Source organism: Stegostoma tigrinum, chromosome 39 (assembly GCF_030684315.1).
Source record: "Stegostoma tigrinum isolate sSteTig4 chromosome 39, sSteTig4.hap1, whole genome shotgun sequence".
Lineage (NCBI taxonomy): Eukaryota > Metazoa > Chordata > Chondrichthyes > Orectolobiformes > Stegostomatidae > Stegostoma > Stegostoma tigrinum.
In genome coordinates, this window is record NC_081392.1 from 16,544,889 (window position 1) to 16,689,067 (window position 144,179).

The 144,179-nt window shown below is 41.2% G+C and overlaps 1 protein-coding gene across 3 annotated transcripts; it reads left to right on the forward strand.

Annotated features, from left to right (window-relative positions):
• The first annotated feature begins 4,182 nt into the window (after nucleotides 1-4,182).
• Nucleotides 4,183-106,541, forward strand: LOC125447789 (SPARC-related modular calcium-binding protein 1-like). 3 transcript variants are annotated; one of them, XM_048522509.2, is made up of 13 exons: nucleotides 4,183-4,774; nucleotides 40,933-41,104; nucleotides 46,671-46,783; nucleotides 55,892-55,991; nucleotides 57,693-57,743; nucleotides 63,772-63,822; nucleotides 66,040-66,117; nucleotides 68,064-68,132; nucleotides 69,790-69,982; nucleotides 72,291-72,373; nucleotides 73,564-73,660; nucleotides 75,325-75,572; nucleotides 106,247-106,541. In XM_048522509.2, exons 1-13 carry the CDS (start codon nucleotides 4,688-4,690, stop codon nucleotides 106,294-106,296), a joined length of 1,392 nt encoding a protein of 463 aa, XP_048378466.1. In that variant the 5' UTR covers nucleotides 4,183-4,687; the 3' UTR covers nucleotides 106,297-106,541. The 3 variants fall into 3 exon arrangements, with proteins under 3 accessions (XP_048378466.1, XP_048378465.1, XP_048378467.1); XM_048522508.2 differs by having other exon boundaries at nucleotides 4,184-4,774; nucleotides 63,772-63,828; nucleotides 106,247-106,540; XM_048522510.2 differs by lacking the exon at nucleotides 106,247-106,541 and having other exon boundaries at nucleotides 4,187-4,774; nucleotides 63,772-63,828; nucleotides 75,325-76,212.
• The last annotated feature ends 37,638 nt before the right edge of the window (nucleotides 106,542-144,179 follow it).

Consider the following 144,179-nt stretch of genomic DNA (forward strand, 5'->3'; position numbering starts at 1 on the left):
ACATGTGAAATTTTATCAGTGCTGAAATAGAGGAAATGCAACAGCAAGTTTGTACACAGTAAGCTCTTACAAACAGCAATGAATTAATGACCTGATAATCTTTTTTTTGCATTATTGGTTCAAAAATAAATACTAGCAAGTACGACTTGTGCAAAATAGCACAATGTGATCTTTTATGTCCACCTGAGAAAGTGATGAGGTGCTGATTCAATGTCTGATCTAAAGCATAGCATCCTTACGGTATGGCACTTTTTCAGTAATACATGAGTGTCCGCTTGATATGTGTTCAAATCAGCTCAGAAATTCTAGATTACTAGTCCAGTAGCATAACTATTCACTCCAGGTGGAAGCAGTTAACTTGACCCAAAGGGACCCAGCTTATTTACTTTAATCAAGGTATTTCTGACAGCTGTTTCTCTTTCCTTTCTTCACAAGATTAGTGACGTTTATTTTCCTTCTCTACAAATTTCTATACACAACTTTGAAGTAATACCTGACTCACTGAAAATATAGAATGATAAAAGAGTGAAAGGGAATTTCACTTTAACTCTTGTAATGGTGTTGGATCAGCATCAAAGTATGGGAAGAAAGAAAAATAGATCAGAGTATTTTCTCTCTGGTTACAATCATTGAACTTTGGAGTTGTCAAGAGATTTAAAGGGACCAAGTAGTGAAGTCATTCAAAGAATTGGTGCAAACCTAGTTTAAAATGCTAATAAAATGCTTATTCCAATTGGGCTGGAATATAATGTATTGGAAGTTCAATATGTTTTTAAAAAAACTCTGATTAGATCCTATTTACTGTAACGTGTTCAGATGTGAGTACCACACTTCAGTAAGAACACACTGGCCTTGAAAGGTTGCACTACTGCATCGCCAGCACAATCAATGGACTTCAAAGGGTTAAATTATTTGTATAAGTCATGTAGATAAAGACTGTAAATATTTGTAATCGACCTGTTTAGGCACATCAGGAGCAGGTGGGACTTGAACTTAGGCCTCCCAGCTCAAGGGTAGGGACTCTATCACTATACCACTATAGCTCTAAGATAAAGATTGGCTTCCCTTGAGTTTATAGATTAAAGGGAGGGTTAACTGAAATGCTTAAGACCGAGTTAAGACATTGATCAGCTATGATCTAATTCAATGGCAGAACAGGCTTGAAGGAGTGAAAGGATTCTTCTGTTTTTATGCACTGCATGCAAATCTCTGAAACTTTTCAGAATGCCAATTGCCATGACATCTTTGATGTTCATTGTGACAAGACGCCTATTCCTTTATATAACAATTTTATGTTGAGAATGCACATGAGTCCAGAATTGTAAGAGGACATTTCAATACATCACCTAGCACTTTTGCTAACATTTCTATTCTAGGCCTGCTCCAGTGATCTCACAAAGCCCAATGCGAGCTGGAGGAACCAATACCTCATTTTCCACTTAGGCACTTAGAGTCATAGAGTCATAGAGCTGGACAGCATAGAATCAAACTCTTCATTCCAACTTGTCCATGCCGAATAGATATCCTAAATTAGTCTAGTCCCATTTGCCAGCATTTGGCCCATATCCCTCTAAACCCTTCCTATCCATGTACCCACGCAGATGTTTTTCAAACGCTGTAACTGTACCAGCCTCCTCTTCTTCTTCTGGCAGCTCATTCCAGACACACGCCAACCTCTGTGTGAAAAAGTTGCCCCTTAGGTCCCTTTTAAATTTTTCACCTCTCACCTTAAACCTCTGCCCCTTTAGTTTTGGGCTCCACTACCCTGGGTAACTTTACAGTTTTCAGGAATTAACATTGAGTTCAACAACTCAACCATGAACTCTGTCCTCCATTTTGATAAACACACTAATCTACACCCACCCAACCCCACCCCTGCGTTTTCGCTGCATGGGTTTGTTATTAGTAGAGATGTTTTATTTTCTGCTATTAACAGCTAACATTAACACCCATTCTTCATCTATATCTCTTCTAAGCTATGAATAACCATCCGTAAGCTTTTTGCTGTAACCCTTTTTCTATCTGTTCCACTTGCTCCTTCTCCTCTCCCTTTTACCAGAGCAGAAAAGCAATCATTTCTCCAGACTTGAGATTCTCCAGACTTCTTCAGTTTTGAAAAAGAATCGTATTGGTGTTGAAGCGTTGACTCCTTTTCTCTGTCTGCGGAAAATGCCAGACCTGAAGAATTACTCTAGCACTTGCTGTTTTTATTTTAGATTTCCAGCATCCACAATACTCTGCTTTTGTTACAGGTGGCCTCATTTTGTAAACTTTGAGTCCAGTTTGGTTGAACTCCACTTGTTTTTGGCATCCAGTAGTTGCAGTTTCTCATGCTATGGCTACCTTTAGATACATTGCCCAGAGAATTAACACAAAATCCAGGCTAACACTCTATTCAATACTGAATGAACACTGCACTATTAGAAATGCAGGTGAGAGGTTAAACGGTGTCCAGTGGCATTATTCTGATGAAAAGCAGAGATGTTTTTGGCTAATGTTTATTCTGCAAATAATATTTGCTAAAACAGACTATATGGTTATTATTTCATTGGTTATAAAGTAGCTTGGGATGTCTTCAGATTCCTGGAATTCACTCCGTAAGGGCATTGTGAGTCAACCTACAGCATGTGGACTGCAGCGGTTCAACAGGGCAACTCACTATCACCTCCTCAAGGGCAACTAGGGATGAGCAATAAATGCTGGCCCAGCCAATGACGCCCACATCTTACAAGTGAATAAAAAAAAAGAGATTGTGAAAGGCGCTACAGAAGCATAGGTTTATCTTTTCAGATAACAGGAAGGATGGTTGAATAAACTCCGTCTCTAAATGTGAAAACATTGCTGGAGGTTTCTCATGCCTCAAGCAAGTGTTTTATAACCCAATTTATAAAAGATAAGTATAAAGATTCTTTTTAAAAGAATGAATGCAGGTGCTGTGAAGGATTGATGCATCTACACGCTGAGACATGGAGTGTTGGGGCTTGTACATGCAATTCGCAACATGCAGATTTCTCAGTCTTACTTGGCTCTTTATGGGCAGAGGATGGAAATAATGCATTTCGAGGAACTAAAAAGGAACATTTATCCCCTTCACTAAAGCTAATTTCTATACTCCCCACCTCTTTAAAAACATCAAGCACTTGATTTTAAGCACACACAATATTTTTAAAAATATTTAAAACAAAAAGCTCTACAATGATTCAAGCTGGGCAGACTTTCATATTTATGAGTACTGAGTGCCAGGGGAAGATCTGAGGGAATTCATTTTGAAAATATGTGATTTTGATGGGTAACAGGTATCGCATCTTTCCCTTCTTTTCTCAGGGTTGCAATTTGTTGCCGGACAAAGCACCTCCAGACATCCTCACCTAAGTAAGAACCAAAAAAACTGTGGATGCTGTAAATCAGGAACAAAAACAGAAGTTGCTGGAAAATCTCAGCAGGTCTGGCAGCATCTGTGGAGGAGAAAACAGAGTTAACGTTTCAGGTCCAGTGAGTCTTCCTCAGAGCTCTTTTTGATCCTCACCTAAGTGTCTGTTTATGGCAGATTGTTTCAGCATTGGGTTGGGCAGGCAGGACAGTCCAACCTGACATCCACACAAGCTCAATTTATTGCACGAATTGGTTATAGATCTGGAGCAGGGTCCATGACCAATTGTCTCCTTTTCCAAATCCTGGGACACTGAGACTAATTATATGGATCTGAAACCTTCCCAGATCATTAAACTTAGCATCACTGAGGCAGTTGCATTTACTAACAGGCTTGGATATTGCAGTAAGTAGAATCCTCAAAGCAGGGATCTTCTGACTGAATCTTATAACCAAGTGCTCTAAATGCGGCCCTATTCTTGAACTAAGACACCACCTCATTACCAGTGCCATTAGTGAGGCTGGGCACCAAAAAGACGAATGGAGAGGCCAAGCCGAGATCGAATCCCCTTTCACTCACTTCTCACTTGATTAAAAGACAAGCTTATGAATCAGACTGGCTCAGTTCCAGCACCAACGCCTCTGAGTCGGAAGATCATAGGTGATACCTTGGGGCAAGATATTAAACTTTTGAAGAGTAGGGAGTTGACATTCAAAGAATAATTCATGATCGGTGAGGTGCTTTGGGTCCTACAGGTGATGTGAACTGAGCCAGATCCTTGGTTGATGTGTTGGCGGATAGACTTACGTGAAACGAGACGTGAGTGGGAATAAAGAAAAGACGGAATTGTGAAACGATTAGACTCAAATGCCGGGCTGCACATGGAAGAGTGTGCCTTTCTAACAACCATCCGGACGGGAATAGCAACTGGAACGAATCGCTGGGCAGGGTTTCCAGACAATGGGAGGCAGGGTTGGGGCCGAAGTGGGTGGGGTTGTTCGTTTTCCACGTGGGTCGACTGGTTCCAAACAGTCCCGTTAAAAGTGGCAGCGATCACCCTTCGTGAGAGCTGCGAAGGTGGGCGGTCAAAAGCCCAGGCATCACGGACTGAGAGAACAGCTTCAGTCGGGCAACCAGCATTCCGAGAGAGAACGATAATTCAGGTCTATGTACTCCAGTGACGGGCGGCGACTTATTATCTCACACAAGTGACAGCGAAATTTCACACCGAAACCGAGCCTTTTGTTTTGACGTGGAAACGGACACTTTCTGATTTTCCGGAACCTCTCTCCCTTTCCATCCGTACTGTGCTTCGGAATGTCGCCTCTCTCTCTCGTCCTTTTGACCATTGAGCTTTTTGGCTTCCCTGCAACTTCCAAACCTCATCGGTTCGACAGGACTCTGGTAAGCAGCAGACTCCAAATTGGGAGAGTGCCTTTCCCAACTTTACCAGACAAGCCCATTCGCTGAGATAAAATAACTCATTCCTTGTTTGATATAGTTATAACTATTTAAAATCAGCTTGAAGGCAGATTTCCTCCCAATACAGTCAGGCAGAACTTGCATTTATACAAGTTACAACGCCGCAACACTGTCCCAAATACAATGAACTAACTGAAGCACTACTATGCTTCATTTACTTTATAGGGAAATACACACAAATCCTTCATATTGGACTCATTATTACATTTGGGGGAATTCTATACGGTTTAAGTGTTGGGAATAAGAAAGATTGAAAATAATTTGAACCTATGTTTCACAAAGTTAAGGGGAAGCGTAAAATGAAGTAAGTGGAATTATTTAAGAGTATTCCATTTCTACATTAACCTGCGTTTAGGGATATTTTTGAAATCCAGAATTCAAATATTTAGTGTTCAGCTGTAGTGTTCCACACATGCACATTGTGGAGTTTTGGCTGGCGAGCGTGTAATCTGTTGCTGTAACTGTGTAAAAGTTGTTCCTGCGGCTCCGTCCATTCAGTGCGGGGCGAGTCCGAACAGGCTGTGATCGGCCGGATGACAGCAGCGCAAAGCCCTTTCCTCCTGTCTCTCTGTGCACAATGAGGGGGCGAATTTCAGTAAAACTGCTCTAAATTGAATAAGAAAGGAAACTATGCCTATTTCGCGAACGATTTGTTCTCCTTTTAATAAACTCGTCACGCAGAAGTTTCAGACAATTTCATGAATTTCCATCAGCACTCAGAGCACGATTGTGAGGGATTGCCTCAGTTTGTGAATGTTTCCCCTAGAGGTCGCAGTGTTAGGCACCAGATTGTTGTGAAGAGCCTGAATCAACCTGTTAAAGGGCACTTGCTGGAAATGAACAGCAGGTTAGCCACCATCTGCAGGGCTCAAAGAAATCCGAAATGAACTTTGCTGAAGGGAAGACAAACCTGCGGGCCACGAGGCAGTGGAGATGAGGAAAACGATTCCTGCCTGTCACAATGATCTCGATTGCACTGTCTTAAAATATGGTAGGAACAGTTACTTTGAAAAGAAAATCTGATAACTGGTTTGAAATCGGTCAAACAAAAGATAGAACCAAGGGCGAAGAGAGGACTGGAACTAATCGAATAGTTCACAGACCCAATGAACGACAGAGTGAATACCCTGAGACAATGGGAACTGCAGATGCTGGAGAATCCGAGATAACAAAGTGTGGAGCTGGATGAACACAGCAGGCCAAGCAGCATCTCAGGAGCACAAAAGCTGATGTTTCGGGTCTAGGCCCTTCAGCTTTCCTGCTCCTCTGACGCTGCTTGGCCTGCTGTGTTCATCCAGCTCCACACTTTGTTATTTTAGAGTGAATACCCTGTTGCCCGTTCCATATGATTATGGCACATTTTATTTAAAACATAGCAGTTAACTATATCATAATCAATAATACAGTAAAAATTATTTAAATTCATTTCTCACGTCCCCAGTATAACAAACTCACCTTTCTGGAAATTGCGGTGACCTCTGGGTGTTAAAAAGTAAATGCTTCCCTTCACCATTTCTCCGCCGACACCTTCTCCTTAGCAATTCTATTGCAAATTAACTCAAGTTAAATATATTTCCATAATACCTTTATTTCCTGAAAGCTAAGTGATTCTTGTTTACATGACAACAGTGACTACGCTTCAAAAGTACTTCATTGCTTGTCAAGCGCTCCGTGATGCCGGGTGGTCGTGAGAAAAAACGCTACATAAAATGCAAAACTTCCCGTTTTCTGTAAAGGGAAGAGTCTTCAATGTGTTATACCGATCAGGTAAGTGTGGAGAATGGATTTGCTGTCGGGAGCGGTTATTTTATCACAGTGCTCTCAGGCAGTTGTTTGTTCAGCATCTGATTGCCTGCTGTTTGGCGAAAAAATGAGGGAAGATTCATTGCTTCAGTGAAACATTCTCATCACGAAGTAGCAGAACCGGCCTGCTTTCGCTACAAACCACATCTCTGGAGTGAAACACGGATTTCACAGCAGACGACACATTTCCATCACTCCTCATTGAATTCTTCTCCTTCAGTTGGGCTGGGAGAGGTTAGAAGAAATTTCTTTGCACAGAGGGTTGACGGAACATAGAATATTTTTTTACCACAATAAGCAGTTTAGGCAGTGGAAAATAAGGCATACATTTTTATACACCATGGGTCAGTGGGATCGGTTGCGGTGAAGAAGGAGCAATGTTAAATTTATTTCATAAATCTCTTTGGCAACACAGTTGGAGATTGGAAATGAAAAAAAAATAACAGGCATTCCTAAAATATACCCTCACTGTGGAAAAAAATGAATACAAGTATAACGTATATATTCTAATTCGTTTTCTTTAATGGCCAAGCTTCTTGATGGGGGACAGCAGGCCTACAAGAATAATCTCATTTTCGCGTGGCGAGATGGACATTAAAATCACATACACACAACACAGTGATAGTAGGAACTGCAGATGCTGTAGAATCTGAGATAACAAGGTGTAGAGCTGGATGAACACAGCAGGCTAAGCAGCATCAGAGGAGCAGGAAGGCTGATGCTTCGGGCCTAGACCCTTCATCAGATCGATGCTGCTTGGCCTGCTCTGTTCATCCAGCTCTGCACCTTGTTATCTCGCACAACGCAGTGACTCCTTTTGACGGCAGAGACAATTAGAAATGAGCCGCTTTTCAATTCAATGTGAGGCTGGATGAACACAGCAGGCCAAGCAGCATCTCAGGAGCACAAGATGCTGCTTGGCCTGCTGTGTTCATCCAGCCTCACATTTTATTATCTTGGAATTCTCCAGCATCTGCAGTTCCCATTATCTCTGATACGCTTTTCAATTCAGCTTTGATCACTGCGGGCAACCCACAGGCCCCGCCTTCAGTGATAAATTTGTTGTAATGTCACGAAGAAGTAATGCATTCCAGCAAGATTCATGCATCACATCAGGTGTTTGTGAACACATTTAAACAAAGTTTGCCAAACATTTTTAATCACGCGGACTTTTTCTTAAATATGCAAATTCTGTATTCACCCCGCCCTTTTCATCTGCTGAAGGATTGAAATGATGCGATTAAATACAAATTATTATTAACGAGATCAAATCAGACAATGTTTCGCTTCAATTGAGACTGCAAAATTTATTTCTGAAGGAGTTTAAATGTAACTGGGTGTGTGTGGGGGCATCATCTTCAGTGATTGTGCAGACTGATGCAACTTCCAAGGCTCTGTTACACTTGGGACAGGTGATGGTCCTGGGAAGGGGGTGGCTGGGGCATTGCTGTGGTAGCATGTTCCTTTCACTGTTTTCGCCTGGCTTTTTCCTTTTCCCAACTGCAAGTCTCCAGGTGTTCCACGCCTTCCCGGATGCTCCTCCTGCACTTTGGATAGTTTTGGGCCAGTGATTCCCAGGTGTCTGTCTGAACGCCCCATTTTACCAGTGAGGCCTTGAGCATAACGCTGAATCACTTCCTCTATCCAAATGGGGCTGGCCTGCCTGTACGGGCAATATATGGGTGCAGGTTTGCGTGCGGTTAAGGGAGAATGTGTGTTTGTGTGGCTGCCCAATCAACAGACCAGCAGCCAGTGTGAGCTGCCAGCATTTACATTTCATAAACTTTCAATTTTAAGTTCAAACTGAGAAGTTTGACAAATTAATGTAAACACTGTTGACAGGACCTTTGAAGCATCTTGATTCTTATTTTTACTAGTACTATGAAGCTTCCACTAACTGTGAAAATATCTGAGGTTTCACTGTGTTCCCTTTTTTTTACCTTTTTAAATATTGAGTGGGTAATTTGAAGCACTATTTTGCTGTAGGATTTGACTTATACCAGCAAATACCAGATGGCACTATATAACATCACTATTGACATCTAACATTGAGATTTGAATAGTACACTAACTATAGACAGATCTGAGTCATACACACACTAACTGCTTAGAGCCTTACTGGTATTTGAGATGATCTCCATTCACAAATACAACATCTTTCAAATAATAACATTCAGATACTGTTCCTGATTCAGTTGTGTCTGCTATAAGTTTTTCAATCTGTTTGTTGCATTTCTATTAAAGGATATAAGTTAAACATCTCACCCTCATTCATTTCAACTTCATCTTTTTAGTTCCATTTTCAAAAATTACGTCCAATAATTGAATTTTCAAATCCTCTCCATGTTTGTAGTATTGTCAGTGTTTTGGTTAGGACTCCACTGACCTTGCTGTCTTGATTAAATGTTAGATTTAAGAATTGAGGAGAAGCAATTCTTGTATTTTAAAATAATTACCGATGTCTCCAAGTCCAGATATGTCAATGTAACTTGACTTGCCCGTTGGAAGCCTGAGGGATTTGGTACAACTTTGGTTTCAAAGCCTGCTTAATATTATTCTTTGCTGCGTTCACATAATTCTATAGAATGAGGCAAAATTCAGGCAGTGAGGCCTAATGGCACTACAAATAGGATTTTGTTTTCCCTGTATCTGCTGGAAACCTCTTTGCTTCCTGTATGCAAGTAGCACTGGAGCCTAGAGAATTTCATCCCCATCTTCTCCACTTACTGCTGTTTTCCAATGCTGCTGTGTGCAAAGTGGCCCTAGACACTGGGAAATGGTGATGAAGGTCACGTGGTCTCCCAGGAGAGGGGTAGGAGCTTGTAGAAATCTCATGCACCAAGTTAAGCTTAAGAGCTTACCTGCTGAATGGCTGGGCTTAAGTCAGCTCAAGCACTTTTAATTTCCTTGCTACCTCTTTTGGTGCATCCCTGCAAGATGGTAGTTTATAGCCTTACGCTGGCAGGTTCCTTCTGATAACGGAAGTCATGGTGGAATATACCTTGTAGAAAATATGGATCCCAAGTCCAGAAAATAGGTTGGGATTGGAGGCAAATGAAGAGGGGTGGATTCAATTCTCTTGCATTGTGTAGGCCTCCATCCCAGTAATTATTCATAGTCTACCTGCTTCCCAACATGGAGCCGCTGAAGCGGAGTTTCATGATTAAAAAAAGCCCAGAAATTTCTGGAAAAACTCAGCAGGTCTGGCAGCACCTGTGGAGAGTTAACATTTCAGGTTTGGTGACCTTTATTTAGAACAGCTCCTTTTGGTGTTTTGGAGTTTTATGATGTTGCCTCAGGTTGAGTTGTTTGTACAATCCTTCTCCTCAAGACATCTTCCTGAAGCAATCCCACTGATTAGATTTCCTTTCTATCAAGTTGGGAAAGGGAATTGTTTTCTGTTGCAAACAGCATGTGTCAGTGTCAAGAACCTCTAAGGTCGGGTATGATGTAGTTTTCTGTATGTGCAGCTTTCTCTAATGTGCCACAGACTTAATGTCAGAACAGCATTTTTGCTGAACCAATGCTATACTTCATTTTCCCACAGTGACCATTGTATTGCCTTTCCCAGGTAAGATATTTATTGGTACCGAAGCAGGTAGAGTTTAAACATAGCAAAACGTAGAAAATAGGAGCTGGAGTAGACCATTTGGCCCATCAAGCCCACTTGATAGTGATGATCTATCAAACCAGATTTTGTTTCAGTATCTGACATGTTCAATAATATTATTAGCTGGGATTGTAACAATTCAGTGCTCTCGGAGGGAGTTTTGAACTCACTGGACTTAAAAGGAACCTGTGTCTTTCTTTTATCATAAGGCTTTGTGGTGGTTCCAGGCATAAAACAGCTGTATTGTGTTGAAGATTATTGCACAGGAGTTTGAAGATCACTTCAAATGTTGCTAAGGGTTTTCTGAGAGTTGGAACTGTGGATTATTTTTGAACATCTGACTAAAGCTAAATTGAGAGAATTAACAGACAAATAGAAGGTAGAAATGCAAGCAGGATCTTTAAGGATGAGATTTTGCAAGTCATTAATTAATATTTAGAACTGTAAAAAAGGAAACCTGAATTTAGAAATGAATGTTAGAAATGAAAAGACTTGAATTGGAGGAGAGAGAGATAAACAAAGACTGATGACGTAAGCTTAAGGAAACTTGAAATGGAAAGAGAGGAGAAAGAAAAACAGTAGAAAATACAGGAAAGAAACAAACACAGGAAGATGGAATTAAAATGACTAACTTGAATGAGATAGGGAATTTAAAGAATATAAGTTGGCCATGATGCAGCTTAGAGAAAAGATAATGGAAGAGGTACCAGTTTTAGAGAACAGACAGAATGATGTCAAACTAATACAGGAGAAAACATAGAATCAAAAAGTGAGACTGAAAAAAGTAACATACTTCCAATGTCATAATGTTAAATATACTAAAACCAATTGCTAGGTGTTAAATGGAAGAACGATTGCCATAGTAGGAACGTCCAATGAATTTTCAAAAAAGGAAGCACCAGGAATGGAAGTAGATACTAAAACCTGTAGTGGTGGTACAAAGAGAACACGTTTACAGTGAATGCACTAAGAAGGGAAATAAAGCTTTGGATATTTATAGAATTTATTTTTTGAATAATAATAGAGAAGCAGACCATTGGAGGCTCTGAGTATTTTATCTCAAAAGGGCAGGTATTTCCATTAGCTTTGTATCAAAGAAGTGAAGCAATAAAGGTATAGAAGACACTGGGGCAAGTCAGTAACTAACGCTGGCTGCTGATACTATTTGTTTTCCAGAGGGACCAAAACAAAAGGATAAATTATTAGTTGGAGGTATTCATGGAGGCTACAAGCCATTGCCACTATATAGAGTTGGATTAAAGATTGACTTGGTAAATGGAAGAGTTGCAGTGGGAGTATTGAAACAAATTTATAGAAAAGAATGATTTTATTTTGGAAATGATTTGGCAGGTTCAAGAAGTATAGCTTCATTGAGGATGGTGAAATAATTCGAGAAGGCAGAAGAAACTGACATGTTACAAAAGGACCATGTGGATTGTTTTCTGATTATGTTGTGACTAGATCTCAGGCCCAGCGAATCAGACAGGAAGAAAAGGAGTCTACGAGCATGGAGAGGATTTGAAGATTCAATTCTTGGACGTAATTTTTGAAAATGGAACTAAAAAGATGAAGTTGAAATGAATGAGGCTGAGATGTTTAACTTATATTCTTTAATAGAAATGCAACAAACAGATTGAAAAACTTATAGCAGACACGACTGAATCAGGAACAGTATCTGAACGTTATTATTTGAAAGATGTTGTATTTGTGAATGGAGATCATCTCAAATATCAGCTAATGAGGAAAGTGTAGTGGTTCACCTGATTGTAGCCCAATCTGAGTATCATAATGAAATTTTATGGGTCCTTCATAAAATTCCAATGGCAGAACCAAGAGCAAGAGTAGGGAATTTAGCCCCTTGAGCTTCCTCTACTATTTAACACAATCATGGTTGATCACGTCTCAGCCTTGACTTCACTTTCCTGCCCGCTCTATAGAACGCTTCAAACCATTGCTAATTAAAAGTCTGTCTAGCAACTCTTTAAATTTATTCAATGTCGATGTCCACCACAGTCTGGTGTGATGAATGGTGGAGGAACTAAATATGTACTTTGCATCAGTCATTACAGTGGAAGACACCAGTCGTGTATCAGAACTGCAAGAGAGTCAGGGCAGAGGTGATTGTAGTGGCTATCACGAAGAAGAAAGTGCTGGATTGCTGAAAGATCTGAAGGTGGCTAAATCACCCAGACAGGATGGACTGCAGCCCAGAGTTCTGAAGGAGACAGCGGATGCAATTGTGGCAGCATTGGTGATGATCTTTCAGGATCACTGGAGTCAGGAAGAGTCCCAGAGAACTGGATAATGGCTATTGTAACACCCTTGTATGTGAAGGGAGAGAGGCAGAAGATGGGAAATTATAGGCTGGTTAGCCTGACTTTGGCAGTTAGTCATGGAATCCCCACAGTGTGGTAACAGGCCTTTTTCCCAACTAGTCTACGCTGACTCTCCAAAGAGCATCCCACCTAGATCCATCCCTGTAACCCTGCATTTCCCATGGCTAATGCACTATAATCACTTCTGCCCTGACTCTCTTGAAGTTCTGATACATGACTGGTGTCTTCCACTGTGATGACTGATGCCTGAAGTACTTAAACATCCTTGAACTATGAGCAATATAGCATGGCCAATACACCTAACTTGTACATCTTTGGATTGTGGAAGGAAATTGGAATACCCGGCAGAAATTCCACACAAGAGAGTTGCCCAAGGTTGGAATCCAACCCAGGTCCCTGGCACTGTGAGTCAACAGTGCTAACCACTGAGCCACCATTCCGCCCAAGGTTTGGCATCTGCAATTGAGGATGAGATTGCAGAGTACTGGAAAGTCTATGGTAAACTAGACCTGAGTCAGCATGGCTCCATCAAGGAGTGGTCATGCTGAAAAATCTGTCAGAATTCTTTGAGGAGGTAATGAGCAAGTCAGACAAAGCAGAGCCAGTGGATGTGATCTACTTAGATTCCCAGGTAACCTTGACAAGGTGCCATTGGTTGGCTGCTAAATAAGTCAAGATCTTATGGTGTTAGGGGCAACGTACTGGCATGGATAGAGGATTAGCTGACTGGCAGAAGGCAGACAGAATGGATAAAGGGGTCTTTTCAGGGTGCCAGTTAGTGACTAGCAGAGTTCTGAAGGGTTAATGTTGGGACCATAACTATTCACATTATACATTGACGATCTGGAGAAGGAACTGAGGGAATTGTTGCTCAGTTTGCAGATGACACAAAAATAGGTGGACTGGTAGGTTGTGTTGAGGAAGTGGACATTGCTCAGGGTCTTGGACAGGCCAGGAGAGTAGGCAAATAAGTGGCAGATGGAAAACAATATGGGAAAGTGTGAGGTTATGCACTTTGGTGAGAAGAAGAGGTGTAGACTATTTTCTCATTGATGAATCAGCTGAAAATGGTTGGGGCATGGACTCCGCTCTGGGGATCTCCTACAGAGATGTCAAGAGAATGAGATGACTGATGTCTAACAACCACACCATCTTCTTTTTTATCAAGGATTCCAAACAGCAGAGAGTCTTCCTCCTGAATCCCACTGACTTCATTTTTGCTAGGGCTCCTTCATGCCATACTTGGTCAAATGCTACCTTGATAGCAAGGGCAGCCAGTCTCGCCTCACCTCTGGAATTCTGCTCTTTTGTCTATATCTGGACCAAAGCTTCAATGAGGTCAGGAACTGAATGGCCCTGGCAGAATCCAAACTGAAATTATTGTTAAGCATGCACTGCTTCATAGCACTGTTTATGACAACTTCCAGAACTATACTGATGATCAAACAAAGGTTGATTAGATGGCAATTGGCTGGGTTGGATGTGCCCTGCCCTTTTTGTGTACAGAACATAACTGGGCAATCTTTCATATGTTTGTGTAGATTACCAGTGTTGTAGCTGTACGGGAACAGTGGGGTGAAGTAAATTCTGGAACACAAGTCTTCTATTGCCAGAATGTTGTCAGGGCTTATAGCCTTCATAGTTTCCAATGCCTCCAATCTTTTCTTGATATCACATGGAGTGAATCGAATTGTTTGAAGACTGGCATTTGTGATGCCGGGGATAATCCACTTGACACTTCTGACTGAAGTTCAGCTTTTATCTTTTACACCAATGTGCTGGCGTCCTCCTTTTTTGAAAATGGAGATGTTTGTGGAGCCTCATCCTCCTCCAGTGATTGTGTATGTGTCCACCATCATTCATGACTAGACATGGCAGGTCTGCACAGCATAGATCTGACCTATTTGTGGAATCACTTGGCATAAGCAGCAAGCAATAGACAAAGCTGTTTTGCATGTAAATAGGGCTAATTTGTAGCTCCAGCAGGTTGACACGTTTTTAAGTGGGGCTGGTGCTGCTGCTCCTGCATTCTTTGAACCAGGGAATAACCCTGGTTTGATGTTAATGGTTGAGTGCGGGGTATGCCAGTCTATGTTTTTGTAGGTTGTGATGGAGTACATTTCTACTGCTCCTGATGGTTTCATGGATGCCCAGTCTTGAGTTGCTAGATCTGCTCGAAGTCTGTCCCATTTAGCACGGTGATAGTGCCAACACAGTGGAGGTATTCTCAATGTGAAGATGGGACATAAGGATTGGGTGTGGTTGCTCCTACCAGTCTTGTCAGGTACAGATGCATCTGCAGCCAGCAGAGTTGAGAGGATGCTTTTGCTCTTATTAGTTTCCTCACCAGTCTAGCTGACCCAGTGTAACAGACCCAGTCTTTTAGGACATGGCCATCTCAGGCAGTAGTAGTACATCAGAGCCACTCTTGGTGGTGGATATTGAAATCCTCCACCCAGAGTACATTCTGCCACCCTCAGAGCTTCCTCCCAAGGGCTGTTCAATATAGAGGTGTACTGATTCATCAGATGTGGGTGTAGGGCTAGATGGTACTCAGCAGGAAGTTTCTATGCCCATGCTTGACTTGATGCTGATTAGCCTGTACCTAATCAGACTTCATGGGTTCTGGAGTCAATGTTGAGGACTCCTGGGACAGCCCCACCCAACTGTATTCCACTGTGCCAACAGCTCTGCTGTGTATGTCCTGATGGTGATAGTGTTGTCTAGAGCATAGTTTGTAAGATACGATTCCATAAGTACGACTATAACACGCTATTGCTTGATTAGTCTGTAAAACAACTCTCCCAATTTTGGCACTAACACCTAAATGTTCATGAGGAAGATTCTGTAGAGTCAAGAGTGTTGCGTTTCCTGTTGTCTTATTTAATGCCAAGTAGCTGGTCCGGATTCACCGTTTTTTTTTCTCGTTGTAGCAGTTGATACAACTGAAAAGCTTGCTACGCCATTTCAGAGAGCAATCAAGAGTCAACCATATAGCTATGGGTCTGAAGTTACATGTAGGTCAGACCAGGTAAGGGCAGAGTTCCCTTTCCTAAAGGGCATTAGTGAACCAGATGGGCTTTTATGACAATGATCATCATTTAGACTTTTAATTCTACATTTCAATTGAAGCTAGTTCTCCAGAGCATTACTTGGGACTCTGGAGTACAAGTCTGGCAAAAACATCACTAGGCCATTGTCTCCTGTTATTAGAGAATTATAAATCAATTTGTGGGGATAGACAAGGAAGAATGGTTTATTCTGTTCATGATGTTGATGTTGGGTTATGTTACCTATTAAAACAACATCTATGCAGACTCAATCCAGAGATTAACTCATGTGAGGAAAAGATTAAGTCCATGATGGACAATGACATTTTAAAATTGAGTCATAGCAACTGGACCCCATCTATTGTGATTGTGCCAAAATTGGATGCGTGATAAAGATTCTGCAGTTCTTGTTGCAAAATCAACATCGTAACGAAACCAATGCACACAAGGATATTTGCAAGTTCTGGTGAATGATACACCTGAAGAAGTATTTTGCTTTTGTGACACTATACCGACTTATGATTGCAGTCATTCTATTTAGAATGAAAAATACACCAGCCATGTAGCAGCAGTTAAACAATAAAGTAAGTGAAGGACGATAAAACTCTGTTTGCATTGACAGTGCGATAGGTTTTCGCAAAACTGGGAAGAACATTTTCACCATTTGACTAAACTGATCAGTCACAAAAAGCCAATTTGGCTGTAAATTTGACTAAAAGTGCATTTAATAAGGCAAAGTTGAATAATGAGGCATACTATGTGACAAGTTCAAGTGCACCTTGAGAAGTGAAAGTTCTGTTTATTTTGGATTTTCCCATACCTAGAACAAAACATGAAATTTTTATCATGTTGACATGAATGGATTACTTTACAAGTTTGTTCTGAAATTGAGCACTGTTGTTGCACCTTTAACAAACTTTTTGATAAAAGAAAATTTCAATGCCTGCATGAATGTGAAAGTATGGAAATATGGAAACTGCATTGGTTTTAGCCTCACTTAATTATGAGAAGTCATTCAAACTGACTGTTAATGCCACTGGCATCAATGTAGAGGGTGTTTCACTGCAAGAGAGGAGATGGGGTTTGAACAGCCTATGAGTTATTTTTCAAAGAGACTGTCTGTATGTCAGCAAGAATCTTCTACAGTGGAAAAAGAAACTGTGTTTTATTTGGCTCTATATTAATTTGAAATATACATCAGTAACAATTTGGCATAAACTATTATTTGTACTGTCCATAATTCTTCCAATTTTCCTTAGAAAAAGTTTGGGACAAAAGTTATGATTATTTTAGTGGAGCTTAATTTTACAACATGACCTTTTTTGGCATTACAAATGCTTTGACTCTGTTAATCAGAGGAATTACAGAGCATTCTCCTCAAATTTGACTGTTCATAGAAATTCATCATCATTTTCTGCCTGTTGCATGACGACATACAAGCTGTGATCCTCACAGACAGATCCACCACAATCTCAATATGTATGCAAAATTGTGTCAAACAAAGCTGAGACATTGCACCAATGCTTTTCTCCCTCTTTCTCTTCACAACTCTCCACCTCATGTTCATGAAACCTCCTGCTGAAGTGGAACTTCTCTATAAGACTCCAGTCTCGAACAAGATCAACTCAACCTCTGTCATCAAGCTGCAGTACACAGATGTATACTCAGAGGCCAAGCTCCAAACCATTGTTGATGCATTCATAAATTCTCTAACTGTTAGGCAAGACTGCTGTCCAAACTAAATCCCAGCCACAAAGGAAACTAAGAGACTTGCAGTTACACAGACTCTTTCATTGTCATACAACATCCCAAAGTGTTTTACAACCAATACATTACTTTTGAAGTGTAATCCAGATGAAGTGCAGGATGCACTGGGAATTGAACTCACAAAATTCTGACTCAGAATTGAGCACGTTGCCTACTGAGCCACATCAGGCATGAGAAATTTCTAACCATGCTTGCATCAGGATTTATGTTTGTATCTCAGTCCTCTACCCCAATATGTTTCAATAATTCAGGGCTCCTTTAAAAAGGCAGAATGTCCCATCAATAAAACTTGTCACCCCTGCCGAGGGCTCAAATAAGCTTCATACTCAGCTACTGCAAGCACTTACGTTTTTTAAAAAAAGGCTATTTATTTATTTTTTAATTGCCTAACTGCTTCTAACATTGAGTCTCTGTGCTCCGCAGGAGCGGGATAGCAATTTCTCAGGTTTGACACCAAGCTGAAGTCCTATGAGTCACAATCTTAAAGGAACCAGGCTCTGCTCCAGAGCCTGGCTTGGCTGTTATGTTACAAAAACACTACTCATGTTATGCTTGAAGGGTGTGAATCCCTTGTGTCCTATTCCACAATTTATTTTGGAAAAAAATGATTTAATTTTTTTGTTAATCCCACAAGCTCTTTCCATGGTAGAGTAATTACAGATGTTGTTGAGTGACAGGCTGCTGGCATTTATGTGGACCTCAGGCAGTCAGTGGCTACACAGAAGGTTATGTTCACCCTATCCCCTGGTAGCTGATATTTTGACCTTAGCTTGTTAGGACTTTTGCATGGCTAACTCCAAAGCATCAATCAGTTAATTTGTTAAACGTACTTGCACGTTAGCAGAATTTTTTTGGGGTCTGAACAGTTGCTGAGATGAATTCAGCATTGTCCTCAGCAGTGACATAAACACTGCACTAACTCATACATAAAGCCTCTATTGATATTTTTATGTACATGGTTCACAGTGAGGTATGATGGATCTTGTAGCCACATTCATCAGACCCGACATGCAGAGACATGGAATTTGCAGTAAAAGTTTGAGTGGGCATCTGACAGCCCCCTACCAACACTTTTTTTCTCCCAATCATTGTAACACATTAGTCTCAGTCTATTTTTTTTTCATTATTTTCATTAATTTCATTAATTTGCAGTTGGCCGTCACTTGTCAAATCTGAAGCATTTATACACGCAGTGAAAGCTGCTAAAGGAATTTGGGAAAATGTGAGTGAATGCATATGTGTTTGTTTATGTGTGTGTTGCACATTATGTGCATAAATATGTAATTGTCCATCGTAGTTAGTGCAAACCGTCTACCTAAATGGCGGACAGACTGTCTGCGTACAATTCTATCTATTGTTGAACAAAGTTCTGAAGATGAGAGGGATGGATTGGTAGGACTCCTGTAATCAGATGTTCCTGGCAATTCTTCACTGGAAAGCCTTCTGATAATGACTCCCTCTTTAAAAGGAACTTTTTTATTTATTTACTTATCCTGCTTTCTCTCCATTTCTCCTGAGTCAGCTCCTGCCAGAGTACAATCCTATCACCATTCTAGGCTTGCAATGTAGAGAAATGCAGCGCCATATGGGCATATGAATTATGAGCTGGAGCAGGTGAATCGTACCTTGAGCCTACTCTAACATTGAATAAGAACATGGCTGATTGTGACCACAACTCCGCATTCTAACTAGTGACCCCCTTGTTAGTCAAGAATCGATCGACCTCAGTCTAAAAACTAGACAATGACCCTGCTTCCTATGCTCTCTGGGGGGGAGAGTTTAAAAGATTCACAACCCTCCAGTTTGGGCACAGCACTGATCCACAAGCAGCAATGAAATAACGGCCATATCATCTGTTTGAGCAATGTTGATTGTGGGAAAAACTTTGGTTAGGATGTATGGGAGAATTCTCTACCTTTCTTCAAAATGATGCTGTGGCATGCTTTATGTTGGTGCAGATAGATGCAAAAGTGGAATTCCCTCTGGTGCACGTTTTCTTAGCATGGCGCTAGCAATGATGTACTAAAGACCCTGAAGTGGGACTTTGACACAATTCTGCAACCTGTGCAGAGTGGTTGATTCATGCCTAACACATAGGAAGATGGTGTTTGTTGGAGGTGAGTTATCTCAGCTCCAGGATATTTCTGCAGGAGTTCCTTAGCCCAACCATCTTTAGCTCCTTCATCAACTACCGTACCTCCATCATAAGTTCAGAAATGGGGATGTTTGCTGATGATTGCACAGTGTCCAGCACCATTCACGACTCCTCAGATAATGAAGCAGCCTATGTTCAAATGCAACAAGATCTGGACAATATCCAGGCTTGGGATGACAATGCCAGGCTATGACCATCACTAATAAGAGACAACTAACCATTGCCTCGTGACATTCAATGGTATTACAATCACTCAATCCCCCACAATCAACACCCTGGGGGCTATCATTTACCACAAATTCAACTGGACTCATGACGTAAACACAATGGCTACAAGAACAGGTCAGAGAAATACTGCAGTACGTAACTCACCTCCTGCCTCCCCAAAGCCTGTCCAACATATACGAGGCACAAGTCAGGAGTGCAATGGAATACTCCTCACTTGCCTGGATGAGTGCAGTTCCAACAACACTCAAGAAGCTTGACGTCATCCAGGACAAAGCAGCCTCTGCGTGATTAGCACTACTTCCACAAGAATCTGTTCATTCCACCCGACACTCAGTAGCAGCAGTGCGTGCTATCTACAAGATGCCCTGCAGAAATTCACCAAAGATCCTTAGACAGCACCTTCCAAACCCATGACCACTTCCATCTTGAAGGACAAAGGCAGCAGATATATAGGATCACCACTATCTTCAACTTCCCCTCCAAGCCACTCATTATCCTGACTTGGAAATATATTGCCGTTCCTTCACTGTTGCTGGGTCAAAATCCTGGAATACCCTCTCTAATGGCATTGTGAATTGACCCACAGCAGGTGGACTACACCAGTTCAAGAAGGCAGTTCACTCCCACTTTCTCAAGGGCAACTAAGGACAGGCATTAAGTGCTAGCCCAGCCAGCGACACCCACATCCCACAAATGTATGAATTCTCACCTGGAGGTAGAAGAGTTACCCTATAAAAATCACATTAATATCTGCCAGCAGGTTTAGACTGGGCATCTCCTTGAACAAGATTTAAACACTGGACCAGCCTGCTATGTGTAGCACAAACTCTCTTCAGAAGAAGAAAGCAAGATTCCAACCCAATTACCCACTAGTGGGAAACAATTAGGATCAAGTGCCATGCAGTGGTTTTACACTTGTCTGAATTTAATCTGCATCACAGAAGTAGTAGAGCATGTGGGGTGCAAAGCCAGCACCCTACTTGATCGTGTGGGATTTCCACTCAGTGAACTAAGTTAAAAGTAGCTCCCAAAGGATGTTTTAGCACACACCAGGACAAAAAGACTGGACCTCAATTTAATATTTTGCCTGAGGGAAGGCACTGGAAGTGCTGCACACCACTGCCAGCCAAGATGCGTGCCCAGATTGTGTAGCATGAATGCCCACATGGGACTTCTTGAGCAAGCAATGAAATCTTCACTTCAGCTTGTACACAAGAAGGTTCCAATGGAGTGCCCTTTAAATAATGTGTTCAACATCTGCAGGAATGTAGAGAAAGCACAGAAAGAGGGTTTTATGGAACTCGGTGATGCAAGTACAACGGAGTCAGTTGCCTCCTTTGTGGTTATCGCACCATGTTAATTTTGCCAAGCAAATGTTCTACCTAGCTTCATTAAACGGTAGCAGGGAGAATAAGATGGATGGAAAATAGATTGCTGCCAGCTCAAATTTGAGTTTTATTTTCAAGTCCAGAGCTTACAAAAGACACATTTCTACACCCGATCGCCTTGTATGTTGAGGCTGTACATTTTATTAAGCTATTAACACGACAAAGTAAACCCTGTGAGCTGTGAAGAGCATTGTGCAAACACATGCTGAGTAAATCACTGCTGGCACATTAACAAAATAATATTTATGTAGCAATAATGTTAAGAAAATAAAAAGAGCTTTTATACCATTGCGTATTTATGTAATCTGTGGTTACATTCCTTCATAATATATCAGCTTGGGGCTTGCTGTACTGGGGGAGCATGGGATTCACACACTGCTATGATTCTATAACTGAGAATAGACCACCTCTTATTCAGCTGATGGATATAAACTAACCAACTAACCATGATGGACATTAATTCATTTGAACATTATATATTCAGGTTTATCCATTCCTTGTTTCGTCCATCACCCTACCATTTTCAATTGCTGACTTTTGTCATTCATCTCCCCTTACTTTTAGTAATAGAAGAATCTGTATTTGCAGATGGTTGGGGAGGGGAGCAAGCTGCGGGAAAGGAATCTACTATTGTTATCTCCCATTTATCGTAGCAACATTAAGCTGCTGTCATATTTTTTGTATGTGATCCATCAAATGTAGCAGCCCCCATTCACTTATGATGTTTCTATGGGATGGCAGGTAGGGTGTTCCGATCTTCCAATTGGATGAGGCTACGTTGTGACAGCAACGATCAGAGATCTGAATGTATAATATTTGTACCCCAAATTTCAACACTTGCCTTCCAGCAGGTCATCACAGGTACATCACTTCAGTTCATAATTATTTTGTATATTTACCTTTTCTCTCACCATCTAATGGTGCTGCAAAAAGATTTTGACAGGTGAAATTACAATACTTGCCAGACATTTTAGAGAAAATGTCAATATTTGTAGGGATCCCTGGGTGTGTGTCAATATTTGTAGTGAAATCCTGGGAGTTGTGATTTGATTCAAATAACTCAAATTTTGAGAATCAAACATTTTGATACAGGTATGGATTTTCAGCTGCACAAACTAGGTACTGTTTCCTTCCTTAAAAGGCTTCTATAAAAAATGAAATCTTTAGCTTCTTTATCATTTTTACTTTTATTCCAGATTTATTTAGTTGTACTTAAACTTGTCCACTAAGTTCTAAGATGGAAATGATTTGGGCTGTTAAGGTTTGCTACCTGGATACAAGGCCTACAGGATTCATGTTGCCATTGATATGTATTTTGAGAGAGGAAAGGTTTCTAAGATATTTCTGTAAACTACAGATATAGTTAGTCTCCCAGTATCCAGGAGAGAGGGAGAAAAGCTAAAGGCTTCAAGTTTCTTTGTTTCATAGGTCAGAATGTGGATGAGAGCTCATGCTTGGATTGTAAAGATCAAATTGTTGAAGAGCTAAAGTGAGACTGGAAGATTTACCTTGTTTGCACTCGAAAAATCTCCAGGGAGCTGGTGGGGTGGAGAAGGGTCCAACTTCACTGTGAAAGATTGTACTGAGATTAAAAGTTCCCAAACTGAGAAAAGAGAACTACAGATATAAACCCTTGGGAACTAAGAAACACTTTGGAAATGATTTCAGCCAGAACAACAGTGTAAAGTATAACTGCGAAGTTTGCTAAAATAAAGGAGATAAAACTGAGCTGTAGATTATAAGTATAGATTGTCTGCAAAGAAAATTGGTTAGTCAATACTGACTTTAGTCTGTGTCACTCTAAATGAAGGTGTTCTAAAAAATTCAAGCTTTCTCTTTTCACATGGTATCTGTCTCCCTTACCCTTTCCCATACATACAGCTGGCTCATTTTTAATTTAATTTTGACTATTTTGTTGCACCATGCTGAATTTTACCCATAACCTTTCCTGTTATTATGTAATATGTTTTTAAAGAATGAAATGGCACCCCTCAATGATTCAATGAGTAAACACACTGTATATCTTAAAAAAAAGACCAGTGTAGTTGAGGGTTCTGGTTTAAGTTAGTTGATCTCAGCTGGATCACATCACTTAGGAGGCAGATGTTGGTGTAATTCCATGACCGTGGCTAAATACAATAAGTTCCTAACTGCTGTTCTGTCTTGAAGGATTTGTATGATGACCAGCTTCAGACATTCTAGCAAAACCTCTGATCAGAGCACAGCCTGAAGCTCAGAAGTCTTTTCTACTTTATCAGATGGATTTAATGACATACCCGAAGGTCCATTTCTGATCACAATCGCTTGACACGTCTTGCGTGCCTAAATGTACTTATGTATCCTTTACCCCATTATTGGTGAAAATGCCTCCAGCAGTCTCCTGGCTAAATACTAAAAATATCTTGTTATGTCTCTCAGTTAGTCACTTCCACATTTTTCAAGACACTTCTTAACTCCTAGCCCTGACCAAACCTTTGCTTTGGGCTCAACTGATGACTCCTACCAACTATCCCAGCTCATACACTAACTCACACACCCAGAACAGCTCACTGTTGGCTGAAGTGCTAGACAAAGAAATTCAGTTTATCTCAAGTATGTTTAATTCATCAACTTCATACATTGCTCAGGGATGCAAAGAGTTAATGAATTAGTCACTTAGTAAATTTCACACATGGAATAAAAAACCCTTAAGAAAGCTAGAGCTACATACATATATACAAATAAATAAAATATGTATTTTGGGAGAGATAAGTTAATTTCTTTCCAATTTGTTTTATTTATTTAATGTTCAATTAGTTAAACTGCCTCTTGTGTCTCCTGATGGTGGTCAGATTCCTGGGCTCCCCTGGGAGATGGGCCAGCTGGGGGCCGAGAGTCTGCTCGGGAATCTCTCCACTGCCAACTGGGTTCCCAAACCACCACAAGCCGCAAAACCACAAAACCGCCCGACTCCAGCTGCCAAACTGTTCCACAAATATACAAATGGCAATTAGATGTGTTTTTCTGCTAAAGTGTCTCTCAGTGAGCTCTAACAAATTACAGTTTGCTTTCATTTTTGTTTTAGGATGGTGTCTTTTTTATAATACATTTCTTTCTCCTCTGAGCTAATCCCTGGTGTCCTGTCCTTACCACTGTGCAGATGACTACCTTTCTTCAAATGGCAGCACAGAAAAGTCTGTATCTGACAATACTGTACCTCTTATCCTACTTCTTTTTGTTCATTTGTGTGTGACCCTCTGTGACAGTCTCTCTCCTTATACTTTTCTCTCTATTTTTCTGTTGGTACAACAGCCTGTATATATCTTTCCCACATTTTTTCTCATCCAATTTTCTCCCCACCTCCTAAAAATACCAGTTGATGATGGGTAAGGAGCCTGTCTACTCTTTCTGCATCACAGTGGAGGCAAATAAAATTTTTGTCATTGAAGAAATATTTGGACAGGTACATGGATGGGATGGGTACGGAGGGATATGGACCAAACACAGGCAAATGGGACTAGATTAATTGTGAAAACAGGGCGACATGGACAGGTTGGGCCAAAGGGCCTGTTTTCATGCTGTAAACCTCTATGATTCTACATTCTTAAAGCTGATGCCAATGAATAATGACTTCAGCTAGTCAGTGGGACAGACATCACAATCAGTCCTATTCACAACTGCCATATTTCTGCTCATGTTTTAATAGAGGCTGTTGGATATGTGGAAAGCTGGACTGGAATTTTTTCCTCTGAAACCCAAGGTACAGAGGCCAATTGTAGCTCTAATCTTTGTTCTTGGTGTGCTGCTACTATTTCTCTAATTCTTTCCCCCTTTCCTTCCCTTCTTATGCCTTCCTCTAACCTCTTTTCTCTTTTTCTCTGTCTTGGTGTCACTCCTGTTCTCTCTGTTTCATCTTGTTTCTTAGACCAAAATTCAATATTGTTTATTTATGGCACTTTAGCTCTGAACTAGGAATCCTGCGACTTCTGAAATTACTTTGAATATTGTATGACTTGCGCATGTGTATTCTCATACCACTGAGAGTATTTCAATTTGTGCTGCAAGGTTCTTTTTGTAAGGTGCCAGTCACTTTTAGATAGGCATAATGCAACACCACTTGATAATTTAGAAAAACTGACTACCAGAGATGGAAGTACTTTGGAGATCTGCACATTTATGACTGAGTAAGAGTTTTAACCATCAAAACAAATGAGAGGCAGGAAAAGATGTACTGGTTCATTCAGGCATGTCCCATGCCTCAAGAACTATTCCCTCCAAACCTATCAGGAGCCATTTAATTTCATGGGATAGTCAAGAAACAAAGTTAAATGAAGCCTTGACAAAATTGGAGTAGAAAAGTCTAGAGAAGTCCTCTCTGAGCTTCTTGATCAACTGAAGTAGTCCAGGAGATTATACTGACCCTCATTAACATTACAACATTTCTGTCTCCACACATGGCAGAAAAAGCTCTCATTTACAGGAATTCAGTATATTAGCATTCACCTCAAGAGATACTACCCTGTTCCAGAGGTCCATTATTCTCTTATATGACATGTAACCCAGTTCTGGCCTTGCATAAACTAATTTTGTTAGAATAATTGATCCGCAGTACATAACCCACACTCTTAATAGTCTCTAATTTGATGCTTGCATCTGAAAGGAAGAAAAATATGAAAATCTGGTTGAGTACATGTTTTTCAAATTAATTGGGCATTGTTGGCTAGGCCAATATTTATTGCCCATTCCTAATTACCCAGAGGGCAGTGAACTGTCAACCACATTACTGTGGGTCTGGTGTTATACCTAGGTCAGACCAGGTAAGGACAGCATTTTCCTTCCTTAAAGGATATTAATGACCAGATGAGTTTTCCCCAACAATTGACAATGATTTCACAATCATAATTAGACCCTTAATTTCAGATTGTTATTGAATGCAAATTGAACCATCTGCCATGGAAGAATCTGAACCTGAGTCTTCAGAACATTCTCTGGATTAATAGTCTAAGCAATAATACCACATAGCCATTGCATTCCCTTTTGAGAATGTTAAGTAATATTTTGAGTAACCTGTACATAGTGCAGGCACTTCAGAAACTGAAATTATTGTCCCTGGAGCAAGTTAAGGGAAGATATAATAGAGATGTTTAAAATTACGAGGAGCCCCTGATTCCAGTGGCAAGAGAATCAGTAACCAGAAGGCACAGAGCTAAGGTAAGAACAAAAGAACCAGAAGGAAGATTACTTTTTTTTTCATGAAGCAAATTTTAATGTCTGGAAGGCTGGTGGAAATACTAACTTGTAAATGGAATTGGACATATGCTTGAAACCCAAAAGGAGTAACCAGGAAAGCTGGCAAATGAGATATACTGGTCCAACACATTTTGTATATTTCAAAATGGATAACCAGTATGTTAATTTCCAAATATTATTATTTGCTACTGTTTTTATACAAACAAAAGGCAGCCAAATGGGCTATATTCATGGTCCAGAAAGAGTTAAAGAACCTGTAATTAAAGTCCTTAAAATGTGTTAACCACTCGTCATGATTAATACTCAATGGGCTCAATGAAGAAGTCTTTAATGTGATTATTCATGCCTTGGTGGACTATTGAAGTTGAGGAAATTATCTGATGGCAGATTATTTTACTTGTTGGCATTGCGTGGATGGGAGCAAAACCCAATATGGTGTCAAGATAATTAACAAACTGCGAATACTTTGGTTTTTTGGCTTATTATTTATTTGCTCCTGACATAATGCCAGGATTATGATTTTTCTCAAGGGTTGAGACTGCCAACACGTAGAATGACATTCCTAGCTAGCTCACACCCTCAACTGTCGCCAGCTATGGTTGATCTGCTCTGGCAGTCATATCTGTGCCAAGCAATAGATGCAGTAACATTGTAACAAAGATCCAAGTAATGTGTGCTAAAAATGTTTCAAATAAATAATATAATTGAAACTTGTTGTGATCCACTCAGGAAGATCCCAGGGTAACTAATCTACATTCCACATTACAATGTACTGCTTCAGTGTTGTGTCTGACCAATTGATCTAAGATATTTCAGAATGACTTCTAAATTGCAATGAGAAGAAAGAAAGAAAGCAGTTCAAAGTTTAATCAATGAGTCAAAACTTGCTTCAACACACCTCAAGGGTAGGTGGAATTGGGTCAGAAACCTTTGGCTGAGAGGTAAGGACAACACCACTACACTAAAAGACCCATCCAATTCAGAGCTGTCAGCTTGAAGTAGACTCCATCTTAGCAGCAACCCACTTATTGTTCCTTCAGGAATATTTCATTGTTTTTAAGCCACTGGTGTCCCTGTTCTATCAAAATTGCCACCTTCATAGCATAAATCTTGTGTCTCCATATACTCCACGTCAAACTTTTCATTATAAATTCCTGTGTTCTCATTTTAATGAAAATTGTCTTTTTAAACAATGCACATTTTAGTACATCCTTCAACAGTGCCACCACTGGCAGGAGAATATAATTAACGTATGACAAGTTCACAGGCAATTTCCATTATAAATATGAATGTAGAAGCTTACAATTTCTAATATTTCTATTGTGTGCTTTATGGAGCTGACTGAATTACATCTCAGGGCACACTCCCAAGTAATGGCTCTACACACCCACATCCACAGACACTGGCATCCAGCACATGCCAGCCTCTATCTGCATAATGCTGTTACACTTCAATACTGTACTTTGGAATACACTAACAACTATCTGTCTCTGCACCAGGAAAGATCAGGTCTAGTTGTCAAAGTCACAAGCCACTATGATTCACCTATTGCATGCTTCTAGTACAGCAGCTGCTGACTTCACACCTTGGTCTGTTGGAAATCGTCCAGGGATAAAGGTGGGTGGATTCTGTATCTTCAAAGTTGTATTTGCAGCTACACAGAGACTCACACAGATGATCATCTGAACTGAACAGATATATTTATGTATGTGAGAAGTTACTTACAATGAAATTTCACTCATGCCACCAAAGTGGTCCCTTTTGTTCTTCCCACTGTTCTTCACTTCTCAGTGAAATCTCTGGATCCACAGCTGGAGTGCAAGGAGCCTACCAGACAATGAAGATCTTTGACCTTTCCAGAGGCAAGTGAACTCTCCTAGACTTGGACTTTCACAAAACTGAAGGTCACAGACGGGGTAGAGATGGAAAGCCCAGTCACCTCTGGAGAGTTCTGAGAGGAGAATTGTGGGCCTCTTTGTAGTTGGCCCTCCAGCTGGATGCCCACTAGCACTACCCTGCCTCCCTTGAGGAAGGGGTACGTCGAATGAGGTGAGGGCCTCATGTGGCCTATTGCCTTCCTGTTGGTTCCTCATTTTCTAGAGATCAATGGCAGGGTGATGTTGTTGTGTAGGTCCATCTGCATGTCCATCAGATTCTGAAAATAAAGGATCTGACTTTCCATGGTAGCTACCAGCTTGTCAAGGTGGCAATCGCATGACCATGTCCCTGAGGCAACAGGATTCCCATTGTGTTGGTGTATTCCCTCAGTTGTTGCATTGTGGTGTCATTAATCCTCGTAATCCTATCTGCTGCTCCAGTGTCTGTTTACGCATTTGTATGAAGTCCCCGATTTGGTCATACAAGGGGTTTCTGTCTGGGCTGAATAGGTGCCTGGGATTTGACCGTCTCCAAGTTCCAGCAGTCTGGGTCATTCCTTCCTTGGCTACCTGTGGAGATTTGGCAGTGAAGTGCTCAGAAGCAAGTACTCTCAATTGTAATGTAGATAGCATATCAACCAATGTTTCAGTTTTTGAGCTGGTGAGGAATGCAGGGGGCAGCATTCCTAGTGTTTCCTCTGAGGTATCCTTGCTGTCTTCTACAGAGATGGTGGAAGAAATGCGAGGTAGGCTGTTCCCTTGACTACTGCCAATGTGGACATGCCATTGGAACTTGCAAGACACAACAGTGAGAAAGACTTGAGAACAAGACTTAAAAGTTGTGGATGGCAATAACTACATTGACAATGGAGTTAATGTGTGAGTTGCAGTACTATAAGCAATGAATCTTACTTGGTTGCCAGGACATGAATGTTTCTGCATCCGTGCCAGGCCTGTCCCAGTCTTTGCTGACAAGGGCCGAAATCCTCCCCTGTAGGGGTTTGTAGCTGAATGTTGGGCTCCCACTAGACACCCTGGCCATTTTAGGCTGCTTTTTCCTGTAATGAGAGATGAGGGAATGAGTGAGATGACATTAGTGATATCTGGTAAAAGTGAGAGTGGCAGAGCATGAGCACTGGTGGAAGAAGTATCCAGTAACAGAGAGTGAATGTGAGTAGCAGAGAGAAGGTGGTGGCACTTATCTGGTGAATGGAGAAAGTCATTGACCTTCCTATAGGTAGGTAGTTAATGAAGTGAGTTTGGGACAACAGCATGAGAAAACTTGCCTGGCCTCACAAGAAAGAAACCCAATGTGAAACATGACAAAATTGATGGCTTGCCAAAATATTGTCAGATTCAACAGAAAGTTATATTCATCAACTGACATTGTATCAGTAAATAATGTGTTTTAAGATTATATTCCTGTTGCAACAGAAGTTTCCTTGAACATTCTGTGCTGAGTTAACTTCTCTTAGACTGAAAATTTGTATCAGTGTTACAGTTGCCAAACTCAGTGGCCTAAAAATTAAATTGTATCAAAACAGATAGAAAGAAAACAAAAGATTTGCATTTATATTATGCTTTTGATGCCCATTGACTGTTTCGAAAGGATTTAAAAACAACTTTTGAAGTGTAGTCACCGTTGTAATGTAAGACTCATAAATGTTGGACTTTGGGCTGTATATTCACTGCAGCATTGGGTAGCAGCAGCCCATGGTTTTAAAACAGATTGGGCAGAATTCCTGACCAACCCCTCTCCATGTTCAATAACTCTGTTGGAAACATATCTTTTTGGTGATTTGCAATTGGCTTTGGATTATTATCCAAGCCATATACAAATTGGCATAGAAACAATAAAATCATGGAAGTAAACACATGTCTAAAGGAGTGGTGTGGGAAAGAGCAGTTCCATTTTGTTGGGCACTTGTATCAGTACTGGGACAGGAAGGAGCTATACTGTTGGGACAGGCTCCAGCTGAATCAATCTGAGACCAGTGGAAAGACTGAATACAGTTGTCGCAAGGACTTTAAACTAGTTAAAAGAGGGTAGGGCTCAGGAAAGGTTATAAAAGTTTCCAGAACAAGTAATAGGACAGAGCATGAAAAGGGTCAGGAATCCAACTAAAGGACAGCAGATAAGGAGACAACTATGAGAAGAGGCGGTCAATGCAGGACTGGGAGTGTTGTACTTAAATATATGAAACAAGGTAAATGAGCTTGTAACTCAGGTTGAAATTGGCAGGTACAATGTTATGGGCATCACAGAGGTGTGGCTGCAAGGAGATCAGGACTGGGAAATAAACATCCAAGTATACATGTCCTGTCGAAAGGATAGGCAGATGGGCAAAGGGGACAAAGTTACCTTGTTAGTGAGAAATGAAATTAAATCAAGAACAAGAAGTGAGTTGGAAGGTGCAGATTTTGTGTGGGTAGAGTTGAGGAATGACAAAGGAAGAAAGACCGTGATGCGAGTTATGTACAGGCCCCCCCAGCAGTAGTTGGGATATGGGCCAGAAAATAATCAGGAGGTAGAAAAGATACATAAGAAAGGCACGATTGCAGTAATCATGGAGTTCTTTAATATGCAGGTGGACTGGGAAATCAAATTGGTAGTAGATCCCAAGAAAAGGAATTTGTGGAATGTCTACAAGATTTTTTGGAGCAGTTTCTGGTAGAGCCGACTAGGGAGCAGGCAATTCTAGATTTGGTGACGTGTATGAGGCAGTCTTGACGAGGACGTTTAAGATGAAACAACCCCTGGGGGTAATGACCATAAAATGATAGAATTCACTCTGCAGTCTGAGAGGGAGAAAATGGAATCAGATGCAATGTCATTACAATTAAGGAAAGGTAGCTGCAAAAACATGAGAGAGAAGCTGGCCAGAGTTGATTGGAAGTCTAATGGGGCAGATGGCAGAGCAGCAGTAGCAGAAATTTCTGGGGGTAATTTGGGAAGTACAGCAGAAATTCATCCCAAGGAAGAGGAAACATACCAAGAGGAGGACAAAACAACCATGCTGATAAGGGAAGAGATAATGGCAACTGCAGATGCTGGAGAATCCGAGATAGGGTCTAGGCCCAAAACCTTAGCTTTTGTGCTCCTAAGATGCTGCTTAGCCTGCTGTGTTCATTCGGCTCCATACTTTGTTATCTGCTGTTAAGAGAAGTTAGGGACAGCATAAAAACAAAAGAAAAAGCACACAAAGTGTTGAAAAATTGTGGGAGCCAGAAGATTGAGATGTCTTTCAAGACCAGCAGAGCACAACTAAATGCGCAATAAAAGGAAGAGAGGATGAAATATGAGGGTAATTTAGCTAGTAATATAAAAGAAAATTTTAAGTTTTTTTTTAGATTTATAAAAGGTAAGAGAGAGTCATGACTGGACATTGGACCACTGGAAAATAAGGCTGGAGAAGTAGCAATGGGGAAGAAAGAAATGGTGGAGGAACTGAATAAGTACTCTGCATCAGTTTTCATGGTCTTCACACCAGTTGCATACTAGAACTTTAAGCATCAGGAGGCAGAGATGAGTGTAGTGGCTGTAAGGAGAAGGTATTGGAGAAGCTGAAAGGTCTGAAGGTGGATAAATCACTTGGACTAGATGGACTACGCCCTGGGGCTCTGAAAGATATAACTGAGGAGATTCATTCAGGAACACTGGAGTCAGGAAGGGCCCCTGAGGACTAGAAAATGGCTAATGTCACAGCTGTGTTTAAGAGAGAAAGGGGAAAGAAGATGGGAATTTATAGGCTGGTTAGCCTGATCTTGGTCATTGGTAAGATTTTATAGTGTCCATTGCTAAAGGTAAGAGTGCAGAGTACTCAGAAGTGCATCGTGAAATAGAACTGAGTCAGCATGGCTTCATCAAGGAGTACATCATGCTTGATAAACCTGTTAGAATTCTTTGAGGAGCTAATGAACAAGTTAGACAGAGGAGAGCTAGTGGATCTATTTGGATTTCCAGACGACCTTTGATAAGATGCCACACAGGAGGTTGCTAATTAAGATAACAGCCCATGGTGTTAGTGGCAAGCTACTGGCATGGATAGAGGATTGGCTGAGGGGCAGAAGGCAGAGAGAGTGGATAAAGGGGTCTTTTCAGGGTGCCAGTTAGAGACTAGCAGAGTTTTGAAGGATTAATGTTGGGACCACGACTATTCACGATATACATTAATGACCTGGATGAAGAAACTGAGGGCACTGTTGCTCAGTTTGCAGATGTCACAAAAATAGGTGGACAGGCAGGTTGTTTTGAGGAAGTAGGGAGGCTTCAGAAGGACTTAGCCAGGCCAGGAGAGTAGCCAATTAAGTAGCAGATGGAAAACAGCATGGGAAAGTTTGAGGTTTTGCACTTTGGTGAGAAGAAGCGGTGTAGGCTATTTTCTAAACGGGGAAAGGCTTTGGAAATCTGAAGCACAGAGGGGCTGAGAAATCTGAGTTAGGATTCTCTTAAGGTTAACATACAGGTTCAGTTGGTAGCCAGGATGACAAATGCAATGATAGCATTCACTTTGAGAGGGCTAGAATACAAAAGCAGGGATGTACTGCTGAGGCTGTATAAGGCTCAGGTCATTTGGAATATTGTAAACAGTTTTTGGCCCCATATGTAAGGAAAGATGTGCTGGCCTTGGAGATGGTCCAGAGGAGGCTTACAAGAATCATCTCAGTAATGAAGGGCTTGTCATGTGAGCAGCAGTTGAGGTCTCTGGTCTGTACTTGGAGTTTAGAAGGATGAGGGGAGGATCTCTTTGGAACTTACAGAATACTGAGAAGCCTGGAGAGAATTGATATGGAGAAGATGTCTCTGTTAGGTGGACAGACTAGGACCCGAGGTGCATAGCATCAGTGAAGAGACTACCATTTAGAATTGAAATGAGGAGGAATTTCTTCAGCTAGAGGGTGATGAATCATTGTTGCAGAAAGCTGAGGAGGTTAAGTCATTGACTGTACTTAAGACAGAGATAGATAGACTCTTGATTAGTAAGAGATTGAGGATTACAGAGAGGAGGCAAGAGAATGGGGTTGAGAAACATTATCAGCCAGAATCAAATGGTGGAACAGACTTGATGGGTTAAATAGTCTAATTCTGCTCCTAATCCAATCTTATTAAGAAAAGGTCATCACGGCAGCATGCCTGACAAGTGTGTTAAATTTCAGGCCACATGCTGTGTCTTTGCAGCACCATTGCACCTACTGTCCAAGCATTCATTGAGAACAGAAGCTTTCAGATGTATTAATTATCTGATTATTAATTGTTGTTTGCTTCCTTGTCTGAAGAATCCAGGCTGGTGTAGTGATCTCCTCTTTTTTGCAATCTGAAGCTCTGTCTAGATCCTTCTTCAGTTGAACACCTCAACTATTTCTCAAGTGGAGGGCAATCAACATTGGCTCCTTCTGTGCTATGACTCTATCGTTTATTTGCCAGTATTTTCACTCTTCAATTCAGTATTAAACTTCAACAAAAATGACAGCTGAAATATGTATGAAAGTGGGGCATGGTAATCTAGTCTGTGGTACTAGGCTGCAACTCAAAGGTTGAGCACAAATCCCATCTTTGCAAGTTGTGTTAATTCAATAAACATGATAAAGTTGTGACTGCCCCAGAAAATGCCTAAGAAAACTGTTGAATGGGCATGTAAATCCAACTGGGCTCTAGAGGGAAGGGGGTTGTCACAGTTACAACACTGGCATCTTTCCAACAATGTGGAGAATTGCCCAAGTATGCCCTGTAGACAAAGAGCAGAACAAATCCAACCCAGCCAATTACTGTTGCATCAATCATCAGTAAAGTGTTGACAAACCTGTTAGAATTCTTTGAAGAGGTAACAAGTATGTTAGATCAGGGAAACCCAGTAGATGTTATCTATCTAGACTTCCAACAGGCCTTTGATGCGGTGCCTCACGGGAGGCTGCTGAGCAAGGTGAGGGCCCATGGTATTCAAGGTGAGCTACTGGCTTGCATTGAGGATTGGCTGTCTGCAGAACATTGAGAATCATCTGGCTCGTAGCAACCAATTGAAAATCCAACTCGACAGATTTCAGGGGCTAGAGGGAATGTTGGACAGTGTCTACAGTGAAGAACAGGTTGCAAAGTTTGAGTCTAAACTCCGAGAGGCAGTACAGCAACGAACATTCCTTAATGATGGCCTTTTACAAAGGTGGAGAAAATTGCAGGTATTAATTTGCTGATTGGTGAGCAACTGTCTCTAAATAGCTGGAAATTTAAAAAATGCATTTTCAGAAAATTCCCAGCTACTTCTAATTAAGAAATGCAAGCAAAAGGTAAGTAAGATTTTAGTTTGCCTTAATATAGTTTAAAAACCAAAAAGCACTGTGATTTCTGTATATCAAAAAATCAGAAATTTTAGGAAAAGCTCAGCATACCTGGCAGCATCTGTGGAAAGTAGCCAGTTTGAGGTGACCCTTCAAATGTCCGACCTGAAAAATTAACTCTGATTTCTCTCCATGGATGCTGTCAGACCCGCTGAGTTTTGCCAGCATTTTGTTCGTGTAAAATAAAAGTGAAGGAATGGCAGGGTAGTATTGCTGTGTGAAATGCATGTCTTGCAGCATGTGTAAATTTGTGGATGCTACCTGCAACTGATGACCATGTGCAGCACCTGTTGCTGGCAGGAGAAATGAGCTCTGGATTTTGCAGCTTGACCACTGGCTAGAGCTGCTGTGTTACATCCACAAGCCTGAGAACTATGTGAATAATGTATTTAGTGAGGCGGGCACACTGCAGGTTAGGAGTATGAAGGCAGAGAGTGAGTGAGTTCAGGCAGTCATTCCATCAGAACTAGATATTGCAGAAGTTTGCTGAGACAATTTCATTTGTTCACCAATTTTCCATTTCCTATTGAGGCACTGGTTTTCTCAGACGTGTGCAGCCACAACTAAGTCTGTGCTGGCATGAATGGCTCAGCTGCATGGCATGGGAATACAAGTGGCAAAGCAATAGTGATGGGAGATTCATTGTTTTCAGGTACAGATGAGTGTCACTTGATTTGGTTTTAGGTTTTATTGTCCTGTGTACTCAAGTACAGGGTACAGGAGTATAGTAGAACTGTACAATGTCACCACACATGGGGGCATCTTAGGTGCAAAGCACTGAGGTACAAAATCTGAGTTATGGAAGGATAAAAAGAAAGAGATAACGTTTAAAAAGTCAAATATTAGTCCTTTCTTAACCTATGGGCCTGTTGGTGCCCTAAGGCTCGCTTTCCCCAGCTCTGGCCAAAGAGCTGCCCATGCTCACCTGCCACCCTTGCCGCCTGGCTGTTGCTGACCTGTATCGGGCATGACAGGCTTCGCCAATCACAAGTCTTCAGCTCTGATTGCTGCTGCATCATTGCCATTGCCATCATCTAGATTTTTGCTGGGACCCTTATGCTGCTACACTCCATTGCTGCGTTAGCCACCTCATTCCAGAGTCTAGTGTTGCTCCGGATATTAATGAAGCCCAGTACAGCTGATTGTGACCAGCCCCTGTCGTTGCTGACTGTCAAAGTAGCCCCAGCTGTACATGTGACAACAGGATGGGATGTGGTTTCCTTAAATCAGAGTTGGGGATCTCTCAGAACATTTGGATGGCACAGTGACTCAGTGGCTAGCATTGCTTCGTCACCTGGGACTTGTTTCAGTTCCAGCCTTGAGTGACTCTGTGGAGTTTGCACATTCTCCCCATATTAGCATGGGCTTCCTCTGGGTGTCCAAAGATATGCAGGTCAGGTAGATTGGCTGTACTAAATTGTCCATAGTGTGCAAGGATGTGCAGGCAAGATGAATTAGCCATGGGAAATGCAGGAACTGGAGAAATTTGATTGGAGGCGGCTGTTTGAGGGTAAATCTACATTGGACTTGTTGGTAAGAGTTCAGGAATGGCACATTCCTGCAAGAATGAAGTTTAGATATGGTAAGTTACATGAACCTTGGATGACCAGGGATGTTGTGGCCTTGCTCAGAAAGAAAGCGTAGGTAAGGTCGAGTAGGATGGGAACTGATCAAGCCCTTGATGTATACAAGGAAATTAAAAAAGAACCTCTGGAGAGAAGGAGGAAGAGAGGTGATCTGATCGAGGTGTACAGGGTAATGAGAGGCATGGATGGAGTCGATGGCCAGAGACTTTTCCCCAGGGCAGGATTGACTGCCACAAGGGGTCATAGTTTTAAGGTATGAGGAGGAAGGCATAGAGGAGACGTCAGAGGGAGGTTCTTCACCCAGAGAGTTGTGAGCACATGGAATACTTTGCCAGTGGAAGTGTGGAAACAGAGTCATTAGTGACATTTAAGCGACTGCTGGACATGCACATGGACAGCAGTGAATTGAGGGGAATGTAGGTTAGGTTATTTTATTTTTGGATTAGGATTATTCCATGGCACAACATCGTGGGCCAAAGGGCCTGTACTGTGCTGTACTTTTCTATGTTCTATGTTCTATGAATCAAGGGCTTCGGGGAGAGTGCAGGGAAGTGGAGTTGAAATGCCCATCAGCCATGATTTAAATGGCGGAGTGGACTTGATGGGCCAAATGGCCTTATCTCCACTCCTATGTCTTATGGTCTTATGGTCTAAGATGTCATTAACAGTGCTATTAAGCAGCACCTGCTCAGCAACAGTCTGTTCAGTACACCCTGTTTGGGCTCTGCCAGGCCCACCCAGTTCTTGATCTCATTATAGACTTGATTCAAACATGGATTAAAAGAAAAGCTGAATTCCAGATGTGAGGTGAGTGACAGCCCTTGACATCAAGGCTGCATTCAAGTGAGTTTGGTAACAAAGGACACAAACAAAATTGGAATCAATGGGTATGGGGGGAAAACTCTCTGCTGGTTGGTGTCATAGATGGCACATAGGAAGATGGTTTGTGGCTGTTGGAGAATCAGTCATTTCAGTTGCAGGATGCCTCTGTAGAAGTTGCTTAGGGTAGTGTCCAAGGCTCAACTATTTTCAGCTGCATCATCAATCATCTTCCCTCCATCATAAGGTCAAAAGTAGGGATGTTCACTGATGATTGCACAATATTCAGCACCATGCATGACTCCTCAGATACTGAAGCAGCCCATGTTCAAATGCGACAAGATCTGGACAATACCCAGACTTGGGATGACAAGTGGCAAGTACCATTCATGCCACACAAATGCCAGGCAATGACCATCTTCAATAAGAGACAATCTAACCACTTGCCCCTTGACATTCAATGATGTTGACGTCCTTGGGGTTACCATTGACTGGAAACTCAACTGGACTTGCCATATTGATACAGTGGCTTCAATAACAGGTCAGAAGCTAGGAATACCGAGGAGAGTAACTCAACTCTGACTACCCATAGCCTGTCCACCATCTACAAGGCACAAGTCAGGTATGTAATGCCTGGATAGGTGCAGTTCCAACAACACCCAAGAAGATTGACACCATCCAAGACAAAGCAGCCACTTGACTGGCAACATGTCCACAAGTATCTACTCCCTCCATGGTTAATGCTCAGTAGCAGAGCATATACTATCCACAAGATGCACCGCAGAAATTCAAAGACTCCTTTTGACAATGCCTTACAAACGCAAAACTACTTCCATCTAAAAGGACAAGGGCAGCAGAATCAGGGGAACACCTCTGCCTTCACATTCTGTCCAATCCACTCACTGTCTTGACTTGGAAATTCGATCCTACATTGATGAATCAAAATCCTGGAATTCCCTCCTTAAGGACATTGTAGGTCACCTACAGCAGGTGGACTACAGCAGCCCAAGAAGGCAGTTCACTACTGCCTTGTCAAGGGGAACTAGAGGTAGGCAATAAATGCTGGGGAGCAAGAGACTCCCACAGGTGAAGAAAAAAAGCCACAAGAGTTGGTGTTGTTTATATATTTATGTTATTTACAAAATATATCAATGATTTAACCAAAGGGACTGCATGTATAATAACTAAACTTCCCAATGACACCAATATAGGTAGGAAAATGAGTTGTGCAGAGAAAGTACAATGCTTACAAAAGCAGAAGGAGGACACCAGAGAACTGGATGGATTTTTACGACAATCTTTGTCTCATGGTTAGTTTTATTAACTTTTTAAAAGTCTAGATTTTTATTTAGTTAATTGAATTTGAATTCCCGAGTTTACTTCTTGCCTTCAGATCACTATTCCAGGTTTCTGAGTTGTCAGTTCTGTAACATAATCTCTAGTATTCCCACTGTACTAAATATAAGGAAAACCTTCCTTTTCCTATCTCACTAATTTTCCTTGTTCCCATTTCCCTTCCCAACTGAACATTCCATCATGCTCCTGGAGTTTGTTCACCAGTTTGATAACTTGCTGTGATAACCTGAACCTGAGGGTAGTGGACCCCAGCTACATTTAATTGTTCCTCCTCGTATAGGGCTAGGCCTTTCAGCTGATTAATCTTTTCTGCCTGGCTATGGTTTTTCAATGGAAAGTAGCAGTGATTCCACTTAGAGTCATAGAGTTGTACAGTATAGAAACAGGACCTACAGTCCACCTCATTCTAGTCTAGTCAGATATTCTAAATTAATCTAGTCCCATTTGTCAGCATTTGGCCCATATCCCTCCAAACCCTTGCTATTCATTTATCCATCCAGATGCCTTTTAAATGCTGTAACTGTACCAGCCTCCACCACTTCCTCTGGCAGCTCATTCCATACACACACCACCCTCAGCTTGTAAAACTTACCCATTCGGTCCCTTTTAAATCTTTCCTCTCTCATCCTTCAGCCTTGCATCAGAATTCTTTCGGTTTAACTAATGCAATTTATGATAATTGTCTTATTGACGTGTGACATCTATTTAATATTAATATGGATGGTATTTCTATAGAGGAATACAAGTGCAGCAAATACTATTCACTTTTTAGAGGTTATCATTGAAAATAACCCATTTATTATTGCTGCTGGAGGTCTGGTGACTGCCAGGCTGATACAAGAAAGAATCCTTATCAGCAGATGTGCTGTTTTAACAGTCTCAATGTAGTCTGTATAGGATAATGCTGGGAAGAAAGGTTAAATCCAACTTTTAGTTGTTTGTGATTAGAAATTTTTTGTGTAATAGACTTATGATCTTTTTGTTTAAAGGTACATTGGCAACCTTATGCGACTACGTTCAGTGACTGACCACCATGGTAACCAAATTGCAAAAATAAAACTTATGGTTTATCAAGCCAGATTTCACTTCACTTTTAAATCTTACTTGTCCAGTATTACAGTCAGCTGGGAGCATGACATTGTTGAATACAGGTGCAAAAATACAGTAAGCACAACAATATGGTTACTGAAGTTGAGGTTGGGAGCTTTATACTAGAACATCACATGTTATGCTATCGCCTAACGGGTACATATCCTGTTCCATGCCTATAGAAATGATCTAAGCTCAGTTGCAGGACCTTCCTTGCTGGTGCTGTCACCTTCCGAGCTTTAAGGTATTTCCCAAAATGGGAAATGGATCTCATAAACTTCTAAGAACCAGTGTGGCACAGAATGAACAAGCATGAGAACTTCATGAGCGATTGATATAAACTTTCACAGAATCATTCAACAATGGAGAACGCCACTTGGCCCTTTGTACCTTTGCTGGTTCTTTGAAGGAGTTATCAAATTAGTCTAGTCGACCCATGCTTTTCACCATAACCCTGTGAATTTTTCCTTCCAAGTATTTATCCAATTGCATTTAAAAATGATTATTTGAATCTGCTTCTTCCATCTTTCGTAACAGTGCATTCTGGACCAGAAAAATTTTCCTCTTCAGTTACTTGGTTGATGAAGAGTTATTATGGTTTCTTCCATTGTATCTGAGCGGTCTAAGGATGGAGTCAATTCAAGCCCTTAAACACCTAGGTTTTTTGGAAATTGTGGTTCCTGCATCAGATATCAATGTGTGAATTGGAGTGTGAAGGTTGTGCACCTGATTTGCAGTCTGCTAAAAATCCTATCTCTATCAGCTGACCAAGTACTCAATATTTGTCTTGGAATGGATATGGTGTAGGTTCACTTGGGATGAAAGCATTAACTTATAAGAACAGGTTGCACAGACTGCTGAATGATTCTTTCTGCGCTGTAACAACTCTGTTACTCTGCTTTTGAGGAGAAGAGATTGAAGATGATCTAACTTATTTAAGATGGTTAGGATTAGATCGGATAGAAAATATTTCCCCTGGTTGGGAAATTCAAAGCAAAAGAATCTAACTTTAAATTCAGAGCTAATATGTTTGGTGTGATGTCAGGAAGCATTCCTTCATGCAAAGAAAGAGTAGTGGAATGTGAACCTCACAGCAGTAACAATTTGTTGAAGTCAGAGCTGTTTGAAAACTTGAGTTGGGTACTCTTTTTTGGAGGAAATGGCAATGGGGGTCAAGAAACTAAGACAGGCACGTAAAATATGTATCAATCATGATCTAACTGGATGATAGGTCAGATTAGAAGGCCTGAATGGCTTAACTCTGTTCCTACATTCCTAATCCAGGATTTGAAATGCAACAAGTAAGATTAGATTGCTATTCTCAAGTTTTGGTGGAGAGCTGGGCCCCCTCAGAAGATTTCATGGTTGGCTAAGGACTAACGATAAAGCAAATTTTAAAGAATGATTGGAATTTTTAAATGTTCACAAATTAACTGGAATGTTTCCTGTTTCAGTTTCTTATAGCTGAAAGTGATCGAGGAGGTTTGTGCAACATTGACTGCTCTAGAGCGCAACAGAAGCCAGTCTGTGGGAGTGACAGAAAGTTCTACAAATCCCACTGTGCCTTCCAGCGAGCAAAATGCAGGGACCCGACCCTTGAAACAATGCCACGGAGCCGATGCAGTGGTAAGGATGGAAACATCAAAGCAGAGCTGATTCGTCCATTCGTCAATGATAAGCGAGATTCAGTCCCTTCATTGGCCTCCTGTCTCCCATCTTTGTAACCTTAACTAGTTCTGCAATTTTCTAAAAACTCTGCTTTCCTAAAATTCTGGTCTCCAAATTTTATCATCCTATCATATGTGGTTCATCTGTCATCTCCTAAACCTTTCCACCTCTGCACTTCTCTTTCCTCCCTAAAAGGTACCTGTGGCCAAGCTTATAGTCACCCGTGGATCTGTGTCAAATTTTAATCTGCATGCTAAATTTTGGGAATTTAACTACAGCAAAGATGCTGTATAAATGCAAGTTGTGTCACAGATCCAGAATCCCCATTATCAAAAATCTTTTATCATTTCTTCTAAAATCCTCCCTTCCTCCTTGCTGATGCCTTTTGCCATATCAAACTTACCAAATTGTACCTTTCCACACTTTTTAAAGGTATTTCATTATCCCCTCTTTCAAGATACTTTCTAGTACATTAGCCACAATTGAATCTGCAGTTTGTTGTCATACTCCTTTATAAGAACTGTGCAGTGTTTCTCATTCTATCAACTTAAGTTATGGACTGAATCAAGCTCTTTTAAAATTGTTAGGAGACTCCAAAATGGTGAGCATAGAGAAGATGTTTCAACTTGTAAGGAATCCACAGCTATGGGACATAAATATCATATAGTCACTAATAAATCCGATATGGAATTCAAGAGAAATTTCGTCCCCCACAGAATGTTGATATGTCTGCTGAATAGTAAAGATGCCTTTAAGGGATAATGAGATAAATACACGAGAGAGAAGGGATAGAAACAAATACTGAAAGGGAAATAGAACATGGGAATACAAGACTTCGTAACAGGATTGGGGCTGCTCCACCATTGAATAAAATCATGGCAATTTGGCAAGGTTCACTCTCAGGCAGTTGCCTGTGGGACACATTTGTTCACTCCTTTATTTTTGTCACACATAAGTCATTTGTTTAAATATTATGTGACAGGATAGTGTTAAATCATTGGAGCAATTAGCTAGGTGTTCCTTGCATAACTCCTCGAGGGATTTCTCTGACCTGCACAACCTCAAAATTTAGCAATTTCCATAAATCTCAGTGTTGTGACAGTGCAAGGTGAGGGGTAACGTACCAATTTCCATCTTGTCTTTTGAAACAGCAACATTGTTTTTTCGAGTATCTTTTTTTTTGGACATCTTCTCACTGTGTAGGGTCTCCGAAACAAGAAAAGACAAGAGACGGCTTTCTCTAAAGTATAAGAGAAAAGCAGAGATGGGGAAACCTGCACTTCTCCCCTCTTCTCCTGTCTGAAAGGAAGGGGCAAACTTCCACTCAGTAACTGTAATTGTTTTGAGTTGTTGCAATTTTACTGAGCACTCTGTTCAGCATATGAGTGAAGTAAAACTTCAGTGCATTGTTGTGTAAGACCGTAAGACTATAAGACATAGGAGCAGAAATTAGGCCATTCAGCCCATCGAGTCTGCTCCGCCATTCAATCATGGCTGATAAGTTCCTCAAACCTATTCTCCCACTTTCTCCCTGTAACCCTTGATCCCCTTGATAATCAAGAACCTATCTATGTCAGTCTTAAATGTACTCAATGACCTGGCCTCCACAACCTTCTGTGGCAGTGAATTTCATAGATTCACCACTCTCTGGCTGAAGAGGTTTCTCCTTATCTCCGATCTAATAGGTCTTCCCTTTCCTCTCAGGCTGTGCCCTTGGGTCCTCGTCTCTCCTACAAATGAAAACATCTTCCTGACATCCACTCTGTCCAGGCCATTCAGTATTGTGTAAGTTTCAATTAGATCTCCCCTCATCTTTCTAAACTCTAATGAGTATAGTCCCAGAGTCCTCAAATGTTTCTCATATGTTAAGCTTTTCATTCCTGGGACCACTCTGGTGAACCTCCTCTGAACTGACTCCGGGGCCAGTACATCCTTCTGAGATATGGGATCCAAAACTGCACACAATACTCCGAATGTGGCCTGACCAGAGCCTTAAAAAGCCTCAGTAGTACATCCCCGCTTTTATATTCCAGTCCTCTCAAAATAAATGCCAACATTGCATTTGCCTTCCTGACTACTGAGTCAACCTGCATGTTTACCTTGAGAGAATCCTGGACTAGAATTCCCAAGTCTCCTTGCACTTTAGACTTCTGACTTTTCTCCCCATTAAGAAAATAATCAATGTTTTTATTCTTCTTGCCAAAGTGCATGACCTCACACTTTACCATGTCCCATGTTGTACTCCATCTGCGACTTTTTTACCCACTCTCCTAACCTGTACAAATCTTTCTGCAGCCTCGCCACCTCCTCAATACTACCCGTCCCTCTATCTATTATTGTATAGTCTGCAAACTTAGCCAGAATGCCCACATTTCCTTCATCCAAATTATTTTTTTTCATCTTAATCCCATTAATGACTGTTGAATATATAAATTTTACACAAGTGTTACCAGTACTCTAAAAATAGTTTACTGCAGAATTACTTTGATTGGGAGTGGGAAAATTTGATGCAGTAGTCAATCAATAGATTCTATGTTTCATTTCAATCTAGACTGATGAAACAACAGTTTCCTTTTAATCATGCTAAACCTATTAAATGACTTCTGGTACTGAGAAGTCAAAGTGATCAATCAAAGCCAATAGGACACAGCTAAAGAGAGAAGATGGATGTAAACCAAAAAGTTTTAGTTTTAAAGGATTGTAGAAACAGGGGAAGATTGAATGAAGTAAAGAGCTCCAAAGTTTTGTGGCCAATGGGTTAAAAATTGAGTTGACTAGAATCAATTAGGAGGATTTTTTCCAGTTTGCACGAGGTGGGAAGCAAATTTGAAAATTAAGGGTAATTTTACCAGGTCCTTACGTGGCAAACCCCTTCCCCCTGCTGGTTGGGAAATCTGTAGGCTAAATTGAGGTAGACTTCTAGCTGCAACCTGAGGGGTGGAGTATAATTTTTTCTTTGGCGCAAAAAGGAGGCTCATGGGTAGGAAGGCAATCCCTGCAGCCTCAGCATTTTTGCCTGAGGGGTTTCTCCATCATTAGCAACAATTTTATTATTTTGTTTAATTACCTTTGGCCTATCACCTACCAGCTTCAGGGACTTTTCATCTTCAGTGACTACTGTTTCTGATGGCACTGATGAGAGTTCTGAGCTGTCAGCCAAACAGATTGGCCAGCAGCTTAAGGTGGGATTTCCTCTGAGATGAAGGGAGAATGTCCAGTCTTTAATCAGTTAATGTTTCATGGACTGTTAAATGGCTGTGGGACTGCTGTCATCAGGGATGATGAATTCTCCATTGACTTTTGTGCTGGTGGAGCAGGAAATCGTGCAGTTTGAGAAATTATGCCTGTAGAATCTTACAGGACAGAAGAAGGCCATTTTGATCTTTAGTACCCATTCGCTCTTTGAAACAGCTATGCAATTAATTCCACTCCTTTGTTCTTTTAACACTGCCGTGTAATTTTCTCTTCATGTTTTGTTTTGAAAGTTACGACTCAAACTCAGTGGTGAGTGGAGTTCCACAGGGCTCTGTCCTTGGGCCTCTACTGTTTGTAATTTTTATTAATGACTTGGACGACGGAATTGAAGGATGGGTCAGCAAGTTTGCAGACGACACAAAGGTCGGAGGTGTCGTTGACAGTGTAGAGGGCTGTTGTAGGCTGCAGCGGGACATTGACAGGATGCAGAGATGGGCTGAGAGGTGGCAGATGGAGTTCAACCTGGATAAATGCGAGGTGATGCATTTTGGAAGGTCGAATTTGAAAGCTGAGTACAGGATTAAGGATAGGATTCTTGGCAGCGTGGAGGAACAGAGGGATCTTGGTGTGCAGATACATAGATCCCTTAAAATGGCCACCCAAGTGGACAGGGTTGTTAAGAAAGCATATGGTGTTTTGGCTTTCATTAACAGGGGGATTGAGTTTAAGAGTCGTGAGATCTTGTTGCAGCTCTATAAAACTTTGGTTAGACCGCACTTGGAATACTGCGTCCAGTTCTGGGCGCCCTATTATAGGAAAGATGTGGATGCTTTGGAGAGGGTTCAGAGGAGGTTTACCAGGATGCTGCCTGGACTGGAGGGCTTATCTTATGAAGAGAGGTTGACTGAGCTCGGTCTCTTTTCATTGGAGAAAAGGAGGAGGAGAGGGGACCTAATTGAGGTATACAAGATAATGAGAGGCATAGATAGAGTTGCTAGCCAGAGACTATTTCCCAGGGCAGAAATGGCTAGCACGAGGGGTCATAGTTTTAAGCTGGTTGGTGGAAAGTATAGAGGGGATGTCAGAGGCAGGTTCTTTACGCAGAGAGTTGTGAGAGCATGGAATGCGTTGCCAGCAGCAGTTGTGGAAGCAAGGTCATTGGGGTCATTTAAGAGACTGCTGGACATGTATATGGTCACAGAAATTTGAGGGTGCATACATGAGGATCAATGGTCGGCACAACATTGTGGGCTGAAGGGCCTGTTCTGCGCTGTACTGTTCTATGTTCTATGTTCTAAACTGCAATGCAATGAATTTCAACCAGGTTCACAAAGGCAAGATTTGATTACAACTTACAGTTCCATTTTTATCAAAACATGCAACTGCACAAAACAGAACCACCCAAAGTATACGGCCATGGAAGAATTTATCTTTAATGCAATCCATTCAAAACTAATATTTTTCTAGTTGACAGTACTCTTCAAATTGAATTTTGTTACTAGATTCCTGAAAGGTTTGTAAAATTATAAGCATTGTTTTTTCATCTGCTGCCTCCAATTTTTAATGACATGGTCCAATCTTCCTTTTCTATTACATTTTTCAATGGTCGTTACTGCTTTGGATTTCCCACTCTTGCTACTACTGGTCTCTAAGCATATCATTCAAGACATTCTTTCTTTTTTCTACATCAAACATATGGTGATGACCAATTGTGATGTAACAAATGTTTTGGTAAGCTTTTATTTAACAACAATTATGAATGGATTGTGGATGGACAGGGAGATGGATCGGGCTTTTTGATATGGAGTGGACTGCCCTACTTTGGGACCAGCATTTTGAACCATTCTCTGGATGGGTTGTCATTTATGGGACGAAGTTTTGGGCCATCATTTTACAGAAGCGCTGGATGGTCACCCTTCACAGGAGCTATTCGCGACACCTTTTCTGGGACCTATTGGTGGACTCTACTTTACATAATTCTTCCTCGTCTTTCTGCTTGAGTACATTCCTCACAGACTGCATACCAAAACTTGCCAATTATTCAATGACATGCTTGCTGTAAGTGCGGACATCACATGATTATGGTGTTTGCTTGGTTTAACGGTTTGTCATTGATTAAACCTGTTTGTAACATAACTGGTAATTGGAATGCAGTCTGAGGCAAGTGCAGCTTTATAAAGTACGGCTGAATGTAGCCAAGTGTTTCATTTTTTTCTGATTACCTTTGAATCCAGAGATCACCATACTTTGTACTTTAATATGGAGAATAGTGTGATTTAGGAATGTATTGAACCTAGTTATTTCTGAAATAAGTTGATCTGTGTTACAGAGAGGGCCACAGCAAGATGCCAAGAAGACAGAGCCCAAGCACTAGCACAAACAAGGAAAGCAACAGACTCCATTATTGTACCAGAATGCAATGAGGATGGCTCCTTCGCACAGGTACTGTTAGTAATCAATGTTAATCACTCAGTGCTGAAATTGTGCAGAGATAACACATTAGAAATGGCTCTCGCTTATATCTTCTAAACCAATGAAGTGAACCAATTGTGAATAAACTGAAATTATTTCAGGAATTTTTAATATAATTTTATTCTGTAATTATTGACAAGCTGTTAGAAAGAGAATTCACTGCAATGCTCAGCGGGCTTATATTCATGAGTGGAATCTAACCAAGTTATTCTTCACTTATCCTTTGAATCAGTTCGGATCAGAAGCTCTCCAGTGACCACAGCATAGTCTCTGCTGCAAAATTGTCACTTTGGTGTTCATGGCAAGTTGACAAATAATGAAGGATTTCACCTTTGTGGATGACTGTTTGCTTAGGTCACAGAAGGTAAAGGAAGATTTAGTAATGGCATTCAAAAGTATCAAGAGTTTGAATGGAGTACATTGAGAAAATTATTGTCAGGGAAGGGTGTTTAATAATTTGGAGACAGATTTAAGATCACTACTGAAAAAAGCAGGGCACATTTGGGGGAAGAAGATGAGGTGAATTTTTGTTTCAAATAGCATGTTGTTACAAGTTACTACATAGAACAAATTATTCCAAAAGTAACAGCTTTGTAACACGGACAAAGATACACATGCTGGCACCAAGCCAAGCATTTTTTCACTTGGCTCACAATTGGTGAATTGGACCAATTATTAGCATTTGGGAAATCAATTACTAGAGATGAATATTGCACGTTCCAGACATTTGCGAACTAGAAAAAGAACCTGCTTCCATTGTGTAAACAATTTCTTGTTTGCAGACTCAGATTTTGAAATAGTGCAACATTTTCTGAACAGAATATGTTTTTACAGTTTAAACAGTTTCATATTATTGCATTGGGCAAAATAGCACCTGTACAATCGGATGTGTTTCAGTTGAGATATGGGACAGAGTTCCTTCCGGTTCGTATGTTCATCTAAATAATTCTGAAATGTCTTGAGGCCTCCAGGCTTTCCTGCCCTTTCAGCCAGTGAGTTTCAGATACTTCCAATTCTCTGGGTGAAAAGATTGTCCTCATATCCTCTCTAAACCTTATGCTCCTTACCTTAAAGTGCCCTCTGGCTATTGACCTCTCTACTAGGGGATAAGTTTCTTCCTATCTATACTGTCTACACCCCTCAGAACTTTGCACATCTGAGCCTGACTGTACTTCAGCCTTCTCTGCTCTAAGGAAAACAAACCTCAACCTACTTAGCCTCGCTTCATAGCTAAATTGCTCCAATCCAGGCAACATCCTGGTGAATCTCTTCTATGCCCTCCCTAGTGCAGTCACATCCAACCTATCACATGGCAACTGGAAATGTATATTGAACTGTAGCTTTGGCTGAACTAATGTTATATACAACTCCATCATAACCTCTTCCTCTTGTATTCAAGCCTTGACAGATAAGGGAAAGTATCCCATATGCCTTCTTAAATCACCTTGACTGTTTGCCCTGCTGCCTTCAAGGACATGCACATCAAGGTCCCTCTGATCCACTGTACTTCCTATGGTATTCCATTTCTAAGGTACACTCTTCGACGTGTATTCCTTTGCCTTGTTAGTCCTCCCAAAATGCATCACCTCACATTTGTCATGATTAAATTCTATTTGGCACTGTTCAGCCCATCCAACCAGTGGTCTAAGACTTTCCTCCTTGTTCTGACAAGCGTCAAAGTGGAAAATAAAATTGAGAACCAAGGCCATGTGCAAGGTTCAAAGAGGAGATGAAAAGGACAGTTGAGAAGCAAAGAGGAATTATGAGAGAAGATTGACAGTCAAGGGGGATGCCAAAGTCTTCTACAAGTGTACCGGGGTAAAAACAGGAGTAGGGCTAATTTTCAGGGACCAAATTGGAGATTTACATGGAGGCAGGGGGCATAGCTGAGTTATTAAATGAAAACTTTGTATCTGTATTTACCAAAGAGGAGATGCTGCCCAGGCCATGTTGACAGTGGAGGAAACTCTGTCACTAAAGTGTTCAAAATTGAAAAAGAAATAGCGGAATAAATTGGCGAGGTGCCAAATGAGATGCATGCAAGAAAATTGAAGGAAGTAAGAGTGGAATTTGCAGGAGCACTGACCATAATCTTTCAGCTTAGGCTCAGGGAAAGTGCCGGAAAACTGAAGAATTGCAAACTTTACTTCCTTTTTCAAAAAAGATTGTAGGGATAAACCCAGCAACTACTGTCCAGAAAATTTAACTTCAATGGTGTGAAGTTCCTGGAAACAATTATTGGGATAGAGTTAGGAGTCATGTGGAAAAAGGTGCGTTGATTAGGAAGAACCAGCATGGGTTTTTAAAGGGTTACTATATTTAACTAATTTCCTGGAGTTTTTTGAAGAGGTAACAGAACTGGTCAGAGGGGTCAGTGTTATTGATGTGATGCACATGGACTTCTGTAACGTATTAGATATAGCATCACACTTGTGAGAAAAGGTACAGCTCATGGAATAAAACAGGCGATTGCAACTTTGTACAAAGTTGGCTGAGTGATTGGAAACAAAGAGCAATATTCAATGGATATTTTTTGGCCTGGAGAAAAGGATCCCTAGTGTTTTGCCATTGCGATCCTTGCTTTTCCAGATATATATTAATGGCCTAGATCTTGGTGTGTCGGAAACAAGTTCAAAGTTTGCAGATATTTTGAGACTGGGAACATTGTGAACTAGAGGAGAACAGTGTAGAACTTTAAAAGGACATATAGAGGATGATGGAGTGTGAAGATAGATGGCAGATGAGATTCAATTCAGAGAAGTGTGAGATGATGCATTTTGGTAGGAAGAACATACAATATTAGGAGACAATGTAAAGGGTGAAATTCTAAAAGGGGTGCAGAAGCAGCGGGACATGGGTGTATATGTGCAGAAAACATTGAAGGTGGCAGGACAGACTGTAATAAAGTATACAGTATCATAGAATTTATTAATGAGGCATAAAGTACAAGAGTAAAGAGGTGCTGATGAACTTATATAATACACTTGTTAGACCTCAGCTAGAGTATTGTGTATAGTTCTGGGCATCACCCCATCGGAAAGATGTGAATGCATTGGAAAGAGTGCAGAAGAGGTTTACAAGATTGGTTCCAGAATGAGAAACTTGAGTTATGAGGATAAATTGGAGAGGTTGACACTGTTCTCTTTGGAAACAAGAAGGCTAAGAGGAGACCTGACAGAAGTTTTAAAATAATAAAAGGGCTGAATAGACTAAATAGGGCGAAACTGTTTCCGCTTATAAAACGAGCAAGAATGACAGGACACAGATTTTAAATATTTTTTTCCAAGACCAGCAAATGTAAGGTAATAAAAAACATTTTTAGACAATGAGTTGTTCAAGTCTGGAACACACTGTGCAAAGGTGTGATGGAAGCAGATTCAATTGAGACATTCAAGAGGGCATTAGATGATTATTTGTCTAGAAACAGTGTCGAGAATATGGGGAAAAGGCAAAAGAATAACACTAAGTCATAATGCTCATTTGTAGAGCCAGTGCAGTCAAGTTTGGTCAAGTGGTCTCCTTCTGCCCCAGGACACTTCTGAGATTTTGTGACTCTGAAAGACCCAAGTCAAAAGGAATGTACTGGAACATTCCCCACTCTTTTGGGTAGATGCAATAAGGAGCTAGACACCTGCTTGAAGGGTAGCTCATTCACCATCTTTACCAGCCACTCTTTCCACAACACTGCAGTTGCAGTATATACTTTCTACGGGGTACAATGCAGCAACTTACCAAAGCTTCTTCAAATCTGCTGCCACTATCACTTAGGACAAAGGCAACACTGTCACAAGATTATGGGAACAACAAGATTTCTAGTTCCTTTCCATGTCACAGAGCTGGTAAAATCTTGAGGCAAATTAGACAGTCACCCAGGGAAAATGACTTTAGAGCAGCAAAACATGCTGGATTTCTAAAAGAAAAATCAGAACTGAAGTCAACCTGAAATCCGTGAAACTTGACATTAATCTCCAGTGAATTAAAAAAAGCATTCCAAGCAATCCTACAGCGATATTTTAAACAATTCAGTCTGGTAATTACTAATTAGCAGTGAAGGAGAAAGAAACACCCAAAGCTATCAGCTTATGTCACTGCAGTTTAGTTACGTTAGATTCGGCATTGCACTGCCTAATCAGACTCAAACCTCTTTAAACAAAGAAAAGAAAGTCAAGGGGAATCTGAGATAATAAAGTGTGAAGCTGGATGAACACAGCAGGCCAAGCAGCATCTCAGGAGCACAAAAGCTTTTGTGATCCTGAGATGCTGCTTGGCCTGCTATGTTCATCCAGCTTCACACTTTATTATCTTGGATTCTCCAGCATCTGCAGTTCCCATTATCTCAAGGGGAATCTGTTTGCCTTTGCAATGGAATTGGTGGGACTTGAATTTGCATGAGTGAATGTGCACAAACAGTAAGAAATAGTCCAAATGTGCTATGATCCAGCAGGAGTTCAGATCGTTTCACTTTCAATCAGTCAAGTGATTTCCTCTTACAATTCTTGCATTATTTGGAAGTCAAACAACAATTTTCCTTCTTGAATTGACTGACACCTGCTGATAACTATGTTAAGCTTCCTGGCTGTGTGTTAGTGCTAAACAGTACAGCAAGACAGCAGTAATACCAGCCTGGTATCTCTGACTAGGGATAAAAATGCAAAATGACAAGGCAAAGTAATGTGAGGTAGGGATGCTGTGAGCATTCAGTTGGGCTTAGAATCAGTGAGCGCTATGACAGCAAGTGAAGAGCTGGGAGATACAGCCTGGCCCAATCCATGCAGTGGACTGAACAAAGTGTCCTTGCTTCAGTATTACACTGATTGATGCCAGTGCTACCTGAGGTACAGAAATAAAGTTCAGAAGCATCCTGTAAGTGGATCGGTGATGTTCCATGAGCATTCTTAGAGGCTGGCACATGGCAGATGCCAATGTTTGTGGACATGTGGTGCCTATGGATATACTCTTGAGATGTTATTCTCCATGTGTTCAACATGGATGTCACCTGGAGCAAGTAACAAGCTGAATCTGCCAGGTGCTTGATCTGGTTTCATTGTCAAGTTTTCCTGACGTGAGCTTGTTTGGTGAATTTGGCAAGATGGGAGGTGTGTTGAGCTGTTAACAGGGCATTTAACAAGCAATTATCACTGTCAGTTTGCAACGTACGTCTCTACAATGAGAATCTGTCCATATCACTGTGGAAAGCCCAAAAGATGGTACAAGTTGATTCTAACATCGAGATGGGCCTCACTACACTTGTCACTCAATTCTGCCACACAACTTGCCATAGATCATGTTTCTCAGATCCTATAGGATTCCATCCTTGGTATCACTTAAATTATATTTAAATGCGTGTTTGAAGGCAAAACTTGTATCACTTACCATCATGTGTGTGTGTGTGTGCAGGTGCACAGTGGGAGATTTTGTAGCATTAGGCTGAAGTCTTATCTAGGGCAGAAAATACCATCATGCCAGCCCTGTGCAGTTGTCAAGATTATCACCATTCTCACTTGGAGATTTATTGTTCATTCTTATTGGATAAAAATATTGGAACTTCCTACCTTCTTTCATTGGGAGTGCAGCTACATTTTGGACATTCGCAATTCAAAATGACACACAACTTTCTCAAGTGCAACTAAGGATAAGCAAAAAAAGTGCCAGCCTTGTTTGCAAGCCAAATTTGGCAGAATCAATTAGAAAAAAACATACATTTGCAAGCTCCTAATTTACAATGAATGGAACAGTCATATTTCCAGTCAATGGTTTCGTTCTTATGAAAAGATAAAGGCAACAGATATTATCTGACATTCAGTTTTGTTTGAGCCAATAGAAATGGCTGACTGAAAGCTGAATGCTGTGGCTGGATGAAAGCGATATTCTGTAATTAAACAATTACATTGAAGACTAGAGTTAATTAAACCCTTAGTTGGTGAGCTCATCCAATAAATCTGAGCTGATTGATTGCTCACAGAATTTTTGCAGTGACATAAGACTTGGAAATGTATAGTTTTGATTGACGATTTACTTACTGTCAGTTTCATTTCCTTAATTGAGAAGCCCAGGTGAAATACCAAAGCCAGGAGTGCAGGACAACGTCAAGTTTGAAAACAATGAGGAAGTGGGCAAGTAAATCATGAAATAATGAAAATGTGACCCCAAACTTGATGTGTATCATGTTGTAGATTAGGAGAGAACTGAATTTGTGCTATGTCATTTTGCAATCCTCAGAGTTCACCCTACAACCCAGCTTTATGTTTTAAATTGAATGAGTCCAGGAGCCTGTCTGGGCCAGTGAGGATAATGCTGATCGGGGAGTGAATGACTTTGGGAGCATATGTAAGATGAGTGTGGACAGTGGTGATGGGAACATGAATGAAACTTGGTACAGAGGTTATCAGCAGCAGAGATTTTGATAATTGCAAGTTTGTAGGGGTTGCGTGTGAGACAGCAGTCAGGAGTATGTTTAAGCAGTCTGGTGTAGAGGTAATGAAGGAATGGATCAGAATTCAGAAGCAGATGAGCTGAGGCACAGGATGAGTTGAGTGATGTTACTTTGATGGAAACAGGCAGCCAGGTCATTTTGGGTCATTGATCATTTTGTGTTTTTGGCTTTTCTGTAGTTGTAGGCTTTACTACCTGACGAAGCCCTCCAAGTCTGACTTGGAAATATATCACTGTTGTATCAACGTTGCTCACTCAAAATTCTGGAACATCCTCCCCAACAGCACTTCAGATGTTCCTAGACCAAATGGACTGCAGTGGTTCATGATGGCAGTCACCACCTTCTCAAGGGCTTTTAGGGATGGGCTATTAATGCTGACCAGTCAGCAACACCCATGTTCCATGAGTGTATAAAAAAAAGATATTCTTGAGCAGCAAAAGATATCAGAGGAATCAGCAGGGTACCAAACCTATATGAAACAGTTCTGAAGTTTTTTTCTCACAGAAGATTGTTAGCTCCATAACAAAATAATAGCTAATCTGAATCACTAGACTGAAGAATTCCAAGAGTTCATGACATTTCAATGCTCTATGTTCATGCGAATATACCAATTATTGGGCAAAAAGGTCATGTTCAATTTGTTTGCATTATACAATGACAATGAAGCTGCTGAATAATCATTGCAAAGATTTTTTTAACTTATGTTTTCTGCAGACCCGAATTCTACATGAATTAAAAACCCTTAGTGGTTGAGAGCTTTGGGAACAATGAGTCCAAAGTTATTTGATCCTCTCAATTGCTATGCATTTACCACAAGTCACATCTTAGATTATTCAATGTAAGTTTAAGAACTTCAGGTGCCAATTGAAAATCTGCCTTTTAAGTGAAACCAATACAAAACAAAAGATTTTCTTGATCTTACTTGCTTACTGTCACCTCTGGTAGTATTTTTTAACCAACAATCTACAAGGGCAGTCAAGAACCTTCATACAGTGAAAACTTACCAACATAAATGTGAAAAGGATTGCAAGAAAAGTCATCAAGCATATGAAACCTGCTGTGTCAGTGAATGTCGCAAACCACTCACTGCTTTCATGCTATAGAGAAGCAAAAAACTTGATTCTCAAATGTCCCACTTCTTGTATTCGCACTAAGTACAGCTGTGGTTGTTCATTGCATCACAATCTTGATTGATTTACTATCAAACCCTCTGAACTGGCAAAGGAACATAGAAACAAGGAATTAAATTTTCAGGATATGCCTGGAGCTTTTAGATGGGTGGGTGGGATAATTTAATTAAGCAAGAGGCATGTTGATCTTTTGCTATTAGTTTCTCATAAACTTTCACACAGGTTGGTTTTCAGACCAGTACATTCTTCTGGTTGTAATGAAAAGTCAGTGGGCTAATTGTGTGTTGCTGCTGATTGTTGTAGTCCTTTTTATGTTTTAAGTGTGAATCCTGGCCTGTGAATGAGAGGCAGTACAACTGTGGTACAAGCAATGTTAAGTTAGTAAGCTGCAAAGAAGTGACAGTCACTTTTTGTACATGATGCAACTGATGGAGATGCGTGATACTCAGTTTCCTGTCTGTCAGTCCTCATCTGTGGCCACTTTATATTGTTAACTCACTCTCACTGGGGCATGAAGCATTGAGTATATACCTCAGCACAGCACAAGAGATCATTTATCATCTTGTGGCACTGAAGCCAGGTTGTCTTGAGCTGTGGACAAGTGCTGAATTCTGCAGCTACCTCTGTCCAGACTGCCTTCATCGGTCAGAATGGTCTCATGTTGCCAAGGGGAAAGGATTTCCTTTCCTCCTGGGCAACCTTCAAGAGAACCTCTAGGGAGACATCATGAAAGTGTGGTGCCTTTTATTTTGCTTGGGCTCTGATGTTTCCAGGGGTGTGTGGTGGTGATGAGCAGAGATTGAATGATGCCCTAGGAAGCAGAGAGTGAAGTGCTGACAAGCACTGTTAAATATGGTACCCAGTTCTAGGAGCCCAGAGGTCCTGGCAAGGGCCAGAGCTTCCTGCCTACCAATCACCAAAGTTTTGGTGTTTTATTCACACATGAAAATGTTATGAGCTTATAAGAATATATTTGCACAAGAAAACCTGCCTCAATCAACCCCCAATTGGATGTACCTCCCACTATTCGGCACATCCCTACAGTTACTCTCAAAGAAAAAGAAACTTCTACCCAAAGAACAGAGTCAATAGTTCAGCTGCTCAACCTTGTTCCTCCATTCAATCAAATCTTACTTGATTCACTATCGCTCAAATGCTATGAATTAACCAACCTAAGAGTCCATTCACATAGAGGGAAGGAAATGACATGGTCAGGGATTTTGGAAGAAAGTTTTCAGAAATGCTAGCAAGGAGGTGGTGACTGAAAGCAACAATGGGTAAAGAAATGGGAATCCACGTTGGAAGGTGTAATCTGAATGATCTGGATGAAGGGATTTGTCAGAAGCCAAGATTTTGAATTGAAAATTAGTATAAGTGACTTGAGAGATGGGTGGTGTAATTTGGTGTCTGCATCACATATGAAAGAAACTCCTGCACATACACATGAAACACAGACATGCGCACACAAAAATTAGATTTTGTAATAATTCCTTTTCTTTCCCTCTGCTTTAACAGGTACAGTGCCATAAATTGACAGGCTATTGCTGGTGTGTCACACCTGATGGCAAACCAATCAGTGGATCTTCAGTCCACAACAGGACTCCAACCTGTTCAGGTATTAGACACATAAAGGTATTTAACTTGATGTCTAGGTAATTGTCAGTTGATCCTTTAAAGGCACAAAGAATTCTTAGAGCCACAAGAGGGAAATCAAACAAATATACTTAGCTTTAGAAACTGGTACATGAGACACTCACTGAGGTTTGTAAAATGCTGGGATATATTTTGTGATCTACAGATTTTCAGTGCAATCAGGGATTTGGGTACTGAGGTAAGCGTGCTTAATTTGCCTGACATTCATTGTCATATTCTAACCATTGCACTTTGTATAAAACAACAATAATTTCTTAAATTAGGAGAGGACCCAGTAATTTCCAGTACATTGCTTCTAACTTTGAGTTTGCCTGTGCAGAAATTTGAGCGGTGAGGAACCAAGCAGGTGTGTATCCAAAGAAATGTTCAACATACATAATTATTTACAACTTATTACATCTGCTTTAATGTAAAGAGTTCCTGAGCAACAGCCTTAAAAGTCCAAATCAATCAGTAAGTTAACATTGAAAACTTGCTCAACAATACCTTGATCAGCACTAAAGAAGATTGTCATTTTTAATAAAAATATAACAATGGAATTTTGGAATCATGTTGGAACAAAAAAGAAAAACTTGCATTTATTTAGCATTTCACATGGTGTTTGATCATCCCAAAGCAGAAGTAATTTTCAAGCGTAGTTGTTGTATTGAGGGAAACTGGGGAACAGCTGGTTTGCACACAGTGCAGTATCAAAAACAAATATTTGAAAATGACTCAATAATCCAAACTTAAGGTGATGGTGACAAATATTGATGAGTGTGGCTAGGATTCTGAGTAAAGTTCCCATGCTATTCTTTGAAGTAATGCTATGGTATATTTTACATATACCTGGTGGGGCAGATGGAGTCTTACTTTAAAATCTTATACTGCTTCTACAGTGAAATATTTCCTTAAAACTATACTGGTATGTCAAGCCAGAGATTTTGCTCAAGTCTCTTGACTGGAGCTTCAGCATGTAGCCTTCTGAGTTCGGGGGGAGGGGGAGAGAGAGAGAGAGAGAGAGAGGGCTACCTATTAAGCTTGGGAAAGCTGAAGTTTTTGTTCACTGTGGACAATGCACCTCTCTCCCAACCTTGATTAATGTTAGGGTATTAAATAAAATGACCTACAGCTAATAGAAGGTCTTAGATAAGCTGTAAATTTCCATTAAATATTTATAGCTGCAGGAGCTGTTAGCACCTATACCATGTATCCCTGGTTAGAAATTCATACCCAGGAGAATCACTGTATTCCTGCTTGTGCATTGCACTCCAAGTCAACTGGATGAAGTTCTCATTTGGTATTGAGTATCAATCAGCTATTCAAATCTTGGTACAAATCACATTGGATTCTGGAGACATATGCAAACCACCGAACCCCCTCTCTCCACACCAAGTTTTCACACTGTAGGGATTCGATGATTCTATGAAGCAGATAGTTGTTATATTCAAAGTATAATATGTCTTGGTTTCTGTTTGACAGGAGTGACATAATATCTGCAATTTGAGTGACAACCTCGCTCTCAAAGCAGGCAATTCTTTTGTGTCATGGAGATGTCATGTGAGAAAAGTCACTATAATAGTTCTTTTCATAGAGCCCGTTTACAGCCCAGGTACTTTCAATGCAATGAACAGTGAAATACAGATAATTTAGAAATAATTTATCCCAAAGTTTTCCTTTCCAGATTCCACGAAGGACAAAACATCCCAGCGGGGGCGTGACTCTAGCAGAATGGGTAAGTTAAAAACTTTCAGCCATTTTGCATGATATTGCTAAGCTCTGTACTGACCTCTTGACTGAACAAGCTGACATGTTTTTGTGCTATTGTGTAATATGGTCTACTGTCCTTGTATCTCTGGTCTCTTGATTCTAATTGAGACCAAAATGGTGAGAGGAAACTCTCTTCCCTCTGTGGCTGTTTTGGCCCAATGAAAATGAAGTGTACAGACCCTATATAACTCGTAAGGTGCCGGATGCACAGTACGAAACTGTTCAAAATGTCAGAGCTTCAGAGGGGAAGTGAAAAAGAGAATCAAAGAGTAAGATAAGAAGCGCCAGCCAATTTAAAAGGGTATCCCAAAGTCTTCTTCAATCATATAAATAAAGGTACTAAAAGGAGGAATGGGACCAGTTAGGGACCAATATTGTATTACCACCAAGACCGGGATCAACCTTGGATCAATGAAGAATCTAGGGGGGCATACTAGGAACAGCACTAGGCGTAATTAAAAGTGAGGTGTCAACCTGGTGAAGCTACAAAATCAAACAACTTGTGTGCCAAAAGGCATATTAGTAAGTTATTGAGCTAAGCTCTTGCAGTCCTGTCAGATCTAATTATAAATGGTGGTAGACAATTAAACTGACTGGAGGTGAAGGCTCCACAAATGTTCCCATCCTCAATAAGGGGGATCCCAATACATCTGTGCAGAAGATAAAGCTGAAGCACTTGCGATAATCTTCAGCCAGAGGTGCTGCGTGGACATCTACCTTGGCATCCTCTAGAGATCCCCAGCATTAGAAATGCCAGTCTTCAGCCAATTTGATTCACTCCACATGATCTCAAGAAATGGTTGAATGTACAAGGTACTGTAAAAGCTATGAGCCCTGTCAAAATTCAGTCAACAGTACTTGAGACTTTTGCTCCAGACTTGTACTCAGGCCAGTTACCACCCTATCAGCTCACTCACGGTCATCAGTAAAGTGATGGAAAAAAATCATCAATCGTGCTAAGCAGCACTTCCTAGCAATAACCTGCTAACTGATTCTCCATTTCAGTGCCTCTCAGCTCCAGACTTCACTGGAACCTTGGTCCAAACATGAACAAAATAGCTGAGAGGTGAGGTGAGAGTGAAATCAATACAGTATTTTACTGAGTATGGCATCATCAACAAGCCCTAGAAAAATTAGAACCAATGAGAATCAGGGGCAAGCTTTCTGCTGGTTGAAGTCATCCCGAGCTAAGAAAGAGGGTAGTGATTGTAGACCAGTCATCTCAGTTCCAGGACATTACTGCAGGAGTTCTTCAGGTTAGTTCCCTGGCCCAATCATCCTCAGCTGCTTGACCTACCCTCCATCATGAGTTCAGTAGTAGGGATATTTGCTTGTTTAGCATCATTTATGACTTTTCAGATACCGAAGCAGTCTATATCCAAATTCAACAAGACTTGGGTAATATCCAGGCATTGGCAAGTAAAAGTTTTGCCACTTAAGTGCCAGGCAATGACCATCTCCAACAAAAGAAAGTCTAAGCATTGCCCCTTGAGATTCAATGGCATTAACACATTTGAATCCCCTACTAGAAACATCTTGGGATCATAGTTGACTAGAGATTGAATTGAACTAGCCATATAAATACTGTGACCACAAGGACAGTCAGAGGGTAGGAATCCTGCAGCTTCTAGAAACCTTATTCAAGGACAAAAAGATAGTAACTGGGATGAATGCAAGTTAGGTGAGGAAAGCGAGCATGGATTACTGAAGAGTAAATTCTGTTTAACTTACTTATTGAAATATTTTTATTGAAGAGATATTGCAGAAGGTTGATAAGGATAACGCCATCGATGTGGTGTACATGGCCTTCCAAACTACATTTGGTACATTGTTGCACAATAAACAGTGAGAAAAGTTATAGTTCATGCAATAAAAGGGTCAATAGCAACATGCATGTGAAGTTGGTTGAGTGACAGGAAACCTGTTCTTCCTCTCACCTATCCACTCCTCCCACCTCAATCACACCTCCATTTCCCACCTACTAACCTCATCCCGCCCCCTTGACCTGTCCGTCCTCCCCTGACTGACCTATCCCCTCCCTACCTCCCCACCCATACTCTCCTCTCCACCTATTTTCTCCTCTCCCAATCTTCAGTCTGCCTCCCCCTCTTGAGTTGAGTGACAGAGTATTGGTTAATTGAAATAAATCAAAGAACTGCAAATGCTAGAAATCTGAAACAATAACGGAAATTGCTGGAAACATTCAGTGGGTCTGGCAGCGTGTGTGGAGAGAAGAAGAGTCAACATTTTGGCTTCAGTGATCACTCAGAATGGTTCAGAAAGTACAGTTCTGAAGTAGGGTTTCAGGACCTGAAATGTTGGCTGTGCTTTCTCTCCACAGATGCTGCCAGACCTGCTGAATTTCTCCAGTAATGTCTGTTTTTGTAATGGTTGCTGGATGTTTTTCAGACTGAAGGTTTGCAGTGAAGATCTCCAGGGGTTAATGTTGGGTTGCTTGGTCTTCCTGATTTATGTTTATGAGCCACACCTTGATGTACAGGTTACAATTTCAAAAATGTGGATGATACGAAATTTGGAAGCATTATGAACTTTGAGGATGATAGTGTAGAATATCTGAAGGACATGGACATTTCAGCTAAGTGGACAGGTTCTGGGTGAAATTCAGTGCAAGGTGATTGATTCTGATTGAAGGAACTTTGAAAGCTCTCATAAAGAGATACAGGAGCAGAGGTATCATAGTATATAAGATAATGGGAACTGCAGATGCTGGAGAATCCAAGTTAAAAACGTGTGGAGCTGGATGAACACAGCAGGCCAAACAGCATCTTAGGAGCACAAAAGCTGATGTTTTGGGCCTAGACCCTTCATCAGAAAAGGGAGATAGAACATAGAACATAGAAAAGTACAGCACAGTACAGGCCCTTCGGCCCACAATGTTGTGCCATGGAATAATCCTAATCCAAAAATAAAATAACCTAACCTACATTCCCCTCAATTCACTGCTGTCCATGTGCATGTCCAGCAGTCGCTTAAATGTCACTAATGACTCTGCTTCCACAACTATCACTGGTAAACTATTCCATGCGCTCACAACTCTCAAGATGGGGAGAGGATTCTGAAATAAATAGTGAGAGAGGGGGAGGCGGACTGAAGGTTGGTAGAGGACAGGATAGATGGAGAGGAGAGTATAGGTGGGGAGGTAGGGAGGGGATAGGTCAGACCAGGGAGGACGGACAGGTCAAGGGGGCGTGATAAGGTTAGTAGGTAGGAAATGGAGGTGCGGATTGTGGGGGGAGGGGACTTCACCAGTTTCAAAATCTCCCCTCCCCCCACTGCATCCCAAAACCAGCCCAGCTCATCCCAGCCTGCCTAACCGGTTCTTCCTCTCACCCATCCCCTCCTCCTACCTCAAGCCGCACCTCCATTTCCTACCTACTAACCTCATCCCACCCTCTTGACCTGTCCGTCCTCCCCGGACTGACCTATCCCCACCACACCCCCCCCCCACCCACCCCCCAACCTCCCCACCCATATTCTCCTCCTCTCCACTTATCTTCTCCTCTCTCCATCTTCAGTCCGCCTCCCCCTCTCTCCCTATTTATTCCAGTTCCCTCTCCCCATCCCCCTCTCTGATGAAGGGTCTAGGCCCGAAATGTCAGCTTTTGTGCTCCTGAGATGCTGCTTGGCCTGCTGTGTTCATCCAGCTCCACACTTTGTTATCTTGGATCATAGTATATGGCAGCTTTGTTATTGAAGGTAGCAGGACAGGTGGAGAGCAGTAATAATGCTTACAATATCCTCGGCTTTATTAAAGAAGCCTAGAACACTACAGCAAGGAAGTTATGCTATACTTGCACAAAACACTGGTTTTACCTCCATTGGAGCTTTGCATTCAATTCTCAGTGCCACAGTTTAGAAGATATGCGAAAGCTGCAGAGACAGTGCAAAAAAGATTCACAAGAAAGGCTCCGGGGATGCTGAAATTCAGTTGTGTAGATAGTTTGGATAGATTAGGACAGGTTTCTTTGAAGAAGAGAAAGTTCAGAAGAAATTTTAGATGTTCAAAATTCAGGGATTTGGACAGGATAGAAAGGAAACATAGTTCCTCCTAGTGAAATGGCTGTAAATGAAAGGGCTCAGATTTAAGGTAACCACCAAAAGAAGCAAAGAGGACATGAGGAAAAACCTTTACATCCAGAAAGTGGTTAAGATCTGGAATTTGCTGCCTAAGTATATTCACCAGTTGAGATGTTCAATTGAGGCGCTCAAAGAAAATTTAGATTGTTATCTGAAAAGGAAGAATGTGTGGCTTATGGGGAGACAGTGGATACTGCATAAATTGCTAGTTTGACAACTAGCATGGACTTTATGGATCAAATGGCCTCCCTCTGTGTTGTAGCAATTCTGTGTTTGTGTGGCACTAATTAAAAGAGTCACATTGATGCTGGTATGGGAAAGGTTTGCACAAGCAGCAAAAGGGCTCTGGTGTTGTGTCAAAGGCACAGTATTAGAGTCACAGAACTCATAACGCAAAACTGTAACTCTAACATGCCTGAGCAATTGATACTGAGACTAGGATATCTTAGAGAAATAGAGTCATAGAGTCATATAACATGGAAACAGATCCTTCGGTCCAGTCAGTCCCACTTGCCTTTGTTTGACCCATATCTCTCCAACCTTTCCTAATCATGTGTTTATCCAAATGTCTTTTAAATACTGTAATTGTACCAGCATCCACCACTTCCTCAGGCAGTTCGTTCCAGACATGAACCACACTTTGTGTAAAAAAACAGTTGCCCCTCATCTGAAATGGAAAAGTATTTTACTCCAACAGTAATGTTCCTCACCATATAAAAACCAAAAGAACTGTGGATGCTGTAAATCAGGAACACAAACAAATTTGCTGGAAAAGCTCAGCAGGTCAGGCAGCTTCTGAGGAAGGGTCACCGGACTCAAAATGTTAACTCCGTTTATTCCTTCACAGATACTACCAGACCTGCTGAGCTTTTCCAGCAAATTTGTTTATGTTCTTAACCTTGATGGGCTGAAAAAATTGAATGGAAAATAATTAACAGCAAGTTATAAAATAACTTGTTAGTTACAAGCTGAATACATTTACAGTGGGTATGAAGAGATTCTTAATGGTAAAAAATAAAGCTTACAGTTTAAACACAGTTATGTAATCTGAATTTCCAACAGAGTAATAGTTTTTAGATTTATAGATTTTCATTAAAACATCACTGGCAAATCCTGCACGCCCACAATAATAAATTATGAAACTCTACCTAAACCCTTCCATCTCTGACTCTCTCTTGAAAACAGCCTTCCAATGCCCACTCCTGTAACTACTTTCAGTCACTAATACCAACAAATTATTATTTAAAGTGCAATGTTGACTTTTTCAGGTACATTGCACCTTTTAAATTTTATCATGCCTCTGAGATCGCTGCTTTCCTCCAAATCTATTTGCCTAATTTTCATTGTTCCACCACCAGCAGTCAAGGCTCTGGCTGACTAAACCTAAACCTCTCCAGCTTTGATCCTTATAAGATATTCTGTTAAACCTACTTTTTGGATGAAGTTTTTGGCACCAATCTCATAGCTGCTTGTGTGGCTTGGTGTCAGGCTTTGCCAGAAAGTGCTGCTGATAATCTTTTTTATACTATACAGTTAAAGGCACTGTATAAATGCAAGTTGTTGTGAAAGCCATAAGCAGCTGTGGAATGAATTAGCTTAAAAGTGTTGTAGGGGCTCAACAGTGTGACATACTTGAATTGTTGCACTACATTTTTGAGGTATTTTGTGTAACAAGGGTGCAAAGAGGTTTCTAGTGAGTGGTGCTTCAGGACAGGAGGGAGAAAAAGATGATCATGTTTGAGTTGTGGCATCAAACCAGAACTATACAAGCCCCTTCCACTTTATCTTTAAAGACTACTCTATCTTTTTGGCCATTTATCCAAGAGCACAAGTAGAATAGATAATACTAATGTCAATAATAGTGTCTTTTCGATTATTTTCTTCTCTAATCCCAGAACAAGGAATAAAGCTTCGGCCCACCACAAGGACTCTGATTCGCAACACAGGTAAAGGTACGCAGACTTATGACTTTGGTTCTTGGTAGATGAGACAGTCTTGTAATAATGCACATCATAAAGCTGAAGAACAAAATAATGATTTTGTTTGAGAGATCTCTCAAAGATAACTGTATGTTGCATAATAGTGCAATTTGTGTTGTTCAATTATGTGTTTGTGAACAAACGATTAAACTTTTGTTGCATACTTTTTCACATAGGTGGCTCCCTTTTTGAAAGATTAATGGAAAACATGTATTTATATCTCATTTTTATGTCCTCAGGATATTCAAAAGTAGTTGACAGCCGATGAAGTACTTTTGAAGTGAACAAATTGTTGTACTTTAGGTAACTAAATGGCCAAATTGCACACTGCAAATCCCATAGACAGTAGTTAGCACTTTGAAAAAGACAATATTTACTAAATTCAGTGAGAAGAAGTTTCAAAAAGGAGATGAACAGATTTTCTAGATGGAGATAGTAAGGTGAAGTGTAACTTTTTATTATAATGTGAGTTATTGAATGCACTCTAGAATGGCTCACTTAAATCCTATTAGGAGCTTTATGTAATTGTACATAATGGGATTTTGAACAGTCAGTATGTCCTAAGCCATTTTTTTTGTCCATTAACCTTTGGTAAGGACACTCGCAGAAAGAAGGGGCACATATACATAACATCAAACCCCATGACTCTAGACATTTAGGTCATATATTGATACCAGTGACGTTTTATTCAAAATGATTGGATTTAGGAATCTGTCATTATTATAAATAAATATATTTTTACAATTTCACCTTGTTTCTTAGGTCTTGCAACTCTACCATAACCATCCATAGCTCTAGACTGTGACATGCATACAAAAGTTAAATACAAACTTCCAGAACGATCTGTAACTCGCAACTCAGTTTTATGATATCACAAAAGTCAATGAATTACTTTTTGAAGTGCAGTCTGTCAAACTTGTAAGCAAATGTAGTAGCTATTTATGAGCAGAATCTCATAAATATCAAACTAATATTGACTAAATAATCTGTCTTCAATAATGATAAAATCAATATTGGCTAGGAGACCAGGGAGTGCCCTTTGCTTCATTGTCTTTATGCCATGAAATCTTTTAAATTCTTGCTCTGATGTTTTATCTGAAACCCCTGATTTATTCTCCATTAGTTTTCTAGCTAATATTTATACCTTCACCAATGGATCACATGATTACTAATTAATCATTATTTCTGGAATCTTACGTGCAAATTGTCTGTTCTACTTCCTATATTCCATTAGTGATAATTCAAAAAGGTACATAATTGTGATTTAATGCTTTATCAACCTGTGGTTAAGTAAGATACTATACAAATGCAAATAATTCTGTTCTTTCTATTGTATTATAGCTGAAAGTAATCCTGTCCTTCTACAATCTGCACACATGAGTATTTCCCTGTAAGGGATCACTATCTAGTGACTGGAATCAGGGATTGCCTAACTATTATTTCAACTCCTTCTCAACAGAGTCACTGAGACCTGTTGTAGTATTCCAAACAACAGGCTAGCATTGATCTGCAAGGAAAGGAAAAGGACCAAAATTGGAAATTTGTTCTCCCCATACATCTCAAAAGTTACTGCACCAGACATGACATTCTTTTAAACACTGCCTACTTTACTTGCTGACACCCTAAAACCACATTGTTTGGTTTTCAGTTTACAGCTATTTCAATCAAGTTTTTATTTTCTCCTCTTGCCCCTTTTGAGATCCTCCCACGGCATCCAGCATCACCAGCACAAGGTGAGTTATTTGGTTCCAGGTCTCCATCCAATAGCAGGTGTTTCTGGGGTAATGCTCACTCTGGCCATCTGTGCCCTTTTGTTGGAGTGTGGCCAGTCTCTGGTTGCTAGCTTTTTGCAGCTGGATGGTGTTTCTAACACACTCCACAAAAAAGCAACTGAAGGAATGAAAAAGTGAACTCCAGGAAGCTGAGTCAGTCATGTCAAGCAACTCCAGGATCTTCTCCCATCCTTCCAATACAACTGCAGATGAATTGTGCCTTATGTGCATAATATAGGTTTCATCATTGGGTTTTAGCCCACAAATTAACTGAGAGGTTAGTTAGGTTATGAGACAAGATTTTTGTAACTCGTGTAACTGAGTTGACGTGCACCCAACCACAATCAATCCAGAGGTGTCAATGAGCTAATTTAAAAAAAACCCTTCTTTTGATTAGCTTCTCCTCTTGCAGGTGAAGCATTGGATCATCGCAAGCAGAGGCCTGTTGAGGACAGACATAAAGATGCATTGCTAATGTCCAAAAATCCAGGTGAGGTTTCTGTGATTTCTCTACTCACCCAGAATGAAAGTAGGCATTCAAATAGAGATGTGTCATTTTCAAGATGTGAGTGTCACTGGCAAGGTGCTGACCATTTTTTTGTTGCTCACAAACACTTTAATGCTACTGAATGTCTTGTTTAGCAACATATGAGCCCAGTGAAATGTTAATCACCATTGGTATAGATCGGATAAATCAGGAACAGGTCAGAACAATTGATTTCCTTTCCTAAAGATGAGTCAGGAACCATTTTGGTTTTGGTAACAAAAATGCCATGTACCTTTTTTTTCACTGTTTCCAGTTATGTATTTCCATTTTGAGTGGACTCAATTATTTTATGGTGGGATCTGAATTTGCATTTTACCTGGATTAGTAGTGCAGAAATCTGAATTACTTAGTCCAATTGCATAACTGCAGTACCCATGTTTGGGCTAGTAACTCTTAGCTTCAGATGAAATAGATGTGGCAAAGTAGATTTGAAGATAAACATGTCTCTCTGGTAGGCATAGGAGATGCCATTGCAAAGATAGTATTATTACCTACTGTGGAAACCTGGGAGGAATTTTCCCCTCTCTTGTATTGTGTGAGTAATGGTGTGACATTGGGGGTGGGGGATGACAATGAAACAAGCATGAATCTTGATGTTGAGGAAAAACTCCTGATTTTTTGCAAGCCACAAATCATGACTTCAGAATCTCATAATAGAGCTGCTACTATCGCTACTTCCACGCATTTGCATCTCATTAAAGCCCCAATTCACAGTTTTGATGTGCCACTTCCAATTCTCTTCTCCTCGGCTCAGAAACTAGACAGCACAAATTCTTGACTTGAAAATTAGAGCAGATACTTGGCTGAACATTTGTCCTGGCCCTTGCAGAACTGCTTCTTCAGATGTCCCTGTGTGCTTCATGGCTACCATCCTTTGTGACTCTTCATCCACACAAGTTAGCATCAGCAAACTACCAGCACCTCAGCCTTTCGATGCTTTACTTTGTTACACATGGACGCATAACTTGAATGTTTCTGCCACATTACCACACATGCAGGGATACATGTGCATTGACATTCATCTTATGACCCTTTTATTTGCCTTCATAACACTCACTCATTCACTGCTAATGGAATAGTCATTGGAGCCAAAGGGGCAACAATGGAAAGGAAAATGGGAACATGAAGAAACAGTGGATCACAGATGGAACCTGCTAAATACTTACACTGAAAATAAATTAGAACCTTGTTAGATCAAAAGTCAACTGTGCAATAACTTAAATGAGCGGTTGCCACTGCCTGTAAACATATCATCGACTCTCATGATGTCCGTGTTTTAATTAACCTGTTCCAGGATTTGGTCTGAAAATCTTGAGCATCTGAATTTCCAACAAAGGCTCTCAGTAAGTGAGGCTCTTTGTTGGATGCAAATCAGAAAGTTACCATACCGAGTTCATGGGGAAAAACACACATCATGCATATCTCTGAGAGATGAATGCTGGAAAAGGAAATTAATACAAAGGTGAAATGAAAATTAAAGCATAGAAACATCATATCTTCCCCCTCCAGTTTTCTACTCTCTTGAAGTTGTTGTCTGATGATGGAGTGCCGCTGTATGGATATGCCCATGCCACCTCCATTAGCAATTCTTCCTGCATAAGCATTGACATAAGGAATTTACTTTTCATCTGAATTTAATCCATTGAAGTTTTTGTTAGTCATTGACCATTGGAGAACAATGAGGAATGGTAATCTACTTCCTCTTGCTTCTTTTCCTGTCCTTGAACGAGGTGTACTAAAGCCAATTGTTCCATCCCCAGATGGAATTTGTTAAGCAAAGACTGGGGATTGAACCTGGGATTGTTCTGGGTGTGTAGAACTTGATTAAAATATTGGACAATAATAGGCGATATAGATGTTTTATCCTGTTTCATTTTTTTTTCCTTCAGAACTGACATATCCAGCCCTATGGTTTCTATTCACTAGAGATGCCAAATCAAACCGCAGTGCCAAACTAGGTATGTGAGGCCAATAATTGCCAACTCTTCCTTCTGATGACAGAGTGGTGTATATCCAACCATTTAAAACAAGTAATACAAGCCAAGGTACCTCTCAAATAAAGGGGTTGGAGGGAGGGAGGGAGGTAGGGAACATTTGAATTTAACAGGAATCAGAGGAGACAACTGAGGCATGTCATAATAAATAGCATTTAAAAGAAAGCTTGCACTTATGGCTTTTGTGTCCATCAACACTCATAAATTTCTCAAAGCAATTCACATACAAGTTATTAGAGTTATGCAAACAGCTAGCATTTCAAGCGTAATATACCGAAAAGAATGGTAATTTCATCAGTTTTTACACTTCTGTTTCTACTTTCCTGTAGCTGGCTGGGAGGTATTAAAGACACTGAGAGGTTGATTTTAAAATTCTTAAGCTTGTTTCAAATCTCTCCATTTAGGTGAAGGGATCTGATGAAAGCTCTCATCTCTTCCTATCTTTAATCTCCACCAACCTAACAACTCTTTGATTCCTGAAATGATAGGACGCACGTATGAAAAGAGACTGGATCAGTTGGAACTGTATTCACTGGAGTTTAGAAAATGAGGGAGATCTTATAAAAACCTTTAAAATTCTAATAGGACCAGACAATGTAAATGCAAGAAGGATGTTCTCATTGATCAGGGAGTCCAGAACCAGGAGTCACAGTTTAAGAATGCAGGTTTAGGGTTAGGCCATTTAAGACTGAGATGAAGAGAAATGTCTTCACTCAGGTAGCGATGAACCTGTGGAAATCTCTGCCAAAGAAAATAGTTGAGACCAAAGCATTCAATGTTTTCAGGAAGGAGTCAGTTATACTTCTTAGGGCTAAAGGGATCAAAGGATATTGGGGAAAGCAGGAATAGAGTACAAAGTTGGATGATCAACCATGATCACGTTGAATGGCACAGCAGGCTTGGATAGCCAAGTAGCCTACTCTTTCTCCTATTTTTTATGTTTTTATCTATGCTCCTTCAATTTTGTTTATCATGTGTCACCAAATTTAATTGTTTCACCATTGGCAGACATGCCTTCAGCTGCCTACTCTCCAAGATCTGAAATGCCCTTCCCAAACATCTCCATCTCCCTAATTCACTTTCCTCCTTTAAGATGGGCCTTAAAACCTTTGCTTATGACCAAGCTTTTGCACCTCTAACTATCATCTCCTTATATGGCTCAGCATTGTACTTTGTTGTACAACGCTCTGTGAAACACCTTGGAATCTTTAAATAAGTATGCTATATAAATGTAAGGGGTCATTGTTGAAAGTTTGATTAATTTACTTCTAATTACTGCGTCCCAAGATCTAATAGCACATGCTTCCTTTTTTCCCTTCCCTCATCATCTGATTGTGTCATGAAACAAGAACTGAAACAGAATCAGTCAATGCATCTGCTCAAATATTCTTTAGTTTTATTTCTCTTGGAAGCATTCTGAAAATACAGTCTATGACAAGGTACTTACTAAATTTGCCTGTTGATACCTAAATGCTTATGGTCCACTGATGCTTGGATGAGTTCCTGGAGGATAAGAATACCTCTGCATGAGAAATGGGATGGGGTGAGAAAGGTGAAGAGAAATAGAGAACACAATAAAACCAGGGTGGTTTCAATTGTGTAAGTTTTCTTTCATCATTAGACCAGCCCGTGTCATGTGACCAGGAGCGTCGATCAGCCATTGAAGAAGCAAAACAGCATCAGTACGAGGGAGCCTTTGTTCCACAGTGCAGCTCAAATGGACTGTACAAACAGGTGCAGTGCCATCAAGCTACTGGATACTGTTGGTGTGTTCGAGTTGACTCAGGACATCCAATCCAAGGCACGACTGCACGGTGAGCACCTCAATAGATAAACAGGGCTAGGATGAACTTCAAAGGGCAGTGATCATACTGAGACTGGTAATGTGTCAAGGATTACGACTACAACGTGAAAGGAAGAGATCAAGTTGTACACCTAACCTGTTCTTCCTTGTGGTTGGTCAAAGATCAAATCTTTGAAGAAGCTTATTCCCTCTTTTAAATCAGGACTCTATTTGACTTGAGGTGAAAAGTTGCAAAACTAAAAATCTGAGAATAAATTTTTGTAAGTATTGAAATCCATAAATTGTCTCTATTTTATAATTCTAATTCCAGGAGAATGAATTATATTATTTGAAATTCAAGCTCTGATCCAAGTGAAATGGTGCACCTACTTCCATTGCAGGCCTCAGGTGCAATACCTAGTGAGTCTACAGTTTGCTCCTTTTAAAAATCTCCCCAAGACGTACTTTATTGGTATCATATCCTAATTGTCTCATTATGTGGCTCAGTGTCAGATTTTATCATTGCATTCTTGTGAAGCAACTTGATGTTTAACTACAGCATGAGCAACATTATATAAGTTGTTCCTCTAAAGGTCACATACTTAGTTTGACAAGTATAACTAGTCTGCAGTTATTCTCTCCATGTTCAAAATCATCATGAAAGGGGCAGAAAGGAACATTCTTTACAAAGAACATTTTATGGCATGTTGTACTGCTTACCATTCCTGCTACAAAAATGCAAAACTAAAAATCTGAGAATAAATTTTTGTAAGTATTGAAATCCATAAATCCATAAAAGAATCCCCCTTGCCCTGAAGTACCACCCCACCAACCTCCGGATCCAATGCATCATCCTCTGACACTTCTGCTATCTGCAATCCGACCCCACCACCAAAGAATTCCCACAACTCATCCCTCACACCCCGCCCTCGCAAAAACAACCAAAAAAGGATCCCTCTTGTCCTCACGTACCACCCCACCAACCTCCGGATCCAAAGCATCATCCTCCGACATTTCCACCATCTGCAATCCGACCCCACCACCAAAGACATTTTTCCCTCCCCACCCTTGTCTGCTTTCCGGAGGGACCACTCTCTCCGTGACTCCCTTCTCCGCTCCACACTCCCCTCCAACCCCACCACACCTGGCACTTTTCCCTGCAGCTGTAGCAAGTGCTACACCTGCCCCCAAACCTCCTCCCTCACCCCTATCCCAGGCCCCAAGAAGACTTTCCACATCAAGCAGATCTGCTAATGTGGGGTATTGCATCCGCTGTACCCGTTGTGGCCTCCTCTACATCAGGGAAACGAAGCGGAGGCTTGGGGACCACTTTGCAGAACATCTATGCTCGGTTCGCAATAAACAACTGCACCTCCCAGTCGCGAACCATTTCAACTCCCCCTCCCATTCCTCAGACAACAGGTGTCCATCGTGGGCCTCCTGCAGTGCCACAACGATGCTACCTGAAGGTTGCAGGAACAGCAGCTCATATTCCACTTAGGAACCCTGTAGCCCAATGGTATCAATGTGGATTTCACAAGCCTCAAAATCTCCCCTTCCCTACCACATCTCAAACCAGCTCAGCTCATCCCCGCCTCCCTAACCTGTCCTTCCTCCCACCTATCCCCTCCTCCCACCCCAAGCCGCACCTCCATTTCCTACCTACTAACCTCATCCCGCCCACTTGACCTGTCCATCCTCCCTGGATTGACCTATCTCCTCCCTCCCTTCCCACCTACGCTTACCTTTACCGGCTCTAACCCCGCCTCTTTGACCTATCTGTCTCCTCTCCACCTATCTTCTCCTCTCTCCATCTTCGTTCCGCCTCCTCCCTCTCCCTATTTATTTCAGAACCCCCTTCCCCCTCCCCCATTTCTGATGAAGGGTCTAGGCCCGAAACGTCAGCTTTCCTGCTCCAGAGATGCTGTTTGGCCTGCTGTGTTCATCCAGCTCCACACCTTGTTGTCTTATAAGAGGAGTACAATTTGTTTTATTCATTTATGGGACATGGCTGTCAGTGGCAAGGCCAATATTTATTGAACATCTCTAATTACTTTTCAGAAGGTGCTGATGAGCTGCCTTTTTACCTTCATCCCTTTGTTTTGCAACAGCAGGGCACCATACCTTTACTAGATGCTTGATCCATTGCTTAAAAGTGCATAGATTCACAGCTTTAATTGAGTCTTAAGAATCAGGAAGAGAATGAATCGAACGGCTCCAAATAAGAATGAATTACGTTGAAATATGAGCAGCAGAATCTAGCAGGAACCTTGAAATCTAAAGCTTTTGAAATGAATATTCAAGCCAGAGAATTCAACTTACTCTCCCATTCTCTGCAGTAACCAGACACCTGATTGTGGCAGTGCTGGAAGATCGAAGATCTCTGAGATGGCCCCCCTTTTCAGAGACAGGAAACTCCAAGGTAAGTAACTTGGAAATTAGTATGACTATGACAAAAGAAGAAAGCAATCATAGATGATGGCCTGCATGATGTTTTTACAAAAATGTCGTGATGAAAACAATGAGGCACAAGCCATTGGTAAGCCTAACCTATGAAGATGTCTGTAATATGACCACATTAACTTTGACATTTCTTTCTATGTGCCAATTTGGCTCAATGGTTATACTTTTGCCTCAGAGTCATCAGATTGTTTGATCAAGCTCTACTACAAGGATTTGTGCTCTTAATCTAGTTTGATATTCCAGGAAGGGTGGTGTTGAGTTTCAATTATGGTGTTAAACTGGATTCCCAATTTAGGTTGATGTAAAAGAACTCCTGCTACATTTGTAATGTGATGTTGCTATGGCCTTGTGAGGTTATTTTGTCCCTTTTCTTTCAAAAGAGAGATTGAACAAGAGACACAGAGCAGTCTATAAGAGAGTAAACAGCTTGTGAGGCCTTTTTTTTAAAAGGTTGGAACAATAGAAGCAGCCTGAATGGGTGCGGTCAAGCTCTCACATCTCTCTGTGCTACAGCTGAAAACTGAAGTTCTCTCTCAGAATTGTCTTTTGACATTCTTTCTTGCATGTGACAATAAAGCTAATATATTCACTCATTCCTCCCTGGATTAGAGAACTGCATGTGATACAAGCTGTTTTCTGAATTTGCCTTTTGCCAAGGATGTTTTTATGGGATATTACTATATTGGAACAGTTAATTAGTAATATTTAGTGTATCTTTTGTTCTGTTATGTTTTCCAATAGAGTTAAGTTACTCCAATTCTTTCTTTCTTTTGTTATTTTTAACTATGATGGATGAATAAAGCGTGTGTTGCTTTAAATCTGGTAGTTTGACTAATCAATTTACATCCGGAATGCAACACCTTACATTTATCTTTCAAAAATTAGGGTCTAGATTATCTTCTGAATGGTTTGAGGGGGTTTGGTCTGGCCCATTACAGTAAAGAATACTGAGTTTTTTTCCTGGTATCTTGGCAAAAATTTGTCTCTCCATCAACCGCATTAAAATTAGATGACTTAACTGGTCACATCATTTGCTGTTTATGGGATCTCATTTTATTTGTATTGTCTGTTGTGTTTGCCTAGCTGGAATGGAGGGAAGACAGTTGTAAAGCATATTGTTATGAATTGCTGATCTTTATAATGTTGCAGGTTGTCCTGGTGGGAAGAAGACTGAATTTGTGGCAGGATTGCTGAAGTCCCTCATTATGGACATGGACCAATCTGGTTACCATTCAACATGGAGAAGGTATACTTCAACTAATTTAAGGCTTAAAGGAGGAAGCATGAGGCTTTCATTATGTGCTGGTACCCTGCACAGCTACCAAAGTTTCACACCTTTCTTGTTACTGATGTTGAATAGATATTACTGGAATGTAAACTACTATGTCACATGATCTAGTAAATTCAAGGGCCTGCAACTGAATCTTGCTTTGACAATTGGAATAAGCTTTTCTCTCTAATAATTGGGTTCTGTGTGAAAATAATTCAGACAGTCTAATCTACATCCTATAAGCGTGGTTTTATAATACAAAACATCTCCCTAATTCAGGACGAATTCTTGGTCAATTGATAGCCTCAATCACACATGGCATTTGATTAAACGGTGTAGGAAGTGGAAATATCAAACTCATAGAGTTGCAAATGGATTACGTTTGAAGTGTATTGTTGGAAAACTGCAGGGCTTTCTTTCAAAACATTTGATCTTGGAGTGCTTGAAACTGACAGTAGTTGATATCATTTCCCATGTCCAATGGACTAATGACTAGACATTCCACTCTGAAAATTTCAGCCAAAAGGTGGGAAAATGCTTCATTCCTTGGTTCTGACATCTCAAACTTTGGTAAGCTCTGATGAGATGTTCCAGACAGTTGACTGTGCCATTGAGATATTTCTGCACTTTCTCTGGTTGCTCTTTATGTATTTGAAAAGTTCCTTTCAACTGTTCTTGTTCTGCCAGTGTAATTTCATTGCAAGTTTTTTTTGCATAAGATACTATCATATTCCATACTAGTCTTGTCTGGAAACATCAGGGACATTGTTAATTCCTGCTTTAGCTTTAATAAATATCAAAGGAATTGGAGAAACTGAACATATCTGGGTAATTGTCTATTAGATCAAGTCAATGAGATAATAAAACAGAATCACTTAATCCAGTACTCTATAGGTGCTAACTGTGTATGAGGACTCTTTCAGTGAATAGCAAGTGTGTTGTCTTAATGATTTACACAGCTTTCAGCAAGACCAGATTAAAACTTCCAAACTTTAGTGTGTTGTATCTTTACAAGTTTCATTAGATAGGACAAATAAGGGTCACCTTGTCTGAAAGAATAGTATGTAGTTGCTCCTAAATTATAATGTAATTGTTAAAATTAATTGTTATTATATGTGATCTGTACTTTAGCTGATTTATTTTGTCACAAAAGGCCTTATTCTACAGTGAAGTCCAATTCACATTGTTATTTCTTCCTCACACTTTCTACATTATTACTTTAAAGTTGAGAAATGAGAAAGATGGACAAATATGAAAACCAGAGGAAAGAAATTCAGAGATATCACAATGGATGCCCAGATATGGGACCAATATTCAAGCCTGATTAGGAATGTGCTTTTATTTAATTAATTGTAAAGAGATGAGCATCAGTGACAAGCCAGCGTTTATTGCCCATCCCTAATTACTCTTGAGAAGGTGATGATGGGTCTTTCATATTAACCACAACAGTCTGTCTGGTGAGGATATTCCCATAATAACATAGAGCAAGGAGTTCTAGGATTATGACGCTGAACAATCTAGATGCCTTGATTAGGATTAGAACCTTTCTCATTTGGCAAGAATTGGAGCTAGGACATGCTGCTTTGCATATAATTGTATAAGTGACAGTCAATGCCCAAATGTTTTCCACTTCTCTGCAGAGTTTCTGAAGGATCTACTAGTTTCCTGTTGGAGGATCGTGCTATTCGCTGGTATTTTGGGAGACTGGACAAGGACTTCAACAATGAGATCTCTGAGAAAGAGCTGAGACCCTTTAAAGTTTACCTGAGGAAGAATGCCAAGCCGAAGAAGTGCACAAGAAAGTTTATAGAATACTGTGACCTTAACAGCAGCAAGTCCATTTCATTGCACGAGCTGAAGGGATGCTTGGGGTTCATCAAAAGCAGAAGTAGGCCTATGTTTTAATGACTTTTTGTCTTCATGTTTATCAAAGTGAAGATGTTAGTGCAGAGATATGGGGAGTAAGTACAGTATAGAGGTTATGTGACTGAATTAGTAACCCAGAAGTCTACATATTAATTTGACAATTGCAACCACCTTCCGAAACTCACCTGTCACCAAAGCTAAAACAGAAATTTCTGAAAAAACTCAGCAGGTCTGGCAATATTTGTGGAGAGAAGGCCGAGTTAATGTTTTGAGTTCAGTGACCCGTCTTCGGAACTCATTTCTAACATTAACTCTGCTTTCTCTCTACATATGCTTGCCAATGTGCTGAATATCTCCAGCAATTTCTGTTTTTGTTCATCGGTTACCAAGTTTATCAATTGCATTAAGAATATATATTGTAAATAGTCTGGAACAATGCCTGACTGGGTCAATATCATTGTCATAACTAAGTGCCTATGGTCATCTCAAAATGCTTTTACAATGAGTGTATTGGCTGTCACTATATTCTGGAAGTACGACAGAGACAGTGTAATGAATATCAAGGTCATCACAATGAAGGTCTGTTTTCGACCTATTGCTTCATTTTGTTGATAGTTATGGATCTATTTTATTAATAAATCTTCTTAGCTGTCTGCTGTTAACCTCCATATTGCATGATTGAAGCAAAGGGCTCTTCACTTTGGCAACATTTGTATATTGGCCATGTTTTATATTGTTTCAGAGTTTAGAGTTTATTTGCTCACACCTTTTCACTGGAAAGCATTGCTTAACATCAGCAGAGAGCAGTTTACAAACTTTTGTGTTTTGCCCTGTGACTTCTCAGTATAGAACAAAAATTATGTTGAAGCATCGTTTAGAAAGAACTACAGAAGAATCTGGTCCATTTCTGTGACAGTTTATTCTCTTCACTCCTACCTATCTAATCTACTGCAAGTAGCTGTGGTTTTGGAACTTCAGATTCATACACAACATACCTGGATAAAGGGGGTTGGTTAGCTCACTTGGTTGGATGCCTAGTCTGCAATGCTGAGCTATATAAACAGTGCAAGTTAAATTCCTGTAATGGTTGAGATCACCATGAAGATCCACCTTCTTAGCCTCGCTTGACGCATGGTGATGCTCAGGTTAAATCCACCACCAGTCATCTCTCTCTTGCTAAAGAGAGTGCAGCCCTATGGTACTCTGGAGCTATCACTGTTTGTTTTATTTTAACCTGTACAAAACAGATACCTGAAGATATTTCTGGAACAAAGATATATGTACTCCCCTACACTCTTATGCACTTGCCTACAGAAAACACAAACTCCTCCCCCTCACACACAGTCCCACATCCATAAAGATTACTGTTTGATACCCAGTAAGAAGCTGATTTGGATTTGACCTCAAAGAGGCAGCTCTTGGAAAATTCCCAACATAGTATCAAACATTAGATGTGATTCTGTAATTTGACAACGTTTACTGGATAATCCTAAATGGACAAACAATTATACTGACAACTAATTTAGGATTTTCATTTGGTTTGCAGTGTGAGGCACCTATGTGTGCCAGAGGCTACTTGTCAGCTATATATAAAGGGGTTTGTTTTTACACACAGAAGGAACTTGTACACACATTGTACCTGCTCAACTCAACAAACTAGCTATTTGCTAGTTCATTTTGCAATCAGTGTCAGCCTGTGTCTGGTTTAAATTTTAAATAAGACTTAGCAGTTAACTGCCAGTCATAATTAACTGATGCATTCTTCATTGTAAAACTTCTACCAATCACAATACACTTAGTAACCAATCTGCACTCTCTTCTTCTACAGGAAAAGTGCTGGTTTCCCCTTACAATGATATCCTTGTGAATTGTCCTGTTTAGTGCAAAATTAGAAGCTTCAACAAAAGTGTAATTTTTCTGCAATACTCATGTCTTGTACTACCAAATGATTATTCGGATTGTACAAACTGATTTCAAATAGGACACATTGCCATAAAGTAGAAAAGGCTGGCATTGTTTTAAATAATAATCATCTTGAATCTCTCCTATGGTATAACTTGTTTTGATCATGTTGATAATTCCTGGCATTTTCCTTCCCTTGGAGAGTGACAGTATAAGGGAAGTAGAGGTAGAGCTAGATATGGAAGTAGAGTTAGCCTACCAACCAGATGAGTTGGTAAAATCCTCTCTTATAGCCTACACTTTCAAAAGTGGAATTTCACTTTCACAATGCTAGGATAGTTTTGTCTCTATCCCTCTCCAATGTTTTCACTTACTGTCCAAGAAAAGAGAAAAAATGGAAGTTTATTTTTGTAGCAACTAACCAAGCACACCAATATACCACATTTAATCAGTTATCTTGAATATCTGTGACTGTTATTAGGAAGTCTCTCAGTCCAAAAGCTGTTAAAGAAGAATTGTAAGGAAAAGGAAAGAGAAGAGCAGAGGTAGCAGTTGAGGAACTGGTTTGCAGACTTTTGGAACACGTGATGATTGTAGTTTCAGCACAGTTAATTTCCTCTGGGTAAACAGGGCACAAATGGAAACTGTGTACCGAGGAACTGGTCTGTGTTGACAGCTCTCATCACTCTCTCCCCACAGGGTATTCACTCAACAAAAATTGACTGCAAAGTGGGGTATAACACAAGGGTGTGAGGCCAACAGCCTAACCTTAGTTTTGTGCTAACCTGAGTTCCTGTTTGTTCACATATTTTTGTGGTTAAACATTTTGCACATATGGTAACAGATGTCAGCAAGCTCATAAATCAGTGTGCCACACGACTTAACTAAATCTAGTGTGTTTGAAGTGAGTAAAGATATGACGAGTGATTAAATACGCATAAAATTAGTTACGCTTCTTTAGGAGTAGAAGGTAAAATCTGGCAGCATAATTTAAAAAAGGATTCATGTACATCAAAGATTTACACTTTTTAAAAACATCACCTGTGTTCCTTTTTAAAGAACACCATAGTTAGCTCTATAATGTAAATAGCCATTTGAATCATGGAAGGTTTTTAACTTCACAAAATATTCTGGGTTGCTTTACAAAGGATTAGGTACTGATCAGGGGCTTGGCAGTAGGTTTCAATAAAGTGGTCACCTTGAATGTTGGTTTTCACTGCAAGAAAGAAGGGTTTGGGACAAGAATGGGTTTCAGGGTTCTGCAGCGTGAAGACTAAACAACATATTTTATTTTGCAGCCCTGCTCAGTGCTTCCTTGTTTTGGATTTACAAAATGCAAATCAAGTTAATTTTCATTTTTCTAGGAGTCTAGGTAAAAGAAAAATGTTACTTTGTCCATCATGTCTTAGTCAGCTAGATCTTAGAAAAAGAAGTAGGCATACATAGGAGATATTGTGGCATAGCAAGTCTCTGAGCAGGGCATTCAAGGTTTAAGATTCTCGCTCTAGGACTTGATATCAGCGGAAGATCTGGTTATAGCATAGTTAAACAGGTTGTTTGTTACCACCTGTTATAAGTGTGTTGAAAAGATTTTCAGGTTGACAATGAAAAGATCAAGGTCAATCGTACTTGACGCTCCTCAAGCTATAGGCTCTGGTTACACCTAGAGATCTGCTCCAGGAAAATCAGACTAGAGAAAACAGATGTACTTTGTCTGCAGCATGGATCCCTCGATGGAGAAAGAGGCAATACAGGAACTGATTATAAAAGAGGAACTAATTATATTTATGATTTAGAAACTTATATATTGGAGACAAAGACACAGCTAATGGTGGGATCTTAATCAACTGAACACAACAAAGTCACTGGGATGGTGACGTACAACCAACCTTGGAATCACATAGCCTAACAAAGACATCTATTTGCATGATAGATAATTGACTCCTCATAACATGTCAGGAAAAGCTCTGAGATGTATCATGCAACTGTACCTTGCCAGGACGTTGACCTATTAGATAAGTTTTAATGACTTTTTAAAGATTCATTTTATTTGTGTCAATATCATGGAAAAGCAAAATTGCAACTTAGAGAACTTTAGAAACAAATCCGAATTCCGAGGTGGTGGTCAGTACTAGAGGGAATGTTGCCATCTTAGTAGAAGAACTTGAGATACATTTTACCAGTCATCTGTTGATGATTTAGCTAGCCCTATTTAACTGGCTACAATGTCCTGTAGAAGACATTCAATTTAATATTCACCCAAATGTTTTCAGTGCCCATTAGGTTGTCTGTGGAAAATGAATTAATGGAGCGGTCTGTCCTGACTATTTACAAAATGAAACTTTCAGGAAGCCAGAAGTTGATGTCCTATTGAGAAACCTTTATCGGTCTTTGCATACTGGAATGTCACGGACTCGGTCCCTGGTTTGTGGAAACCGATTTGGTCTCAATTTCATTAACTTCAGTTCACAGGCATATGGAAATTTATTTAAAAATTAACAGAGGTCAGTTTTCTTATTAAACAAATGTGCAAAATTTCAGATGAGATGTTAAATTAAGTTCCAGTCTTCGCTTTCTGATGAATATAAACCAACCCATTTACAATTTCTCCCCAAGTATTCCACATAATATTTGTTTTTCAGTTAATATCATTTAAAAAAGTCTTTTTTAAAAAGGAGCATTAGTTCCTTCATTGGCTGCAAAGCATTTTGGAATGTAGTTATTTATTTTCCTTTTTGGAACTGTCTTCCAGATGTGGTTGTGGAGGTGAATGCATTTTAGATTCTTTCAAGGTGCAAAGATGTATGGTTCTATTTAATTAAGGCTAAGCTCCGATGGGCTGAGTGGGTCTTCTTCATCTGAATTCACCCTATGGCTCAAACCTGAAAATGCACACATTAGAAATTCTGGTGAGAACAGGACTGAATCAATTGTAATACCTGCTTCAATCAAATGGCTTGATAATCAATCACTTTCCAGCAAGAAGCAGTGGAAGGTCCAAGAGAAAAAGTTCACATTTTTGGAAGGGAGAACATCAGTATTATCCAAGACACACTCAAGGTGAGTATTTAATTGCCTATTTATAAATGGGGCAAAGGAAATGGCTCCAGCAAGCCACACAGTTCAAAGGCAATTAGAGATGGGTAACAGATGTTGACATAGCCAGTGACACCACGCCTCATGGAAGTAAAACGAAATCTGATCTTTTCTTACACTTGACACAAAATTCAGTTTCTACAGACAATTACTCTCTTAATTCTTGTATTCTAATCATGACTTAAACCTAAAAAAAATTGGTTATTGCCTTGTCGAATGCCTCTGAAAGATCACCCCCAATCCCTTTCCATCTTTATTAATTGAAACGGCTTCAAATGGAAAGCTTTACTAAATGAGATAATAAAATGTGAGGCTGGATGAACACAGCAGGCCAAGCAGCATCTCAGGAGCACAAAAGCTGACGTTTCGGGCCTAGACCCTTCATCAGAGAGGGGGATGGGGGGAGGGAACTGGAATAAATAGGGAGAGAGGGGGAGGCGGACCGAAGATGGAGAGTAAAGAAGATAGGTGGAGAGGGTGTAGGTGGGGAGGTAGGGAGGGGATAGGTCAGTCCAGGGAAGACGGACAGGTCAAGGAGGTGGGATGAGGTTAGTAGGTAGCTGGGGGTGCGGCTTGGGGTGGGAGGAAGGGATGGGTGAGAGGAAGAACCGGTTAGGGAGGCAGAGACAGGTTGGACTGGTTTTGGGATGCAGTGGGTGGGGGGGAAGAGCTGGGCTGGTTGTGTGGTGCAGTGGGGGGAGGGGATGCACTGGGCTGGTTTAGGGATGCAGTAGGGGAAGGGGAGATTTTGAAACTGGTGAAGTCCACATTGATACCATATGGCTGCAGGGTTCCCAGGCGGAATATGAGTTGCTGTTCCTGCAACCTTCGGGTGGCATCATTGTGGCAGTGCAGGAGGCCCATGATGGACATGTCATCTAGAGAATGGGAGGGGGAGTGGAAATGGTTTGCGACTGGGAGGTGCAGTTGTTTGTTGCGAACTGAGCGGAGGTGTTCTGCAAAGCGGTCCCCAAGCCTCCGCTTGGTTTCCCCAATGTAGAGGAAGCCGCACCGGGTACAGTGGATGCAGTATACCACATTGGCAGATGTGCAGGTGAACCTCTGCTTAATGTGGAATGTCATCTTGGGGCCTGGGATGGGGGTGAGGGAGGAGGTGTGGGGACAAGTGTAGCATTTCCTGCGGTTGCAGGGGAAGGTGCCGGGTGTGGTGGGGTTGGAGGGCAGTGTGGAGCGAACAAGGGAGTCACAGAGAGAGTGGTCTCTCCGGAAAGCAGACAGGGGAGGGGATGGAAAAATGTCTTGGGTGGTGGGGTCGGATTGTAAATGGCGGAAGTGTCGGAGGATAATGCATTGTATCCGGAGGTTTTACTAAATTCTTGTTTTAAAATAAAGGATAACAAGAGAAGAATTAAATCCAAAAAAAGTTGAGTTAATTTTAATAGTCTTCCTTGGAAGATTTTTCGAGTTATGTGTTGAGTCTTATAGGCAAGTTAATAATAGCCTAATTCCCAGTGGTTATTGACAATATACATGCCTCTTCTCCATGTCAGTTCTGGTTTTGACAAAATTATAATCAATTGATTAGAAAATCAAAATGGCCAAAACATATACTTCTTGAAATGTGGTCTGAGCTTTTGAGATGATATTTTGCACAATGTGCACAATGGATCCCAATGTTAGCAATTCTCTTGGAATCTTGTTTCTGTTGATTTTCTGCCTGTTATGTCAGCTAACCATGATAGTGCATATAAAACCTCTGACCTGAAGGTAACTTCAGGGATAACGCCAACAAACAGTGCCACCTAGTGTCCACTGAAACTTGAGGGAGAGAAATGGATGGATATCTGATGAAGAGGGAATTCAAAATGGACAAGGGGCTTATAATGGGAAGAACAGTTGAAAGTTGTAGATCAAGTCTTGGGACAGGGCTTGAATAATAGTGAGCAAGAGGGGTTAAGTTACATTCCCTCTTGCATTATCATGTCCTTAACCTTTTTTTTAAAATATGTTGAATATTTTTCTAAATTTCCATGTGTCAAGATACTCAAAGATTTTTTTAAAAACTTGAATTTATATAGTACCTTTGACTAAATAAAAGGTTACAAGATGATTCTCAGGAGCATTATCAAATAAAATCTGGCATAGCAATTTAAGGAAATATGATATTACGAGCAAAAGCATATCAAAGACATAGATTTAAGGAGGACAAATGAGGCTGGAAACTGAATCTATCATTGCAAATCAATGATTGAATGTGTCGTGCATTTCTCTGTGCTAGCAGGGGTAATGCCTAAAATTCTCTTTTATGATCTATCTGCTACACTAGGACCCAGTGTACAAACCACAGTTTTTGACAGCAAAGGTTTAATGTCTTTACCTTTTATGGTGCAATAGAATTTCTGAACGATGAACAAGATGGCACTGCAATTCCGAATATGTGTGAATGAGAGCATACCGATTGTAACTTGGTTGGAGTCCCATGGAGGCTATTACTGCCTCAGATCTCTCAACCCTCAAACATTAGCTCATGACCCTACTTGTGGTCCCAACTGCAACTTTGGGAAATACTTTTAATAAAAACATAAGAAACAGGAGTAATGATCGACCGAAGGGTCTGTAAATCAATCAAGTATGAATATGGCAGATTTTTGAATTTACCTCCATTTTCCTACCAACTTCCTATACCTCTTAATGTCCTGGAATTCTGTACATCTTCCTCTCTTGGCCTTATGTACAGACCATGATGGAAAATCCCACAGCCCCTAAGGTCAAGAATTCCAAAGAGTCATAACCTTTAGAGTCCTAAATGATTGGCCATTTACCTTGAGTCTGTGTTGCTATATTCTAGACTCTCCACCAAGGGATAGCAAGTTCTGTGTCTGTCAAACCCCTTCATAAACTTGTATGTTTCAATGAAATTACATCTCCTCAACTCCAGACAGTATAGATCCAATTTATTCAGCCCCTCATCATAGGCTACTCCTCTCATCTTATGGATGAATCAACTTAATCTTCTCTGTACTGCCGTCAATGCAAATATATCTTCTACTGATAACCTCTCCAAGTAGAAACACATCTTATAAAATTATATGATTGTAATTTCCTTGTGGCTTCTTGTATTTTTGAGGTAGATGTAGATTTCCTCTGAAGTTCATAGCATCAGCATGAATAAAACATTTCGGAAACTAATAGGAATATTATTGAATCAGGGATTCAATTAAAATAGTGGGCATTGATCAGCAAAAGGCTGAACTCCAAGCTAACGATAAATCAGGCTATTTTTGCTAAGTCATACAATACCTACTTACCCGTAAAACTCAGCAGAGGGCAATGTGGGTTAGACCACATGAAATTGGTCAAGCATGTGCCAAACCTTTGCCATCATGATCAGAAAACTGTGGGTAGAATCTGCCCAAAAAGTGACTTCCCATTTGGAACACCTCTAAATTCCATCTGGCGATATCTAAAATTCATTGTCGCTAATATGGAGTTAATTAATGTAATACTTCTTATGCATATATTCGCAAACAATGTACTGAGCCAATGCAACAGGAGTGGAACTTTAAACTCTAACATTTATACAATTAAAATTGCAAAAGTTAAGTTGGGAGTTGTCTGTCATCACTAAAGGTTCCAGATGAAAGATAAATTTTAGCAGGGGATAAATGCCTCATTTCATGTGATACGTAGCTAATTTGATATTAAAATTATTTTTTGAAATGCTAACGCATGTGGCAGATGTTGAAAATGACTATTAAGCTGTTCGAGCTACTCATATGTTGAATTTTTTATGCTTTGACAGTTGATTAGGAAGAAATCATTTGAGCTTCAAAGCAAAACACATTTCTGAGCATCTTTAGGGCTTATTGGTCTTTAATGTGTGCCATTTGGTACTCTTTTCCATACTTTACCAACGGAGAGAGTAGCCTTGAATTGTTTTCCTGCTATTAATCTGACAGTGAAACATCTGTGTGGGGAAAATCCTCAGTCACTCACCAGAAGGGGATCATGGTAACCCATGTAGAACTTCAGGGCTGGCATAATTTTTCAGACAAAATATGCTTTTGATTTTTGGACTACCTTGTTTTTAAACAAATGGACAAGCTAATATATTAGGGCTAATTTTATGTTCAACTGCAGACTGGAAATCCCATTTTACAACATCACAATAACAACAACTTATTTATATAATGCATTTAATGTAATATTTACATTGTACATTTAGTGTGATATGATAGAAAAAAGGGCACTTCCCAGCTGCATTGTAAAACAAAGTATGACATTGCACAAGGAGATATTAGGTCAGATGACAAAAAACAAGCTTAAAGAGGTAGGTTTTAAGAAGTGTCTTAATGGAAGAAAGTGAAGTAGAGGTGGAAAGGGGTAGGGAGGTTTGGGGCATAGGCCCCTAACGGTGCAGTAATTGTAACTAGGAATGCAAAAGATGCTTATGAGTGCATTGATCTCGGTGAATAGTGCAATTGAAAGAGATTACAAAGATAGGCTGAGGCCAAGCCATGGAGGGATTTGAAAACAAAGGTGAAAATTTTGGAGTGAAGACACTGCTTGACAAGAAGCCAGTGTAGGTCAGCCAAGACAGGGTGGCAGGAATGGGACTAGTGAGTTAAGACATCAAAGTTTGGATGACCCTGAGTTTGCAGTGTGTACAATGTAGGAAACTGGCAAAGAATGTGTTGGAATTGTTGAGTCCAGGCTTATCTTAGGAATGAATGAGGGTTTCCGCAGCAAACAGGGACATGATAAAATGTGACACCACTGCTGTAAACAGACGAGCTTAATTCAATTGATACCAGGGAGAGGTATGGAATTTGTAGTAAGGGAATGGAATCTTGGATTGGTGGCCAAAAAGACTGGCTTCACTCTTTCTAATATTTAATTAGAGAAACTTTTCGCTCGTTCAGTATTAGATGTTCGATAAGAAGTCTGATAGTTTAGTGCAGTGAACGAGCTGAGAGAAGTGGTAGTGATGTAGAGATGGGAGTCATCAGTGTACGTATTGAAACAAATGCTGTGTCTGCTGATGTTGCCATGGGGCAGCATTAAGATAAGAAACAGAAAGGCATCCATCAAGGTCAGAATGGAGATAAAGATGTGGAGATGGAAGAAAAGAGATTACAAGTGATTCTCTGGCTATGATCAGATTGATAAGAATGGAACCACATAACAGCAGATAAGTTGCAGGGAAACGGTGTGGTCAACCATGTCAAAGGCTGCAGACAGGTTGAGAGGAACAAGAAGGGAAAATTTATCTGTGTTACAAATGACCTGGAAATAATTTGTGACTTTGGTAAGAGCTGTTTCAGTATGGTGGAACTGTGATTACACATTGACCATAACGGGAGAGAATGATGGGTGTGCCCATCTTGATTTTTGACATCTACTGATAGAGGGTAAACCTCTCCCTCAGACTACTAAATATATAATACTGTGCATTCTACAGGGTAGCTAGCTTGTTACTGCTTTTGGTTCTATGTACTATTTCAGTTGTAAATAAACCCAAACTGCAATTTACTCTGCATCAATGGTCTGCTGGGATATAATTATCTACTGCTGGAGAACAGGAGAGAGCATTCCACATTTCATGTTTATCCAGTGTAGTGGTGACTGCATTTATGAGTTAAATGGTCCGACTAACCCTTATGTGGTAAAGAATACAATACTCATTGGTTTTTGAGAGATGCAACTGCTTTTTACTATCTATGAATATGAATAAAGCTTCGGAGGGAGCAAAGGAGTGAAATGCAACAGCATATTTTAAGGGCTTACAACATTCAATGGCTCCAGCTTGAGCCCTAACCTCTGAGAGAATTCTGTTCACATTCTTTCATAACTAAATGGAGGCCTGTGATTTATAACTTCGTGGGTATAGCTAGATTTTGAAAATACTTTGCTGTTGTTTTGATAGATCAAGATAAGTAAACAGACAAACCAAACAAGGTGTTTGTTGTTCAATCCCTGACATATTTATGTCTGCCAGGCTTTGGGGTTTTCGTGCAGTAATGCTTGGAGGCTTCCAAACCAAACAGTAAACAAATAGATTCAGCCAGGCTGTTCTCTCATCTTGGTCTTTATGATGAGATGCAGAAAGTCAGGCCCATTTGTTGCCTTTGGCTGAGGGTCAGGGCTGTCCCAAGATTTAAAATTAAAAATCTTATTCCCAACTGTCACAAAATCAAGAACTCATGGTTGGTTGGTGTGCGCACTTGAAAAAAAATCCAAATAATTTAGTTAACTGAAATAGGACACTCTTCTGGCACCATTAATTACTTGGGGGAGTTTAAAGAAGTATGGCAGCTCTAGGGGGAAAAATAATTGGGAAAGCTTTTATGTTGGTTGGGAAATTTCTGTGTGAGATCTGCGTTGTTTTTAACTTGTTGATATTTCAATGACTACATGTTTCATTTTACTATAAACTATGCTGTTTTGTTACATTTGTGAACGTAGAACACAGTGCAGGAACAGGCCCTTCAGCACACATGTCTGCACCAAATAGGAATAAACAATTAAAGGTATTCCATGTATTTTTCTTGCAGATGGTGCAACATTTTATTGCTCCAGGACATCCCAAAGTGCGTTAGAGCTAATTATGTATTTTTGAAGTGCCATTATTCTTGCAACATAGGAAATGTGTAAGACTATTTACACACAGCAAGTTCCTACAAACAACAATACAATAATGTCCAGATATCCTTTTTAACTATGTTGTTTGAGGGATAAATATTAAAGCAGGACACAGTGAGAATTCCAGCTTTTTGCACAGTGTCACTGGATCCTTTCAATTGTGTCAAAGGGCAGGGAGTTTTGGTTTAATGTCACATTTAGAAAAGGAATATGATTTAAACGGTATGATCATCTTGGCAGCACTAGTAATGTAGTTTTCCTCCTTTGGAGTCGTAGGGGCATCTAAAGAATGGGAGGGGGAGTGGAAATGGCTTGCGACTGGGAGGTGCAGTTGCTTATACTGCACCTCTCAGTCGCAAACCATTTCCACTCCCCCTCCCATTCCTCAGACGACATGTCCATCATGGGCCTCCTGCAGTGCCACAATGATGCCACCCAAAGGTTGCAGGAACAGCAACTCATATTCCGCTTGGGAACCCAATGGTATCAATGTGGACTTCACCAGCTTCAAAATCTCGTCTTCCCCCCACCGCATCCCAAAACCAGCCCAGCTCGTCCCCTCCCCCCACTGCATCCCAAAACCAGTCCAACCTGTCTCTGCCTCCCTAACCTGTTCTTCCTCTCACCCATCCCTTCCTCCCACCCCAAGCCGCACCTCCATCTCCTACCTACTAACCTCATCCCACCTCCTTGACCTGTCCGTCTTCCCTGGACTGACCTATCCCCTCCCTACCTCTCCACCTATACTCTCCTCTCCACCTATCTTCTTTTCTCTCCATCTTCGGTCCGCCTCCCCCTCTCTCCCTATTTATTCCAGAACCCTCTCCCCAACCCCTCTCTGATGAAAGGCCTAGGCCCGAAACGTCAGCTTTTGTGCTCCTGAGATGCTGCTGGGCCTGCTGTGTTCATCTAACTCCACACTTTGTTATCGTGGATTCTCCAGCATCTGCAGTTCCCATTATCACTAGTTCCATTTGCCTGTGTTTGGTCCATATCCCTCCCAAACTTCTCCTATTCATGTACTTATCTATATGTCTTTTAAATCTTGTAACTGTACCTGCATACAACACTTCATACGACATGTCATTCCACACATGAACCACTTGCTGTGTTTAAAAAAAAAGTTGTCCCTCATGTCCTTTTTAAAACTTTCTCCTCTCACCTTAAAAATATGTTCCCTACTTTTGAATTCCCCCACCCTAGGGAAAGATCCTCGTTATTCACCTGATCTATGCCCCTCATTATTTTATAAACCTTTATAATGTCGCACCTCAATCTCTTACACTCCAGTGAAAAATGTCCTGGCCTATCCAGCCTCTCCCTATAACTCAAACCCTCCATTCCCAACAACGCCTGGGTAAATCTCTTCTGAACCTTCTCCAGCTTAATAACATTCTTCCTATGGCAGGGTGACCAGAACTGGACACAGTATTCCAGAAGAGTCCTCACCAATGTCCTGCAAAACCTCAACATAGCATCCCAACTCCTATATTCAATAATCTGAGCATTGACGGCAAACATACTAAATGCATTCTTAACCACCCTGTCTATCTGTGATGCAAATTTCAAAGAATTATGTACCTGAACCCCTGGGTCTGTCTGTTCTACAACACTACCCAAGGCCCTACTTTTAATTGCATGAGTTCTGCCCTTGTTTGTTCTACTAAAATGCAATACCTCACATTTATCCAAATTAAACTTGCATCTGCCACTCTTCTGTCCATTGACCCAACTGATCAAGATCTCTTTGTAAGCTTAGATAAAACCTTCTTCGCCATCCACTATACCACCAATTTTGGAGTAATCCACAAATTTACTAACCATGTCTCCTATATTCTCATCCAAATCGTTTATGTTGAGGACAAACAAAATTGTACCCAGTACTGAACCCTGTGGAACGGGCCTCTTATCCAAAAAACAAACCTCTACCACTACCCTCTGTCTCTTACTATCAAGCCAATTTTGTACCCAGTTGGCAAATTCACCCTGAATCCCAACTAATCTAACTTTACTAATTAGTCTATCATGCAGAACCTTGCCAAAGGCTTTTACTAAAGTCCACATAAACAACGTCTACTGCTCTGCCCTCAACAGTCATTTTGGTTACTTCCTCAAAAACCTCAAACAAGTTTGTGAGACATGATCTCCCTTGCTCAAAACCATGTTGACAATCCCGAATCAGTCCGTGCCTTTCCAAATGCACGTAAATCCTATTTTTCAGAATCCCTTCCAAAAGCTTACCCACCACCGATGTCAGGCTCACAGGTCTATAATTCCCAGACTTCCCTTTACAGCCTTTCTTAAGTAAAGGCACAACATTAACCATCCTCCAGTCCTCAAGCACCTCACCCGTGGTTACAGATGATGCAAATATTTTGGCTAGGGTCATTGAGATATATAGCATGTAAACAGACCCTTTGGTCCAACTCATCCATGCTGACCAAATATCCTAAATAAATCTAGTCCCATTTGCTAGCATTTAGCCCATTTCCCTCTAAACCCTTCCTACTCATATACCTGTCCAGATGCCCCTTAAATGTTATTATACCCACCTCCACCACTTCCTCTTGCAACTTATTCCATATACGCATCACCCTCTGTGTGAAAATGTTACCCCGCAAGTCCCTTTCAAATCTTGCCTCTCCGACCTTAAACCAATGAACTCGAGTTTTTAACTCCCCCCCAACCCTGGGGAAAAGACTTTGTCTATTTACCCTATCCATGCCCCTCATGATTTGATAAAAATCTGTAAGGTTATCCTTCTGCCTCTGATGCTCCAGGAAAAATAGCCCCAGTCTCTTCAGCCTCTCCTTTCAACTCAAACCCTCCAACCCCGGCAACATCCTTGAAAATCTTTTCTGAACCCTTTCAAATTTTACATCCACCTTCTTATAGCAGGGAGACCAGAATTGCACACAGTATTCCAATAGTGGCCTAACTAATATCCTAAACAGCTGCAATATGACCTCCCAACTCCTATACTCAATGCACTGACCAATAAAGGCAAGCATACCAAATACCTGCTTCATTATCCTATCTACCTGCAACTCCACTTTCAAGGAACTATGAACCTGCACTCCAAGGTCCCTTTGTTCAGCAACACTTCCCAAGATGTTACTATTACATGTATAAGACCTGACCTGATTTGCCTTTCCAAAAGCAGCACCTCACATTTATCTAAGTTAAACTCTATCTGCCACTCTTCAGGCAATTGGCCCATCTGATCAAGATCACCTTGGACTCTGAGTTTCTTTCCTAACTTCCTATAATGTTCTGGGATACATTTGATCAGGTCCTGGAGATTTATCCACCCTTATTATCCTATGACCTCCAGTACTTCCTCTTCTGTAATATGAACTGTATTCAAAATATCAATATTTATTTCCCGGGTTTATCAGCCTCCATGTCTTTCTGCAAAGTAAAAACCGATGTAAAATATTCATTTAGTAGCACGTCCATCTCCTGAGGTTGAACACGTAGACAATCTCATTGAACTTTAAGGGCTCTTATTCTCTTTCCCGTTGCTCTTTTCCTCTTAATGTACTTGTAGAGTCTGTTTGGAATATCCTTCAATTTATCTGTCAAGGCTGTAGGAATTGTTCAAGAAGACTTATTTGATAGATAAGATTGTCCTGAATTATACTTGACAGACCCTTGACTTTACTATAATGCCGCAGGGTTGAATAGCACTTGTTGCACAGAGGGACTCCATGCCAGATCTGCACTATTTTAGCTAGTAGGTAGTTGTTCTAACCAAGGTGGCTATGACTGCCTCAGACAGCATTATAATGTTTCCCCCTTTTGAATTCCATAGTTATCTGCCCACTTAGCCACCCTTTTCTTCAGGTTTGTCTGTACAAAATATCATTGTTTTAACTTTAACTGTTCAGTGGATCTTTCTGCAGCAAAAATCTTTTCTGTCACCTTCCCACAGTTGCAGATCTCAAGAAGTCCCCTAACTTTCTCAGTACAGAATGCTCTGTCACTGACTATAAGTCCATTTTTTTAAATACATTCAATGCTGTATACTGAGCCAGGCCAGGTGACAGCTAGCATCAACCATGGACAACGTAATCTGCAAAAATTCAGCGTATAATTCTGTGCCATTCCTTGAGACTGTACCCAAATACTAATGCAGTTGTATTTACTTAGCAGAAATATCTCATGGACTCTCTTTTTCATAACCAACAGTACATCTTTCCTCCAAAATGGTTTCCAATACTGTTTTTTTTCAAAAGTGAACAAAGAACAAAGAACAAAGAAAATTACAGCACTGGAACAGGTCCTTCAGCCCTCCAAGCCTGCGCCGATCCAGATCCTCTGTCTAAACCTGTCATCCATTTTTCTAAGGGTCTGTATCCATTTGCTCCCCGCCCATCCATGTACCTGTCCAGATACATCTTAAAAGACACTATCGTGTCTGCGTCTACCACCTCCGCTGGCACTGCGTTCCAGGCACCCACCACCCTCTCTGTAAAGAACTTTCCACACATATCTCCCATAAACTTTCCTCCTCTCACTTTGAACTTATGACTCCTAGTAATTGAGTCCCCCACTCTGGGCAAAAGCTTCTTGCTATCCACCATGTCTATACCCCTCATGATTTTGTAGACCTCAATCAGGCCCCCCCTCAATCTCTGTCTTTCTAATGAAAATAATCCTAATCTACTCAACCTCTCTTCATAGCTAGCACCCTCCATACCAGGCAACATCCTGGTGAACCTCCTGTGCACCCTCTCCAAAGCATCCACATCCTTTTGGAAATGTGCCATCAGAACTGTTTGCAGTACTCTAAATGTGGCCGAACCAAAGTCCTATACAACTGCAACATGACCTGCCAACTCTTGTACTCAATACTCCGTCCGATGAAGGAAAGCATGCCGTATGCCTCCTTGACCACTCTATTGACCTGCGTTGTCACCTTCAGGGAACAATGGACCTGAACACCCAGATCTCTCTGTTCATCAATTTTCCCTAGGACTTTTCCATTTACTGTATAGTTTGATCTTGAATTAGATCTTCCAAAATGCATCACCTTGCATTTGTCCAGATTGAACTCCATCTGCCATTTATCTGCCCAACTCTCCAATCTATCTATATTCTGCTGTAATCTCTGACAGTCCCCTTCACTATCTGCTACTCCACCAATCCTAGTGCCATCAGCAATCTTGCTAATCAGACCACTTATACCTTCCTCCAAATCATTTACATATATCGCAAACAACAGTGGTTCCAGCACAGATCCCTGTGGAACACCACTAGTCACAGGTCTCAAATTTGAGAAACCCCCTTCCACTACTACTCTCTGTCTCCTGTTGCCCAGCCAGGTTTTTATCCATCTAGCTAGCACACCCTGGACCCCATGTGACTTCACTTTCTCCATCAGCTTGCCATGGGGAACCTTATCAAACGCCTTACTGAAGTCCATCTATATGACATCTACAGCCTTTCCCTCATCAATCAACTTTGCCATGTCCTCAAAGAATTCTATTAAGTTGGTAAGACATGACCTTCCCTGCACAAAACCATGTTGCCCATCACTGATAGACCCATTTTCTCCCAAATGGGAAAAGATCCTATCCCTCAGAATCTTTTCCAACAGCTTCCCTACCACTGACGTCAGGCTCACCAGTCAATAATTACCTGGATTGCCCCTGCTACTCTTCTTAAATGAGGGGACAACATTAGCAATTCTCCAGTCCTTTAGGACCTCACCCATGTTTAAGGATGCTGCAAAGATATCTGTTAAGGCTCCGGCCATTTCTTCTCTAGCTTCCCTCTTCTGCTTGTCTTGCAGATATACAAGAGATAAAATAGTTTTGATAAAAAGACCTTGCATTTGTGTAGCATTTTTAATGTCTTTGGAACATCCCAAAATGCTTCCTAGGCAATGAACTACTTTTCCAGTGCAAATGCAGCCAATTTGCACACAACTAAAATATAAATAACTAAGGGTGGAATCTGATAAGAGTCTGAGCGACATGGCCTATGTCAAATTTTGAGACAGAATTGGGCAAGAAGAATGTTGATGGCCAATGCAACTTCACATGATCATTTTCCTTTGCCTTTTATACTTTTCACAAGTGGAGTGGTACATTTCTCATTAGGCAGTGGTAAGTTGCCAATTAAGGGGGATTGATTATTGCTTATTAAAGGCTGTGTTCATGGCCCAACTCACTTCATTAATATTAATATACTATCTTACCAAACTTTCCAAACAAGCCAAACACTGAGAAAACTTGACATGGGAACCAGAGAGGATACTGGGAAATTTAACTCGCCGCTTGCTCCGAACAACCCCCATGTTGGATAATGAGCAGCAACATCTCAGGTCAAGATCCACTAACCACATGAACCCCTTATCTTTGGATATTTACCATCCAGTACCAACTGCTAAGAACCAACATGACATATCCCTGGTTCACTTATAGGAGGCTTCCACATTTCAATGCTGCAGCAAGGACATTGCACGCTCAGGGACATGCCCCCTAGCTCGAGGATTGCACTAGGCTGCATCTCTGGGCTCTTTGCTTGCTCTCTTAGTGCTCAGTCACTTTGACCCGACCTTGTTGTCCACAGTATTCCTGCCTTGCCTTGCCTTTTTGTAAGATTTCCTCCTCAGCCAGAGACATTCGGCTCATATTGCTTCTGTTTTGCCTTGCTGTTAAGCTCTGAAAGAAAGGAAGAAAGCTTGTGACGGTTGTCAGCAGACCTCACTCAAGTCAACAGGATTCCTTCTTTCAGGCGGATATCACAGGCACCCTCCGATACCACTTCAGGGGTTTGGAAACAGTCCGTCAGCCGCTTGTGGTGGTCAGAGTCAGGATGCTGTCCACAGAAGATGTGAGGAGGTGAATGTTGGGTAGGCCACCATTTGTCTTGACTCCTCTGCATTCATGGTGGCTGCTTTCCTTCTGGAATGAGAGGGATTCAGGTATTGAGGGAGGTGAAAATGGGTGACACAGCTGTTACTTTCGGTACAGGTGGAGAAGTGTCCTGAGCAAGTGACTAAGCAGTGCAGAAGGCATGAGGGGTTAGTTGTTTCAGGGGTTTGGGTACATGATAACGAGTGAGTAAGATGTTACAGGCAGCAGTGAGAATGGTACGGCAGAAACTTTGGTGGGAGGTGGGTACAGTTGCAAAGATAGAGTAAGTGTGAGATATCGGAGTAGAAGAGGTATTTTCCTACAGTGCTACAGTGCTGAGCATTCCTCCCAAAGGCAGAGACTGATTTAATCTGGGTGGCAACCTCAGACCAGACTGGCGTGGTCTAGTGATGTGTCCTCCACTCCTCATCCTGAAGGAAGAGGAAGTCCCACCTCTGCACCACACCATCCAGCAGAGCTTCCAGGTCCTGACTGCACAGCAGGGTGTCAATATCCCCCGTCAACCATGTCAGGAACCATGTAGAGCGGCTCCAGATTTACACTTGTGTAAGTGTATAACGGATTTTTAAAGATGGCACCAGTGCAATGGACATTGGTGAATTCTAGAATATCTGCTGAGGTGCAAATTGTTCTAGAAATGGTGTGTGGTAAGATAGGTAAGGAATCAGATGTGATAAAGCCAAAGCCATGTGATAGATACTATTACCAGTATTGGTAATATTCAACAAAAAAAAACTCACCAAGAGTCTTGGCAGAAATCCTTCTAAAAGCTTGATGCAACTTGGACTCAGCCAAATAAAAGTAAAATTGAGCCCTAGACTACAGAGAACTCATCTGCTATTTGAAAAAATTCATGGCAACTTTTACATCTACCTGAACAGCCTCAGTTTCACACAGGCCTGATATTTAGAAAAAAATCAGTTAAGCTTCAGTTTTGGGGAGTTTCATGGAGCGTTTCTCGAGCTCCAGCGAGTTATTTCACATGATTTTCAGCTGCTCACTTCATCAGGTAGATCCTACACCCCTACGCTCTGCACTCATCCTATTGGGTGCTGGAAGTACTAGCCATTGCTGGGACTTTCAGTGATACATGCTGCCAGGCAGGAGTAGCAATTAAGATTGCATGTGTTGAGGAATGAAAATGAAAAGCTTCTGAGGGCACACTTGTCTGACTGTCAGAATAAGTGCAGCTGCAACAATGAAACTACAAGGTTACCTGACATTACACGATGTTCGAACCTGTCTGAAGGATAGCTATCCATTCCTGAATGCCTGGTGTAGCATAACTTCTTGTCATTGTTCAATTTGGGAGCATCACATGTTGCACCGCCTTCCAATAGTGGATAATATCAACTTTTATTGAACAACAATTAAAGTGAATTTTTTTAAAAATTGCTTCTGTGAGTAACCAGGGGTTGCTTGCATTTCGAACAACAACAAATTTGCAGTCAACAAATGATAACCTTATGCAACTTACATCTATTGGAGGTAGATGTCAATAAGTCTTGTCTGGCTTGATGTGCCCAGCACTGCACCCCTATATCATGCTGAAGGTGATGTTCCTCCTGCTCAATGTCCTCATCTGCCTTCTTGGGAGACTGTTGCTGCTCTCCCAGCCCTTCAGTATCCATCACAACACCTCTTTGCTTGCTCCGGTTTGCACGGGCAGAATTCAAGGACTATGTGGCATAGACACTGGAATGTACTGCATGGCAACACCATCCTCCTTCAGTGTTTCCCAACAGCTATCTTTGTAAGGCATCCAGGCTATAGGATATAGGTATTGCGGCAGTTTGCACAGTGTTTGGCTCAGACCTCGAGGATGTGTTACCATGATCATATCTGAATTTTATATTTACTAAATCGTAGTCTTTCTATCAATCTCAACTACGTTCTGAAATAGCATTCTCATTGTGACATATGTACAACCAATAGCATCCTGCATCCAGGACAGTCCAGCTACATTATAAAGCTTCCTGCGACATTGAAACAAGATGTGAGTTAGCACAAATTACATTGACAACAGCTTTGATAAATTTGTAGGTTGCGGATTGATAAGTCCTACATAGGATCCCACTAGCTCCTTGGAAGCTGGTAGTTGCAATAAAAGAAAGCTATCAACTTGACAACCACCACAGTAGAATGGCAACCTACCCCTTCAGTTCATGAGTCCTACATCAGCAGAAGGGAGTTCTGTGTTGGTATCACTGGACAACCTCATTCTGCAGCAGCAAAGCACCTCACTCATCTGGAGGAAATGGTTAAGAAGATGACAGCCTCCTGTCACTCTTCTGCGCCCTAAGGGTACCTTCATCTGTGACATCTTCATGTGGAGGCTGTTCAGCAAACTGTTAGCAGTTGTTGCTGGTCCAGGTCTTGCTGGCACATTTGTCTTTCCTCAATTTCTCCATACCTTAACTGCACCATTGCCATGGTGACAATAATCTCTGCATATTCTAATTAACCTATGTGGGGAATATCAGAAACAGAACAGGTCCCTTAGTATTGTGAGTACTCAGCATTTGCATCATACACAAATAGCAGTGTAGCATAGTCCTTGATACAGTGGGACATGAATGTCTCTGAGGAGGGACATGGAATGTTTGTACATGGATCTTTGACATAGTGGACCTGATTCTGGTGTATGCAGCAGGAGCTATGTCGCACAAAATTTCTAGTAGGAGATTGAAGTGTGGTCAGATTACTGAAACCTTGTTTCCATCATTCCCACATCTTCCAAGAAAGGTAGCATTGCATATAAGAGCATGCTGTCAAATACTTACAGTTCAAGGTCAGAGGAAATCAGTTCCATGCCTTTACACTTGATATGCTTGATTGTCTTTGTGAATTGCAGTCTGTAGGTGAAATTTTTAAAGGTCCCTGTGATTACTTCTGCTTTATGGATATGCCTATGATAAATTTATTATGGCCAGTTACAGGATTCAAAATTGTTTGTGGCTAGGATTTGCATTCCTCATAGTTGGAGATTACATTTGTTTCACATGCAAAATTATATGATTATAGATATTTTAAAGCTGTACTGGGTAACAGCGTCAATAATGCAAGTGCTCTTTAAAGGGCCTAACATCACTCACAAGTAGAGCTTGCATTCTTATACATGTAACGCCACTTACCTCACTCATTTTTGGTGTGTTGGCTGATATTTTTCATTTCCATTGTGTACTTGTGAATTGGCACGGAAGGTGGCACACGTCACACTTTACAGAATGAGTGACAGGCCCAGTGTGCTAATCCAGATGAGCCCCAAAAACCTCATGCGCTTTTTATCTCTTGTGCTTCTTGTTGACCCCATCAGTTTGCCCAACTCTTTTGTTTAAATCTTCATATTGCCTCCTGTGCCAAGCATACAGTTTAGTTACACCAACATTAAAATACACTGCATTGCCACTTTTCCCGACGGAAGTAGAGTGGTAGTGACTGTCAATGAACCCCACCACAGTAATCCATGTCCACCAGTGCACTATTGTCTCCCGTTCTTATATGTTAAGTTGCCTCCTCTATTATTGTCCTATCTACTTTCCAGCAATCTTGCTCCCATCCCCACAACTGAGTTCCCCAACTTGCCCATCTCAGCCCACTCTACAGCCCAGTCCCTCGACCTCAATTATATGGAACTCCTGACTCCAATCATCCCAAGTGGCCAACTGACTATATCCAAGCCCCTGGACTGAGACTGAACAATGACTGACTGGTAGTGGAGCCTCTGATTGATGACCATTCCTCTTGATTTGACTGAGATCAGGAACTCTTAAACTTTGAGCCATAGCCATTTGTGTGAAGCATATTTAGCATGTCACTGTGTAAGCTGTTGTAAATGCTGTAGGTGTGACTTTGACATGATGTAGTGTTGTCGAGCAACATGTTCGCCGTTGCCAACTTCACTTAACATTGCTGACATCCACGACAAGCCGACTGGCTTGTGTCTGCGTTAAATGCTAGGCAAGACAGAAGTATTGTGAAGCTGTACATTCTGAATGTGGCAGCAAAGCACAAAAAGGCAAGGCAAGGCAGAATTACAGCAACCATCTAAGTAAATGCAAAGTCGGTGAGTGTGAAGAGTGCAAGCTAAGAGCCCTGAGATGGACATTGCTCTGCTGCAAGAGATGGGTGCCTGTCTCTGTGAACAAAATGGCCTAACAACAACAATTGATTTGTTGAAGATAACAAAGTGTGGGGCTGGATGAACACAGCAGGCCAAGCAGCATTTTAGCAGAAGGGTCTAGGCCTGAAATGTCAGCTTTCCTGCTCCTAAGATGCTGCTTGGCCTGCTGTGTTCATCCAGCTCCACACTTTGTTATCTTGGATTCTCCAGCATCTGCAGTTCCCATTATCTCTGATCACAATTGACTTGTCATTGCCTACATCGTTCAGGGACTATGAAGATTCTACGCATTGATTCTGAAAGTTGGTGTCTCCAACACTGAAGCACTTGCAAAGTCATCCTACAAGTTTAATTCCAGAAGTGCGGTTCCAACATCACTTAGATGTGAGAATGCTATCAATGAGCCCAGGCTGATAGAGGTAAAATGGATTCTTGACAAGGTGGTGAAGGAGCTTCACTAGTGCACAGGGCAAGGATACATTTTTTTCAGTTGTAAAGCTAAGGGCGAGGTGTCAAGGTTCAAACAATAGGACATCATTGAGGTTGAAAAGAATGAAAAGAGATGACAATTAAGAAAATAGTGTCAGCTATGATCCAAGTGCAAACCACCAACAGCTAGTTCCAGCTTGCTGCTGGGAAGAGATCAAACTACGGTTTCTGCTATAAAAGAATAATTCTCCTTGTTATATTAATAAATATAACATCTCTGAGATGATACTTGTTTATATATAAACTCTAACACCATAAATAAGTGTGCGTGATTAACTCCAGTGCAGGAAAATAAATGGATGTGGAATAATTAAATTATTCCGCTTGCCATGTTTGATCATGACCTTACTTAGCTTTGATGGGTACACACCCAAGCTTTTGTTTGCCATCTTAAAGGTTACATTTCGCTGAAAGGTTTTGTGAAGTTACAACAAATCTGAAACATAAAAGGAGTAAAGTACATGTACAACTCTTATTATATATTGATTTACCACTATCATCTAGCACCCTGGAGCATCTCACAATGAATTGTATTCTTTTATAGTTTTGCCATTGCTACTAAGTAGCAGCTAATTCTAACACTGTCAAATTCTATGTATCACTACATTGAAAAAAATTACTTGTCCAGGATCTACATTTGTGTTCTCTACTTATTGATACTCCAGCCAGTTGAGTTTGTCCCTATTCACATTCGGAAAAAGATGATCTGATTCACAATGCCAAAAGCTGCAAAAGCTGCTGAGAGATTAGTGCATCAGGGTAGGAAAATGCTTCGGTTACAGGAATGTCATTTGTCACTTTTGTTAGAGCCATTGCAATGATACAGCTGTACAAAGGCTGCCTTAAGGGGCCCAAGCATGACATTGCAAGTTGGAGAAACAACATGAAACAACAAGAACTTTGGACAGGAAATGGGAAATTATAAATGGTTAGTAGTTTGCAACAATAATGGAGTTTAATATAGACTTTGGAGATGAATGCTGACAATATACAGAATCCAGAGAGAACTTGATTACAAAGAATCATTCACAATATCTGCTAGTGCAGGGGCCAGGAAAAGAAATTGGGTAGTGAGGGTGGGATCAAGGGAGAAATTCTGAATACAGAATAATTAATGGAATGTATATAGTTACTGCTTGATCATTTTGTGCTGTGAAACTTTTGTACCAGCAATACGCATTTGGATTTGCAATTGCAACTGTAGACTCTATTCACTGGATGAAGTATGTCTCTAAAACCCCTCCAAACTCCATATATATGTACTTATCAGCTGACCACAAGTAAAAACACATACAGTTTACTTATTTTAAATGTTGTCCCTTATTCTGAAACCAAAGCAGTCAATTTTTGGTGCTGCTACCTTTTTGATTGCCTGATTTGTGGAAATGAACATTTGAATTTACTTGGAAGCTTCACTGTGCAAAGATGCTTCATAAATGGAAAATGTTACAAATAGATATCTGGGCACTGGAGGGAGAGATTAAGACGTGAGTCCAAAACCTTGTTAGGAAAATTGGATTATGAATGTGTTCCTCTTGTACATTAATGACTTTTCTTTCTTTCTTCTATTTTTCTTTCTCCAGTTCTCAGTCTAATATTTCTCTTGATCCTTCATTTATTTCTCTCTCTTCCTTTAGTTTTCCTTGATCCTATTCTCATTCATCCTCAATTTCTCTTTTTTCTCTCTTTTTCTTTCTCCATTCCTCTTGCATTCATTCTTCTTGATTGGGATTATTCATTCAGTAGACTGGAGTGTTTTCTTAAATGAGAGCAGAATTCCACACCCTATCTTCTCCTACTGTTCTGAGGGGAGTCACCTTTATTAAAACATTGATTCTATAATAAATACATAATTTCTCTTGTGTCTCAATCACCCAATTTTTTCAAATTAAAAACATCTGCTGACCTATTTAGTCTCATTCAGATGAAATGCCAAAAATAGTTTCATGGGAGAAAAGCAATTCAAATAAACTTTACTCCACACAACAAAAGCAAAAATAAAAGGTGGAGATAGGAAGGTAGTTCTTCCTCCCAATGCCAATGACTTTAAAAACCTAGCCATACTTGATACTGGTTATGTAATTCTGCAAAGTGAACCTCTCCTTCCTCTTTTTCATTCCAAAATTGCAGGCATCTTGCTAATAGAAGGCAAATAGTGAACTGTAGAACTCAGGCAATACAGTCAAGTCAATGGGAATCATGTTAAATTGTACAGTACCTTACTCAGACAGAAGTTTGATGCTGTATCCCACTCTTGGCGAGGTATAAATTATGGATCAAAAACTTTCCTGTTCTGGAGGCAGTCACATGTAGGTCAGGAAAGGTATGGACAGCAAATTTTCTTCCCTAAAAGACATTTGTAAACCAGAAGAGTTTTTACAACAATGACTAATAATTTCATGACGATTATTGAGACACCACCTTTCAATTCCAGAATTTTTTTAAAAGTTGAATTTAAATGTCACCATTAGCCAAAGTGACATTTGAATCTGTGTCCTCACAGCATTAGCCTAGACTTCTTCAGTATTGGTTCAGTGACATTACCACTAGCCCAGTAGCTCCCTGTAATGGTTCACTTATTGAGCAGAATCTTATGGGGACTGAATTATGTGAGCTATCTGGGAAAACTATATGAGAAGTGCAGTCAGGCCTTTCTCAACATAGGGAGCAACTAGTTGCATTTTCCAGCAAAGGCCTTGGTGACAAGATGAAATTCCAAGTAGAAAGCAGTGAGATGCCTATCAATGGGTTTATTGCTTTTGTCAGCCTCATTATGCACAAATCTGACCTCACTAATATGCAGCTTTCTATCCTACATACACCACAATGAAACTAGGTGCAAGAATTTCCAACCTGAAAGTCTGATCACTCTGATGAAGGGTCTCGGCCCGAAACGTCAGCTTTTGTGCTCCTGAGATGTTGCGTGGCTTGCTGTGTTCATCCAGCTTCATACTTTGTTATCTTGGATTCTCCAGCATCTGCAGTTCCCATTATCACTGCAGCTTAACATTGCTTCTCCAGACCTCCATTTTGGACACCCAGCACCAGTATCTCCAATATCACACTCTATGGGCTGCACAAGCACGCATCCTATGTCCAATGACTTTGGCATTGGGAATTTGTTGATCTCGATGCATCATTATGGTACATTTCTGATCCAATTGAACTATGTAGTTGCATGATCATATTGCAGCCTGGGGTACACTGGCAACTCCATCACAAAACTGCTGCAAGACACTTTACGCACAGGGGCTCATACCAACCTCACAGATTGCACCAGGCTGCATCTTAGGATTGCTCAGTTGCTCTCTTACTTCTCACTCAATTTGATCCTATCAGGATACTCAAAGCATCCCTGCCGTGCCCTTTTGCACTTTCCCCCCACAGCCAGAGCTACAAGATTTACAGTACTTCAGTCTGCCTTATCATTTAGTGCAGAAACTAAGCCAGGAATCTAGTCATGATTGTCAGCAGTTATACAGTCACAGACTCATACAGTATGGAAACAGACTCAATGGTCCAACCAGTCCATGCTGACCATAATCCCAAACTAAACTAGTTCCACTTGCCTGTGCTTTGCCTATATTCCTCCAAACATTTCTTATTCATATTTGTATCCAAATGTCCTTTAAACATTGTAACTGTCCCAGCATTTACCACTTCCTCTGACAGTTCATTCCAGACATGAACTACTCTGTGTCCAAAAATTGTCCCCCATATCTTTTTTAAATCTTTCTCTTCTCACCTGAAAAATATGCCCCCTAGTCTTGAAATCCCCAACCCTCTGGAAAAGACATCTGCCATTCACTTTATCTACACCTGTCATGATTTTTTATAACCTCTATAAGGTCACCCACCAACCTCCTATTCTCCATTGAAAAAAGTCACTGCCTATCCAGCCTCTCCTTATAACTCAAACCCTCTGTTCCTGGCAACATCCTGGTAAACCTTTTCTGAACCCTCTCCTGCTTAATAATATCCTTCCTATAACTGGGTGACCAGAACTGCACACAGCACTCCAGAAGAGGCCTCACTAATGTCCTGTACAACCTCAACATGATGTCCCAACTCCTATACTCAATGGTCTGAGCAATGAAAGCAAGCAAAATAATCAAAGAAGACAGCCTTCAGTCAGAGGGTCCCAGCACAGTAAGTCAAGGGCAACCTCCACTCCACGTCTAGTTACTTGAACAATCATCGCACACTTTGGCAGTCAAGGAAATTGAATCGAGAGAGATGGTATTGGAGAACAAGGAAATGGCAGAGGAGTTAAACAGATACTTTGCATCAGTCTTTCTAGTGGAAGATACTAAAAAATTCCATTAAAACTGAAGGAAACTGTGTGTAATTAAGTTTAATCACCATCATTAGAGAAGTAGTTTTTGACAAACTAATGGGCTAAAGGCAGATAAGTGTCCTGGCCCTGGTGGCTTGCATCTTAGGATCCTAAAAGAGGTAGCTACAGAGACAATGGATGCATCGTTGTAATTTTCCAATAAGTGTTGGATTCTGGAGAAGTACCAGAGGATTGGAAAACTGCTGATGTGACACCCATATTCAAAAAGAGACAGAGGCAGAAAGCAGGTGGGTATAGACTGATTAGCCTAACATCTATTGTTAGAAAAGTATCAAAATCAACTGTAAAGGAAATAAGATTTGGAAAATTATAATCTAATCTAACAGAGTCAGCATGTGTCTCACTAATTTATTAAAGTTTTTTTGAAGAAGCCTCAGTTAGAGTTGTTGTATTTGGACTTTCAGAAGGTGTGCAACAATATACCTTGCAAAAAGTTAAGTCATAAGAGCCCATGGTGTTGGAGGTAGTATAATGGCATGGACGGAGAATTGACTAATGGCAGTAAGCAGCAAATGGGGATAAAAGATTCTTTTTCAGGTTGGCAATCCGCAACCAGTGGGGTTCTACAGGGATCAGTGCTGGGACTGCAAATGTTTACAATATATATTAATAACTTGGAGGAAGGAAGTGAATGTACTGTAGCCAAACTTGCAGACATCACAAAAGTAAGCGGAAAGCTAAGTGGCAAGAAGAATGCAAGTAGTTTATACAGCAATATTGAGTACATGGGCAAAAAGTTGACAAACAGCATATAATGTTGGAAAATGTGAAGTTGTTCATTTTGGAAGTGAGAATTAAACAGAATATTATTTAAATAGAGAAAAACTGCAGAAAGCTACAACAAAAGAGACCTGGGGCACTGCGCATTCCTCTCGATGGCAGAGACAGCACCAACCTGAGCAACAACCCTGGATTAGGCTGCCAAAGCCTGGTGTCATTGCATCCCTGGCCAGTCCTGAGGAGAGCTCTTGTCTGCATCACCCTGTCCACCAGGATCTTAAGGTGCCCGTACACAAAGCAATTGCCAAGTTCCCCTTATCCTGCCATGACTGGTACAAATGTGCAGGGCAGATCAGTCTGACAATGCTTGTCCAGTGGGTATTTTAAAGATGTTACTAGCTGCAGGGATATTGGTCTATTTGGGGTTATTTGGCTGATGTTGAGTTCTTCTAGCTACAGTGAATGGGAGAATACAGTTAACATTGGAGGTCAGGGATACCAAAAGAACAAGGTAGGTGGTTAATGAGGCATGTTTTGGATAATAGTATGACAAACATCACTAGGCCTCACAAAAAGAAACCCTCCACGAAACTCAGCAAAAATGACATTTTGCCAAAATATCATAACATTCCGTCTACTGTGCATATCTTCAGGCTTTTAGATAATCATAAAAGGAAAGCCAATTATGCTTCTTGGTGTTGTAATTGACTTTGAGAAGCGCTTCCATCCATATATCCCTATCATAACCAATCTGCCTTTTACTGTAGTATGTTTGGTTTCACCCCTGTCTCAATTCAGGTTGCTGAAACCATTACCATGTCTTTGTATCTCTAGACTTGATTTTTCCAATTGTCTCCTGATGAATCTATGATTTTCAAACTCTTCGAAGATGTGCGCATCCAAAACTACAGCATTAGTATGCCAATTCACAATTTCCTGCTCATCTCTCAGCTCTGTTAACTGACCTACATTGACTCTTGGACGAAAATTGAAAGTGCTGGAAGGGCTCAGGAGATCTGGCAGCATCTGTGGAGGGAAATCAGAGTTAACGTTTTGAACTGTGTTACCCTTCCTCAGAACTGATGGAAGCTGGGAAAACTTCAGTTTATGTGCAGAAAATAGGGGGGAGGGAGGAGGTAAGAAGTAAACAATAATGGGGGATATAACCCAAAGGGAGAGAAGAGCAATTGCACAGGAAAAGGAATGGGTAACAATCTGGATAGAAGGGTGAATGGTTATTAATGGGAATTGGTTAACATACCTGTCTCAGGCTTGCTGCAATACTCCAGCGAAGCTCAGCCCAAACTGGAAGAACAGCACCTCATTTTCTGCTTGGCAACCCTGCAGCCTTCTGGACCAAATACTGATTCAATAAATTTAGCGTTTGAGCTCTTAAACGTCCTTACCCCAAGCCCCTCACACCAGGTCTTGTTATCACACAGTCTGCTATTACGCACAACCCATTGTTAGCCACTAACAGGCCCCATTGATAGCTATTTATCCTCTTAGCCACATCGTTATCCACTCCTCTGTCAGTCCAACTGCTCTTCTCTCTCCTTGGGCTCTATCCCCACCTACCATTTACTCCTGACCCTCTCCCCCCACTCTTTCTTCTGCATATAAACCAACATTTTCCTAGCTACCATCAGTTCTGAGGAAGGGTCACTCGGCTTGAAATGTTAACTCTGATTTCTCTCCACAGATGCTGCCAGACCTGCTGAGCTTTTCCAGCCATTTCTAATTTTGTCTCTGACTTGCAGGATTCACAGTTCTTTTGGTTGTTACATTGACTTTTGATCTGACAATGCTTTAATTTAGAAATTCTCAACCTGCTTTTCAAATTTATGCATGACTTAATGTTTCCCAAACTCTTTAATCTCCTGCAGCTCTGAGATCTTTCTGCTCCGCTCTTCCTGGGCATTTTTCACATTCATGTTTTAATTGCTCTATGCAAAGATACCTTCAGCTCCTTGGAAACTAAACTATCTTTCTCTCTTCTTTAGAAAGTTATTTAAAACTTATTCATTGCTTAAGTATTTGGTCATCAGATCTAATATTTCCTACATGCCTTGGTGCCAAATACTGGTTAATAACACTCCTGTGAAACATCATAGTACTTTAAGGGATCTATATAAATGCAGCGATTCTACTGCCTTTCTCAACACCAAAGTCATTCCTTTGTCTTTGGGGTATGGTTCAATAGGAGGCAGCTATTCGCAATAATTCATTAAAGGAGTCACTATGTGTTTATACCTGGTTTTTCACAACCTCAGCACATGACAAAGCACTCCAAAGCCAATGAACCACTCGAGTGTCACTTATAGTGAAGAAAATCAAAGCGGCCAATTTGCACACAGTAAGATCCCCTAAATAAAATAAGCTGTTCTACAGTGAAACAAAAACAGAAATTGCTAGAGAAACTCAGCAGGTCTGGCAGCATCTATGAAGAGAAAGCAGTGTTAATATTTGGAGTTCAGTATCACTTCAAGTTTCTCCAATAATTTCTGTTTTTGTTTCAGATTTCGAGATCTGCAGACACTTTTTTTCTTTATTCTTCTCTGATGTTTGAGGAATGAATATTGCTCTGGAAATAGAGGCTATGCTTCAAACAATGTCATGGAAAGTTCAAAAAGAAATAACACAACATAATAATGGCAAATTTATTGCAACATAACCTTGGACGCACTGGACAATGGACAAATTCAGAGTGATCTTGTGATGACATGTTTTACACTGATTAAAAGGATAAGGTGTTTACATTGCAGAAATGCTAAGCTGTGGATAGGGTGGGAGAGTTAACTAGCGTGTGAATAAACTTAAGTTGTTGGCCAAATTCCTGGCTGCTTGTTTATCCTTATTTTCTCACCAATTTCCAAAAAAAAGATAAAAACCAAACAAAAACATTGTGTGCTTAAGCCATATAAACAGAGTGATTTTGACTCTGCCAATAGCTTGATGGGCAAATGTATTTGCAATGTGGCATTATGCCAAAAAGACAGAAGCAACTTAAATACAAACATTGCTCCTCATTTTGATGGGTTTCTCTTGCTGTTTCAAACATTTGATGTTGAGAAGAAACTTGTTGAGGTTAATAGAACAAAACAGAATAGAAATTTATCACGTGTACTTTTACATGAAAAATACAGTGAAATGTTTTATAAGTTGCCCCACAATGGCACCTACATCAATGACAGAAGTCATGCATAACAAAAAAAAAAGTAGACTAAGACAAAATTCATTACAATTCAGTTAACGGCTCCTGGGCTCAGGGAAAGCTGATTAAGAAGTGATGGAATACTCTGAAGATGCAGCTGGGACAAGACTGCATGTTGGGTTGCTGGAATATTGGGTTGGAAGCCTCTGCTGAAGAAGACTGCCTTTCCAGGCCGAGACTGCCACTCCTGAATGAGACCGCCTGCTGGACTGCTGGAATGCTTAGAAACTGAAGATGAAGAAGACCAACATACAGGGACAGACCTCAGTGCTCCTGTGCCAGAACAAGTCCACTGGGTGGAGACTGCCACTTCTCCTCCTTCAGGCATCTGGGCCTAGCTGTGGACCTGGAGCCTAGTCTAGTCTGCAAGCCCAGGCCAGGAAAATCAGCCTGGGACCTGCTCCTTGATGACCAGGAGACCACAGGCTGGGGTGGAGCCGTGTAATTCTCATCCTGGTGTGGGGAAGAGGATGCACTAAAGATATTTTTAAAGGTATCAAAAACTCAAAGATTTCTTTTGTAAGCAGGAGAGATGTGATCCAGAGGAATGTTTGAATTGAACATCAAATGAGGCGTCTACCTCAACGTCAGGATCATTTCACTCCATCTTTTATGCTTTCGCTGGGCAGTGGTGCGTTGCTAGATTTGCAGTGATTATTGATTATTAAAACACCTTATTAATGCTACATATCGCTTCATTAATATTCAGACTCCTATCTTACCAAGCTGGTCAAACAAGCCAGGGATTGGGAAAACTCAACAAGGAAAACAGAGCAAGCACCTGGGGAATTCAACTCACCACTTGATCCAAATGACCTACATACTGGAAACTAGGTACCAGTCACATGCACCTCACAACCATGAGCACTGGTGTTCAACAAGTACTAGCCTCTAACAGCACACATGCGCATCTCCAATTCACTTACAGGTTGCTATTGCCCTTCAACAATATACCATGAGCTGCATGGGCAACAATCATTTTCATGCTGCAGCAAGGACACTGTGCACTCAGGGACATGCAGGAAATCGTAGACTGGACCAGGATGTATCCTAGGCTTTTAGCTTGCTGCCATAGCGCTCACTCACTCTGAGTTTTTCTTTCACAGCATCCCTGACCTGCATTGCCTTATCTTGCCCTTTTTTGTGCTTTGCCTCCTCAGATAGAGTTACCAAGCCATATTACTGCTATCATGCCAGGCCATTTAGCACAGGCACAAAGCCAGAATGTTTGAGTAGCTGTCAGCAGGCTTCAGCCAAATCAAAGATCATAGCTCAGATGTTCACAGTATAGTAAGCTTCGGACACCCTTTCAGGTCCCACTTGGACCAGTCAGAGTCAGTGTCCTCTCCTGATGTACGGTGAGGAGCTGAATGATAGCATCACATCACTTGTCCTGACCCTTCCTGCTCTGCTGGGTCCTGCCTTTCTCCTGGAATGAGACAGAGAGTTAGGTATTACTGAGATAAAAGTGGATGTCATAGCTGATACTTTTGGTGCAGGTGGGAGAGTATCCAGAGCAAGTGAGTGGGCAGTGCAGAGGGGATGCAAGCTCAGTGGTGTTGGGGCTTAGGGGGGTGAGATCAAGTCGGGAATATGTTGCAGGCAGTAGTGAGACTCGTAAAACATGAGCCTTGGGAGCAGGTCAATACAGTAGCAAAAATACAGTCAGTGTGATATATCTGAGAGAAGATGTTGAACTTTACCCTGATGGAATGGAGAAGGATACGGACCTTCTTCCAACAGTACTGGGTGGGAATATTGGACTAGGGTGGCATAATCTGGTCTCATGACCTCCACTCCAAGTCCTGGGGGAAGAGGCAGCCCCACCTCCACACTACTCCATCCAGCAGGACCTCCACAAATGCCTGCACAGCAAGATGGTACAAGCACAAGGGATGCCAGTGAATTCTGGGATATATGCTGAGTGGTGGGAAGTTCTTCTGAGAACAACACATAGCAAGATGGGGCAGAAATCAGACATGAGCGATATCTCAGGGGTGCAATAGGTAGTTAGTGAGGAGGCTTGATAAGATTCCTTGGGAAAACTTGTTCAAGGCAACAAACCCTCCAAAGAATCTGACACACATTGCACTGAGTCAACAAACTGTAAGATTCAGTCCATTTTCAAATAAAATTTAAAGTGATGGCTGTGTGCACAGGAGAAACTTAAAATTGCATGACAGGTGAGGCTTTTGATTGGTGCAATCTGCCATTAACTAACAAGCAGCCGGTATGCCCAGGTTATATGAGCGCTTGTAAGATAAACAAGGACCCTCTTCCTTCAGCTAAAACTTTCCTGCCTAACTCCACTGCTGTAAGGAGCTTTTTTTTTCTGATGAAGGGTCTAGGCCAGAAACGTCAGCTTTTGTGCTCCTAAGATGCTGCTTGGCCTGCTGTGTTCATCCAGCTCCACACTTTGTTATCTCCACTGCTGTAAGCATGTTTTGAGAGGAGAAAAGTGGGTACAGCGTTTTTCAAATTTAAATTTCACTTGTGAATATTTTAGATTTCATTGATTTAACTTTATTTATGTGTGCATCATTAGGTTTATCAATGAGCTAAATGTACGGGTATGCCTCATGGCTGGCATGCATTGATGGTAACAGGAATGTTAGGGACCTTTCTTTATTGTGGAAGAAATTATGTTTTATATTTGAGTCTTTTTGTATTGAACACTCATATTAGTGTCCGCTGCAGTAATTGCTATTCTGTTGAATGTGGCTGAGCTTGCACCCTCAGCAGGCCCTTCCTTCCTTTAGAATACTGTGTCCAATTTTGGGCCCCACACCTCAGGAAGGACATACTAGCCCTGAAGCGTGTCCAGCGGAGATTCACACGGATGATCCCCAGAATGGTAGGTTTAACGTATGATGAACGGCTAAGGATCCTGGGATTGTACTCATCAGAGTTTAGAAGGTTGAGGAGAGATCTAATAGAAGCTTACAAGATAATGTATGGTTTAGAAGGGGTGGACACTAGGAAGTTGTTTCCGTTAGGCGGGGAGACTAGGACCTGTGGGCACAGCCTTAAAATTAGAGGGGGTAAATTTAAAACAGAAATGAGAATACATTTCTACAGCCAGAGAGTGGAGGGCTTGTGGAATTCATTGCCACGGAGTGCAGTGGAGGCCGAGACATTGGATGCCTTCAAGGCAGAGATCAACAAATTCTTGATGTCAGAAGGAATCAAGGGCTACGGGGAGAGTGCAGGGAAGTGGAGTTGAAATGCCCATCAGCCATGATTTAAATGGCGGAGTGGGCTCGATGGGTCGAATGTCCTTAATTCCACTCCTATGTCTTATGGTCTTATGGTCTTCTGTGTGTTGCAAAGACGATTGTCCAAGATCACTTCCCACAAGATAATTGAAATATTGTCAGTGAACTCACTGGCTGGTTAGGACTCCACCATCCAAGCATATGGTGTTTTGGCTTTCATTAACAGGGGGATTGAGTTTAAGAGTCGTGAGATCTTGTTGCAGCTCTATAAAACTTTGGTTAGACCGCACTTGGAATACTGCGTCCAGTTCTGGGCGCCCTATTATAGGAAAGATGTGGATGCTTTGGAGAGGGTTCAGAGGAGGTTTACCAGGATGCTGCCTGGACTGGAGGGCTTATCTTATGAAGAGAGGTTGACTGAGCTCGGTCTCTTTTCATTGGAGAAAAGGAGGAGGAGAGGGGACCTAATTGAGGTATACAAGATAATGAGAGGCATAGATAGAGTTGATAGCCAGAGACTATTTCCCAGGGCAGAAATGGCTAGCACGAGGGGTCATAGTTTTAAGCTGGTTGGTGGAAAGTATAGAGGGGATGTCAGAGGCAGGTTCTTTACGCAGAGAGTTGTGAGAGCATGGAATGCGTTGCCAGCAGCAGTTGTGGAAGCAAGGTCATTGGGGTCATTTAAGAGACTGCTGGACATGTATATGGTCACAGAAATTTGAGGGTGCATACATGAGGATCAATGGTCGGCACAACATTGTGGGCTGAAGGGCCTGTTCTGTGCTGTACTGTTCTATGTTCTATGTTCTAACACTCTGAGATGAACCCATATGTGGACAGTACTGACCCCTTTAGGCCCCTCATTTTCGTATCTTGGCTGATTCGCCCTACCAGACCCCAACATACAAGGTGTCAGGCATTTCCCACTTCACTCCTCCATATCACCAATCATATTCTTTGTCCCTCCCTTGGATTCCTCTTCCACTTGACCCTTTTATTCTTGCCTCACCCTTGCAGGTCCTGAGGTTCATGGAAGTTGCAATTCTGCTCCCCTCCTTACAGCACAGAGTTCAACAAGGGAAGCTCCAACATCAGACATAATTGTACAAAGCTGAATGTTGCATGCCACTTTAAATGAATGTAAAACATAACATTTTTGTGCACTGCTAACTTAATTTTGAAGAGAGGACACCATTGCAAAATGTTTTAACATAATGAATATTCAAGGTCTGCAAATGTATTACAGGTAGTTACTGCAATGGATCAGTATGGGGGCTGACCCATCATGAACATGATTTCTAAATTTGAATCCACTGTAAGAAAGTGAAATTAAATCTAGTTATGTCGTTCTACTCAACATGTTTTCCACTCATGTAGGACTAATAAACTCCCTCCACCCATATGTGACTGGAAATGGGAGGGATGATAAACCAAAAGTTCAAAGTTTTTTAGATTAGATTCCCTACAGTGTGGAAACAGGCCCTTCAGCCCAACAAGTCCACACTGCCCCTTGAAGCATCCCACCCAGACCCATCCCCCTATAGCCCACACACCCCTGAACACTATGGGCAATTTAGCATGGCCGATCCACCTAGCCTGCACATCTTTGGACTGTGGGAGGAAACCGGAAGGAAACCCACGCAGAGACAGGGAGAATGTGCAAACTCTGCACAGACAGTCGCCTGAGGCTGGAATTGAACCTTGGTCCCTGGTGCTGTGAGGCTGCGGTGCTAACCCCTGAGCCACTGTGCCACCCCACTGAACTAAGAAGAATGAGGTACAATCCAGAGTCAAAGCAATACAGGATGTAGCTAGGAAATTTGGCAGCAGATTCCTGAGCTAGTAACGTCCCAGATGGCTATATCGACCTCAATGCTCCTGGGCAAAGGAGCAGCATATAAACCACAAAGCATGGCATTGATCACTATCCAGTGAAACATAATAGAAAATGCATGTGAGACAACAAGATGTAGAGCTGGATGAACACAGCAGGCCAAGTGGCATCAGAGGACCAGGAAGACTGATGTTTCAGGCCTAGACCCTTCTTCAGAAAATGTGGGTGTGTTTAACTCAGGTAAAAACAGGGTTTAACTGGTTTAACTTTGTTATAGAGATAGTAGGAACTGCCAATGCTGTAGAATCTGAGATAACAAGGTATAGAGCTGGATGAACACAGCAGGCCAAGCAGCATCAGAGGAGCAGGAAGGCTGACGTTGCGGGTCTAGACCCTTCTTCAGAAATGGGGGAGGGGAAGGGGATACTGAAATAAATAGGGAGAGAAGGGGAGGCGGACAGAAGATGGATAAAGAAGAAGATAGGTGGAGAGGAGACAGACAGGTCAAAGAGGTGGGGATGGAGCCAGCAAAGGTGACTGTAGATGGGGAGTAAGGGAGTGGATAGGTACGTTCAGGGAGGACGGACATATCGGGGAGATGGGATGAGGCTAGTTGGTAGGAGATGAAGGTGGGGCTTGAGGAGGGAGGAGTGGATAGATGGGAGGAAGGACAGGTTAGGGAGGTAGGGACAAGCTGGGCTAGTTTTGGGATGCAGTGGGAGGAGGGGGAGATTTTGAAGCTTGTGAAGTCCACATTGATACCATTGGGCTGCAGGGTTCCCAAGCGGAATATGAGTTGCTGTTCCTGAAACCTTCAAGTGGTGTCATTGTGGGACTGCAGGAGGCCCAGGATGGACATGTCATCCGAGGAGTGGGAGGGGGAGTGGAAATGGTTCACAACTGGGATGTGCAATCGTTTGTTGTGAACCGAGCGTAGGTGTTCCACAAAGCGGTCCCCAAGCCTCCTCAATGGTGTAGCACTTCCTGCGGTTGCAAGGAGAAGTCCCATGTGTGGTGGGGCTGTTGGGGAGTGTGGAGAGGACAAGGGAGTCATGGAGAGAAAGCAGATAAGAGTGGGGAGGGAGAAATGTCTTTGGTAATGGGGTCAGGTTGCAGATGGTAGAAGTGCCGGAGGATGATGCGTTGGATCCGGAGGTTTGTGGGGTGGTACATGAGGATGAGGGGGATACTGTTTTGGCAGTTATTATGGGGAGGAGGTGTGAGGGATGAGTTGAGAGAAATGTGAGAAACACGGACGAGGGCGTTTTCAACCATTGTGGAGGGGAAGTTGCGGTCCTTGAAAAACAAGGACATCTGGGATGTCCGGGAGTGGAATGCCTCATCTTGGGAGCAGATACGGCAGAGGCGAAGGAATTGGGAATAGGGGATGGCATTTTTGCAGAAAGGTGGGTGTGAGGCACTGTATTCTAGGTAGCTGTGGGAGTCTGTAGGCTTGAAATGGATATTGGTTTCCAGGTGGTTGCCAGAGATGGAAACAGATGGAAGGAGAGAGAGGTATTGGAGATGGTTCAGGTGAACTTAAGGTTGGGGTGGAAGGTGTGGTCAACAGTTGGGGTGGAACAGTGGTCGAAAACGCACTCGTCCATGTTTCTCACATTTCCCGCAACTCATCCCTCACACCTCCTCCCCGCAATAACTGCTAAAACAGTATCCCCCTCATCCTCATGTACCACCCTACAAACCTCCGGATCCAACGCATCATCCTCCGGCACTTCTACCATCTGCAACCTGACCCCACCACTAAAGACATTTTTCCCTCCCCACCCTTATCTGCTTTCTGGAGAGACCACTCTCTCCGCGACTCCCTTGTCCGCTCCACACTCCCCAACAGCCCCACCACACCTGGCACTTTTCCCTGCAACTGCAGGAAGTGCTACATCTGCCCCCACACCTCCCCCCTCACTCCCATCCCAGGCCCTAAGAAGACCTTCCACATCAAACAGACCACCTTCCACACCTGCACATCTGCTAAAGTGGTATACTGTATCCGCTGTACCCGGTGTGGCTTCCTCTACATTGGGGAAACCAAGCAGAGGTTTGGGGACCGCTTTGTGGAACACCTACGCTCGGTTTGCGACAAACAACTGCACCTCCCAGTCATGAACCATTTCAACTACCCCCCCACTCCTTGGATGACAGGTCCATCCTGGGCCTCCTGCAATGCCACAATGATGCCACTCAAAGGTTGCAGGAACAGCAACTCATATTTCGTTGGGAACCCTGCAGCCTCATGGTATCAATGTGGACTTCACAAGCTTCAAAATCTCCCCTCCCCCAACCACATCCCAAAACCAGCCCAGCTTATCCCCACCTCCCTAACCAGTCCTTCCTCCCATCTCAAGCTCCACCCCCATCTCCTTCCTACTAGCCTCATCCCACCCCCTTGGCCCGTCTGTCCTCCCTGGACTGAAATATCCCCTCCCTAACTCCCCACCTACACTCAACTTTACTGGCTCCAAACCCACCTCTTTGGCCTGTCTGTCTCCTCTCCACCTACCTTCCCCTCTATCTATCTTCCATCCGCCTCCCCTTCTCTCCCTATGTATTTCAGAATCCCCTTCCCCTACCCCATTTCTGAAGAAGGGTCTAGACCCAAAACGTCAGCCTTCCTGCTCCTCTGATGCTTCTTGGCCTGCTGTGTTCATCCAGCTCCACACCTTGTTATCTCTGGTTTAACTTTAGTACCCACCATGGTAAAGTAGGCTGTAAACAATCACATAATAAAATGTGAGGCTGGATGAACACAGCAGGCCAAGCAGCATCTCAGGAGCACAAAAGCTGACGTTTCGGGCCTAGACCCTTCATCAGATGAAGGGTCTAGGCCCGAAACATCAGCTTTTGTGCTCCTGAGATGCTGCTTGGCCTGCTGTGTTCATCCAGCCTCACATTTTATTATCTTGGAATTCTTCAGCATCTGCAGTTCCCATTATCTCTGCAAACAATCACAGCCTTGGATACTGCAAAAAAACAAATTAATGCTTAACTGAGGGGCTGTAGACTAATTGAAATATCAACATAAGTAAGCATCTTGGAAATGGATGGTTGGAAATCAAAAGCAGTAGAAAGAAATTGTTCAATTTTGTTTTAAACCAAAACACTGGAATGACAGCTGAAGCAGTGGATCTCAATGGCAGTTTCCCTAACCAGGTGAGATGCCTGAGGCAACAGCAACAGCTCAGGTCGGGTTTCAATCATTACCTGACTTCTCCTTTTCTATTCTTTACCGTTTCCATGGTGGGTGTGTAAACTTTCTCTTCCATTGGTGAAAAGGAGACTACTTCAGGGCATTGTATTTTATCAGGTCATAATGTTCAGATTCACCATTCACTGGCCATAACCATCCAATCCTCCTTAGCTCAAGGAACTGTGTCAGAGGACTGGAGAATTGCAAATGTCACAGTTTTGGTCAAAAGAACACGCATGGGTAGGGCCAACCAATGCCATTCAATTTCACCACAGTGTAGAAAAACTGTCAGAACTGATAATCCAGAATAACATTAAGTCACTTGGACTTAATGTAGATTAATTAAGGAAAGGCAATCAAACTTGTAACTGGAAAGTCATATTTAAATAGCTTTTTGAGGTAATAGAAATAGATGAATATGCTTATGTGTTGTTTGCAGAATACGTGGACTCCCCAAAAGCATTTGATAAAATACCTTAAAATAAGCTTCTCAGCAAAGTTAAAGCACATGGAATAAAAGCAACATCGACAGTGTGGTTACAAAGTTGGTTGAGTGTCAAGAAATAGACAGTTGGGACGAATAGTTAATTTTCAGATGAGAGGGAGGTATAGGTGGAATTTGGAAATACTGCGAAGTATTTTGAACAATAAGGAGGACTTTGATTGACTGTAAGAGAATACGGACTGGTAGAATGAATAGATAGATGTCAGAAGAAATTTAACACAGTAAAGTGGGAGGCGGTGTATTACATAAGGCAGGAGAAAAAGAGGGAGGCAATTTAGGGTCTAGGCCTGAAACGTCAGCTTTTGCGCTCCTAAGATGCTGCTTGGCCTGCTGTGTTCATCCAGCCCCACACTTTGTTATCGAGGCAATATAAAATATGGGATCCAACTATAAAATAAGCTGAGGGACCAAGGGTTATTTGTGCTCAAATAATTGAAGATGATAAAGCATTTTGAGAAAATGAATAATAAAGTATAAGGGCTTTTTAAATGGAAGGATATAATGTAAAACATTGACATAAGTCACAGGTTGATCTTCAACTGCAGTACTGTCTGATTTTGTGCACCATGCTTTAAGAAGGATTTGAAGACATGAGGGAGGGTCAAGAAAAGTATCAACAAGAATGAAATGAAGGATTTCAGTCAGACAAGTACAGTGAAGAAGCTGGGTCTGCTTTTGAGAGGAAATAATTGGGCTGAAATTCGATAGAGGTGTTAAAAATCACGAGGGCTCCGGACAGAGTATACAAGGAAATCTATTCCCATTGCTGGAAGGGTTGAAAAGCAGAGGTTGAATTTAAGGTAAAAAAGGAACACAAAGGAATTTTTTGCACATGTAGTAGTTAGGATCTGGAATGTACAGCTTGAGGGGTGGCACAGTGGCTCGGTAGTCAGCACTGTTGCCTCACAGCACAAGGGACCTGGGTCCCATTCTAGCCTCAGGCCAGAGTTTGCACAATCTCCCTATTATGTCTGCCGAAGATTGCACATTGTGTCCAGGGATGTGCAGGCTAGGTGGATTAGCCATGAGAAATGCAGGATTATGGGGATAGGGTGGGTCTGAGTGGGATGCTCTTCAGAGGATTGCTGTGGAGTTGTTAGGCTGAAAGGCCTGCTTCCATATTGTAGGGATTCTGTAACTGAGAGTGCGATGGAAGTAAATTCAACTGAAACTTTAAAGGGAAAGTGGATAAAGATCTGAATAAATCAATTCTTTTAAACTATAGGGAAAGGCGAATTTTTCTTGCAGAGAAATGACACTGACACATCCATCTAACTGATCTCTTTTTGAGTTGTGACCACTCTGTGATTCTTTTTAAGAAGCCACGTAAAGAGGCTGTACAGCTAAGGTAATAGATTACAACAGTAGTGAGGTTATGCTATGGCTGTATGAAAACCTAGTCTGGTGTCATTACAGAAAGGATGTAATCACGTTCCAAACATGTTGGAGAACACAAGTGATAATGGGAACTGCAGATGCTGGAGAATCCAACATAATAAAATGTGAGGCTGGATGAACACAGCAGGCCAAGCAGCATCTCAGGAGCACAAAAGCTGACGTTTCGGGCCTAGACCCTTCATCAGAGAGGGGGATGGGGTGAGGGTTCTGGAATAAATAGGGAGAGAGGGGGAGGCGGACCGAAGATGGAGAGAAAAGAAGATAGGTGGAGAGGAGAGTATAGTGGGGAGGTAGGGAGGGGATAGGTCAGTTCAGGGAAGGTGGACAGGTCAAGGAGGTGGGATGAGGTTAGTAGGTAGGAGACGGAGGTGCGGCTTGGGGTGGGAGGAAGGGATGGGTGAGAGGAAGAACAGGTTAGGGAGGCAGAGACAGGTTGGACTGGTTTTGGGATGCAGTGGGTGGAGGGGAAGAGTTGGGCTGGTTGTGTGGTGCAGTGGGGGGAGGGGACGAACTGGGCTGGTTTTGGGATGCGGTGGGGGAAGGGGAGATTTTGAAGCTGGTGAAGTCCACATTGATACCATTGGGCTGCAGGGTTCCCAAGCGGAATATGAGTTGCTGTTCCTGCAACCTTCGGGTGGCATCATTGTGGCACTGCAGGAGGCCCATGATGGACATGTCATCTAAAGAATGGGAGGGGGAGTGGAAATGGTTTGCGACTGGGAGGTGCAGTTGTTTGTTGTGAACCGAGCGGAGGTGTTCTGCAAAGCAGTCCCCAAGTCTCCGCTTGGTTTCCCCAATGTAGAGGAAGCCACACCGGGTACAATGGATACAGTATACCACATTGGTAGATGTGCAGGTGAATCTCTGCTTAATATGGAAAGTCATCTTGGGGCCTGGGATAGGGGTGAGGGAGGAGGTGTGGGGACAAGTGTAGCATTTTCTGCGGTTGCAGGGGAAGGTGCCGGGTGTGGTGGGCTTCCTCTACATTGGGGAACCCAAGCGGAGGCTTGGAGACCGCTTTGCAGAACACCTCCGCTCGGTTCGCAATAAACAACTGCACCTCCCAGTCGCAAACCATTTCTACTCCCCCTCCCATTCCTCAGACGACATGTCCATCATGGGCCTCCTGCAGTGCCACAATGATGCCACCCGAAAGTTGCAGGAACAGCAACTCATATTCCGCTTGGGAACCCTGCAGCCCAATGGTATCAATGTGGACTTCACCAGCTTCAAAATCTCCCCTTCCCCCACTGCATCCCAAAACCAGCCCAGTTCGTCCCCTCCCCACAATGTACCACACAACCAGCCCAGCTCTTCCCCTCCCCCCACTGCATCCCAAAACCAGTCCAGCCTGTCTCTGCCTCCCTAACCTGTTCTTCCTCTCACCCATTCCTTCCTCCCACCCCAAGCCGCACCTCCATCTCCTACCTACTAACCTCATCCCACCTCCTTGACCTGTCCGTCTTCCCTGGACTGGCCTATCCCCTCCCTACCTCCCCACCTATACTCTCCTCTCCACCTATCTTCTTTTCTCTCCATCTTCGGTCCGCCTCCCCCTCTCTCCCTATTTATTCCAGTTCCCTCTCCCCATTCCCCTCTCTGATGAAGGGTCTAGGCCTGAAACATCAGCTTTTGTGCTCCTGAGATGCTGGTGGGCCTGCTGTGTTCATCCAGCCTCACACTTTGTTATCTTGGAGAACACAAGATCTAGTTAGAAGGAAGAGCTGAAGTAAGTCAGTATTAACTGGGAAATAGTATTAGGAAAATTCTGGTCTTAAAGGTCAATTAAATCCTCAGGACCCGATAATCTACATCCCAGAATGCTTAGCAAAACGCGCTAAAAATAGTGGACAAAAATCTGAAAGAACTGCAGAGGCTGGAAATCTGAAACAAAAAGAGAAACCGTTGGCAAATTTAGGCAGGTCGGGCAGCATCTGTGGAGAGAAATCAGAGTTAACACTTTGGGTCCAGTGATACTTATGAAATGCTGGTAGCAAAGAAAAGAATGGTTTTTATAAGACCATAAGACATAGGAATGGAAATAAGGCCATTCAGCCCATCAAGCCCACTCCGCCATTTAATCATGGCTGTTGGGCATTTCAACTCCACTTCCCTGCACTCTCCCTGTAGCCCGTGATTCCTTGTGAGATCAAGAATTAATCGATCTCTGCCTTGAAGACATTTAATGTCCCGGCCTCCACTGCACTCCATGGCAATGAATTCCACAAGCCCACCACTCTCTGGCTGAAGAAATGTATCCTCATTTCCGTTCTAAATTTACCCCCTCTAAATTTAAGGCTGTGCCCACGGGTCCTAGTCTCCCCGCCTAATGGAAACAACTTCCTAGCGTCAACCCTTTCTAAGCCATACATTATCTTGTAAGTTTCTATTAGATCGCCCCTCAACCTTCTAAACTCTTACGAGTACAATCCCTGGATCCTTGGCCGTTCATCGTACATTAAACCTCCCATTCCAGGGATCATCCATGTGAATCTCCGCTGGACACGCTCCAGTGCCTTCCTGAGGTGTGGGGCCCAATCTTGGACACAGTATTCTAAATGGGGCCTAACTTTTATGAAGTCTCAGAAGCACATTGCTGCTTTTATATTCCAACCCTCTTGAGTTAAACGACAACATTACATTTGCTTTCTTAATCACGGACTCTACCTACAAGTTAATCTTTAGAGAATCCTGGACCAACAGTCCCAGATCCCTTTGTACTTCTGCTTTACGAATTTTCTCACCGTTTAGAAAATAGTACCATGCCTGTTTTCTTTTTTCCAAAGTGCAAAATCTCACATTTGCTCATGTTGAATTTCATCAGCCATTTCCTGGACAACTCTCCTAAACTGTCTAAATCTTTCTGCAGCCTCTCCACCTCCTCAGTACTACCTGCCTGTCCACCTATCTTCATATCATCAGCAAACTTCGCCAGAATGCCCCCAGTCCCTTCATCCAGATCATTAATGTATAAGGTGAACAGCTGTGGGCCCAACACTGAATCCTGCGGGACACCACTTGCCATCGGTTGCCATTCCGAAAAAGAGCCTTTGATCCCAACTCTCTGCCTTCTGTCAGACAGCCAATCCTCAATCCAAGCCAGTGGCTCACCTCGAACACCATGAGCCCTCACCTTACTCAGCAGCCTCCCGTGAGGCACCTTATCAAAGGCCTTTTGGAAGTCTAGATAGATAACATCCACTGGGTTTCCCTGGTCTAACCTACCTCTTCAAAGGTTACCTCTTCAAAGAATTCTAACAGGTTTGTCAGGTAGGTAGGGTGGGGGATGTGGACAAGTAAATGACAGGTGGAGGTAGAGTCCAAAGAGAGAGAAGCACAGTTGAACAGACAAAGGAGTGAATGAAGATCAGCCTAGGAGAATGAATAGCTGCTAATGGGGTCTATTCGTAGCTGATAATGGGTAGTGTGTAGTAGCACCGTACATGATGACAAGGTCTGGTATGCGGTGGTAGTGGAAAGCATCGGGAAAGGTGGTAAAGCACTAAAATTGTTGAACTCCATATTTAAGCCCAGAAGGCTGCAGAGTTCCCAAGTAGAAACTGAGATGTTGTTCTTCCAGCTTGCACTGAGCTTTGTTGGAGCACTGCAGCAGGCCTGAGGCAGAAATGTTGGCCAGAGAACACAGTGGTGTTCAAAGCGGTGAGCAACTGGAAGATCAGGGTCTTTTCTTGCAGACAGAATGTAAGTGTTCTGTGAAGTGGTCACCCAGTCTCCACTTCGTTTCCCCAGCGTAGAGACCACATTGTGAGCAGCAAATGCAATTGACTAGATTGATTATAGTGCAGGTAAAGCATTGATTACTTGGAATGTGTGTTCGGAGTCTTGGATGGTGAGGAGGGACGAAATAAATGGGCAGATGTGACAGCTTCTACGATTGCTGTGGGTACGTACTGGGAGCGAAGGAGGAATGGGACCAGGGTATCCAGGAGGGAACGGTCCTTGGGGAAGGCTGACAAAGAAGAAGAGGGGAATGTGTCTGGTGGTGGTATCCTGCTGGAGGTAGCAGGAATGATGGCTAATGATCCTATTACCAGCTATGAGTAGTCCCTGTTATCAGCTTTTCGTTCTCCTAGGTGGGTCTACATCTACTCCTTTGTCTGTCCAAATGCTTTTGTCTCTCTTTGGGATCTATCTCCACTTATCACTTACTTGTCACCCCTCCCCCACCTTTTCTTCTATATAAAAACCATCTTTTTCCAAGCTACAGTTCGTTCTGAAGAAGGATCACTGGATCCGAAATGTTAATTTTGATTTATCTTAACGAATGCTGCCAGACCACTGAGATTTTCCAGAAATTTTTGTTTTTGTTCCTGAAAATAGTGGATGCAATGGCAGTCATTTTCTAGATTCTATTGACACTGAAATAGTTCCTATAGATTTGAGGATAGCTAATGTAAACCTACCGTTTTAAAAAAGGAGGCAGAGAGAAAACAGGGAATTAAAGACGCGTTAGCCTGACACCAATAATAGGAATAAAAGCTAGAGTTTATATAAAACCTTTAACAGCAGAGCACTTGGAAAGCAATGTCAGAGTTGAACAGAGACAGCATGGATTTAGAAACGGAAATCATGCTTGGCAAATCTCCCGTAATTTTTTGTCTGCTGTAATTTTTTTGGCTAAAAAAGGAAATTGGATAATTGAATGTCAGCGCAGGCTTGAAGGGCTGAATAGTTTACTCCCGCTCCTATTTTCTGTGTTTTTATTACACTATTGAGGGTACAGAGATCTTAGAGGATTCTGTGTAGTAAATGTGATGATATCAGTCAGCTGGACCTCATAGAATATGAGCTCCTTGATTTGGGCTGTTAAGCTGGTCCAGCCAGGGAGCCCTGGCTGGCATATAAAATGTGTGCATGTCAGATATACTCGTACTTTGGGACCTGACTCTGAATGAGGTAGTTCTAAAGTTAAGGGCTGTTCACGTGTAAATAAAGAGAGACTTGGTGATGGTATATTGGCCTTTGTGGAGTTATATTACACTGTCAGTAATGGAGAACTTTAGCTCTGAGATAGTATTGGATAAATTAGGGCTGTTTTGATTGGAACAAGGAGGCTGAGTGGACAAGTGTATGAAATTTGTGGTGCCTTGATATTCCTTCCTATCCACTCTATTTTCCTTAATAGAATGGTCATTAACCAGATAGCATATATTTAAAGTAATTAGTAGGAAGATTGGAAGGCAAATTGCAAAACAATATCAAATATTTAACTGTGATAATGGGAACTGCAGATGCTGGAGAATCCAAGATATCCCTGAGATGCTGCTTGGCCTGCTGTGTTCATCCAGCTCCAAGCTTTGTTATCTCAAATATTTAACTGGTTTCTTTTTGTCCTTTCATTTTGTGTCTATAATAGAGCCTATTGCCTGCTCACATTGAATATATATGTAATATTATACAGATTACATATTATTGAATTAAGCTCCCTGATCTTCTAATGAATGTCAAAATACTACTTCATATTGCATTATGGTTTAAGAAGCAGAGTGATGTCCAAATTTCAGCTTCTGTCAGTCCTACTCACTCAGGTCCAAAACAGTACAGATAAAAATTTATCTTGGTGTACAGCAGCGGGCTTGTCATTATTAGAGGAGTGATGTGGAGGTGCCAGTGTTAGACAGGGATAGACAAAGTCAGAAGTCACACAACACCAGGTTATAGTCCAACAAGTTTATTTAAAATCACAAGCTTTTTGAGCACGGCCCCTTTGCCAGGCTGACTTAGAGAGAGTCTTGCTTCCTTCTTCAGGGAGTCCTACTGAGCAGGACAGTTCAGATCAGGGCACAGAGGAATCAAAAAGCACGAACAATATTATTTTAACTATCCTTTTACCCATTTCCAAAAGGGAGTCGGAGAAAGCAAGAGGGTAGTTAATTTTGCCTTTTGTTTGTGTAGTTAAACATGAGAGGGATTTGGATATGAGACAATTTCTTGAGAGATCTTCAACTTGTGAGGTAAGCCCTGCCTTATTCATGAAGAAATTGTAGACCTGGCCAGAAATACATGTCTAGTTGTTTCAGTCAAGGCCAAAACTCAAGCTTTGATGCCACGGAGTTATGTTTCTTCAAAACTGTCAGCATAATCCACCACAGAGGAAATTCAAAGTTACTTGCCCAAAACCAAATAAGATCATTTTGAGTCACATTTGTGAGTCACAACATACAACACCATATATCAGCTTTTAACTGATTTCATTTGAAGAAAACATTTATTATCTCCTGTCCCACTTCCAAATATAAGGGAAAATAGGATCTACTGTTGAATTTTTAGCTTGGCTAATTTTGTTTTCTCTATTTTGGATTCTCCACATTGTCCAATTCTAACTCACTTTTTCCCAAACTCTCACCACTGTGGAACTCCATATATCTCTCAGTCTTTCCCATTACCAATATTCTGCAGACATATAAAACCCTCTAAGATTGGTGCCAGGTAAACACTGTTCATTGACTTATTTCAGCTTTTCCCTCACTTTTTGCAGCATGTACTCTGCACATTGACAGCATCTTCACACAATTTTCTATATTTAAAGAAAATCAAGGGCTATCAGTTATAAACACTCCGTATGTTGTTTTAATAAGTGCCACAGCAGACCATTCCTCTATTGTGTCAATTTGATTAGTTATGCTGGGTTTCTTGTATTATACCTGAGATTGTTAATTTGAGGGCTTTTCTATTTATTGTAGTTCCAGGTGAAACTTTAGTATCATTAACTGACCTTAAGATGACATAAAATACTTTTCAGTCAATGAAGTGTTCTGAAGAGCAGTTATTACTCTTATAATAAAAGTAGCAGTCAATTTGCATACAGAAAACTCTCATAAACAGCAAAGAGATGAATGAGAAAATGGTCAGATAATTTATTTTTGGTGTTTGAGGGAATAGATATTGGGCAGGGACTCACAAGGCAGCGACACAAGTCTCTGATTTGTGACCAGCCAAAATGGAAGTTCATTTAGAAAGGCACAGAAAACATTGAGAAACTTCACTGGGAACAGAAAAAGAGAGAATATGCACAAGCCATTAAACGACTCATTCAAGAATACAAAGTGTGAAGCTGGATGAACACAGCAGACCAAGCAGCATCTCAGGAGCACCGTGTTCATCCAGCTTCACACCTTGTTATCTTGGATTCTCCAGCATCTACAGTTCCCATTATCTCCAAACAACTCATTCAGTAGACTGAGCACCACCTGTAACAGAATGTGCAGATCATATGTTGTCATCAGTCCATGAGACCATAAGATATAAGAGCATAATGAAGTCATTTGGCCCATCAAGTCTGCTCTGCCATTTGGTCATGGCTGGTATATTTCTCAATGCTATTCTCCTGCCTTTTCCCTGTAACCCCTGATCCCTTTTACCAATTGAGAATCTATCTATCTCTGTTTTAAATACACTCAATGACTTGGCCTTCACAGCCCTTGTGGCAATACGCTCTGGCTGAAGAAATTCTAAAAGGTTGTCCCTTCAGCTGAGGCTGTTTCCTCAAATCCTAGTCTCCCATTCTGGTTGAAATATCTTCTCCATGTCCACTCAATACAGGCCTCTCAGTATTCTCTAAGTTTCAATTAGTTCTCCCCTCATCCTTCTAAACTCCGTGTACAGATCCAGAGTTCTTCATCCCGGGATCATTCTTGTAAATCTCCTCTGGACCCCCTCCAGCACCAGCACCTTGTTCCTTAGACACAGGGCACAAAACTGCTCACAATATTCCAAACACTGCCAGACCAGAGCTTTATGCTTGTTCCCTTCTTAAAAAAAAGTGTCAGTAGAATTTTAGGAGATATCAGCTAAGTGTCAATTTTGTTGACTTTCATGGAGGATTTCTCTCTGTAAGCCCCAGCAATAGAGCAGGAAAGTCTTTGCCTTTCTTCACATTACCAGGGTAAGTACTACCATCTGCTCTCTGCTGCCTCTCACTCACTCTAATTTTGCTTCTGCACCCACTTCCCACCAAGGCTCATGGTCTACTACAAAAATATAAAATATTCATACAAGATCTCCCCTCACCTGCTCCCCTTCTCCCAACCCATGCTATCCTAACTTCCCCCCTGCCTCTTCCCTCATGCTGCATGCCCTCTGCACTGAAACTACTCACTGACTCAAGACTCCTCACTGCCCTTCCCCAAACTTTACCAGCACCATTTGTCTATTTTCATCTCACCCGTTCTCTTATTGCCAGAGAAAACCTCCTGAGCAGGGCTGAATTAACCAAGAGGGGTGGGGGGATGCCCAACATTCATCTCACCTCTGAAAGGAGAGGTTCTTTGCCTTACCTTGAGAGGACAGTGACTATTCCATATGATAATGCTTAAAAACTTCATGTCTCAGCAACCAGTTAAGAGTAATTGATCATAACTGTGTTGCTTTCCCATTAATGCCACTGTGAATAGACTGTTAGTATGCCTGAATATCATGTCCTATTGCACAATTAATTCTCTCTTCTGTCTCCTACAGGCACCAATGTCATCTGTGCAATCACTGCCACTAGGAGGTTGGCCCTCCAAGACTTTAGGTCCCCTACGCCTGAAAGCTTTAGACATATAGAGACAAGAAACATCGAAAATATGAGCAGGAGTAGGCCTTTGGCTCTTCAAGCCTGTTCTGCTATTCAATATGATCATGGCTAAAAATCTTACTCAATATTCTGTTATTTCTTTTGCCCCATATCCTTTGATCCATTTACTCTTAAGAACCACATCTAATTCTTCCTTAACATTCACTGTTTTGGACACAACCATTTTCTGTGTCAGAGAATTTGTGGTCAGCAAGGCAACAAAAAAAATCACTGATTTCTTAGAGCTTCAATCAGATGGTATCGAAGGAACTTTACTCTGTATCTAGCCCCGTGCTATACCTGTTCTGGGAGTGTTTGATGGGGACAGTGTGGTGGTTCCTGTTTCATTCACTGTATTGTACCTGCCCTAGGTCTTTTTCTCTTCACTGCACATACGAAGTATTAAGTTAATCAATTGTGTAACGTTGCTGCATAGGTTACATACAACAACTAGTTATGAATGGGATAACACAGTATGGAGCTGGATGAATACAGGAGGCCAGGCAGCATCAGAGGAAGAGGAAAGTTGACATTTCTGAAGAAGGGTCCCGACCCAAAATGCCAACTTTCGTCTTCCTCTGCTGCTTGGCCCGCTGTGTTTCCCCAGCTCCATACTATGTTATCTCTGACTCCAGCATCTACAGTTCTTGCTAACTTAGTTATGATTAGGTTTGTGTTGAGTACCGAGACTTGGTGTGACTGGGTTTGTGTTGGACATTGAAATTGGGTGCAAACAGTTTGTGTTGGGCACTGACACTGGGTTTGAATGAATGTAATTTGGGCACTGACACTGGATGTGAATGGGTTTGCACTGAGCACTGGGTCTGGGTGTGAACTGTTCAATGTTGATGTCTAACTCCGGGAGTGAATGGGTTTGTGTTCTTAATAGAAAGTCTTGTGTTGAGGCTGGGACTGTGCTGAGATGTTGTAGAGAGAATGATAATCAGTCACAGGAATTTGTGATACTCACTCTGACAGAAATGAGCTCACTGCAGGAAGCTCTGAGAAGAAAACAGTGTTGCTGTTTTATTCTGGACAGACAGTGTGCAAGGCCATTCTCTCCATCACTCTTACCTGGTGCTGAAGTTGGATGGTGCAGTTGAGGTTGAAAATGGTGGAATTTTGTTTCAATGCATCTGAAACAGAAACAGATACATTCAGTCACTGCCCTACACACACTAACTTGCTATCACCCACACGGTACCAGTGACAGATAGCTTGGGCACCACCTATCCTATGCTCCTCTGTAATAGTATGGTGAGAGGTTGCAGCGTCCCACGTCCCACTGTGGGTCTCTCGAACTCACATGTTGGTCCTCCCAGGCCTGCCTCCCCAACTTCAGGCTACTCCATTGCTCTCTCACCCCTAACCTGCACCTCCTGGATCCCAGCACAGCCCCCATTGTCTCATGCCTGCCCTAACGCTGCATTCTCTCTGCACCAATGACGTTCTCCCTCCTATCTCAGTACACTAACTGCCTGCAAAACCATGGGACTCTGTTGAGGTGTGGCTCTACCTACCTGGTGATCGGTGTCAGGTCAATTTATCAGTGTCTGTCAGCTCCTGCTATGAGAGGAGCAGTGCCTGCATACTGTGCAAGCAATCGGGCCTTGGAAGGTTATTAATATTTTGAGAACGAGAGTGAATCTTTCAAAGCCACATGCCATCAGTAGGATTGATCAGTGCTGCATGAAATAGTCAAGAGCCCTTGAGACAAGAATTTTTATTCAACACAGTTCCTCTGCTCCTGCACCCCCTTTAGAATTGTACCACCTACTTTATAATGTTTTTCAATGTTCTTCTGACTGCAGTCCAGTACTGCAAGCTTCTCTTCATTGGATGTTATCTGCTACTTACCTGCCCACTCCATCAACTCATCAATGTCCTTTTAGAGTTCCACAGAGATCTCACAGTTTACAATTCTTCTAATTTTAGTGTCCCCTGCTTCCAATATTAATTTCTGTCATCAAAAGAACTTTGGATTAGTCTGTACAACCTTTTGCTATCCAGTCACGCCAAGTCTGCACTACCTCAACTGTACCCGACTCCCCCATGTAATGACACAAAACATTCTATTAAGATTCCTGATTATTTGCTACGCCTTCATAATAACCCTGCAATTCATGCACTAGGATACCCAGATCTGTCTGTAATTCAGAGCGCCGCAATCTCTCACCATTTGGAGAATATGCTTTCTTTATTCTTGTCAAATGGACAATTTCACACTTTCCCACATTATACTCCATTTGCCAGATTTTAGTCTACTCACTTAACCTACCTATGTTTCTTTGCAGGCTCCTTTATGTTCTCTCCGTGGCTCACTTTCCAACCTATCTTTATGTCATCAGCAAATTTGGCTACCAACCTTGTTCCCTTCATCAAAATCACTGATATAAATTATAAGGAGTTGAGGCCCCAGCACCAACCCCTGCGGTACACTACTTATGATGTACTGCCAACTTGAAAAAGTCATACTTATTACTATTCTCTGACTGCTTGCTAACCAGCCAATCTTCTATCCATACCGTTATGTCACTGCCAACACCATGAGCTTTTGTATTCTGCAATAACTTTTGACATGGCACGTTATCAAATTCTTTCTTTAAATCCAAGTGCAATAGTTCCACTGTAAGATAACAAAGTGTGGAGCTGGATGAACACAGCTGGCTAAGCAGCATCTTAGGACCACAAAAGCTGACATTTCGGGCCTAGACAACCATTATCTCTGATCGCAATAGTTCCACTGGTTCCGCGTACCCACAGCATAAATTACTTCTTCAAAGAGCTCCAATGAATCAGTCAATCATGTCTTCCCTTTGACAAAACTATGTCAGTTTTGCCTGATTACCTTGAATTTATCCAAATGCTCATTTAGAACATATTTAATAATAGCTTCTAACAGTTCCCTATGACAGATAGGGGTGGCATACTGGCACAGTGGTTAGCACTGCTGCTTCACAGTGCCAGAGACCTAGATTTGATTCCAGCCTAGGGCGACTGTCTGTACAGAGTTTGCACATTCTCCTCAAGCCTGCATGAGTTGCATCTGAGTGCTCCAGTTTCCTGCCATGGGTTAGGTGTATTCGCCATGCTAAATTTCCCATAGTATCCAGGGATGTGCAGGTTAGATAGACTAGCTGTGGGCAATGCAGGGTTGCAAGGATAGGATGGATCTGGATGGGATGCTCTCTGGAGGGTCTGGGCGGATGCAGTAGGCCAAATAGCCTGCTTCCACACTGTAGGTATTCTATGATTCTAGATGTTAAGCCAACTGGCTGTAGTTTCCTGCTTTCTATCTTCTTCCCCTTTTTGAATACAGGAGTTATGTTGCTATTTTCTGAACTAAAGAAATATTTCCTGAATCTGATAACTCTTGGAAATTTAAAACGATGTATCAACTATCTCACTAACTAGCTCTTTTAACACCCTAGGATGAAATGGCCTTGGATGAATGGTTCAGTTGGAGAAAGACTGGTGCCTCCATGACATTGTAACTATTTTAGTCAGCAATTTCTAAGAAGAAAAATATTTTAACATGCATACCATCAACATGGACAGTAACTCACACCACACAGCTCAAAGTGGCACGATAACACGCTGAGTCAGGCTTTGGTGATTTAAGACTTCTTGTCAGTGTGATAGCATGGCTCTGGAATACCTAAATGGAGCATGATTTCATACAAGGCAGTGAGTTAGATGCCAAGAATTCAAATGATTTTGATTATAACTATGAAAATCAACAGGCCATTTAGATTGAAACATTGCATGAAATTCACTGTTGGACTTCAGATAATCTTATTATATTACGACAGTCAATCATTGTTCATTTCTTATAGTTCCATTTCTGCTTTCTTTTTATTTTAACGATTCTTAAACGTATAGAATTTGTTATAGAGATAGTAGGAACTGCCGATTCTAGAGAATCTGAGGTAACAAGGTGTACAGCTGGATGAACACAGCAGGCCAAGCAGCATCAGAGGAGCAGGAAAGCTCACATTTCAGGCCTAGACCCCTCTTCAGGAGAAAGGGTCTAGGCCTGAAACGTCAGCCTTCCTGCTCCTCTGATGCTGCTTGGCCTGCTGTGTTCATCCAGCTCTGCACCTTGTTATCTTAGAGTCTGTTATATGTAGTTTGATATATTGACAAGACATTTTCATGGAAAAACCTTAGTGATGGCCCATACCATATCCAAGATGGATCTTCAACTTATGTGGTGACCTTTGAACAAAAATACAGCCCAATGTGGATAAAAACAGACCTCATTTTGATATGGTATTAGAATGCTTCTCCACACAAAATGTGAAATGGACTACCAAATAAGGTAAAAGAGGCAAACATCCAGAAATTATTTAATAGTCAAATGAAGTACGTACAATACTGTTGGTTCCTTTCAGATGGATGGCATGTTTTTACTAATCCATGAGAAAGGTAGACGAGAAGACAAGTCAAAAAGGTGGTGACGCTACATTTGGGCACAGTACAAGACACTGACCCAGCCAGCTCACAGCCAGCTCCTAGAGTGAACAGAACCCCACTCCTGCTTATATCTGTCAGCCAGGGCTTCCTCTTTGGGCCTGGTTACCAGTCCCAATCAGAGAACTCATTCTATGAGGTCCACCTGACTGACCTTATTCCAATCACTACAGCAGCAAAAATGCTGGAAGGGCAAACATTATCTTTATAGCTTCAGAAGAAGAGTGAAACATCCCAAGCAGTACTGGTCATTAAATGGAGAGGATAAAGTTTATGAGGCGAGAGGTGAAATCAAAATTTAAAATTACAGAAATGATAAGGCACAGAAAGAGACCATTCATCCCATCATGACTACACTGGTCAAAAAGGTTTTTAAAAAAAAACTAGAAACCCATACCAATTCCATCTTCTAGCACTTGGTCTGTAAACTTGCACGTTACAGCACTTCAGGTGCCTTTTAAATGTTTCCGTGTCCACCAATAAGCTAGGCAACATTCCAGATACCTTCTACCTTCTGGATGAAAAAACATTGCTCATGTTCTCTCTCGTTTTTCTACGAATCACTTTAAATCTGTGCCCTGTGGTAACTGAACTTTCCATTAGGGGAAATAGGTCTTTTCTGTCTACTCGCCATCTAGGCCCCTCATAATCCTGTACACCTCAATTAAGTTACCACTCAGCTTCTTCTCATCTAGAAATACAACCCTAGTTTATTCAATACTTCCTCATTGCTGCAATTTCCATTATGCCAAGTGTCTTGTAAATCTCCTGTGTAGAGGAGAAAATCAGAGCTTCTGTATATAAATCCTACTGTACTATTCAATGAAAGGTCACTTATTGGAATTGGAATAGGCCATTCAGCATATCGAGTCTGTTCTGCTATTGTTAGACGGTGGCTGATTTGTGCGCCAACTCCATTTACTAATCTTGTCCGGATTTTTAGGGGAAGAGAGTGTTCCGGATTTCCACTGAAGACGCATGTGACAAAGACTGTATATACATAATGAAATTTACTTACACAGGGAAAGATTACAGAGAATTTCGCAAGCAACAAACACAATAACTTACAGGGACACACATATATACACACAGTCACATGATAAGCCCAGTGAAGTGCACACACACTGAGGAATTTTAACAAATGCAATGTGTAAACATTCATGAAAACATGGGCGCCAGACAGTCAGTGAGTTCATTAGTGCCGTAACAATCTCAAGGGTTCCTGGCAAATACTGAAAATTGAAGGGAAAAAAAATGCTTTTCATTCAGCCCAGATTGCAACAAAATGATTTGCAGGTGGTTTGAGAAGTGATTATTTCAGAAAAAAACATCGAGAGCAATGAGATAAAATAATAGGGGAGCAGTACTTAATCTTTACAAACCAAATATTCTTATTTATAGGGTAAAAGGTTTACACATCAATAGAGCTGCCATTCTGAAAACGTTCCAGAGGATCAAAAGTATTTCAAAAATGCTCAGAACAGCCAAATCAAATTATAACCAGCCAAGGGTTTAAAAAGTTATAGTTTTTGATTAACCTTTAACAACATTTCCAGTCATTTTTTTTTGAAAATTTAATGTAAACTTGAAGCAGCAACAGTACTTAACTCAATTTTTAAAAAATTGCTCTCCTGTATTTTTCAATAACAGCAAGATTGTTTTTGTCTTGAGATAACCAGGCGTGGTAGGAAATAAATTCCAGTATTGAGGGCCCAGACAGTTAAATTAAGGCAGAGATGCCAATGGTGAGGGAGGTGGAGGGACATGGCACATGAGAGGGTGGAGTCAAATGAGTGCAGCGATGTTGAGGGAAGTGAGGTTTGAGGAGTTGATAGAGCTGGAGAAAATTACAGCAAAAAATAAGGCCATGGAGAGACTTAAAAGTAAGGATGATAGTTTGAGATAAAATAAAATGAAGACTGTGGGCACTGAAGATCTGAAACAAAAACACAAAAGTGCAGGAGAAGCTCAGCAGATCTGGCAGCATCTGTAGAAAGAAAAAGAGTTAATATTTTGAGTCCAGTGACGCTTCGTCAGAACTGGTTAATTTGCTATTTTGAGATGCTGGGTGAAGACATGGGTGATCGCCAAAAATTAATAAAGTTAGCAGCTGTTCTCAGAAATGCAAGGATAAATAAACCACCATAGGTCATTAAAGCTTAAAAGACAACCAGCCACTGGTAAGACCCACATCTTTGCTGCAAGCATTCCCCAAAGTGAGAATATCCTTGAAGTGAATTTTGAGCATAGCACAGACACCAACTACAAATTTATTGTAGTGAATTACCACTTTTAATTTCATGGCTGTGATTCATCACATCACGTGGGTGAAGGTTATCCATGGTGCCCCTGAGAATAAATACGGCTTTACAACTCAAGCAGCACTTGAGGAATGGAGGAGGAGATGAAGCTTCAGGCAACTTGTAAATCTATCCTTGCTGACAACATATCCAGGTATATGTGAATGTACTGGCTGTGGATAATTCCTTCTGTGTGGATGAGGGTCAGGGCATAGTCATGATTTAACTTCATTTTGTTCTTATCCATAATCTACAACAATTGTCTTCCCACCTCTTTTAAACGAACTGAGTGTTTCTTGTTTTTTCTAGTTATTGCTTTTTGGGGAACGTTACAATACAAAAGAAAAGCCCATCTTGTACAAAAACAGATGTTGCTAGAAAAGCTCATTAGGTCTGACAACATCTGTGAAGAGAAATCACAGTTAACATTTTGGATCCGGTGACCCCTCCTCAGAATTGATGGTAGCTAGGAAAATGTTGATTTATATGCAGAAGATGGGTGAAGGGAGGGGGTAAGGAGTAAATGGTAGGTGGGGATAGAGCCCAAAGAGAGAGAAGAGCAGTTGGACAGACGAAGGATTAGATAAAGATCTGGCTAGGAGGTGAATAGCTGTTAATGGAAACTATTAATGGTAAACAATAGGCAGTGTGTAAAGGCAGACTATATGATAACAAGGCTTAGTGTGTGGCGAGGGGACTAGGACATGGAAGGTTTCAGGCCCTAAAATTATTGAACTTTATATTGACTCTGGAAGGCTGCATGGTCCCCAAGCAGAAAATGAAGTATTGTTCTTCCATCTTTGCTGGAACATTGCAGCAGCCCTGAGGCAGAGATGTTAGCCAAAGAACAGAGGTGGTATGTTAACGTGGCAGGCAACTGGAAGCTCGGGGTCATTTTTGCAGGCAGAACTTAGGTGTTCTGTGAAGTGATCACCCAGTCTGTGTTTCATTTCCCCAATGTAGAGGAGGCCACATTGTGAGCAGCGAATGCAGCAGACTAGATTGTGTAGACTAGCCGATTTTGCATATGCCAGCTCTTTGCAAAACCTATTTGATCAGTTTCCCTTCAAGTATTAATCCAATTCCTTTTCAAATCTGTTACCTTTATTACTTCAGTTAGGGGAGCATATTTTTACGAGCCTAATTACCCTCAGTAAAGGTCTCACCAACATCTCTCGGATTCCAACAAAGCCAGCTGTTGATCCTGCTGGGATCTGTTACCTTAACATTGACCAGGAATTTAAATGTAGGCCTTTATTGGCATTACTGTTGATAGTTGCATTACCAGTGCAATGAAATCTGAGGAACAAACAGGCTGCAGCTGTCAGCCAGTGTTTAAAAAACCCACGGCTGATTACTTCGATGGATAGGCATAGCCTATTTTTAAAAAAAGTAATGATTGTGCACTTTAAATGAAGCTATTTGTTGACACTTCTCCAGGATTATGATTAAGTCATTATGAATGCTTAGCCGAGTTTCAAAGTTATTTCAGCTTGGAATTCTGAATTCAGTTTGTTCAACACCCTAAAAAGGCTATTGAAGATTATCTCTGATGTGGATCTGAACTGAAAGTCGTTTGTTTTCATAACAGATTATTTCATGTAATTAATTTTCATGGAATCTTGCTTTATCACCTTTGCTGCAACATTTGCTGATAAAGAAGCAAGTAATTATATTTCAAAGTTAATCAATAGTATGAGAAGCATTTTGGGAAATCCTGAGAGTTATTGATGAGCTAAATAAGTATAAATTATTTATTTCCTGGTGGTACTCACAACCGTGGAATAAATTTGCTGAGTTTATTTTTTACTGGAAGTGTTCATCTGTTTCTGTGGCAATTTTTTTACTGTTATGTACTATATTTTGAAAAATCAATGAATTTAAATTTTTATTTCCAATTTTTTTTAACATTCTCAAATATGCTTACAAGAATCTTTTCCCATTGGTGCTGGGGTCAAATGTATAGGTCAAAGGAATGGACCTTGTATTTATAAAGAAAAATCTTTTCCCATCAGTGTTGTTGATTCTGTTTTAGATCTAGTATTTGTGCTCTGGTTGAAATGTTAAATGATTTTGGATCAATTTATACAAGTTTAAACATGGAAATAGCAAATTGATTGTTTACACAGTATCTCCAAAATTTTTAATGTTTTGTCATGTTTTTATCTTTAAGTAGCATCTCTGATCAAAACACTGCTTCACATCGAGCAGGCAGAATGTTGGTGTACCAGGCTGAATCTTCCCTTTTTTTCAGTACTTGTTTGAGTGAGATTTACAGTGAACAATCTGTCTTGGCCCATGTTGACTTTGCTCTCACAATCTAATGCTGTTTGTCTCATTTAACTAGCATCTGGTCTCTTCAATGGCCATTTCGTGGAATTCTGCAACAGGAGATACAGAAGTACTTGATGCTACTAGAACTTTGTGACGGTTATGTCACTGGAAACATATGTAAATCCTAGCTGCAGCACTTCAGACAATGCAGGCTTGGAACTGATCTTCACACTGTGGTGTTCCAGCATTATTTCTAATGAAAAGACCCAGAAAGGCAAGTTAACTCCTCAGTTTGTTAATGGTGACCTGGAGGTGCTGGTGGATGGCATGATGGAAAGAAGGACATGTTCATTCAACAGTTTTCACCACCTCATTCTCCTAAAATATTAACTTTCCTGCCCTGTGCACTTCCTATGCATTTACAGTGTACATTTTATCACTGTTCATATCCTACATCACCACTAACTACTCTTCCATCCACAGTCACCATCTTTGTTTCATTGAAGGAAAAACTGGTCCACCTGAACAGTGATGTTTTAATACTCCTCGAATTGACGTACTTATAATCACCAAAACCGATCATGGCCACATTTCTGAACTGGAATCAGACGAGCCCTTGATAGATGATGTGGTACCCTCTGGCTGTCTGCAATCTCCCCTGACCCCACTCAAGACTACTCCCATTTAATGTTTTTTGGTTATTGATTACATGCAGTAAGTTTGTCGTGTAAGATGCTGGCACATGCTGCAAATCTGATGTTGGTAAAGTGACATGTCCATCCCCTTGGCAGTTCAGCCCTCCAAGCCATAACCAACTGTTGCTTATCCCTATGAACTAAAAAAACATTGTAAGTCACAGATGCTGGCAACCTCCCAGTATGTGCAAATTGAATAAGTGAATTTGAGAAATTTAGACAAGAACCATAAGATACATCCTGTGTAGATACATTATATGTGTTCAGGTACCTATGCGCAAAATGATCTGAGCTTCAAAATGATGTTGTGAAAGGCTGAATTGGACCAAAAGCATGCATAATGACTGATGAGGCTGGTGGTCTGTCATTGTTGACATTCTTGGCCAAAGGGTGGAAGAGGATGGAGCATGCAGTGACATTATGGTGAAGGCAGAGTTAGATTAAGGCCTGGAGAAGCATGTGGTGAGGTATTGTTGCCAGGTTACTGGTCTTGACTTTCATGACAGGAAATGGCATCATCTAGCTTCTCCAGAAGGAGGGAATTAAAAGCTGCATAGAAAGAAGGTGAGTTTAGCTAACGAGATGCAAATGCATGGAAAAGAAGTAGTTGCCGCTTATTAGTGAAATTCTGAGTTTATCCTAAGGAGAAGAAATCAGAAATTATTTCTTGGAGTCAAACCCCTGATTTTTCCACCTCTTCCCTGCTTGCTTATCTTTACCCATGCTGCTGAAAGGAGGGGAAGAGCTCGTCCACTAAGTCTAGTAACTCACTATTTGATTCAATTCACTTGTGCTGGGAAACATGCCCTAAATTGCTAATTAGAACAGGTTTGAGGCAAGTTGCTAATGAAAGCTTAAAAGAGTGCTTTGAAAAGCTGAGGGATATAGGACTTCAGTACCAACACTGAGACACTCTCTTAAATGAGCACAATCTAGTTGGTCGGCTTAGCACAGTTACTGGACCTGATAACAAGAGGAAGCTGACCTAACATCAATAAAGTTGCAGTGAGTTATCCAGCTTTATGGAATGAACAGCCAGAGGAAGTGGTGGAGGCTGTTACAATTACAACATGTAAAAGGCATCTGGCTGGGTGTGTAAACTATAGAGGGATATGGGCCAAATGCTGGCAAATGGGACTAGATTAATTTATACTGTCTGGGCAGCATGGATGAGTTGGACTGAAGGGTCTGTTTCTGTGCTCTATAACTCTGTAACTGTATTCATTCAGTTCATTCAACTTTTTCAGGCCACCTAGCTTAATGACTCATTGACTCATCTCACGACAACACCAAGAGAGCCTGTCACTAAATGACACTCAAAAAGAGACCCTTCTCAGAGCTGCTTTCTTTCAAATACGACTTTAAACCAACACCTTATCAACTAGATGTAAATGATGCCATGTCAGTATTCACAAAACATCAGGGGAATCCACCTGGCCCTCTGGACAAAGTAATTCCAACAATCACCACTAATAGTGGACATTCTCAGATTTGCTTTCCTGCTCCTCTGATGCTGCTTGTCCTGCTGTGTTCATCCAGCTCTACACCTTGTTATCTCAGATTCTCCAGCATCTGCAGTTCCTACTATCTTGGTCATTCTCACATCACTGTTTATGGAACTGGTGTGTGAAAATGGGCATCCACATTTATGTTACTACAACAGTTGCTACTTCAGAAATACTTCATTGATACTGAAGTGCTTTGACATTATCTTAGGTTGTGATGGATCGCCACCTTATCAGCCTGCTCTTGGTGCTGAGCGCTGCTTCCTCACCGGCCTGCTTTCGCCGCCGACTGCTTCTGCATCACCAGCCACTGACTACTTGCGCCTTGTCGGCCCTGGTACGCTGCCTCACCAGCTCACTCTCGCCATTGACATCGCTCCAGCCCGTACTTGATTCGCTGTTGCTGCCGACTCGACCCACGCGTTCAGCTCCCACCAGCTGTTCTCCTTCGCGACCCGACTCCTCAGGCAGGTAGTTAAGAGGATGAATGGTGGTGGGGGAATAGAATGACAGTCGAGGAGAGAGAAGACAAAGAAAAAAAAAGAAAAAAGTAACAGGAAGAGGTTTAGGGAGGAATTCGAGAGCTCAAGATCTCGGTAGTTGAAGGCACAGTTGCCAATGCTGGAACAATTAAAATTGGGAATTCTCAAGAGGCCATTATCAAAGTTTAAAACAGAAATCAAAAATTGCTATCTTGAAATATCAAATCTCCCAGTTGAAACTGCAATTCCCAAGTCAGAAAGTAAGTCCAGGTTCACTGCGTCGTTGCTCTAGAAAAGGCCACAGGCCGTGGTACATCATTGATTCTGATGATTTTTGACTTAAGATCTTCTTAAGCAGAGATAATCCTAAACAAACGGGAACAATGAGATCTCTGTTATTAAAAATCGCAATTCCTTCTCTTTCAAGCATGAAAGACTCCTTAATTCATTTCCAAAAGTTAGGTTTCTCTATCTAATAATTGAAGGATTTTTAAAATTACAAAATAAGGAACCAGTAAAGGACCATGATACAGTTTGGAACACTTTTGTGCTGGAAAAGGATATGAGGGAATGAAAGATAAGTCGAAGAGGCATTTCAGGATGGCAAATTAAGGTTTTAAGAACATGTAAATTGACAAATTCTTCATGTAATTTATGTATTGTGTTCTCAAATGTTAACCTTTTGTAACCTACACAAGTGTAAACCAATTCCCCTGTATATTGCTACAATTCGATTATTCTCTACAATTTATATCTTAAAGCTTTGTTTTTGCAACATACTTTTAGCTACTTCTTATTCTTTGCTTATACATCTTTTCTGAAAACTTGGAGGTTGTACAAGATACATTTCTTCAGATATTTAGAGTGTTTTTAATACTGTATGAGGTGTATGGGTTGCACACAGCTGATCACAGTTACAGTCACAAAAGTTTTATGGCACACAAGGAGACCATGCGGCCCCCTGCAACTGGGCAAGACGGTGGCAGCGGAGTAGGCAGCATTTGGGGTCCTCAGCCCGGGGCTCGTCAATCTGTCTGCTTTTCTACCCCCTCCTTTTCTTCCTTTTTTTTAAAGATTTTAAAGTTTTTTTTCTGGTAAGAAAACTTATGTTGGAGCAGCTGAGAGTTAGAGCGGAGTGGGCTGGAGGCTAGGAGTGGCACAGAATGGCTGAGATCCAGAGTGGCTGAGAGAAAAGTGGAGCGGGCTGGAAATGTGGAGCAGCTGGGAGCCAAAGCAGAGTGGGCTGGAGGCCCGGAGCAGCGTGGAGCAGTTGAGAGCTGGAGCAGATCAGGCTGGAGCAGCTGAGAGCTGGAACGCTGCAGGCTGGAGGCCTGGAACAGAATGGTCGTTGGACTGGCGTCTGGCAAGGATGGTCAACAGCTTTCGAGGACAGTCTGACCACACATAGAAGCCCCTGTGCTAAGCAATGTAATGTTTATCTATAATTTGTTTATTTAATGATGATAATGTTTATCCTTTTAACTATGCCTTATTTCTGATACCACAAATCATTATGAATATCTTTTTTATTCCCCATTTTGTATCTAAGATTTGTACCTAGGTACTTTGTGCCTAAGATGGCACCATGAGGGGCGACGTTGTGAACTTTTCACTGTAATCCTGTACTTCTGCGCTTGAGTACACATGACTATAAAGGATATTCTGTTCTATTCTATTGTGTCTGCACTGGTTGCCCAAATTAGCACCAAGACTTAGTGCCAATCTCCTATACTTTTCATCTACTATTGCACATTCTTTTAATGCCCTCTTGAATGCCTCAATTTAACCTGTCTCTGCACACGACCAGGTGTGCATTCCAGACACAAACCGTTCATCATATGAAAATGGTTTTTCTCACATTATGTTGCTTCTTTTGCAAGTCATTTTAAATCTGTGCCTTCTTGGTTTCAATCCTTTTTATGAGTGGGAACAGTTTCTCCCTATTTACTCTATCAATTCCCCCTCACTAAATTGAAAAGCTCTGTCAGATCTCCTCTGAGCCGCCTTCTTTCCAAGGAGTACAATCCTAGTCTCTCCAATCTATCCACATTGTTGAAATTTCTCATCCCTGGAATTACTCATATGAATATTTTCTGCACTTTCTCCAATACACTTATATCCATCCTATAAAGTGGTGCTCAGAACTGTACACAGTGCTCAGCTACAATATTCTAGACGACAGCCAAAAAGTAAACCCACTGGGCACCTTAACACATTACAATAAGATGGGTCATAACTGGTTCCATGTGCTGGTTGGAAACCAGCAGCACTCAGTTAGGGCTCATAGAGGAAAAGTAATCCAAGTGGCTATTCTTTAGTGAATCTCTGTACCTATTCAATTATAATGCCTAATATATCAGAGCTTGATCTTGCATACAGACAACTATTCGGATTTATACAATGGCTTTAACATAGTAATACTTCCAAAGATGCTAAAGATGCCTCCCCCTCCTTCTCCCTATTTATTTCAGAACCCCGTTCCCCTTCCCCATTTCTGAAGAAGGGTCTAGGCCTGAAACGTCAGCCTTCCTGCTCCTTTGATGTTTCTTGGCCTGTTGTGTTCATCCAGCTCTACCTCCTAGTGGGTGGTGAAATGTAATAATAAGTTTAGCTGTTGGCACTATCTTGTGCCAAATGTGCCCCTAGTATGCTAAGTGTTTCTAAATAGTTCAAAATAACTTTGCAATAAACGTTAATAACACTGGAAACCTAATAAAGTTGATAAGATTGCCAAGAAATGTTAGGCTTCAATGAAGAATTCCATAAACCTGTGTTTAAACTGCCAGTGTGTACTGTGGGGCATTCAATCATTCATTCAGCTAGTTGGTCTAAAGAAAAACAGGAAATACTAAACTAAAATATATTTATTGCATATAAATTATTACATTTCTCTAATGTGTTGCTGTCTTCAGGGAAGTCTGTCAATGAGTTTACTGTATTTAGTGTACTGCAGGTTTAGAAATAGTTAAAGCCACATTTAACAATTTTATATACCATTCCTCAATTAGACAAGCACCTCAGAGCTTCAGGCAGGGTACAGCTGACCATCTGGAAGAGATTCTAGAACACTGGAGACATATTTAAAGAGATGAATCTGTAGGAGGGTTCTGAACTGAGGGAGAAAGGTTATCAAGTAAAAGCATTGTTAAAGGAATGCATTGTGTTTATGTCGAATGTGAATGGAAATGGCTTTAATTGATTGGAATTTCACCTAGTTGGAGTTAATGGGGAAGATTTATATTCATTGTAATTCTACAATGGATATAAATTGATATTTTGTATGATAGAATAAATAGGAAATAGACTGTTCAATTGGGATTGAGGATGAGTGGGAAAGAGTTTTGTCCAATGTAATTATGTACATTAGAAAAGAATGGGAAGTAGTCAGTTATTTAATCTTTGTTGTGGTTTAATTGTTTATTTATCTAAATGTTGTTTTCCTTGCAAAAAGTTGTTTTATGCAGAGTAACAGCAAGCAGAGGCTGGTCTATTCTAATGCACTTGCTAATCACTGACTAAGTGGAAGGCTGATTGTAGTCGAGGGAAGATTAGTTATTCCAATATTTCAGGCTGTGAACATGACTTTATAGCAGACGAATAATAAAAATAGTAGAATGAAGTCATTTTTCTAAAATGTTCATCTTTCAATCTTTTTGTTGCAGACAACCCATGAAAAACGAGCTTGAGCATTTGTGAATCCAATAAAGGTCTGACAACAGAGTAATTGGATTGAACACTTCAGTCCACCTTTCCTTGCCTGATATTTGCACTGTGAATTATAGAATAATTGTAAAAAACTTTTTATAGTTGGCGAAACAGTCATAGGTATATAACCCAGTCTTCTGTTGGCTATTGAATTGTAAGATACTGGCATACTTGAGGCATTACTGTTAACGTAGTGTAGAGAAAAATTGCATGTGATATGTCTGCTTTGTATTTTTGTTACAGCTTCTAGTTAATTGTCATTTTTTTTATCAAGGTATAGATTGAAAATACAAAAACAAAAAAAAATTGCATCTGAAGACTAAATTTAGCAGGTGACTGTTTACAGTGGTGACTTGCCAATCTGAAAAACTTGTAAATTTTGGAAAAAGAATGGAAAACAGAATTCTCATTGGCTGCAATTTAACTAGTATCCTCATGCAAATAGGAAATCTTGCATTCAGCTGGCATTCACATTTAAGTCATCTATTCTCAGCCAAGAATGAATAGAAGGAATTTGAGATGATTTGCTCAAAGTATCTGCCAAACTCAGTGTGTCATCCTGTAGGTCAATTAAGACTTGCATTGTTAATCTGTAGAAATAGCTTTGAAATGGGCTATCTTGCAAACTGACTGATAAAGAGGCATAGAGAATGGATAGCTATGAGAGGAAATGTATTTGTTCAGATCCAAAAGAAAGGAACATATTGTCCATAAAGATAAGCTGCAAAAATGGTTATTTTTGTTAATGTTGGTAGTTTTCTTTCCATCCTCCAGTCTTTTTCCTGTCCTCTCTGAAATAGTGGCTCCTTGTTGTCATGTCATCGTTAGAACTGGATGCCCTCTGATACCACACCTAAGTATCCAGTAATTCAGGTGAATTTATTCAGACATGAAGGGAAAGATCACAACAGTCACAATTCCCTACAAGGGGAGAGGCTTGTGTTGTGTTGTGTCCTGTTGTGTCAGTGGACTTGTAATCCAGAGTCCCAAGAACTGGGAATATGAGTACAAATCCCACCGTTGCGGTGGTGAAATTTGAAATGATTGAAAACCACAATTTTTTGCAAGAGTCTTAGGTTATCAGTAATGTGGCTGTTTTTCTCCCCCCGGTTCCTACCTCCAACAGATGTACTATTGCAGTCTTATCTGAGATCAATGAGGATCCAACTAGGGATTGAACTTTGTAAGAATTGACAGTCATATTATTCTTGTGCATTGATAGCTCTAGCATTACATGATAGCACGTACAATTGGCCAGGTATATCCTACACACAAAAGGTAGGACAGATTCCAAAACTATTAAGCTCCTTCAAATTATTAGCACATTGATGACAGATGTAAATCTACAGCATCACCAAGCAACATCTTTTCTCCAAGATTTAGAAGGTTATGATGACACTCTCAATTTTCAAAGGGTTTACCAGTCTGCTTCACAGAATCACAGAATTGTTACAGCACATTTAACCCATCATGCCTGCACTGGCTCTTCAAATGAGCATCATTACCTAGTGCCAATCTTCTGTTTTATCCCTATATCCTTGTACACTACTTCTATCCAATCATTCAGTGTCTCAGTCGAACCTGCCTCCTCCACATCTCCAGACTCTAACTACTTCTGAGAAAAAAATTGTTGTCACACATCACCCTTGATTCTTTTGCAGATTATTTTAAATCTGTGCCTTCTTGTTCTAGTTCCTTCTGCAAGCAGATCCTACTTGTCCCTATCTACTCTACCTTGTGCAATCATAGTTTTGAAAACCTGTGTCAAATTCCTCTCTGCATTCTTCTTACCAAGGAGAACAGTCCCAACTTCTTCAAACTATCCTCATAATTAAAATTTCTCATTCTTGGAACCATTGTTGTAAATTATTTCTGCATTGTCTCCAATGCATTCACATCTTTCCCTGAATTTAACACCACATCTGTACGCAATACTCCAGCTGAGTAGCTATAGCTAACAAGTGTCTTATTCAAGTTCAACATCACCTCCTTCCTCTACGTCCCTATTAATAAAGCTGAAGTCAATTGTAAAATTATATCCCCTATTTTTTTAATTGTGATTCATTCTTCTTCCAGCCAAAGTATACTACCTCACATTTCTCTGCATTGAACCTCATCTGCCACATAACCTGTTTACTCCATTTGCTTGTCAAGTCTTTATCAACATGTGGATGCTCCTTTTAGAAAAGGAGCAAAGCTAGACCTTCTGAGTTAGTAGGAACTGCAGATGCTGGAGAATCTGAGATAACACGGTGTGAAGCTGGATGAACACAGCAGGCCAAGCAGCATCAGAGGAGCAGGAAAGCTGATGTTTTGGGCCTGCACCCTTCAGAAATGGGGGTGGGAAAGGGGGTTGTGAAATACATAAGGAGAGAGGGGGAGGCGGATAGAAGATGGATAGAGGAAAAGATAGGTGGAGTGGAGACAGATAGGTCAAAGAGGCGGGGGTGCAGCCAGTAAAGGTGAGTGTAGGTGGGGAGGTAGGGAGGAGATAAGTCAGTCCAGGGAGGACGGATAGGTCAAGGGGGTGGGATGAGGTTAGTAGGTAGGAAATGGGGGTGGGGCCTGAGGTGGGAGGACGGGATGGGTGAGACGAAGAACAGGTTAGGGAGGCGGGGACGAGCTGGGCTGGTTTTGGGATGCAGTAGGGGGAGAGGAGATTTTGAAGCTTGACCTTTTTTTGGGCAAGGAGGCAGGCAGATGATTGAAGTAAAAGTGGGGGAACACTGAGTCTAGCGATCATAATTCTGTTCGTTTCAAAATGGTTATGGAAAAGGGTAAGTCTTCCATTAAAGTTAAAGATTTTAGTTGAGTTAAGGTAAATTTTAATGGTATGAGACAAGAACTTCATAACGTTAATTGGAGTAGACTGTTCGCGGGTAAAAGGGCATCATAGCAAGTCGAATGCATTCAAGAGTGTGATGATGAGAGTTCAGATGTGTTTTGATCCTGTTCGAGTGAAGGGCAATGCTGGTAAGATTAAGAAACAATGGACAAATAAAGATGTTGATGTTATAGTCAAGAATAAAAGAGAATCTTTTTATAGATATAGACAACTTGGTTCAATTG

What these genes read in the sequence shown, in the direction of transcription:
- LOC125447789 (XM_048522508.2), top strand. Translation starts at nt 4,688, where the DNA reads ATGTCGCCTCTCTCTCTCGTCCTTTTGACCATTGAGCTTTTTGGCTTC. An exon ending in AGGATGGCTCCTTCGCACAG is followed by an intron (nt 46,784 to 55,891) that starts GTACTGTTAGTA and finishes CTGCTTTAACAG; the next exon opens with GTACAGTGCCATAAATTGAC. An exon ending in CAGGACTCCAACCTGTTCAG is followed by an intron (nt 55,992 to 57,692) that starts GTATTAGACACA and finishes TTTCCTTTCCAG; the next exon opens with ATTCCACGAAGGACAAAACA.